The sequence below is a fragment of the Odontesthes bonariensis genome, chromosome 17 (assembly GCF_027942865.1).
Source record: "Odontesthes bonariensis isolate fOdoBon6 chromosome 17, fOdoBon6.hap1, whole genome shotgun sequence".
NCBI lineage: Eukaryota > Metazoa > Chordata > Actinopteri > Atheriniformes > Atherinopsidae > Odontesthes > Odontesthes bonariensis.
The window spans coordinates 24,778,491-24,902,566 of record NC_134522.1 but is presented as its reverse complement, the minus strand read 5'-3'; the positions used below and the strand labels follow the sequence as shown (position 1 = coordinate 24,902,566).

Below are 124,076 nucleotides of genomic sequence, written 5' to 3'. Positions count from 1 at the left end.
TACTATTAAACTATACATAGGACACAGTTAACACAAGAATAGATATTATAGGTATCATAAAAGTAGAAAATTGCACCAGCTGAGTTAGATTCCATAAGATTATATGGTTGTGCATGCATTGAATGTAAGCAGCAAGCTTAATATCCCCCTGTGTGTCCTATCCTGTAGCAGATTTGCAAGACATTATGCTCGTTATACTTTCTGCAAAAGCCCTAAACACACTCACCCAGGTGCTTTTGATCAGCCGATAGTTGCCATCACTTTAGATACCTAAAAGCCTTTTGATGGGGTTTAATGGAGTTTTCTCTTTGCCGCCTAATTGCATTTTGGGTTTGGGCCACATTTATCCTCATGGGTTTAGATGTTAGAGCTGCACATATAACTAATGGGGTTATGTCACCCTTTTCAGGCCTGCCAAGAGCAATCCATCGAGGCTTTTTCTCCGAGTAATTTGTTCATTGTTTTTCAAGAAACCCTGGCTATCAGTATTATGAGTAATGAGGACATCCAGGGAGTTGATCGTGGTCAGGAAGACACATTTATCCTTTTATCCAGGCAGTATTTCAGGAGTGGTGACGGATCTGCTGACGTTGTGGCTGCACATTTTAGGCACTATTTGGTCACATTCTAAACTCTCAGGCCCTATGATTTACCAGAATACGTCTGACACCGTGCCATCAGTTTGTGTCACGCCTATTCTATGTGTTGGGAAAATGGTTTTAATGAAACCCCTCGATGCATTCAGTTCATTTAGAGGGAAAACATTACTACCGTTAAAACAATAGTTCCCCCACAAATCAGTTTTATCGTAATCAGCGCTGCTAATCACGACACTGCACGCGCTCTCTTTACGGGGTTTGATGACAAGGTCAAACATTCTGCATGGGAGGGAAAAAAGCCAGGATTAAACTACGCAAACTGTGCGCTCCTAAGAAAAAAGAGGGAACTGCTTTTATCAGATCACAGATTGTATGCTTTACTATTTAAAATGACTGAATTGGGATTGTATTGAAAAAGGATTCAAATTGAAACTGCTTTTCAAAAACTAGGTAGAGTAGATCGACCGTGAGATTCTCAGTCCATAATCTGAAGAAAAAAATCCAATCAAATTCTTACTCACTTAAGGATGATATGCACCGAGCTATGTCAGTTGTCACCTTATCAACAATATGTTTCACCAAGGTGCAATCCTGCTCTTTCTACTGGAGACACATCTGTATATGGAAAGCAGTGGCATTAAAACAGCCCAATGCAGCAGGAAATAGGTATTGTGATAGTAGAGTTGTATCATAGGGAACAATCACATGACTTTACCACTTTCCTTTAGCAGCTCCGTCTGGTTAGGCCATTTTTTTGGTGTCTCTGTCCCGTGTCAACCCCCCCCCCCCAGCCGCTCGATTCAGATGGCCATCCTCCCTGAGTCTGGTTCTGCTGGAGGTCTCTTACCGTTGACAGGGACTTTTTCCTCCATGCTGTCGTCAGCCTCCCTGTCGGCGCTCAGTAAATTGGACCCAATCAAAGTGAAGATTCAATGAAATTTGTTGCTTTCATTAGCAAAGGCTACTTTTCATGAATTGATATGAATATGATTAGAAACTGTTGGACAGACTCGGATTAAATTGGACTGGATTTGATTAGAATTGGATCATAGTAGGAATTAATTGTTTTGGACTTGATCTGGAAATATTTTTTTTTGTAAATTCCATCCATATAAATAAAGTGAATTGAAATTAATTCAATTGAATACAGCATAATGAAGCTGAATTTAATTTAATTGAATTTAATATGAATTTAATATAGCATATTAGAATTGAATTGAATTATTGAAATGAACTGAAATGAATTAAATCGAATTGAATATTGCATAGTTGAAGTGAATTGAATTGAATCAAATTCAATTGAATATTCTGTAATTAAACTGAACTGAATTTAATTCAATGAATTGAATCGAACTGAATATTGCATAGTTGAACTGAACTTAATCAGTTCAGTTAATTGACTTTCATTGAATTGAATTTAACTGAGTTTATTTGAATTAAACTGAATGGAATTACATTTAATTGAATTGAATGCTGCATTATTGAACTGAACTTAATTGTCGCTGTTCATTACAGTTTTTCTCTATTGGTTTGGCTCATTTCTTGAAACAGAAATTACATTATCAAAATAACATGGACAAATCTCCAAACCACCTCGCAATTGTTCACAACAGAATGGCATTTCTCATTGCTTTCATCAAATTGCAATTGTCTTAATACATGTGTCAATTGTTTCAGTGCATCGACAAAAGATTAAGGACAAGTAGCCTACAGTTTGCACAGTTTGCCTACATTTAGCACATTTTCCAAATGAATAGATTTTGGTGATCTGAACTGATTAGTTGATTCTTGGTCTAATGGTTCTTCTACCAAAATATGTCAGCATGATTTCATTGTATAAGTCATCACATGCACAATAATCTGTTCAATTGTCAAAATGGGCCAAGAACATGATACCATCAATACCATATAGAATCTCATGTTATTCCCCTTTCCTTAATCCTATTGAGGAGCTTTTCTCTGCTTGGAGGTGGAGAGTGTATGAGCATCATGCTCAAGACCAAAGATCCCTGCTCCATGAAACGGACGCTGCATGTTTAGACATTACAGGAGATCAGTGTAGGGGATGGTTGCGGCATGCACGGCGTTTCTACCTGCGTTGCCTTGCAAGGAAAAATATACGTTGCGATGTTGATGAGAATCTATGGCCAAACAGACAGCAACATCTGGACGGAAGGTCATGAGGGAGGGGAGGGGGCGGGGGAGGGGGGGAGGGTGAGGGTGAGGGTGAGCGGGAGGGGGACGACAGCGACCATTAAAGTGTTGCTATAGTGTTTTCTGTAAGCTGCAGATTTATTTACAGTACTGTAGGCCACACAATTTTGTTTTTCGTTTGTGTTTATATTACAGTATATGTGTGCTATGTATATTTTTCTTTTTCTTCTACAATACTATACTGTATGGAAGTTACGTACTTCACAGTATTTGTGTGAATAAAAATGGTTGGTATGAGTGTATTGTGTGTGCTTTGAGGCTACTCTTACTGTGAAACTTTTTTCCTTCAGTTTTACAGTTTTTCTCGATTGCTTTGACACATTTTGCACATCATGGGTCAACTTTATCTAATGCTCACACCTTCTTTGCACAGCAAGAGTCCTCTCTGGTGAATCAGTTAACTATTTCTCATTGCTTTCACACAATTTTCTTTGACTTTTAATACACTTTTCAAAACAGTTAACACACTTCTCACAAAGAGACACGAAACATAACTGATTTACCATGGCAACACATTGCAGACACTTAGTAGCAGCCAATTGGAACTGCTCTCTCAATTCTAAAAATTATCAGCACCTGTGTGAACTCTCTTTGCAAAACAAAGCAAGTAGTTCTCAACCTATCAAAGAGGTCAATAGCTTGAAGTTGACACCAAGCATGGATCGAGGAGGACGTGGACGAGGACAAGGAAGAGGAAGAGGTCGTGGGAGAGCTAGACAGGCCCCTGCCAGGGGTGGATTCGCCATTCAAGACGTTTTTTCCCTCAATGTATTGCAATGGATGACATACTCTGTGACGTGGATGAGAACATGTGGCCTGATCGTCAGGCCCGTGTCGACAATGCGTAATTTTCCTGTATTTTTATTTTTTTCATATTTACAGGGTTTCATTTCATTGTGTTTCATTTACAGTACTTTCTTTTTTGAGAATTGACCTTTGTTGTACTGCATATTGAACCCTGTCATTTTGATTGCTTACAGTATGTGCATGTGACAAGTACTGCAATAAATATTTTTCTGTCAGAATCTTGTCAGAATCTTGCCATTTTGTACACAGTAGAACAAATGTAAATCAATGGTGTTGACAGGTACTTCAGCAATACAAAAACAGATCTACAATATTTTACTGTATACACATTTTCTGATTTTACTGTAAATACTCTGTGACAGTATATTTCTAAGTTATATAACTAAGTTAGAGTGCTCAATACAAAACCCAAATTGTAGTATGTTGTCAGTTGTAAAATAGTCAATACTATGAGGGTGTTGAACAAAAGTTGATATTGATAGCTGTAGTTTCAATTTTGTTATCCATTATTAAATAAATGAGAAAACATACATGTTCAATTGAGCACAAATTGTAGGTTTTGATGGAAAAGTTTGGTTTTGATGGATGTGTGACAAGTTTTGAGAAAGTGGTGTCATTCTGCAAACATCATAAAGTGTTTTGGTTATTTCAGCTTCTGTTAAGGGCTTTGTGTGAGCTGTTTTGAAAAAGTAAACTGTGAATGGAAAAATGGGCCAAAACGATCGGGAAAAACTGTGTACACTATTGTATTCTGTTAGGTAGTCCTATGCCATGGTGACAAAACATCTAAACATTTTGACTTGTAGTGCTCACACAATGCCAAAAGGACAATGCATTTTGGGGGCACTGACTATTTGAATGAGAAAGAAACTTCATTTTGACACATGGGTGAACTGTTTAGGGGGAGATATGAGCTTTTGCTGGTGAACCATGGTGTTTTGCTGAACCATTCAGTTTAGTTTTGCAAAAAGTACCTAAGAGTGTTGAAAACGTCCGGTCTGTTTCAAGAAATGAGCCTAGGCAACTGAGAAAGATCTTTGCAATTTGGGTGGCACTGACTCTTTACATGGGAAAGAAATCAGGTCTGAAGCATGGGTGAACAGTTTTGGGAGAGATATGAGCTTTTGCAGGTTAGCTATGGTGTTGAGCTGAACTATAAGAGTGTTATGCCAAATGATCTTAGAGTTTTGAGAATGTAATTTCTGTTTCAAGAAATGAGCCAAACCAATAGAGAAAAACTGTAAAAGTAACAATAGATAGATAGATAGATAGATAGATAGATAGATAGATAGATAGATAGATAGATAGATAGATAGATAGATAGATACTTTATTGATCCCGAAGGAAATTCAAGCATCCAGTAGCAAAACATAATAAAGCAATAAACATGTTTATACAATTATAAACAATTTAAAAACAATTTAAAATTTAAAAATATAAAGTGACCGTACAGATAGTAAGTAAATATAGAAGTGCCATCACTTAGAGCTGTTGTACAGCCTGATGGCCGGAGGGACAAAAGAGCAAACCACAGCGTAGAAGAAGAGGATGCTGGCCACCACAGACTGGAAGAACAGCTGCAGCAGTTTTTTGCAGGTGTTGAAGGAGCCCAGCCTTCTCAGGAAGTACAGACGGCAGAGTCTATCGTTGCTGTCCAGTCAATCAATAATGATTGATGAAGATTTCATCTAATGTTCCATACCTGGTAAACTGAAAAGAGGGATAGAAGACGAAGGGATTACCCCTTAGAATCTTCACTGAAACAAGATAAAGATTATGGCGTAGCTTCTATTTTCAAAATACTTTGTTTTGCACTTTTAGTTGGTGAGCCTTGTTTAAGAGTGAACATGTTCTTTCAGCTTGATTCTCTGGTTTCTACTCAGGTTGCATGTAGTACATCAAAGGCTATATACAGATAAAAATAACAAAGGTGCATTTTTTATGCCCCACCAGATGTGGGACTGATATGTTCATCAGCGATAGTCCCTCCAAATTAAGTTACTTTATTTGTGTAAATGAATTATTGAAGTGGAAACATCTTGAAGTGTTAACATCTTATTACTGCATCGTTGGGTTTTTTTCCTAGATAATTTGGAGACGATCATCTTCAGGGGCCCCAAAGACCCTGCTAAAGCTCTAATTGGGCACAGAAGTGAAAGCAGCTGTCTGTGTGTTACAGGGCCTTTGTTGCTCAAAATGACCACAAGGGGGCAGAATATACCAATAGATATAAGAGATGTGGAAGACTTATCAACGTTTTTTGACTGTGACCCTGATTTATCAGTGGATGGACCCTCATTTTTATTACAAAATCAATAACGAAGAAGACGGGTTTTAGATGATTAAGAAAATTGCCAAAAAGACAGAGATAATGTCAGTGTTTGGTAGCAAGCGAGAATAATTCACCACTGATGCATTGTGAAGATAAATACATTTAGATGACCATTATCAGCATAACAGGCTCGACAGCTTGTTGAAGCAAGCGTACGAGTGTGTGTGTGTATGCGTGTGTGCACTTCCTTGGTTTTGCAACCTTTGTGGCCACAAATATGCTACACTGCAGCTTTGTAGGCTTTAAAGCTATGCGAGGAATGCTGATAAACTTCTGGCCTTTTAAAGGGGCCAGTGTGTCATCGTCAGGGGTGGAGGGGTGGATGCAAACATGGTAGGAGCTGAAGATGGTGCATTTGAGAGGGAAGAGAGGGTTAAGCCAATGAAACAATTTAAGAATATGGGGGAGAAAAAATGCTTGGGGATACAACTGAATTACTAAACCAAATGAATACATGTTTGTGATTTTATTTCATTCTTTCATTTTATTTTTGCTGTTACTTGATTTAATAGACTCAATTTAAAAGAGGCCACAGCACAGAAAAAAGTGTAAGTGTCTGTGAGGCTCACACGAGCATTTTCTTCCTGAGCACTGCTGTGTTGTGAGTACAAGGGTTGCATCAGATTACTTTGAGACGTCGCAGGTTACTGAATACACACACATACGATTTACACTGCAAGTTTTGCACGAGATAATCCAGTCCAACAAGAAATGTGTTCCAAGTCTGGATAGTTTATTTCAAAATCCTGCGCTGAAAATATGGCAACGTGTCCTGAGGAGAAACGGACACAGCCACAGATTTCTTTGAGTTTTCTCAAAGTTAAGAGTGCACACAATGCATTTAGTAAATTCCGCGTTCACAGGGTTGACATCAATTTGCAGCACAGGCACAGACGTACCAGTGTGTGCTCCAGCAGATTGGATGCCCTTCCTTTTTTTGTAAGTTTGTAGTGTTGAAGACTGTTTCCTTTCAACAACACCAACAAAAAAAGGAACATTTTCATCCCCCTGAAGTCGGGTGTGTATCAGTGGAGGACAAGAGGCTGAGTGCAGGGAACTGGAGGGACTTTGTGGCACGGTGTGGAAAAAATCACCTCATTTTGAATGTAAAAAAGACAAAGGAGATGACTGTGGATTTTCGAAATTGGAACGGCTCTGGAGACCCTGGAGGTGAAAATAAGAATGTTGCAAAAGCTGCTAAACGTAATGGACAACACTGCTCAACCTCAACACAACAGTGTCTTCAGTCAGAGGCTTCTTCGTGTGCTCTGAGCTGATTCCTGCCCTACATAATAGTAATCATTTATCCATTCATTTAAAGGAAAGCAGATATTTATTCAGTACAACACAGTATACATTTAGAATTGATCAAATTTTCTTATGAAATGCACTGATCTTGTACTTTGAGGAATGAAAAACAAGGTATTATCATTTCAGCATGTACACATTTAAGATTTGAAAGATGAAAGATGTGAAGACATGAAAGATGTGATCAAAATGTGTTCAAGTATTCACTGACAATGTAACCATGGCCTGTAATCTGATCACAATCCTTTGCCCATGATCGGGGTGATTTGGCACATTTTAAATTCATTTGTACATTACTGCAGCTGTATTTATTCTTTCACGAAGGATTAAGACGCGGATAATGAGCTATTGATTGTTGGTTTTGTAAAAATGTGGAAAACTGTCATGAAATCACATTTAAAGCCAAAAGACTAAAAAGAACAACCCACCCCTCAAATGTAGTTAAAAGGTTACAAGTGTCATTAGAAGGAGGCAAGGCAAGGCATCTTTATTTATACAGCGCATTTCATACCACAGGCAACTCAATGTGCTTTACATAAAGACAAGGCATTTAAAAGAACAGCATAAAGCAGCATAAAAACAAGCAATTTAAAGAAAAAAATAGAATAAAAAAATAAAACACAGTTAAAAGCAATCAAAGAAGAGGGGAAAAAGAAAAATATAAACTCAACCACAAGCACACCGAAAGAGAAATGTTTGAAGGCACTCCAATAAAGCACAATGATCTCAAATGTGTGCTTGTGAACAGCAGTTCTAGAAAATGTAGCGAGTTCCATTCCACCTCTAAATGTGATCCAGGTTTGCACTATCAACTATCGATCACCTCCGAGCTGCACTCGGCGGCCAATGAGGTCGCGCGGAGGCGGTCCGTTGCTAAGGTGGAGGTTTGGTTGAGTCTCCGAGTAGCAGCCATTCAGCGGCGGTGGCTGAAGCGATTGGACTGCGAGGATCTCTCCGACGCTTTTTTGTGGAATTTGAATTATTTGGCACAGCACGTCTCGTGATTCACAGGTGACGTCTTTAACGGGGCATCTTCTGGGTCGCGGAGGTGACCACAGGTAAGTTGAGTAGCGCGCCGTGTCTTATTTTGACCAGCATGCCCGGTAAACCTGGTTAGCATACCGAGCTAAGCGGCACTAGCTTGTGTTTTTCCGAATGCGGCACACGCAGCTATGTTAGCCTCCAGTTGCATGGCATTTAGCTCGCTTGCTAACCCGACTGACTGACAGAGGGAGTAAATGTATGCTGCGAGACTGTCTGCCGCCCCTCACGTCTGTTGGAAAAGGTCTGCGTCTGCCTAACAGAAGGAGCTACGAGGTGATTTTAGCTAGTTAAAGCCGCCGTCAGTTAAGTCGCAGATGATTCTCAAGTTACCTGGATAACTTTAAGAGGTGGACGTTACTCAGCAAAATAATGAGCTCAACTCAGAGTATAATTAGTAGCTCTGTAAGGAAATAAACGGTCACGACATGTTTCTTCACACTGTCACACGGTTTGCTTGTGTAATACCATCGTTACAAATGCTGGGTGCCAGTGGTGGGACCGTGTCTATTAGCAGCGAAGTTTAGTGACATGGCAAGTTTTCGGAAAAAGGTGTCACAACCTAGCGCCTTTAGATCGAAACGCATGACTAAAACTGGAGCTGCCCAAACACCCAGTCATCAGACAGTTTTGGTCTCCCTTTGGATGAGCTGTGACTCATAACGGCATGAATTTCTGTCAGTGTCAGAATGCCCCCTTAAACCTTGTAATGATGTAACAATATCTGCCCGAGACCTCTCGGCTTGTGCGGTGGTTTAGGCTGAAGAGCGTGATATTTCCATTCTGGTCTGCCATCCCTGATCAGATAAACATCAGTGGTCAGATTACCTTCTACAGGCAGTCTTTATAAAGATAGCCGCATGATTGATAGTGTGATGGAGCACACCCATATGGCTTAAGCATCCTGGCTGTTGGATGGTGAGCCTGTTGGGATTCTCTCAGCCACAGCTGTTCTGGAGATCTGATGGGACTGATGTTTGGGACACAAACACACAAAGAGGAGTTCTCCGTTTTGGCCTTTGAAATATTGCTGCATGCCACCTTTTTGCTCCTAACAGCGAGGGGATGAAGATGTATCTGCTGACAGCGTTGCTGAGTATTTGTGGTCATGGTTAGAGATTTTCAGCGCCTGACGCCGATTATTTACAGAGCGTGGAGGCAGGCGACTGACATGCATAATGCCAACATCGGTTGGTCTCACAATTAATTGAGCAAAATGGAATTGAGTCGCTGTGCTTGTCTGCTTTAATTCAGCAGTAACAGGAGAGGATGCGCAAAGTTTCTGAACATAAATAAGCATTTCAACCACACTGTTATGCTTGTTTGCTGTTTTCAGTAAAACAGAAATTCCAGCAGGAGAACCACACTAACCAGGCTTCAGATTTCATATTTGTGCTCACGGGCCCAGTGAAATTATCAGCTATTGGTTATCTGAAAATGGCATTTAATCTGATTCATAAATCAATCTGTCACTAGTGATGGTACGGGTGCTTTCGAGCAATTCTGAATATGTGTACGTGCGGGAATTTGACGTCGCACTTTTGCAGATGGAGATAATCTGTTCTTTTCCCAGCATTTTTAAAGTAACTCAAGGCTTAGCTCATCTCAAAGAAGGAGGGGGGGCCAGTTTGGCTGTCTGCCACCGAACCCACTGTGCAAGTATGTCAGCTGTTGGAGGGAGAGGAGGAGGAGAAAGCAGGAGCAAGTGTTTGGCCGCCGCTTTGTGATTCACTCTGTGGGAGAAACCGGCATTGCTCCGAGCGTTTCCCTCTGTTCTACAAGGAGAGGCCCTTTCTTGGCAGCGAGCTGTGCGTGTGAATACGTAACGGTGATGCAACGAAAGCCAGATAAACTTGCTGATGACGATGCAGTCAGAGGGCTTCACTTTTGTCCCCTGATACCTGGGAGATAGTCAAGAGTCTTGTCGCTTGCGGTGAAATCTGAGGAGGTGTCGGCTCGACTTTCAGTCCAGTCTTAACTAAATTAGTACGAGACTGGTCAAGACGCCTCTTTGTTTCTTGGGTGATGCTATCTTTCAGATGCCTGAATATCTGTTTCCCCTCAGAATTAAAGTGATAGTCCGGAGTAGATTCAACCTGGGGTCATTTGAACTGTGATATCCAGCCAAGTAGCCCACCCGAAGTTTTTTCGATCTTGGCTGAACATCAGCTGAGTTACTGAGTTATCCCGAATAGCTTCGTAAAAGGGTTAATGGAACCTGGTCCGTATCTCCAAAATTACCACACTAAAATCACATGCCATGACACCAAACTTCTACAGTAGTACAAATATGGTCTGTACTCACCAAACGATGTATTTGGAAGTTTGTACATAGTCCAGGAGTTTATTATTATCAACACAAGCCTGATAGCTTCTCTGCTGCTAAAGCTGCGTCGACGTCACTTCCTTGATCTGGGAGCTTCAAAGTAAGATGAGGGTTGATCTACTACTGTAGACAACAAAGTATATGCTATATTCTACATGATTTTTTTTATGAATTTTTATGTTGTAGAGTTGTGAATTTATTTTATCAATGGAGAAATTGAGCAGCCTTGCTTTGTTGTCTACAGTAGTAGATCAACCCTCATCTTACTTTGAAGCTCCCAGCTCCCAGAAGTGACGTCGACGCAGCTTTAGCAGCAGAGAAGCTATTAGGCTTGTGTTGATAATAATAAACTCCTGGACTATTTTCAAACTTCCAAATACATCGTTTTGTGAGTACAGACCATATTTGTACTACAGTAGAAGTTTGGTGTCATGGCATGTGATTTTAGTGTGGTAATTTTGGAGATACGGACCAGGATCCATTAACCCTTGTACGAAGCTATTCGGGATAACTCAGCTGATGTTCAGCCAATATCGAAAAAACTTCGGGTGGGCTACTTGGCTGGATATCACGGTTCAAATGACCCCAGGTTGAATCTACTCCGGACTATCACTTTAATTCTGAGGGGAAGCAGATATTCAGGCATCTGAAAGATAGCACTTTAAGATGTAGAAGGTATTTTTCTGCAGAAGTAACAATACATCCTCTGTGACTCAGTGGGGAAAAAGTGCACCAAAGTAAACTATTCTGCTATCATTGAGGACAAAACATGACCTATAAAAACGGTTGGTACCCAAAAAATATTCCAATGGCCCCCTCAAAGGTCCATGTGGCATTTGATAGCCTTGCATCATTACACAGAGGGCACGCTGTCTGCACATGTTACATCTACAAGCAGCTCCACATTTTTGGCTGATTGGGAGTAGATCCAGCGGAGACACTCTGAGAGGATTCAACCAGAGGGTAGCTTTTAGAGCCAGGATCTCAAATGTGCAGCTGACCCCATTTCGACACAAGTGGCCTAAAATAGGTTGTATGGCACAGCAGAGTTGATTTGAATTTGGTAAGCTGTCGCTTAGGAAAGTTGTTGGTCGTGAGTTCTGTTTCTCAAAGTAACCGCCAACGGATCCGGATGAACGGAAAAACGAATCGAACGAGCAACTTTTGATTATGCTCACAAGCTTGTGCCTGTTTTCACGTTTAGAAAACAGGACAAGGTTATTCCTCTGCCAGGGCAGTTTGTCTGTCTGTGTGGAAGGTCACACACACACACACACACACACACACACACACACACACACACACAAAACAAACCATATTTAAGGTTCACAGAGAGGCAGAGCACAGGAGAATGGAACAGCTCTTCTACATTTTAGTAAAACTGGATTACTTTCTTTAAAGCCGGGCGTAGCTTTGGCAAGGTGATGCTCTCAGAATGCTTCTCAGCTTTTCTTGCTCAATCTGTTGCCGCTCTTAAACGCTGGCGTCTGCAGTGTCGTCAGCACTGCAATCATTTCAACATTATTGTAATCAACCGTTGCGGTTACAAACTTTGAGAAATGCTTTTGTGCATGTGGTCAGTGTTTGTGTGGCATCATTTGCCAGGATCTATGCAACTCTGTTAGTGTGATGTTTTTGCTCTCCTCTTAAATGACTCGCAGGTCGACTTAAACACTCTTTGCCGTTATCTTGCACAATCACACAGTGATTGTTCTCATTTCTCCAGCGACTGAATCATATTAACTGGACTTATGACAGTTTCTCTTTGAGTTTAAAGAAACAATATTTCCACCTGCTGTTTTTTTTTTGTTTTGTTTTACTACTTTGAATGCAATTCCTTTTGGGACAACATCTTTAGCTTTTAATTGGGTCCAAGGGGCATTTATCTCCTCCTCTTGCCCTGGCTGTTTCAACTGTGGATTAGAGCTGGGAGGATTTGAGGGGGAGGCTGGCGTCACTGTATGCAAGGAGTTGCCTTTCAGGTTTGTGCCTGGATATGGTATGGGGCTCAGGGACTCCCATTGTCTCCTCGGGCCCCTATACAGAGTGATACCTGAGCCTGTCGGGCTGGAACAGCTCATGCTTTATTCAGCCCTCTGATCTCTACTTTAATTATGAGTGACCCAGGATGGAGTGACCGGTGGTGTATCTCACAGGGTGGGAACTTTGTACCAGTTCCCAGTTCTTGTCAGAGCACTCCACGTCTCAGTCTTTCTGTCGAGGTGTTAGTCATGTCTTATAAAAACATCTACAACAAAACAATAAGAATATCCAAAAATCCAGACTGTGGAGCAGCCTCCCGTTGTCTGTCAGGTCCTCTCAGTCTTTAGGCCAGTTCAAGTCCAGACTGAAAACATATCTCTTTTCCCTGGCCTTCCACTAGCTGAAATGGAGTTTACCTTGGCTTGCTACTTTTATTGTTACTGTTATTGTTATTTTATTGCTAATTTTATCTCAAATGTAATTTTTATCCGTGACAAAGTTATTCTTATTGCTATTTTATTGATGACTCTCTTAATATGTGATGCAGTTGCTATTGTGAAGCACTTTGGTCAGCTGAGGTTGTTTTAATGTGCTATATAAATACATTTTGAATTGAATTGAAAAAAGAGGCGACATTTAAGATGGAATCAAGGGTTTTACGGGTCTCTATTTCTCAGTGATTGTATTGTATTTCCATCCGCTGGCAGCGCTTTCAGCTTTGGATGAAAGCAGCTTGGCATGCGAACAGGAAGTTTTGCTAACTTTTGGATATAAGTTGTCAGCTTCTCTTGAGAATCATGCTCATTGCTTATTTGAACATTAATTGCCCAAAGATGCACATTTGTAGCTGGCTTTTTAGTATTACTTAACACCTTGACTGACACGTTATCAGGTTCATGTGTTCATCCCTTGTGGTTTGTGTAATAGCTACTTGCCTTGAAACTAAGTGGCATTTGTTTGTAAGTCTGTTTGTGTCAACCAAATCCCCGTCCACAGCATGATCAGTGATGAAACTCCCTCACGCATTATGCCGGTCGTCAGGCTGCCAACAGATCGGGTTCTTTGGGATCACGTGGGTTTTCCACGCCCCTCCCTCTGTTGTCACCCAGGACACGTATCAGTGTTGCTGTGGCAGCAAACCACTGTGGTTGCTGGATGATGTAGCCGTAAAAGCATGCAAAAAGCATGGCTCAGCATGTCAGAAAGACACAAAAAAAAGTTTTGGGAAAGATTTTGGTTCACAGACAATGTTAGGCTTGGTAATATGGCCAAAAAAAGTCATCCCTTGTTATACTCTGAGAGAATGGAGATGTACAGTAGATATTTAGATAGTTTCTATTAGCTTAGATATTTACCATTTCTGTATTTAGGAGTGGGTTAAAAAAAATTCTTGATTTTTAACAATCATTTTTGGTGAAAACCTCTTTCACAGCTAAGCCAAAGTTGGACTGAAGCGGTATTGAATCGAATAGGAAATCGAATTGATTCGCCACCTTGCAACTGAATTGAATCGATTTGGGAAACCAGTTGCGATGCCCAGCCTTACTGAGTACTGACTGAGCACTATGTATTTGCAATGATCTACTTTCCACCAGTTTTAGCATTTCCCATCCGTCTGCTTCTCTACTATCACTGCTCTTGAAATGTATTTAAATGAATATCTATGCTAACGTTTCCTAAATTCTTATTGTTTTGTCATCCTAACAACATTTGTTTGTAACATAATTCTGATCTCAATCTTCTTGTCTAGTTGATGACATTAGGAAATTACCTCATACGTGTTCTCTGAAGGCATGGCTTGTGTTTCTTCATTTAAACATCTGTTGTAACTCGTCTAAATATGGTATCAAATGAAGCTTTGGTGTCAGCACACGTGGTTTGAATTAGTTTTAAAGTGGGACTGCACGAGACTTTAGACCTTGCTGCTGCAACAACAGTCTTCATTGACTTGTGGTTTTCTGGGAAGCTCTTTCTGGCCCATATGGGTCTGTTTACAGGCATTGCTTGTTGCGTAACTGCAGTGAGCTTGATCCATATTTCTTTGGCTGCTGTATGTCTGTTAGATAACTGGATTATGAGTGGGCAAAAGATTCAGCGATGGGGCGCTTAAGTTTGACGGTTTACATCGAGGCATTTTCTCATTGCAGCACAGTAAGCGGTCTTGTTGCGGCGGTCAAACTGTTCCTGGTTACAGCATTGTTGACAGTGGAGGGAGGACCCACACAGCAGCCAACACCGAAGCTCTGCCTAATCGATGATGAACGTTCCCCCCGGCCCAAAAAAATAATCAATTATTAATGAGCTGAATATCACGTTCTCCCTGAGCTACAGAGGTTTTTTTGTTTGTTTAAGAATTACTGTTGCCTCTTTGCATTTGAGAGAATGAGTGAGAAAAATGTTACCAACCGTTAGAAATGCCAGTTTGATTTACTTTGTTTCAGTCCACATTCCTCACAGATGGGGCAGGTCGGCCTTTTTCTTTTCCTGAATCGGAGCGGCTTATTGGTTATCAGGACGTAGGCCAGTGGGGGCCGTGTTTGCTTTGTGTTGCATCGTGGTAGATCCTTGAGCACTGCAGCGTTTTGTTTGCAACAGACTTCCAGGGACAGGTGTCTGAGCAGCATGTGTATGCGCATTTGTTGTGTCATCGTGGAGACGGGGAAAGTATGAGTGCGAAAGATCCCAGACATGTATTCTCACAGGTTCACACACTCCGCACCATTGCACCATTCCTCCACCAGCAAGCGGCCTGCGGAGAGGGACGTCTGGCTTGTGTGAGTGCCACAGTGCTGAGTCGACAGGAGGGGAACAAAGGCTTCGCTGTGCTGCTTGTCTGTTTGGCCGCCTTCACACAGCATTTCAGCGAGGGCCACCGTCAGCTTTTGGCTCTGGGAGCCTTGTTGACCGGGCCTTTGCCTGCTGGCCACTGACCCGTTGTGCCCACAGTGCCTGCAGCTTGTCAGGCCTGTGAGGATTGCTGATTATCCCACAGTAATTGGTCCCCGGGCTCTGGCTTGATCAAAGGTGCCCAGCTGATTGTGGAGCCCTGGTAATTTTCCATTCTCTGATGCTCTGCTGTCCTTGCCTGTTCATCTGTCTTCATCTGGTTGCTCATGCCCTGTCTTTGGACATGGGAGGACAGGCTTGGCGGCTGTTGGCTTAATTATGTCTGGTTTTCTCAGAAGAAGTGACAGGGCTGCGCTGCGCTTTCCCTTTGATACAAGATAAATTGAGTTTATGAGGGTTGAGATTTGGGTTCAGCTTAAAATTTCTTGAGCTCAAGTTAAGTGGAAGTTGTGAAGCCACATTATTTCCAAGCCGTCATGTGACTTGGCCAAAGCTTCTCTCGGCGACACCTGCACCTCAGTCATGCGCTGTTTTAAATTCCTCAGAACTCTACACTCTCTGCTTTTACTGATTAGGTTGGTGTCTGCTTCAGGGTGCGATACACCTCGTTTCATGATACTTTCAACTCTCACACTAACCGGCCAAACTTTCCAGAGCTGTCCAAATGGTTTGGTAGGTGAGTGGACATGGAAGTAATTTCTGATATTCATATAAAGGCCTTCTACTGTGAAGTATTTTCAATGGAGTTGTCCCACACTTTTGGGGGGGGGGGGGGGGGGGGCTAGACGGCTGAATCATTGCTGGCACTGAAATAAAATGGAACCACAGAATAAACTGCTTTCCGTGCGGAGACGGTAATCATTGGTAACATAATCATTAGATCCTATGAAGTTGGTGTCTTTGAGTGAACCTTGTCACAATGTGATCTCATTCTTTCTGACAGTCCTGGAGTTCAAAGTCCATCCTCACATGCACCTGGTTGTAAATTCTCTTACCCTGTTCTTTGATGTAATTTAACTCCACAGATAAGACAGTCCCAGTCAGTCAGTGAGACCACAGCGCTAAGAAGCACAATACAGTCTAAAATACACATTGACAAGTCGTAGGTTTAAAGTAGAGCCACTGAGTGTTCATTTCCAAAAGTGTAACTGTGCCACACCCCTGTCTGCGCTGCGCCATAATTCTGCAGGGTAAACAGCCTTGCAATTTGGCTTAATCTGTTGCATAATTTGGAATTCAGCGTTCACCCGTGTCTTGACAAATAGCCCAAGCAGGACAGAGAGAGCAGAGCTCACGTACGTGGAAAGAATTCCTGAAATTAGTGTGCAGCTCAACAGCTGCACTGAATACAACAGCTGAATTTGCATTCAAGCACACCAGATCTGTTTAGTCGGCTTCCTGACTTCAATACAGCCCGCCTGTCAACGTGTGGACTCCTCCTACTGTTTGATTCCGACCCCCCCCCCCCCCCCCCCTCTCTCTCCATATATAGAGGTAGTTTTTCAAGTCATGGAAATATATTTTTCCTCTTACTTTGTCACAGTTCAGCTTGTTCTAAGCTTCATTCGTCCAATCTGAGAAGCTGGCGAGTAAACAAGAAAAAGATTTGTGCGTGTGTGTCTAGGTTAAGTAAGCTTGTGTATCTGTGTGTCAGCCCAGGCCGACGGGCAGAGGAGCGACTGCATGTCTGTTCGCTCAGCAGGAAGTTCCTGTTCTACTCCATCCTCTCATCACTCATGCTGTTGGACAAATACTGCCACTGACTCACAGACGTGCACACAGACGTGCACACAGACGTGCACACAGACACACAGACGGCAAGTGCCACTGAGCGATGGCACTGTGTTGTCATTTACTGATATCTTTGACAAAAAGCTGGATTATCGATAACATGCTCCCTGTGTCTGTGTGTGTGTGTGTGTTCCTGTGTGTGTAATCATTTGGGCATTCCTTAAGTCATACATGTACGCCTGTGCTTATCTGATGCAGCGCACTGTGTCGTAGCACGTGTGAAAGTCAGAAGCTTGCAGTTCTGAAGGCCCCGGAAGGATCCCCCCCCCGCAGTCATCTCTAGATGATGACTGGGAGCAGTGAAGAGTGACAGGCCTTCATCCCTCTGTGAGCATATCGTGCACGCACTTTGTGACACCATTCCTCTCCGTGAGGCTGTCATCGCCTCTTCTACGCTATGACTGCCAGCTCAAATTATTTTTCTGGACACAGATTGCTGATTGAATGCCAGTTATGTTTGTTAATAATGATCATTAAAGAAGGAAAATCTTTTGGCCTTCGTTCTGTTTGCTCATTTGCAGATTGGACAGTAATGGCATCCCCGGCAGTCGCCTGGACAGCAGTTGAAAGCCTTTTTTAAACCGATTTTTGAAACGACGCCGGCAGACCTATTTGACTCGTCTATTTAAATCATCCCCAATGCTGCTAATTTCCTCCGAGCGCATTAATTGCTTCTGATCACCGAATTATTTCTCGTTCTTTGTAGTTTTTCTTTGATGCCTAAATTAACTCGTCTGATACCACAGCAGGAACCTGGTTTAATCAATAAGTGTTGATATTCACAGAGCATCTGCTTGCAGCTGTCAGGCCAGTTATTTGACTGCCAGTCAGTGCGCCATTATCAGGGCTTCTTATAAGAGGTCATTTGGTAGCTGCAGGGCAGACATATTCTCTGGGTCACCTTAAGTAAAGGCAGAGCGATAAGAGGGAGGGGGGGGACTGCTACTATAAGCACCTTTTTAAAGGAGAAGTGTATGTAAATGCATCCAGCAATATATTAATACTTATTTTTAGTTCAGTTTATTTTGCGAAACACTTGTCCTTTAGAATAAAAATAGAATAGAAAAATACTTTATTCATCCCCCAATGGGGGAAATTCAAGTAGCTCAAAAAATGATTAATATTTACAATGATTGTATATAACAACAACAACAATAATAATAATAATAATAATAATAATAATACAAATGCTAATAAAAATACTACTACTAACTAATAATAATAATAAATGACTAAATAAATAATAATAAAAAAAAATCAATCAATCAATTTGATAAGAACTCAACAGTCACTGTTAAAAAGTGAGTAATATCACAAAAGGTTTCATTCAGCACTGCTCATGATTTATTTGAGGATTGCTCATCGTAGGTTGTTGGGCTGTTTTGGCATCGACAGGAAAGTTCCCTACTTTTGACCTTGCTTTCCTATCTGCCTCACATCAGGCTGATTGGTAAACAAGTGATGTTTCCATTGTGTTATATGATGCCAGACTCACGGGACTCGGTTCAATGGTCGAAGTATGGTAAAAAAAATCTTGTATTGTGTGCGCCCCCGTCACAGATGTGCCGTGTCGTTTGAACACACTATGACCTAAAAAGTCCTGAACACAAGAGCAACCCGTTGTGTGTTGTGACTCATACACCAACCTACCACTAAAACATCTTTTTGCCCTAACTTGGATTTTGTGCTGGTCTCGTTAAGCTGCATCAGTATGCCGGCCTTTCTTGCTCCATTTCTCTCATTCCCATGGCATGTCAGACTTAAAGGCTTGTTTGAACACACCAAAGACGTGCTGTGTAATGAGTCTGATCATTCATGTTTTCTCCTCTGTAAGTTGTAACGTTGCGCACTACATTGCACTGTTTCTTAACATTTTCAGGTTATGATATATTTGTGCTGTATTTAGTTTATTTGGTTAATTGTTGCTTACGTATCCACAGCGCAGGCACAGACTTCATGTACATGAAGGCCTACCTATTTAGCAACAGTTGTTTTCACCAATGTCTGCTGCCTGTAGATGAGAAGAGATGGGATCCAACAAAGTATTTGAAAACTAAAGTGCAGCATGTTAGACCCACTCAGAATGACAGGAGGCCAATATCTCCACTCCTGCACTGGACTCAAAAATGACCCAATCTGGGGTGGTCCGTGGCATAGTGGGTACAGCAGGCGTCCCATGTACAAGAGGCTATGGTCCTCGCTGCAGCTGACCCCGGTTCGAGTCCCGCATTGAACGGCCTTTTGCTGCATGTCATTCCCCCTCTCTCTGCCCCCTGCTTCCTGTCTCTAAAAAAAAACTGTTCTATCCATTAAAGGCATAAAAGCCAAAAAAAAAAAAAAAAAAGACCCAAACTGAGATTGGTTCTTTAATCTGATTTTCAAATATATCCTGCCAAGAAACGCTAACCTTGAAAAACACTGAGCGAACCGACTGTAAGTGCCTAAGATGAGGCAGCAGTTCAGTTGGGCTCAGATTGGACCGGTCGTATTTCACCTCATCTCGCTTCCCTTGCACCTCATCGTCTGATCCGCTGCGCAGTCGAGCTACAACTCGATGCGCACTGCAGTAAGCAGCGGCGCTCACTTGGTCGCTGTGTCACGTGTGCCAGGCTCAAGCAGTCTACAGTGCCAGAGAATGAAAAGTGTGCTGCTTGTATAAGAGACCAGCACGTAACTGAACCTGCTTGCTCTGAATGCTCAGGCCGAACCCATGCCTTTCAGTTCATTTCATCTAAACCCGGCTCTATCATTTCTAAGAATATTTTCTGGAATCAGAGCCAACATTAAGCTGGTATTACTGGCTGATAAGTCTGTAAAGTGTGAACAGTAAGTAGTGCAGGTCTTTTTTATTGTCTCTGTCTGCATGCCAGCTGGCTCCCACTGGGACAGTCACCCCCCATTTACCTTGACAGAAACACGCTCTGTGTTTTGTTGGTACTCATCGTGACGCAGGTCAAGCAACCCTGCCTCGCAAAACAGTTGATTCAGTTTGTGGTTAAATCAGCAGCGTGGCTTAACAGCAACAGAAGTCCAGCCCAATGTTTTTGTGGTGTGTTGAAAGTAAACGTTGACACACGTGACTTTAACCAAAGCTCTGGGATTGTCTCCCACCTTCTTACTCATCCATATAGACCCTCTGAGCTAATCTTGCACCAAGTTTCCTGGTGCAGAAGTGCTTTGTGTTTCAGTATTCAGTCACATTCAGGGATAAAACCTGCAATCTTTGATCAGCGTTCTTTTTCTGAGTCTCTCTAAATGTGCTAATGCTCACATTTTCGTTGTCAGCCAACCAAAGGCAGGATTAATAGATCACCTATTAACAGAACTTTACTGAGGCCAGGTGAATATGTAACATTGGCAGTGTTTCCTCAGGCCAGTGCTTTGTGCAGAGAGAATACCCAGTGTGTGCAGTTTGGCCTGATTTCTCTACCTTGCTGAAACTCCTCTAATGGCAGTTTATTACCCTGAAGAACACCGAAGCTTGATAATGGAGCTTCTTTGGCTTCGGGCCCTCGAGAAGCTGCGGTCATCTGTCTACCTTGTGAGTTCGTGTGAGAGTGTGCTTTTCTGAGCTTTGTAGTCCTGCTGTGGCAGTGTGTACGTGTAATGCCAGAGACGTCAAGAGGGAAACGTAAACACGGTGTCCATAAGAAGTGTCCCAAAAGATTTCACTTATTAAACTGGAGGACAGTGTGAGGAGGTCACGCTTCTGTCCAACAGTCCAACGCCGATGTCTTCCTCACAAAAAGGAACGGTGGGCACTCTTGTCGGAGGAAGAAACCCATGGCTGTCGTAGGTCAACCAGTGTACGCACAAGCAGCCACTTTGTTAGCTTTTGTACAAAATTACTGCCTCTTTATAAAGATATCTTCCCACGGCTGTCACATGAGTGAGTACTTATTGTATTCTCAGCAGCAGCTTGCCATAAAAAGAGACCAGGATTGATGGAGCTCAGCTCTTAAACCAGTACATCAAACCCCTCCTGGCAGGCCAGGGCTTTCAATCGGCAGCCTCCCTGCACAGCATAGCAACAAGGTTTTTTCAATGCTAATTGAAACCTCACTCTATTTGGCAAACGGTCTCCTCCAGCAAGATTTGCTGAATAAACAATCGCAAAATGCAGCTTTAGGGCAATAAACAAGGAATAAAAATCTGTAAGATGACCCGTCCATGGCATGTGTTGTCCCTGTGGTGGAGATGGGGCAACAGATTCAGTATGTGAATCATCACTGGGGCACGGTGATGGTGATTTGCCACTCCCCAGCGCGAGGGTACTGCCCTGGATGTTTAAATGTGGCCTCAGCAGCTGCCCACAGTGATGTGTTGAACTTGGGCTGGTCGTTCAACTTTGTGTTGGTCTGGACTCCAGTAATACCATGCCTGACCGCTCCCACGCACACGCACACGCACACACGCACGCACACACACACACACACACACACACACACACACACACACACACACAGACACGATATCAACTGTGCAGCGTTCTGGGCCACATTTTTTTCCTCTGTCTCCACTCTAATCCCAGTCAGTCGTGTGTACTCAGGAAGCGGGGGTCATAGTGTCTTGCGAGGGTCAGGGAACAGATTGACTCTGAAATGATTCAGGGGCAGACAGGGATCCCCCTGAGCAGTGCAAACAGGAGCCAGCACTCCTATTCCCACCATTTCCTTCCTTTTGTGGCGTTCCACCCACTTCTGTCGTGTCCCGACCGTTCGCTCCATCTGAGATGTGGTTGAGTCTGCATTTTTGCGTCTATCCAAGTAGATATTTCAGAGAATTCAACATATTTTCCACCGCACACGTTCACCTCGCTCTCACAGTAGTGGTGTTTGCTGTGTTTGGTTTGTGAAGAGAATCGGTTGATCCGCAGGCCTTTCCTTTGGACTCCCATCTTTCGTCAGGTTGGATCCGTTGGATCTCTTTTTTCAGACATATTCTGTTCCAGACTGTGTGATTCAGACACTGATGGTGTAGCGTGTGCAGATCATGAAAGCATGGAGAAGTCAGAGCAGCTGGTGATAAGTTGCACTTGTTTACTGACCGTCTCTTTAGACCAGCTATTACATGCAGTTTTATTATTGAGCTTTTCTGTACTTTTCTGCTTATTTTTTTTAGATGGAGGCTTAAGTAACTGGGTATAATGATGGCAGTTGCTATCCCAAATTTGCTGATTTGTAGCATTCAGGTGTGTGTTACCACAATGCCAAGGAGGAAAGACATCAGTCGTGACTTTAGAGACGCAGCCGTAGCTGCCCCATCAATCTGGGAAGGGTTATAAGGCCATTTCCAAACCATTTTGAGCCCATCATTCCACAGAGAGAAAGATTATTTAGAAGTGGAAAACATTCAAAACAGTGGACGTCCCAGCGAGGTCTTCTAGTGCTCGGGATAGATTCCAAACAATAGCTACTAGCTCAGACTCTACAGGCCTCATTTAGCATGTTAAACGTTAAAGCTCTTGACAGCACAGTTAGAAAAAGGGATCATTCAAGACCGCTAATTTATTTGCAAACAAACTACCCAAATCATCAAATTCTGTGTAAGATTATTTGTGTTATTTTTCATAATAAAGCTGTATAATCATGTCCTGGACCGTCAGACCAGATGTGGCTCTCTCGGGCAAGGAAAATGTATCTCTAACTTTGGTTGTTCCAGCATTAGGATTCTTTTCTAACCTCAGAGCTTCAGATACACAGTTTAGTAGAGGGAAAAATAAATAAAAAACATTATCTGCAGTGATATCGATTATTTTTCATGGACAACATGCCATTCCTGCATGTGACGCTGAATAGACTCTATTTAGGTCAAACTTTCCCTGAGTAATGCTGTAATTAATTCTGTGTGGTTGCATGTGACCCAGAATATCACTTTGAGGGGTTAACATTAATCAGCGGAGTAGCTGGGTGCCCATTGCATGCTGTTTCTGTTGTACTTCAACCTTCAATGTCAATATTGGGCTGTAGTTGGAATCATTTGCAGCCCAGAGCAATTACGCTGCATGTCTGCTATGGTTTATTGAATCTAGCTGTGTTTATAGTTATGTAAATATTAAGAGCTGAGCCGACTTCACACAAACAGAACCACACATCACCCCGACCTTCTTCGTCTTTCCTTGATCTCGGCCTCACGGTTTCGTCCTGGACGCTTGGATTCTCTGGGCTTTACCCCTTTGTGTGTCACGCTCAGTGGCTTTTCACTTTTATCCAGAATTTTCTTTTTTGTTCATGCCAAGCCACAAACGGGGACCAGAAAACTGGATTATCACGGCGCCGGCATTTTTTGAATTCTCTCTTCCCGTGGCCGTTTGGGAGCAGAACAGAGGCTCTATCACCTCCAGCTGACCAGCTCCCTGATAGCAAGGCTCTGCAGATATGCCTCCATGGCAGGATTTGCATGACAAATCGCCGGACTTATTGATAGAGGATATCCTATCTCTTTATTGCTCTCGAGACTATAAACACACAGAACATGGAATTCCTTGAGCAGAGCGGTATGAAATGGCATAAAGAGTATCAGCTGGCACAGAGGTGGGGCAAGTCATGAAAGGAGACAGAGGGGCCTTTTTGTCTTGAACCGCCCATTTTCTCTCTCTCTCTCTCTCTCTCTCTCTCTCTCTCTCTCTCTCTCTCTCTTTCTTTCTTTCTCGGTCTCACGCTCACTCCCTCTTCTAGCCTCTCCCTCAATCTTGTCTTTGAAACCCAACTGCTGTACTCATCCCTAGGATCCTTCTGCAAGGATTAATCAGTCTTCCATTCCTGGAGAGATTATTCAAATACTGTTACATCTACAGCTGCAACCCCCCCCCCCCCTCCAGGACAGCAGCACAGCACCGACTGAGGGAGGGATCTTGCTCGTCGTCTGTTTTCTTTTACGCTTTGAGTTTTGTTTTATCCGTTTGTCTTCTCATTTTGTTTTTAAAGTATGTCTGTGATTTTCCAGCAACCACGCTTTTGCACTTGAGAGCCCTGAGTGGGCTGCCCACTTTTTGCCATGTACTCTTGTTTCTGTCTATATGAACACTGAGCGAATGTAAATGGTTCTTGTGTAATTGTCCTCATAAGTGCTGGTACGAGAGGAGCCAGAGATCCTCACGGCACCGGAATACTGGAGCTATGACAGCTCCAGCAGGGTTCAGATCCTGCACTACACCAAAGCTTTTACCTCCCTGCACAACCTTTTTGTCTCAGCCCCCCACTCCGTGCCTCACTACACTTTTCCAAGCTCAAAAATGTGGCTTTTGATGTGCTTTATATCATCATGTTTCATTGCTGTCTAGAAGCAAAATCCACCTTTTAACGCTCGATGAATACATGCTCTTCCACAGCTCTTGCTGTTGGATTGAAAGTACCCCATTTTTGGTGCAGCTGATGTGAAACTTACTCGCAGATATGGTTGGAATACAGAATGCAAACTTAGTTTTAAAAATTTTAATTTAGTTTTTACATTTTTGAGGCGCAAACAACAAAATAGTGTGTGTGAGATGGATGTCTCCATCCATGCACAGCACTGTAGTTAAAGGGGAACTGCGGTATTTTCAACATTAAGCCTCTTTTCTGAGTCTGCAATGTTTTAGAACCCCCCTCACCGCTTTTTTGATGTTTACTGCTGTCTCCGGTATTTGCCTAATTTTGATTCTTCTCAAACTGCTTCAGAATGGCAGATATGGATTACCAGTGCACACCAGTAACCACTCCGGTGAGTTGATTATTTTGAAAACGGACGTTTATGGTGCTTTTACGGACCTTTTTGGACATGCGCATGACTTGCCATTCTGAAGCAGGTTGAGAAGAATCAAAATTAGGCAAATACCGGAGACAGCAGTAAACATCAAAAAAGCGGCGAGGGGGGTTCTTAAACATTGCACACGACTCAGAAAAGAGGCTTAAAGTTGAAAATACCGCAGTTCCCCTTTAAGTAAGATTTGACTATTTTGGATAGAAAAGAATCTCAAATGAAATATTTTGCCAGTTAAAGCCTCATATACGTAAGCAGTGTTTCCCGCAGGAAATTGCTTAGTCAAGGTGGTGAGTCATCGGCCGGGGTGGGGGGTGTACTTGGAATGGGACGGGGGCTGTTAGAGCAATAACGAAGATGTTTAAGAGCTGTAACACTTTTTTATTTACATTAACTATTTACATTAACAACCAGTAGGTGTCGCAATTCAATGTTATCAATGCTGTCTTTTAATGTCTGAGCCTGGCAAAGCATTATTGCTTCGTTTTAAAAAAAAAAAAAAAAAAATTTTGTTTTTTGTTTTTTTTTTTGCGAACGTTGGCAAGGCGGCAGTGCGAGTTTGCTAAGGCGGCCGCCTTGACTATAATGCGCTGCGGGAAACACTGGTAAGTGTCTGGCCAGAGTAAAGTTCATCTGTAGACAGGGTATCAATTGTAAAAGACTGTTCAAATCTTTTTAACACATATATTGGATCAATTTAGTCGCAACCCTACTTCTTGATTATATTAGCATTAATCCCCTCAGGTTGGCAATGTTGTGTTCCAGCATGCAGAACTAATCACTATGCTGACTCCTGCATTCCTTCTGCTATCAGCATGCTAAATGTTCTGCTCTATGATCATCCCATGGACCAGTGTGCTGCTGATGAACAAGTTGTTGATGTTCTTGAGTATTCTATTTGTCGTTCATTTCTATAAAGATGGGTTAGACAGTAGAAACCAGCTGCTCTTCGGGATTAATAAAGCATCCGAGTCTGAATCTATCTCTTCTTTTGAGTTCATGAGGTTGCATTGATTTGGATTCTTTGTTGATGTAGTTGGAGACGACTTGTGAATACGTACCGTGGTGCTGAGGAAAATGATCCTGACTTCTACTTCCTCTATGAACAAATAGAAACCTGAGGGAGCTTTAGGTTCCATCTTGCCCTCTGGCTGAAGGCCGGTTAAGGAGCTAAACGTACCTCTTGTGACCTGCACTCGCTTACAGCCAGACGCTCACGCAGACTTACTTGGATTTCCTCATATGGGTTACTCATTGAGGTAACGTGCCCCCAGGCCAATAAAAACCAAGTTTTAACCCAGAAAAAAATGCATCTCACTTCCCGTTGGGACCTCACTGGTGTGTGCAGTCAGGTTAGCTCGCCCACTGGTTTGCTGGTTGTTGCTGCCACTACAGATCACCCGTGGCAAATGAAGTACAGTTCACATTAAATACTTATTTAATGTGAACATTCCATAAGAAAAAGCCATTGAAACAAACAAAAGTGGTCTTCTACTCAGGAGAAGCATACCGGTGTAGCAGATGTGTCCGTGGCCTGATTGGTCGGAGCTCTTTTGACAGCATTTGGAGGACCTGCTGAGTATAAGGCAGGGGGTCACCAAGTTATGGCCGACCGGTGTATGTAACTGTAAAGAACGTATAAATGGAAGTCTTCTCTGTCAAGGATCAGTGACTGAACGGTACAATGTTCCCCTCTGAGGGGCTGTTGAGTCAAAGTATTAAGTTGCATGAAACGGGAACACTCGAGTGAATTGCAAGTAATTTAATTGCAGTTAAGTGCCGTACTTAAATAAAGACGCTTACTTTCCACCGGTGAATTCCAATGATAATATACAGGATTGGCATCCTGCCCACTGTTGGTGTCGGCCTTTAGCCTGTATTGGCTTCTCTTCTGCTGTGTGTACTCTTTACTGTGTTCCAACAGCTGAATTATTGATAAAGCCCTTCTCAGGTATGTGTTCTCTGAAAAAACAACAAAGTCCTGCCTGATGTCAGACTTTTTCAGCCTCAGTCTGTTCACTGTCCTCGAGCCGACTTCCACGGGGAAAGGCCTTCATTTCTTTCCTGCTCAGCCCTGCTGTATATTTACTGAATGAGATAATGTGAGTAGACCAGTTTATTAGGTGGTCAGTTCTTGATCGTATCCAACTTCTACATCAATAGAATTGACGGTGTCCTTTGTATTAAAGTAAGGCCGAGGAGTTGAGGCAGATGATCCGTGTGGCTCACGCTCAAAATAGACAAAAACTGGTAACGGCTTTGTGAACACAGCATCGTGTACATGAGATGTGTTCATTGTACTTGTATGTTGCTCTTTGCCGCATGTTAGAAATCACTTGGCGAATGTGAATCCCTCCTTATATATTGTCAAGGCTCCTGATTTCCCAGTCCTGCAAGCAGTTCCACATGTTGTGCCCTCGTTTCCTAGCAGCCCGGGCCTGACCGAGCACCAGCGTTCACTACACATACACAAACACGCCAAGCGTATGCTTTCTTTCCCACGCACATGAAGAAACAGTCGATGTTTTCACTTAAATTCCCACTCTCTCCTTTTGTTGGCTGTCTTGGAGGCAGCAGTTTGCAGGAGGGAATGTGTGCGCGTGTGTGGGCTGTAAACTGGCAGCAAGTGTTAAGTGATTATAAAAGGTGACTTTAGTAAGGTGCTATGAGATCAGAGGAAAATGGCGGGATAAAAAACATACACCTTTTTTGTTCTTTCGTTCTTTTTGTTCCCTCTTTGCAAAATCCCTGCAGGCCCAAAAACTGCTTTAAATGAAAGTGGGGGAATCTGCACCCAGCATGGACTTATTACTGCCTTCTTAGGGGCCACAGTTCAGCCACAGATTTGCATTCATCTCTAGTTGTAACTTCTTACACGGATTAGGCGGATTAGACGATGAATTTTCCACTCCCGTATTTGTTTGCATTCAGAAGATTTCAACTTCTGAATGCAAGTAAACGTAAAATGGAAACAGTCAAAATGCCCCAAAATTCCACTGAGGTGGTTTCTGCCCGTTTGGAAGAAGATTTGATTGAAATGTTGTGACTTACCAGCTGGTTCTGGTCTGGTTGAGACGGCTGCTTTTTCTTCTGAATAAAACCAGTATCAGTGCCGCTCATACTGCAGGCTTGTTCCAACGCTGTGTAGCCTGGTTTATTCTCTTTAAACCAGGCTATGGAAACCTGGATTTCACTTTAAAAGCTCACCTAAGGTTTAATTCACTTGAGGGTGGGAATCAGATTGTTGGTTTTATTGCATCTAATTTATTGCATATTAGATGCGTTATTTACCTGAAAGGTGACATGCAAATTCAAAATGTCTGCCGTCTTTACCTGATGAACTGGAAATGCGCTGATAGTGGTTCCGAATGCTTTTAATGTGTGGCACTAAAGGCGCGGTGCAGACGGATTGGTTTTCGCCCCGCTACTCGTCTTCACTCGTCAGGCTGGAAGCATACAGCTGGCACCGCAGTGAGCCCAAACATGATATGACCTACATAAACAAGTTTGTTGGGAGAGAGCAGGAGTGAGAGATGAAGCAACATATTTTTTTCTTCCCCTCTTCGCTCGTCATTTTCTTTTGAAAGGCGCTCGTCTGCAGGCTACGTTGACTGCTTGCGTGTGCTCAGTCAGTGCAGACACACACACCAGACCTTAACCGGCAGAACTATTTGGTTCCTACAGCAGGTTCCCCCTCGGCTTCTCTGCGCCTGCTTTCCACTGTGATGGTCATATGTTCTGCTTGATTTACAGACTGCGTGTGTGAATCATTGGAGTGTCTGTTTTTCTGTGGGAAAGTGACAAATCCGTGATTTCCAGTTTAAAGGGCGGTTTATGGTCGGAAACCAGGTCGTCTGCGTGTGTGTCGCAGTTAACGCAGACATCCCCCCCCCCCCCCCCCCCCTTACACAGACACTCTGGTGCACCTCCCCAAAATTGTAACTCACCGCAGACAGTGCCGCAGATATCGTCGCAGGGAGGAGAGAAAGGAGGCCTCTGATTGGTCAACTCTACATCCGCTCTACACTATGCGTATTTCCGGTTTGCTAACCGGCTGACGCTAACCGTGACGATTCTTTCCCTCTCTGCCAGCTCCAGTAGTAGCAATATTTCTTCTATTTCTAGATCAATCAGCTGCATCTCAATCAAAGTGCGCATTCGTCCAGTCGCCATTGTTGTTGAATGACCTCCGTAACCGGAAAAGAAACACGCCACCCACCACACCCACAATCCTAGCTTGTTCGTGATTCTCCCTTTGCGTTGTGGCGTGGAATTAACATAGCGCAGACCGCACTTCAAAATTGGGCATAAATCAAAAATAACTGCGTCATGTCTGCGACAAGCTCACTGCGACACACTGCTGCGAGAGTATACACGGCCCTTAAATCTCTGCGAGAGAACTCTCACTAGAATCCAGCTGCCTTGTGTGGTAATTAAAGTTGTGCTCGGTTAATAAACTGTTGCTGGCTTGTAGAAAACGGCAAGTTAACTTTGTTCTATAGCTGCTTCATTTCAGGTTCATTTCAGTTGCTGAAAAAAAGGTTCTTGAGACATTTGAGGCTCAGTGGGCCACTCCAGGTCCTTCCCCACCCTTCCTCTATGACAGCAGGAAGTTTGATGTGTTTATGTGTGCTTTGGTGACCTGGTCAGGACTGAGAGCTTTATTGTTTGCTGCCTGCTGAGGTGAAGCCTGGCATGGACAGCTAAGAGCACCTCACCTCCAGCATGGCTTCTACTCCCAAGCCATTACCGCCTCACAGGACAGGTTTCATTATGCAAACAGACAGCTCAGGTCGTGTGTGTGTGTGTGTGTGTGTGTGTGTGTGTGTGTGTGTGTGTGTGTGTGTGTGTGTCTAAGTAGGGGCATATGTGTGTGATCGCTGCGAGCATGTGTGCGAGTGCATGTTGCAGGTTGTGTGTTTTTGTGTGTGTGCGGACAGTCAGAGCTCCTGGATTAAAGACCTTTAATCCCGACAGATCCTCATCAGCTTGAAAGTTGGTGGGTATAACATGTTAGTTAAGGAGTATGCTCTGCTCACGTGTTAAAAGGCAGAACTGCACGCTCGAATGACCTTTGGTTCCCAGTTAGGAGTTGCTCTGGGGGGATGTGAGTCAGGCTTTCGGTGATGGATGCACCTCTCAGTTCTCGTTTGGATCAGCAAGTTTTAATTGGGTCTCTCCTTTTTTTTGTGCATCTTAATCCCCTTAGTAAGCCAAAACGACACGCATGTACCAGTTAAAGCAGGACTGTTAGCCTAATTGATTACCCTGTTTTTAAAGAAAATAAATAAGGAATTGAAAAGCTAATTTTACTGTTTGAACCGGTTTTAAAGCTTAAAGACTAAACACCAAGAAAAGAATTATCAAGGAGAAATGAAATGTAGGTGTGATGGCCTCACCCATCAGTCATTGAAACGCTGTTCTCTCAGAGTAGGGCTTTAGATTTCAGAATGCAGTGACATCACCAAGAGGTAGAAAAGGCAAAAAATGCAAATGATCACACATTCGCACCATCTGACCCAACTCGACGACACCCATAGACGTTCCTTGGTGTAAGGAAACTTTCAGACAGTTCAAAGTGGAAGCAGGACGTGGGCGTTTGAACCATGTGAGGCGTTTCTGACACTGGTCTGTAAGCGTTTACATCCTCTCTTCCAAATGCATTTTAATGATGATAAAGATTGTTTTCAGTGTGAGTGTTTATCTGACTGCTTTGCATTTGTTGCCTTACTTGGAGGTATTTTTATCTATGGTGTTTAGTTTCTGAGCTCTGCCAATTCAGAGATTTGCATGGAAACCTGTTATATGTGTTCGACAGTAGTTCCATGGAACATGTTAAAAGGCAGAGAACTGAGTTTGACTTCATTGTGACTGTAAAACAGTTTGTTTTTAATGTTTTGTCAGTCCTCTGATCAGGATTTCTTTGGGCTGTAACACTGGAGTGATATGAATAGACCTATCAGACACATGTGCCTCAGACTGGCAGCGAGTTGGCAAACCTGCAGAATTTGGGCTGAAATGTGGCACTGCTGTAGACCTGGCAACCCAGCAGAGCCTGCTCTGCAGAGGTTCGAACAAAGAGAACCGAAGTTTAAGGAGTAATTACAATCAGCGGATTCTTTGTGAGAACACATTTATTTCTGGGATGTGACAAACTGAAAATGAAGACTTATTTCTGCTTTACTACGATTCTGGAAAGCTGAGGATTACGTTCAAACGTGAAAGAGGAAGCTCACATATGTTCAATCAGACCTGAGGGAATTGTTATGCTTTGCTTGCTTGTTTTATGTGACTAATGGTGTCTGTCATCCCTCACAGGGAGCTCAGCGATGAATAAGCTACGGCAGAGCTTCCGCCGGAAGAAAGACATATACGTGCCGGAGTCGAGTCGGCCACACCAGTGGCAGACGGACGAGGAGGCGGTCCGCACCGGCAAGTGCAGCTTTGCAGTCAAGGTGACTCTCCCTCATACACAAACCCAACTGCATGCGCAGCATTTCAAACGCTCCTTTCACAGCCACGCAGGCCGAGTGCCGCGTGGACCCTGCTGTGGCGCACGCATACCTCTGGGAAGCGTTTGCGTGGTGTCTCCCTCCGAGAACACCGCTGTGATTAATCACAAGCATTCAGAGTGTGAGCACAGCTTTTATCTAGGCCGCAGGACTGTCTGCTGCCGGCCTCCCAATGCTGCCGGGTGTGTGCGCAATTGATTTCTGGCCTAAAATAGCCAGGAAGATGAGAACAATTAGAAGGAATAATTCATCTGTGCTGGCAGCAGCAGGGAGACATGCAGGAACGTTCACCTTGTTTTGGCAACAGAACCTTCCACTTTTGCAAACAGAAGTGCGACGGTACGCTTCCTCTCAGCGTCTGAGTTCAAAGGCTCACCTCGTTCTGGAGAAGGGGGAACTGAAGAGTTGAATGCTGTGAAAGAGAACCTTTCCCTTGTGATAAATAACATCCAACACATCGCAGAAAGCTCACAGCTGACTTTACACTGTACAGCTGACGATGCCTTGGGGTCAAGCTTTCCTGTGTCATCGAAGCAAAAATGGGGATTGGAATGCTTGAAGTAAGAGAAGCGATGGGAAGGTGGTGAAAATGATGAGCCTCCCTGAGAGTTGTGCACAGACGGTGCATTTAGGTTGTCTCTGTCAGAGATTTGATGTGGGACACGTGTCTGTTGGGGGCTTTAAGCACAAGTGTGGTGGTTTTTGTACGGTTTTTAAAATCCCAAAGAATCTCGATCTCCTTTAAGCTTTCAAATGTCTCCACGGCCTCACCCACACAGCTTCCTCCCACACGTGCTGGCTGCAGAGCTGCATGGATTTCTTGGAAATGCGCTTTTCCTTCTTACTGTGTGTAGACGCAGATATTACCATTTCAATTTAGAACCGTGTCCAGCAGTTTTGAAGATGAACTGACACCTGATTTTTATTGATTTTTATTAAAGATGGAGTCGTGTAGGTGAGCCGACCCCTGGATCGGATATTAAAGTCAAATCAAGAGCCATTAAATGACTAGTTTTTACAAGTATCACTTTATTCCCTGGTCTTCTTTTTAAATGTATCTGTTGGAAGGTAGCTAAGGGTGAGATACACTCCCCTACTTCATTCAGTTTGTCTTCGTCTTCCTTGTTGATAAAGTTTAATCAGAGTTTCCAGAATTTTCTTTGTTAATAAACCGGCTGGAGTTGCAGTTGTGAAGTGAAATCATTCTTTCTTTCCTCCCAGTTCTTGTGCAGCCACACATGCTTTTACACAAGCACTTTTGCTCATTGCTGGCTTTTATTGTGACGGTGCAACCGACCATGCTACCCCTCCTCCTCCTCCCTCCTGCTCCCTGTCTCCCCCTCCAGGTGCCTCGGTGGAGACCGGTTGTGTGCAGGTTGGAACTGTTGGAGTGAAATCATCACTAACTTCTGCGTTAGAGTAGGAAATGCAGGGCTTTGGAGGAGGTGCATTTGAGAAGGCCGTTCCAAATAAGTGTTGGAGAAATTTGATGTACAGATTGGTTGTAATTGGGTTTTAATGTTGTAGGCTGGGGCTTCACTCGCTCTTTAATGGCATTTACAAGCATAGAAGAGGAGTTTTTGCCTCTGATTATTTTGGGGGATTTCATATTAAGCGGCTTTTGTGTTTATTTGCGTGTACTCGTGTTGGTGTGCTTCTCGTTTTCAAGCTAAAATTGCCTTAAAACAGACAGTTATTCATGATTTAAGGTTATTGTGAAAGGCATTAAAAACATGGCTTGCTTTTTAAATGGTAATGTCAGCCTTATGAGACAGCTGCTGGCTGCGGATGAAGATTCTGGGTTTGATGAAATTACGTTGCTGCGCTGGTTCCCAACAGAAATAGATTAAAGGGAAATGTATTTATACGTCCTTGGTATTATCTCTGTGCCTCATCTGCATGAAAATCAATGTGCCTGTTTATGTGGGAGCTTGTTTTGCTGCTGACATAAACAGCATATTCACACCATGGAAATCTCAGAATTATTTCACTTTTTCTTCTCTTTCTGATCAGGACACCCCTCCCCCTCCTCCGGGCTACATCCAGAGTGATAGCTGTGTGTCTTTGATCCTTCCATGTACCTTTGCTGCCTGTCCACTGTTTGAACTTTAGAGACTTCATGATCTGTGGACCGCGCTCGGCTTTTCTCGCTTCTGTTTTTGGTCCGACTGTTTAACTACGATGCTGGCTGCAGTTATGGATTTACCCTACAGGCACCAGGCGAATGTCAAGCTTTTCAAATCCTCTCTGAGGGGAGCAAATTTCATTAAAGGTTTAAAGGTGGGGTAGGGGTTCTTTTTCTGGAACATTTTTTTTACATATTGCTTGAAATACTCTTCACACCCCCATTGCAACCAATTAATTAAAAGTTTTGACACAAAAATGAAAAGTTTTAGTGGCCTCTAGAACATACAATCTAGGAAAAACAGTATCCAATCATTGTGAATGGACCGTTCACAATGATTGGATTCTGATGCCGTCTATCAAACTGCAATCTGCTCCTCCCTCCCCCTCCTTCCCCCTGTGTGCGTACCCTGCTCCGTGAACAAATTACGCGTCCAGAAGCTTGGCAGGAAGCTAAACTAGAGCCAGCTTGGCTAGCACCTAGCATTATTAAACGTATAGTTAGCATATACTAAATGCTAAATACGGCAACGATCGATGCTGTCAGAACAGCGCTCGTGCACCTTCGTGCTCGTGCGCGTTCATGTACTCTAGAGGCGTGGCTTCGGGGGGGAAAGTGAAGAAAAGGGTTGGGACTTTTGACCTGTGTATTTTCAAAATGCAGCTTCGCTGGACTCAAAATCCAGGATCTCCTACCCTACCTTTAAGTATTCCCCCCCTATATTTTCAGGCCAATTCTTTAGCTATCTGTTTTAAAAAATAAAAAGATAAACTTTTTACTTGTGCTTCTTAGAAATGAGCTTATCGTCAGTTACATAAAATGTTTAATTAGATTTCTCTAAATTTATATTTTTGTTATTATATTAGTGGTGCTTTCACCGACCCGGCTACCCACTGCCTCCTCGCATCAGTGTTGTCCTAAACATCCTACGTTGCCGTGCGTATCATCGTGCCAACATGCATGAGCGCGTACACGTGTGTATTCTTTAACTCTCGACAGTGTGACTCACAGCTGCTTCGTCACAGTCTTAAAATAGCAGGCCCTGAGGGTGGGTCGGGTGGGGGGGGTGACAGGCGTGGGTCAGTGACGACTGCTTTGTGTGTGCATCTGTAAGGAAAGGGTAAGGACTTCCTCTATGGTCCAGCACTCACAATGGCTTCTGAAGAGGTCAGGGTTGCGACTGGAGTGACTCTCCGGGGCGTGATGCTGCGTCGGTTCCAAGAGAACGCACGAGAGAAAGTTTCGACCTCCTGTTGCATAGTAAAGTACAACTTTTGGCCAAACGTTTGCACAGTCACCAAAAACATTTCGGTTTTCAGTGTTCTTTCCTTTAACGGCTTCACTTGCCTCGGTCTTAGCTGTCCCGGGATGAGCCACCCATATCTGGAGTTTGGTGCAAACCCTACGGAAAAAAATGCGCAACGCAGTTATCGGCTCTCAGGCCAAAAGGAGCACCAAAGAGCTGTTGGCACGAGGAAACGGCTTCTTCACGAATTCGTTGCCTTGCTGAATCACACACTTCCTTCTGCATCCACCCTCTTGCTCATGTGTTTTTATGGGAAAGGTCAGTCAGATTCTCCTTGAATAGAGTTGGGGATAAACGAGCGAGCAGTTGAACTTTGACTTACCTCAGAACAGTGGTTGAATTGGTGTTTGTTTTTGTTTTTTTTTCCTTTTTAAACCCTTGCCCTGTTGGAAGGTCGGTCCCAGTGTTACTGACTCTCTCTTTCTGTCTGTCTGCAGTACCTGGGGCATGTGGAGGTGGAGGAATCCAGAGGCATGCACATCTGTGAGGATGCAGTGAAGCGGCTGAAGACGGTAGGTTTGGCTTGAACCCCCCCTCGGTACACTCCAGGAGCGAGGGCGTTAAACAGCAGACGTCCCAGCTCCTCTCTGTCTGTGCTGTAGCTCATCATTTCCTCCGAAGTTTCCCCCTCTTGTTTCACCAACACCCTGCTGGATTTTTCTTCCATCCATTTCCAGGCATCTGCCGGCATCCTTGTTTTGTTTTTTTTCACAGTGTTCCATAACTGTTGATTCCTGCTTCTGTTTTTACTGTACTTAGAGGCTCGAGCGCGGCCGATTGTTTCGATTTGTCCGCGGCGGTCTCGTCTCCTCGCATCCCGTCGCAGCCGGAGTGCAGAGAGGTCGGCGCGTACTTCCTGCCGCTGTAGATTCCGCCGGAGTTACGCAGAAAGGAACGCATTCCAGTTTGGGGGAGCAGGAGGAGGGGAAGAGGGAAGCCGAGGAGCCATTCCTTCTGCGTGTTGTCAGTTGTTTGCCAAGGCCCCACCCAGGTCGTAAACTCCTGTGCGCAGAACAGGCCGATTGTCTGAAATCGGGGCCAGACCTGAGTCGGCAGGTCTGCTGCACGGGTCTGTCTTCTCCGTAGGATCGGAGTCTGTCCAGGAGGATTAGCTCTTCGTGGCGGTGTGTCAGAACAGAGCTGCCAACAAAGATAATGAGAATCGTGTTTGCCGTCAGGTTTCACTTTCAGTTGGAGATGAATCAGACTAATGGAACCCTCACACCCGCTGCTCTTGTTATCAGAACCTTAGTTTTTAATCTTGCTGTTGTGTGAAGAGGCTTTTAATCCTGTTGCATGTTCAACTCCATGAACCATCGAAGACTACTTGAGCTGTGAGAGCTATTTGTTAGGGAAATGATATTGAGGTGCTGTTTTAAACAAACAGTGAAAGACATTCATGCCATTGAAATCCAACACAGATAAGAGAACATGCATCACGCACACACAGTCTGGCTTTAATATGAAGGCGCCTCTCTTCAGCACTTATGCTGACAGCAGGACGAGAGGCAGAAACACACACTTCCACCTGCATTTTCATGCACTGCTCCCGTTTGCTCACTCACTTGTAGACACTTGCCACCAAGATACAGAAGAACTCTCCCGCAAATATGTTGCATGCAAAAATCCCTAGAGAGGAAGTGGTGCACTCCGCAGCACAGAGGTCAGGCGTGCTGCGTGGATGTACAGATACAAACCCAGTGGAAGCACCGAGCCTATGAGCTGTGACCCACACACGCCACTTTACTCCTCATCCTTGGTGACCCGTTTTACAGGAAGAGCCAGAAACGATCAGTGTTCAGAAACCCGAGTTTCACTTCAGTGAAAAGGAACATTTTCCCTCCTCTCCACCAGGTTTGTTCCCTTTTTGTGTGGCCTCTTTACACATTTTTGTCCTCTTGCCATAGGCTTTACAGTGAGATCACACTGGGAAAGACTGCATTTGGAAGCTTTGCGGACGTTTTGCAGCTACGTCTTTAAAGTTATAAAAAAAGAATCAAAATAGAAGAGTATTAAAATTCTTGGAATAACGCTGAGCACTGAAGCTCGGAGGCAGTTACAAATGAGTCACGGTGCACCGTGTCACTGTGAGTTTTATAGTTGGGTCATTCTCAGGCAATAACAGTTTTGAAACATTTATAGCCTGACGTGTTGCTATCTGTTGCTTTGTTTACACTGAGGCAGCTTAAGACGGGCTTTTAAGTGAAAGAAGGGGGTTACACCGAGGAGTTCTTACTGTTGTTGAGCTCTATGTAAACCGCTTTCGAGCAACGGTCCCCTGCTGCCGGTTATAATGGTCAAAGCAAAGGTAGACCAGGCCAGACCAGGGAAGCCCTTTAGATATACGGTTAGCAAGGCCAGAGATGGAGCCCAGTTCATAAGCCGACTGTTGCCTGGCAACAAATAACAGTCCCTACTAGTGAAGAACAGATTCTACACTTATAGGGACTCTGTGAGATGTTGGGATGTTGTCGTTACTTTAAAATCAACTGCCATGACAGCCTGGCAGCGTTGGCTCTAAAAGTCTGAGATCAGGCCAGAGAGGCGCAGGAACAGCTCCCCGATGAATGGGTCGGAGAAGGAAAGGTGTCGGCTTTAAATGGTCCTGTCGGTGCTCCAGCTGTCGGTGGACTTGTGAGACACAGTTCCAGCTCGGAGACGACTCCGCTGTGTTCCCAGCAGCCTTTGGGACGTAATGAGAGTTTTTCCACAGCTCTGCAACCCGTGACTCAGAGGGGAGGATGAAGGCGGGCGGAGGAGGAGGCTGCACTGCGGCACCATCAACCTCGGAGCTGCCCTTTTGTGTTGGCATTGTGACATCACTTCCTGTTGCCTGCTGGCAGGTGGCCCTGGGGTGGAGGAGTGCTCTGAGTTTTAGCAGTGGGAGTGTGGGAGTGTTTTTCTGTTGCTGTTACTCAGAAGCTCGTGGTGACCTGGGTGAGGCACTCAGCTCGGAGATGATGACGGGCTGAAAGAATTTTCTTTGTGTTTCTACATGAAAGTCAGCTGCTGCATGGCTGCTTCAGTGAGAGTGGACCAAAGCTGATGAAAGTGCACTGTCAGTGAAAACTTCCCGGATAGAGCCATCTCTGGAATAATTGTTGAATTGGAGAGGCAACAAAATGGAAACCTCAGCTCTGAGGGTGAAATCTGTTGTGCGGAACAAAGAACGCTCTCTCATGGTGAGGTTTCCTCCAGCTTGAGGGGAAGATGTTGTAAGGTGTGAGTCGTTGCACAAAGTAGGCCTGTGACATGAGTTGCTTACGATGCGCACGCAGTTGTTGTTGCATATCCTGCCGGTGGTTACAGATGTTTGGATAGCAGCATCACCAAAAGGCCCACAAGTGGGTTGTGGCACTAAAAGGTTTCGACTGTGAATGGAAACGCGTATCTGACTAAAAGAAGTAAAGCGTGTCCTACTTAACACTGAAGTTCAACTTGTTACGTACAAAATGAGTTCCTATTTTCTTCACTTTGATCCACCAACACTCGGCTATCCCCTCTAAAGAGAAAGCTTCTCCTCTCAGTCTTTGCATTGAAATACTTGTTTGTTGTATGAACTATTTGTCGGTGTTGTACTTTTTTGTCTTTTTAAGCAGGTTTTTATTGCAGAGAAATGCCATCAAACTCCACCCATCCATGCTGCTATTCTAGTTATTTCCCCCTAACCATAGCTGACTAACAGTGGTGTGCAGAGCTTTCTATCATCTGCATGTCTGTGGGGTTCCTATAAGCGCACACACACTAACAAGCGCTTAGCTCTGAAATGAATCTCCAGTGCTGGTTAACATGTTAAATCATGCATTAACACGGTGCTCGGAGTGCCGTCTCCACCTCGGCTGTGTAACAGGAGCAGAATGGCACTCCTTTTCACAGCTTATGGGAAGGAGAGGAACTCGCAGAGAGCTGGGGAAAGAAGGGGGGTGTTAACTTCTTCTTTTTTTTTTTTTTTTGTGCGGTTGCGGCAGCCTAAACTTGACCTCTGACTCTGGCTGACCAGTGAACAGTCACGGGCTTGACCCAGAGGTCAGCCTTCCATCTCTGGGAAGCCGTTTCTGTCTGCTGATCAGCCGTGGAAGAAATCAGAAAAAAAGAAAATTGAAATGGGATTTTGTTGGGAGATCTTTTCTGTTCAGGCTGCTTGGTGTGCTGTCTTAGCCCTGGGACGTTCTGGTCTTCTGTTGTTTCTGTTTATTTGAATCAAAGAAGAAGTACAGGTGTCACTTCCTGCTGTTGGGGGGGTGTGGGGGGGGGATCTGCTGGGTAAAGTGACATGTTTACTGGCTTCCTTTTTGGTAGTACTAACAGCGACCGACATCAACAAAGTGTCACCCATCACATCTGTCCTGAGATCATAGTCACTCACTCATAACCCAGTTTCACCTTCACCAAAAGCAAGCTTCAAATCGAACCCCATCCTGTGGGCTCCCGTCAATATTTAGACTTCCTAGGTAACATTTTCATGCCTTGTTCCTCCCCCCATCTCCTCCACCCCTCTTACCCACCCTCCCTTTTTACCACATCCACTTCCAGGACAGGAAATTCTTCAAAGGATTCTTTGCTAAAGTAAGTTGTTGCTTTGTGTGTCTGAGTGTTTCTCTTTCTTATTAGCATTATTGTTACTTTCCCTCTCTCACACTCCACTCTTTGATCACATCTGACGGCTGGAAGAGGCGCACACACACGCACACTCTCAGAGAGACGGGGGGGGGGGGGTTGTCTGGAGAAGGACAAACACAGTGATGCATGTGTGTGTGTGAGCAGGTGGGGTGGTTTTAGGCTGGGGTGGGGCACCTTTTTTTCTTTTTGTGTGTGTGCTTTATATTAACAGGCGTGCCTTTTCTCCCTTCAGCCCTTCTTCCATGAACCAAGAATGGAACAATGAGCAGTTTGTGTGAATGAACATTTCCTCTTTCTAACCATTGGGGTCATCACTGCTTACTGCATCAGGGCACCAGATCTCTCACCAACCTCGTCTCTTATCAAAATTTTGCTCCTGCTGTGTGACACGGCTCTTAGAAAACAACTCCTGTGTCCTTTCTCTTGTTTAACAGCTGCCTTTTTTTCCTTCTTCACAGGTGTGCTTTTTCTGTCTCTGTGTGTGTGTGTGTGTGTGTGTGTGTGTGTGTGTGTGAGAGAGAGAGTGTGTGTGTGTATGTGTGTGTGCGCGTTGAAAGAGTTTTTAAGATAAGGTGCCAAGGAATGGTACAAAGGGAAGCAGTGGTGTGGGTTGTGGAAAGGGCTTCCTTGTTAACTCATCGCTGTCTTGTCGTGTGTGTGTTTGCAGGCTGGGAAGAAGCCAGTGCGAGCGGTGTTGTGGGTGTCAGCAGATGGTCTCCGTGTTGTCGACGACAAAACAAAGGTAATCATCAGCCCCCTCGGTCCTCTGCCGCAAGCTAGGAAAACTTTGACAGCTGAAGGGAGTACACGTCCCCTTAGTAGAGTAAAAGGTGAAATGTTTGAAGTTCAAGTAGATAATGCTGATTGTTGAGCTGCTGGAGCTCAGGTCTGATGACCTCCTCTCATGTGGGTACACAGTGCACCTGCAGGAGAAGATACCATTAGGGGGAAACGGCATCACATGAAGCGGCCATGTTGACCTCTGTTGGAAATGTGTGGTACTGCATCTACTGATGCTACTGGTGATAGTTCTACTGATGCTGATTTTTCCTATTTCAAACTCCTGTTGACGGGGTGTGAGCATTTAATCCTTGTTGCTGTTTTTACACCAAACAGCGGCTACGACCGCGGAAACAAACAGATTCAATCATTTCCCACTGCCAGTGGTGGCGTGTTTAACTTCAGTGCTGCGACAGCTCCGTTGTACTTTGAACTGGTCCAGTCAGTCCTGCTGCATCCCAGTGGGACAAGCCTGTAAACTATGACAACACCATGGGATGGCGACCACAATTTGATAATCCCAGATGTGAGCGGGCTTTTTAATCATTGCAAAAAGGGCTTAAGTTTGATGAGAAACAATGACAGAAGAATGCAGAGCAGCCGCTTGTTGTCCAGTTTTCAGGCGTTTTTGTCCATGTGTGAATTGTGAAGAAGTCCCTCACCTCGTTTTGACACAACTGGAACTCCTTCGACTCTGAAGTCGTCAATGTGATAATAACGAGGAAAAATACTTTAATGCAGGACCTGATTCTGGACCAGACGATAGAGAAGGTGTCATTCTGCGCCCCCGACAGGAACTTTGAGAGGGCGTTCTCTTACATCTGCAGGGATGGCACCACACGGCGCTGGATCTGCCACTGTTTCATGGCCATTAAAGACTCAGTAAGAACTCACTTCATCACTGGAATATATTGTTAATAAATATATATGAATATATGTATAGTTGAAGTTACCTGTAAATGTGTCTTTTTCATCCAGGGAAACTATTGGCCAAGACCACAACATGTGTTTGTCTCATTTACATTCAGATTTGTCCTTTTCAGGGCGAGCGCCTCAGTCACGCGGTGGGCTGTGCTTTCGCTGCCTGTCTGGAGAGAAAACAGAAACGGGAGAAGGAGTGTGGGGTCACAGCGACCTTTGATGCTAACAGAACCACTTTCACTCGTGAGGGCTCCTTTCGTGTTACCACGGCAACAGAGGCGGCAGAGCGGGAGGAAGTAATGAGGCAACTACAGGACGCTAGAAAGGGTGCGTATCTGAAGTGTGAACGTTTGAACTGTTGGACCCCCCGCTTGGCTTTAAATCCACGGAGGGCTGTTGCTTCACTGTCGCTCTTCTCCAACGGCAGAGGCGGATGCGATGGTCGGCGTGAACTTGGCCAACAGCGTGACGAACTCCTCGGCGCACCAGGCGGGAGACTCCCCATCTCCCACGTCCTCCCCGCCACTCTCCGCGGCCACGCTGGGGCCCCAGGCGATCCCCCGCAGACACGCGCCCGCAGAGGCTCTCGCCCGGCAGGGCTCCTTCCGAGGCTTCCCGGTCCTCAGTCAGAAGACGTCTCCGTTCAAACGGCAGATGTCCCTGCGCATGAACGAGCTGCCCTCCACCATGCAGCGCAAATCTGACTTCCCCATGAAAAATACAGGTGATGCTCCCAGTTTAATGAAAACCCCTCAACCCGCCGAGTGCTAATGTGGCTAATGTCACTTCTGCAGCACATCGCACACAAGTGGGCTCCGTAACCATGAAGTAGACTTTAGATTGTGTTGAGGATGGATGGGATGGGTGTTTATATTGCCTTTAATGAGCTTTTTTTCCTTTTCAAATGTTCACTCCAAAGATAAAAACTTTTTCTGAAACAAAAGGAGGAGTTCTGAATGAATACATTTCATAAACCCACCGTTCTGTACCCTCTTCGTCTTTGATTTAACTGATGTACCTCCGCCTCTGGATTTTTTTCCCGTCCAGTCCCTGAGGTCGAAGGAGAAAGTGACAGCATCAGTTCGCTGTGCAGTAAGATCACCACAGCTTTCAGCGGACCCCCAGAGGACCCCTTCTCCTCGGCTCCAATGCCTAAACCGGCTTCATCTCCACAGTCTCCTGTAGCACCAGGTAAAACTCGACCTTCTGACGGCCTTTTTCGCTTTCAAAGGTTGCATTTCATTACTTCCCAGCACACTGAACTGGTTCCCAGTGCTGGCTGAAGACATGTTGCATTCAAGGGGTTTTTTATGCCCCAATTTACTGACGTCTTAATGAAAAGTATGTGACAAGCTTTGGTTAAAATCCCACAAACAAACCTTTTCCACTTCTTTTCACATTGAGCATGGTCTGACCCACTCACTCCACTCCTCTTTTTGCATGGTCTGCCTCTTTTAGTAGTTCTCGATAACCCTGGAATCACATCATGGATTCACATGCTAAAGAGCATGCGCGGTAAATTGTTGCGAGTTGTGTGCTGAGCTGGACCGAGTTCTTTAAAGGTGCAGGTTTACAAAGGAAGGTGCGTTCAGTGACAAATGGAAAAATTCAGACTGAAGAGAATAAAGAATTCCTCCTCAGTGTCAGAGTTCCCCTTTGGGATTTAAAAGAGCACTATTATGTAATGTGTCTGAAATCTCAGCTCTTTCTTAAGGTAAGTGGGTTCGATGGCTGCTAATCTATTTATTTATCAGTTTTTGTGTTGGCTCCAACTTTAGAGAAAGTACTGACACAAACAAATGAGGCAGATGACTCCAGAGACCAGGTTATAATTAACCTCTGGTCAACAAAACTGCCGACATCAGTGGGGAAATCAGGTGTTACTTAATAACAGCCTGATTATCTGTACTGGGTTTCTCTGGGCAGCAGTCTTCGTTGCGCAGAGCCTCCTGGCAGTTGGGGAATTTGGGAAGTTAATAGGCTTAGTGGCTGGTTTGTCTTTGTGTTGCATAACATTTCATTATGCAGCTGCAGAATGTGCCCACATCTGAGTTTATTACACTTATTTTATAGATGCGTTGAACCCTTTTAAGACAAATTAACTGCACGGCAACATTTTGCATGTCTAACTAAAGATCAGTTCACATCCTCGCCGTACTAGCTTCTGTCTCTTCTCTGCTGTAGTGAATGGTACCACGCCTGCCTTCTCTGTTGCTGCTGCTACTCCTAACCCCCCAGTCCTCCCCCCTGCTCTTCCTGCCCGAGACACTAACCCCTGGGCTAAGAATCCAGCGGGGGCCCCGGCCTCAGCTCAGCCAGGTAAGCAGCTCCTTGGAGAAACTGAAGTGTGAGCGTCACAGAAAGACCGCACTGTCACTTTGATGCACTCCAGAGATGAAATTCTGTCGTTTCCTTCCATCCTTACTACACCTGTCTAAAGTGTGAAACGGGTACTTCCAAACAAACGATGTGGTAGAAGTGTAACTGCGAGATAGTCATCTGTGTCCTTTCTTCCAACAGGAAGTGAGTGGCAGTCAGCTACACCAGTGATCGTAGTCCCCCCCACATCCTCTCCTGCCATGCCCTCTCACAGGCGCACGCCATCAGAAGCAGACCGGTGGTTAGAGGAAGTCTCCAAATCTGTCCGAGCCCCGCTGTCCAATCCAATCATTGCAGGAGGCACGCCTCCCTCCCAACCATTCGTCGCCCCTGTGGCAATGCCTGTGGCTCCTGTTCCCTCAGTTCCCCAGGTGGCCTTCATGCCTTCTCTGCCCCCTGCTGTGCCCCTGTTGCCCCCTCGTCAGTCGGCTTTCCACGCTCCAGCCCCGGTCTCCTACCCAGTGTCCAACGGGCTGCCGTTTCCTCAGCCGAACGTGCCCGTGTTTGGCATCACTCCTTCGCAGATGGTGGCTAACGTGTTTGGCACGGCCACACAGCCCCAGCCGTTCCCCGTCCCGGCTTCCGCGATACCCCAGTATGACTCTCAGGCCGTCGGTACCGTCAGCCCGTTCATCAAACCCCCGCAGTCCACCACGATGATCCCCGGCCCCCTCCGGCCCGCCAACGGCAGTGTTACCTTCAACGGGGCCGACAACTGGGCCGCCGCATCTCAAGTAGCTCCGTCCTCCCCGTCCACTCAGCCGGCGCCACAGCCACAGGAAGATGCTTTCGAGGCCCAGTGGGCAGCACTGGAGGGACGCTCACGCCAGCACACCACACCTTCCCCTACAAATCCCTTCTCCACCGAGCTGCAAAAGACCTTTGAGATCCAGCTCTGAAGACTGTAACGAGAAAGTACTGAGCAGCAAGGACTCGAATGAACAGCTGGGTGATTGGCAACAGAACCGCTGGGAGAACGCTCCTGCCTCCTTCTTTTGTTTTAATGGACAAACTCGGCAGGGGCGGAAAGAAGTGGGAGAGGGTGGAAACCAGCAGGTGAATCAGCAGGGAGCAGAGCTCTGCACAGCACTGAAAGAATAAAAAAAAATAGAAAAAGCTAAACAAAACAGGTCGCTGTTAACAAGGGCGGAGCTCCCCAGGCATCTCATTAGCATCGTCTGTATTGTTTTGTTTGTGCTTTGGAGTGTAAGGTTATCGTTACCCTGTGGAGAATCTGTGCCCAGCCCAGCCCACCCAGCCCAGCCCACCCAGCCCAGCCCCCTGCGCCCCCTTTTGGCAGAAGGACACCTCCATCGCCTGGCAGAGGAACCGCAGCACTGAGAGAACTCCGCTTCCCGATGAGAAGTTCTCATTTATAACCTCCCAATCATAAGACTAGAGTGAGACAATGCCAAAATCTTTATTTTTATGCATCAAGTATATTTTAAATAGCTTTGGAATCCAGCAGAAGAGTTGTAAGTAATCTTGCCAAAGGCACAGGCTAGCAACAATGAAACGAGTTTATGTTCCTGTACACAAGAAATGATCGTATATATTATACATAAATATAAATATATATATATATCTATAAAGAATCTATACTGTACACACGGCAGTGCTAATTTTTAATGTGATGTAAAGAGATTTTTGTGAAGGGACAGCTGCTTTACTTGTTCTTTTTTTTCTTCTCCATTTTTAAAGAGAAATGTCTTTATTTGCCGTCTGTCGCATCCTGTGATCGGATGTGAAGCATCTAACATTAAATGGATTGCAGCAACAATCAGCGTGGACCTAGCATCGGTGGCGGTGCCTAACGACCGCCTCTCTTACCTGTGCTTAGTTTTTTTTAGTAGTTTAGTACAAATCAGTACTTAACGTTTTACTTCTTACCTTGTTTTCTTTTTTGTGGTAACACTTTTTGTTTTTTCTTCGTTATTTAACACAGTAGGATGCAAAAGTCCTTTTTCACCGTCTTTTAGATTGTTGTTGTTTTTCTTTTTTCTGTTTTATATAGTAGTGGTTGATTTTCTTTTTTTTTTTTTTTTTTTTTTTTTTTTAAATGTTTTTGTTTTGCACAAGCACTACAGTAGATGATTTGATCTCACGGGTGATCTTGATCAGCATGAGCTCGTCGGTTGTGGCGCTGCGGCAGCAGAGCGGCCGGCGGGCTCACCTGGTGTGACCGCCGTCGGCCTGCTGTGGTTCTGACGGGGCTCCGGAAAAGAACGGGGAGACGAGACGCTTTCATCTCCCCGCTCTCTGATTTCTCTCTTGTCATGTTTTTATTTTATTTTTATTTTTAAATCAAACCTGTGAATACGATCTATTCTCGGATCTATTTTTCCATTTTGTAATTATTTCATTTCTTTATTCCAGCTCTTTGGAGAAACACTGAAGCTCAAAGATTGAATAAATTCATGGTGGTAGAGGAAAAAAAAAGAATTTGTTTGTGTTGTTGATTTAATTCATTCTGCTTTTCTCAGCTCTTTGTTTTGCGTGATGTTTGATTTCTGGACCATTTCCTGACAAAAGGACCTCAGGATATTGGGCTCATTAGATGTCGTTCAGAAACACACTGAATAAATAATAGAAATGATCTCAAGCTGTCAATATTCAAACCTTTCACCTGCATCAAAACCTTGCAGATGCATGAAGGATTTAAAACCAAAAAACCCAACAGGAGCACCTAATGTCTCATTTTAAAATCGTTGTTGGTTCATCCTGCCAGCAGGTGGCGCTGGCTGCAGAGCTGCTTTCCGCTGCGGCAGAGTCATTATAAATGCAGCCCGGAAGACATGTATCAGTGCAGAGAACAAGTGTACATGTGTGTGAAAGTGGCGTTTTGTTGGCTAGAAACGTGAAGGTAAGGTCGCGTCTGAGTCGGAACTCGCAGGTGTTTTGTTTGCAAACAGCAGCGTCAACGCAGAGTTGGCGAAAGAGGGCTGAATAAAGCGGCTAAGTGTTGGCTAGCACGGCTAATGTCGGCACAGCTGAAGGAGAAAATTCAGCAGGGATGCTGTGGAAAAAAAGAAACTAAAGACACATTTGGTAAATTTTTGCCTTTAAAATGAGTATGCGTTTAAAGTTAAAGCGTAGCTGTGGAGCTTCAACTTCGAAGAAGCCGACAGATTTCAGTAACGGCTCGACGCTAACTCCAGTGAAGGTTTGTTTGGGAAGTCGTCGACTCTCCAGTGAAACCAGTCTTCTGTTCGTCTTGTGCTTTGAGTCGTTGTCAGATGCTCACCGAGCCTCTGTCTTCGTTTAAACAGCAAGGTGTCCAACATTGTGCAAAAAAAAAAAAAAAACTCCAATCGATCCTCATTTATTTTCTTATTTTAGTTTTCGCTTTCCAGGTGCCAGTCTTTCTCATGATCTTTATTTATTTTCATTTATTAAAAAAAAAAAAAACACACACACACACACAAAAAAACCCGTGGGCTTGGGTCAGCTGTTATCCAAAGTTTTCTCTTTGGACACCGGCCGCGCTTTCGCTCATTCTCACTTCAGTGCTTGTAAAGTGTCGACATCCAGAGAAGGAATGTCTTTGGAATGTCCTTCAAGAAGCCTGGAGAGCTGTGCCCGAGGACTTCTTAAAGGAATGACCAGAAAGCTTGGCTAAGAGGGTTAATTCTATAAAGGTGCTGATGATGATTCCTATTAAAAGGGAGTCATTTCTGAGTATTAAAAGAGCCACTGCTGTGCTGCAGCAAGTTAAAATGTAAAAAAAAAAAAAAAAGGCTTCCTCTCCTTGTTTTCATTCGGATAAAGAGTGTTTCTTTTTTTTTTTTTTTTTTTTTTGGATCCAGAGATGTGCAGAGCCTGCCCAGGTCACAGAAACGGAGCCGGGTTTAAATGGGAGCTCACTGACTCAGGAAAAGTAAGATATCACAGATAAACCGTTTGCTGCCTTTAGTGTGTGCCTGCGATTCAACTCTCGTCTTGCCTTTTCTAGGTGTGAACTTCTCAGCCTGTTTAAAAAAAAAAAAAACAAAACGAAAAATCCCCAGAAGTCAACATGTCTCATCGAGGGCCTTTTACTGCTGTCATAACAACAGTGCTCGGGGCAACCTTAGGGGGGCTGCTCATATGGCGAGTGTATCGAACGAAAAGGAAGAAGCTGCCCTCCGTCCAGAAGGCGGCCGAGCCTGTGGAAGCTCCCTGTCCTGTGGAGAAGGAGTTCCCAGCTGTGGACTTTCAGTACATTCAGCCACCGCGTCCTGCAGAGAAGGAATTTAAGACGGTGGAGTGTCAGACGACAAAGGCGCCCCCCCCCGCGCAGGTGCCCTGGTCTGATCGGCTGCTGCAGGTGACGCCGGTGATGGTGAGCTCGGAGGAGGAGTGGCAGCAGCTGTGGCCTCAGGTGCAGAGGGAGCTGTCCGTCTTCCCCGTGCTCGGCCTCGACTGTGAATGGGTAAAGACCGAAGGCGTAAGGGATACTTTTTGCATGTTTGCACGTTAGAAAAAGGAAAAATCCACCCCAAATTGAACAGGTTTGGCTTTTTTTATTTTTATTTTTTTTTAAACCTTTAGAAATGCTGGCTTCATGGCACCAAAAAACAAAACAAAAAGGATTTTGATTGTTTTTAGCTCTGCAAAAATGCTAAATGGGTGGACTTTTCCTTTAAGCGTCCTCCTTTTGTTTCAGATGACTTCACCTTGTCCGACCCAGCTGCTGCTTGTTGTTGCAGGTGTCGGTGAAGGGCCGAGCTTGTGCGGTCTCCCTGCTGCAGATGGCCACGTACTCGGGTCTGTGTGTTCTGGTGCGGCTGCTGGCGTTTCGCAGCGGGCAGCAGCCGTTCCCGCTCAGCTTGATGGAAGTTCTGAGGCACCCGCACATTTTGAAAGTCGGTGTCGGCTGCTTTGAAGACGCGAAGCGTCTGGTGCGCGACTACGGCTTGTCCCTGACCTGTACGGTCGACCTGCGCTACCTTGCCTTAAGACAGAGGTTGGCTTTGGTTTTTGCACTTTTTGGGGCCGCACTTTTGGTAGCTGGTTTACACTGCAGGCTCATCCTTAGGTCTGTCCCACTTTTAGGCAAACTTCTGTGAATAATGGCCTCAGTCTGAAGTCCCTGGCTGCAGATCTGTTGAACATATCTCTGGATAAATCTTTGGAGTTGCGCTGCAGCGACTGGGAAGCAGATCAGTTAACACTGGAACAGGTGATTCATCATGTTTTCTTTAAGAGCCATTCAAAAGAAAACCTTTCGCTGTTGAAAGGTTTAGCATTGACGGTAAAATGGGAATAAAGTTTTTACTTTGGGGCGTCTCTAACTCTTTCCTCTGTGCTCCCTCCAGATGACCTACGCTGCCAGAGACGCTCAGGTCTCCATCGCGCTCTTCCTCCATCTCCTCAGCCCCCAGTCTGAAGCCGGTCCCGCCTTTTCCAGCGGGAGCTCCTTCTCTGAGCTGGCCTCCCGCTGCCAGGGCCTGGTGGACGTCCCTTTCAGGGGCAGAGGAGACGGGGGCGACAAGGCGAGCGAGGGAGAGAGGAGGCGGAGGACGCGGAAGCCGGCAGTTAACGAGAGCCCAGAGTCTGGAGATCAGCAAGTCCCAGACCCTCGGAGGAACAACAAGAGGAAGCCACTGGGTGTCGGTTATTCTGCCAGGTGTGCAGAGTCTGCGTGTTACTGAGGACAAAGAGGAGACAACAGCTAAAGATGTCAGGCTGATATTGTATATTTCTCTGCTGTGTCTCTCACAGGAAGTCTCCTCTCTATGATAACTGCTTCCTCCATGCACCCGATGGCCAGCCTCTGTGTACCTGTGACAAGAAAAAAGCCAAGTGGTACCTCGATAAAGGAATCGGAGGTAAAGTAGATCGCTTTCTTCTCTTTTGAGTATCTGTTAAGGATGCATAACTCACAAAATCCTCTGACCTGTACCAGACTCTCAAACTAGGTAATCGTTACCTGAGATGAACAACACGGGACTTCTTACAGCGTCGTTATTTATTTAACAAAACAAAGCCAAAGTGCTGAAGCAGTGTGTGGAAAACTAAGTCCACAGATTCAGTAGTCTGTACAACCATTGGCAGCAATGAGTTAAATGAATGTTCTTTATGATGTTACTGTGTTCACATTGTTGCTTTAGTTTATGAGGTTTATGAGCATTCATTCAGCGTTTCAGTCAGTTTGACTGGTTGGTTGCAGCGCTTTAGTCTGAAAGAGGAAAGTCATTCTGCCGTAGATGTGCTGGTGTGTTTGGGTTTCAGCCGAGCTGGAGCTGCCAGGCAGCCTTTAATCTGCCTGCAGGATGCTGGGCCGTACAGAGGAGCTCATGGTGCAAGCCCATCTCATGGTCCTTCTACCACCGTGCTGGTGTGAAGTGTTTTCACCAAATGTCTCCACTTTGGTCTCATCTGGAGTCAAGTCTTGTTTTTTTTTCTTGTTTTTTTTTCTTCTTGGATCTAATTTTGCTAACCAAAGCCGCGCTGCCATCTTCTTTTTAGAGAGAAGAAGCCTTTTCCTGGCAGCCCTTTCAAACAAGCCAGTCTTTTTCTAACGGACTGTCATGAACTCCAGCATGTAACATGAGGGAAATGTAGCTCTTGGGTTTTTTTTTCGTTTTTTTTTTTCTTTCCAGTCTGACTATGGGAGGGAACCTACTGGGATGTCCACTGCTGGGAAGACTGCTAACGGTCCTGAATGTTTCCCACTTCTCTCTGTGGAATAACAGGCACCAGATGGATGGAAATGCTCTGATGATACTTACCAGACTGATGGGCAGCAACTAGATTTAGATTTTAAAGTTGAGACTGTGTCATCTGTAGTCTGGTATACTTCTTTTTTTTGCTTTCCTTTTGTAGTACACAGTTAAGACATGAGCCATAAAGCCCGGCGTATATGTGTTTGTGTGCCAGTGCTTCAGAGTGAAGATCCTTTCATCGTGAGGCTGCTGTTTGAGCCGTCGGGGCGTCCCGACTCGCAGCAGGACTACTATCTGACCGCCAAGGAGAACCTGTGTGTGGTCTGTGGCAAAGCGGACTCCTACATCAGGTTTGACGGCTCTTACTGTCGTTGGTCCTTTATGGTTGAATCAGCAGCATGTGATGCCAACGCCACATAAAAAAGCTGTGCTGAGTCTTGTTGTCTTTTGAACTTTTCTGCCTCTCCCCGTTCCCACAGGAAAAACATCGTTCCACACGAGTACAGGCGACATTTTCCCACAGAGATGAAGGACCACAACTCCCACGACATCCTGCTGCTGTGCACCACCTGCCACGCCGCTTCCAACGTTCACGACAGCTTCCTGAAGCAGCAGCTCGCTGACGAGTTCGCCGCCCCTCAGGGCTGCGAGGAGGGAGTCCGCTTGCTGGAGGACTCGGACCGCCGGCGGGTGCGTTCGGCGGCGCGGGCTCTGCTCAGCGCCGGGGAGGGACTGCCGGAGCAGCGGCGAGAGGAACTGCAGGCGCTCATCAAGAACTTCCTGAGCATCAACGAGGAGCAGGAGCTGACGGAGGAGGTGCTGCAGCAGGCCGCCGGTCTGGAGACCAGGTCAGTTTCAGTTCTCTGCACTGCTCCAAGATGCAAACGCTCAGACTCGTCTGCATCCTTCAGTCTATTATCATTTAAATGAAACTTGAATACATTTTGGTTAATAGCTGAAATAAATGATACCAGTGTCCAAATAATGCATGACTAATGAGACCGTTTCTAAACCACCGCTAATTTATCCGTTTACGTTTCTGTGGTGGTTTTTGTCTGTAATAGCCAAAAGTGGATGATGATGATGATGATGATAGCAGTCCAGCTCGTTAATTGATTTTGTATGGTAAGCTCTCCTTTTCTCCTCTGTAGGATTTTAAACGAGACGTATGTGCCTCACGGTCTGAAGGTGGTGCGAGCCCACGCCGAGCAGGGCCTGCGGGGCCTGATGGACCTGGAGCGGTGCTGGAGGCAGCACTTCCTCACCACCATGCAGCCTCGCCACCTCCCTCCTCTCTGGTCCGTTGACCACAATCACAGCAAGTTTCTCCGCAAATACGGAGCGGACCTGCGCATCGATCTCAACTGACTGTGTCTGCAGGAAGGGGCGCACATGCAGCTGCACGCGATTGTTTTTCCATCCGCCAGCTGGACTCCAAACTTCACCGACACTTCAGGAATTATGCAACCAAAATGGCTTTTCTTTTCCCCTCCCCACTGGATGATAAATGCACTCATCCAGCGGACGGGACCGAAATGCTGCCGAGAAGACGACATTTCAGCCCAGTTCTGTGAGATGAACTCTGGGATCTCTTCACTGTGGAGGTGAAGTCCAGCACTGACTCTAAAATACAGCGCCGGCGGATGACGTGACGGCATATGGACACTTTATTTTAAATCATTAAAAAAGTATAGTTATTTATGAAGACAAGTTGAGATACTGAAAAAGTGATTATTTTTTTTTTTTAGAAAAATCTGCAGCCTGCTCTTGATTTCCTCCTCCCATTATAATAAATGAATAACGACCCCCCCCCCCACCCCCACCCCCCTGCAGGCTAGCAGCTCCTCACCTCCGTCAGTCTGATGATGGTCCGCTTTGCAGAGAGGGGGTTGTCTTTGATACAAGCTTAAATATGTTTGTGCTCTGAACTCTGACCCCCCCCCCACCCCCCCAAACCTCTCGATATCAAACTTAATTTTTGCCCTGTTATCTTTTTTTAAAGAAAAAGATTAGTTTGTTGTCAGTGCGTTTGGGCCTGAACGTGGTTTTTGTGTAATTTTCCGCACAAGCAGAGCAAAGTTGGCATCCTTTGGTCAATCATTTAAACCGGCGGCGTTTCTGCCGCCTCTCCTGATTGGGCGGGACCCCCCCATGGCCCGTGTTTTAATGTGCCTCTTAATCCCCACCCGACCGGAGAACAAGCAGCGCGCCGCTGACGTCGTTTCACTTTACAGCCGTTTCACCGTGACGTCGTTTCAACAGAATTCAAACAGCACAGCAAGGAAAAGATGCCAACTCTGATGCCATGAGACTCTTTAAAAACCCACCCCCCCCCTTTGCAAAGCGGAGTAATGTGATTAGAGGATTAGGAATTTATTTACAATATGAATCTTAATATGATGGAATTGGGCTGCTTTGAACTTTAGCATCAAAGCTGTTCTCCAAAAATTGTGAATAAAGCAAGAAATAAAAATGTTTGTATTAATCTCCGTGTGGCTTGTTTTTTTTGTTGGTGAACACACTTCTACATCCAGCCCCCCCCCCCTCAAAAGAAAAGTCACGAGCACAATCATTTTTTATTTTATTTCTTACAAAATCACAGTTTAATAAATAGTCTGTAAAAATGAGTACAAAAGTGTTTTTCTCAACTTTTCATATATGAATCACTCGTGACGGAGTCTTTAGTTGGACTTTCTTTTTTTTTTTTTTTTTTTTTTTTTTGTCAGGAATGACTTTTTTTTTTTTTTTTTTCTTTTACAATCTAGTTTTGCTGAATTAAGGCCTCTTGATTTTGGCATCAGAACAATCTGTCAGTCGAATGTTTTTGTATCTGAAGTTGAATTGGTGTAAGGTTATGAGCTCCCCTGGTTTCACAGTTCAGTCAGGAAAATAAAATACAACACATTTACAAAATAAATAAAAATGGCTCAACATGCTTAACTGCGCATATTTCTAATGGTCAGTGTTCGACACTGCAACAATAACAATGGCACATGAGGCTACTTCATTGGAGGGGATTCCATCAAAGTTGACTTTGATTTCTCAAGTTGAGAGCACGAGTCACAAATGAGAGAAAACTTTGGGAAAATTAAGAAAAGAAAATCCAAAGTACATTTTGTTGGAATTCCCCTTTTAGGAAGTTTAGCGGTGAGTGCAAGAGTGCAATGGTGTTCTGTGAGATGCTGACATCTTTACTGCATTACGCTGGAAACACACCCCAAGATCCAGTCAGTTTGTTTGGATGTTGTGTAAGATTTGATCAAGTTATTTTTTGACAGTTTTGTCAAAGTAATTAATTTTGGTGAATAAATCCTCAGCCCGCCGCCCGGTTTAACGTAGCTTTGTGTGGGAAATGCAAACGCAGAAGGGCACTTTGCAAGCTGTATCTTCACAGTTGGCATACACCTATGAGGTTCTCATCGAATTTCCCAAAAGGCTCCAAAATGTGCTCCTTTATAGATCTGTGTGTGTGTGTGTGTGTGTGTGTCCATCAGCGCTATACAGAGTTTCCACACTAAATTACTGCATATTAAGACTCCTTTTGTTCATTTTGACAAAAGACAACTTTTACATTTATATATATATATATATATATATATATATATATATATAAATATAAAAAAAAGAAGACAATGTAATTCAAAAAATGAATTTAGCCCCAAATCTCTGGATGTCTATTCTTCTTTTTCAAAACACCAGATGTTACAGTCATTAAAAGAAACACTTTATAATTAGTAATTCCTTAAAAAAGATACATTGTATTGACAATAAGGCATTTACTACACCTTTTCCAGTTTACTAGTCAAGCCCCCCCCCCCCCCCCCTCTTCTGGTAAAGTTGTGAGTTTGTGTCTGAGCTCCAGCAGATATCAGTCAGAGGGCTCTCAGTCTGCAGGAAAGGCTAAGCTAACAGCTACTCCAAGCGGTACCAAAGGTTTTCTCCATTTTCTCCACACTGAAAACGCTTCATAACAGTTTGGGAATTTCTAATGAAAATTTCTTTCTTTTCCACAATGCCACTTTTGTATCAGATAGCCATTTACTGTCACCGCTTCCTCAACTGAAGAGCGCGCGCCTCGCTCCACATCATTAGAGCTCAACGCGGTCCAGCAGGAGGGAAGTTAGACTTACTTGTGAGTATTACTTTTGCAAAGATTTCAGATTTTGTCTCTTGATTTTATCAGTATTTTTTTTTTTTAAACAAATTTATAGCTGTCTGAATTCCTTCCTGATTCTCCAAACTGAGAGCACTTTCCATCCATCCACTGCAGGAAAGGCAATGACTGCTTAGAAGTACTTCCACAACCTCCACTTAAAGAAAACTCCTACTATCATGGAGTTAGTTTTGTGCCTTAATATTGCTGTCAGACAAGTTTGCAACGACTAATTAGATTTGAGAGACACTTCGATCAAATGTTTAATTGGATTTAAATGTCATTTAGATGGAAATCCGCATGTTCGGCTGAATCTTAAAGGAAGGATGCAAACACATCACTGTGGAAATGACAGAAAATCAACGTGCAGGTATGCCTAAATGCTTAGAAATGGCAACAGTGTTATATTTCAGAGGTTGTGCTCAGGTCTGACTGACAAGCAGAGCTTTCGAATTCCACAAATCAAACTTTTGGATTTTAACCCCAGATTTCACTTAGCAACTCTTTTCTCTATCTAAACTTTAAAATTGCACAATAAAGGCACAAAAGCGACTCCATATCGCCAATCCTCCAAAAGCTGAATTTCGAAGCACATTTTCAATCCATATTACGAACATTAAAGATATTTTGTGGCTTTTACAATCCCACCTCCAAAGGTAAAAACTCATCAACGAAGGAACATTTTGCGCTCGTTTCACAAGGAGTCGAAGAACTGATGCAACTCTCTGATATTTTCACAAGGACGGAATTCACACATTATCAGAAAGACCGATAAGATTGTCACGTGAACGTAAAATGCTGCAAAAAATAAATAAATAAAAAAGAATATGCTGCCCCACAACACAAAGACATGTTTCGCACAGCAAGCTACAAACCGGTGGCTCAACGGATAAAAACCGGATGATTCCTCGAGTTTTTGGTCAAAGGCTGTTTGACGATGCAGAGGCTCACGCTCTTTTTGGCGTTTTTCTTTCTAAAACTGGACATTTTTCATGCTCATCGACGTCAATAAGTCACCCTCAAGCCCTTGAAGCATGTTAGTGAAAAAAAAAAAAAAAATTCTAAACGACACAGGCTCTGATGACAAATGAAACATCTATCATTCCTGAAAAACCTTCTTTGTGTTCATCCAGTGACAGTGAGAAGCAAAAAAAAAAAGCCCCCTCCACCCCTCCTCAGCACCACCCCTGCTCCAACAACCCCAACTTATTATTGCTTAATGCATGTTAATACACACAGTATGGGAACTATTTGTTCTGTCTCTGGACACCAAACAGAAAACTATTTCACAGTTTGACTCCAGCACGGGTCCAAACCTTTAAACTAAGCGCGTGTCTGTCTTTTCTTTTGACTCCGGCTTGTGGGAGGAGACGCAACGTGGACGTTTGCTGGTGTATTCAGGATGGAGCGAGTCACAAATTCTTTGGAGTTTCATTCATTAAGCGGAGAGATGACGGAGCGCGCGGGATTTTTTTCCGTGTACCGTCCCGTCGCAGGATCCAGTGTTTCCACACACACGCTCTCCAGGATCGCACAAAAACACACACGCACGAGGGCGCGCGCGCCTCGAACATTCGCTGCCTTTCTTAAATGCAAAACACAATTGGCACGGATTATCAAAATAAATACCCTGGAAGCTTGGCACTATGCAAAAACGGAAAAAAGAAAAGAAAAAAATCACAATCTTCAAAGAAATCTTATAAAAAACTATTGAATAATCTCAGTCTACTCCACGTTTTCATAAGCCTCACTATTACTTATATACTATATGCTGATGAAGGTTACACCAGTGTCGTAAACCTCTGAATGACTTCACTACCACTGAAACAATATAGCTCCTATTCAAATAGATTTTTTTTCCACAAACATACATCAAAAATGAAGTATCTAACATCTATCGGACTATAGATAGTGCTGTTGTCTGCTATGCATCTCTTTATAGTGCCTCTTCATTTTTTTTCCTCCTCCTTTTGCTTTCAAACAATCAGTTCAAGAAAAATCCGAAACCCCTTTGGGAACAGATTAGAAGACTAGTTCCCTTGATCCCACCGCACACAGATGCCTACTGGGGCAGATTACCTCACAGGTGTCCCTCCAGGATGCTGGTGACAGCCTGGTCCAGCGAAGGGCCCGAGGCGACCCTGGTGGGAGCCGCAGAGGGGCCCTGCAGGCGCTGGAGCTCCAGTATGCTGTCGATGGCACTCTGTAAATGTTCGCTGAGCATGTTGTCTTCTTGGAGCGGCGGAGGCGGCGGGTTGGGCCGCTGCTCTGGCCGAGGCGACGCGTCCAACCTGTAACATTTCAGTTTGGGAGCGCTGACGTCTCGGGGAGGCAACTCTGCGGAAACATTCTGCGGCTCTGGCATAGAAGGAGGGTTTGGGGCTTTGGAACTGGGTGGAGGTGGAAGCTGCTCAGCAGTGTCACCGGACAGAGCTCCATTGGACATCTCCTCATCTGTGGGACACTGGGGGGCTCCGTTGGATGCCTGAGGGGGGCGTTCGTGCACGGCTTCGCTGCCATTGGTCAGCTGCCCTGTGTGGTCCCTCTTGACTCCTGAGTCGCAGGCTGAGTTGTGGATCACCTTTCGTGAGCCGGACTCCTGCTTGATGGTGAGTCTGAGAGCCCCCCGTGAGCTGGAGCGGTACGTCTTGAGTCCGGGGGGCCGCTCAGACAGGCGGGTCCAAGCTGGTGGAGAAGACGGGCTGCCGGAGGAGCACGGGTGGGAGGGGCCAGAGGAGTGGGAACCTTGTGGGGAAGACGCTGATGTAGCCAAGGCTGCCATAAAGGTTTCTGGGAAATGTAAACACAGTAAAAGTGAGAGCTAACATGGCTTGTAAAACACTTAATATGTGAAATTCTCATTAACAAACTAATTATCAATGAATGAAAAAAGCTCATTTTAACACATTACAGTTTATCCAAATGTAGACGGCGACGCCACTGTGAGTTAATTAATGAATATAAAATGAACTGGAGAGTCAGTTTTTGTCAGCAGCAGGTGCAGCAGCAGGTGCAGCAGGTGCAGCAGCAGGTGCAGCAGCAGGTGTAGCAGCAGGTGCAGCAGCAGCAGCAGCAGCAGCAGCAGCAGGTGCAGGTGCAGCAGCACCAGGTGCACCAGCACCAGGTGCAGCAGCAGGTGCAGCAGCACCAGGTGCAGCAGCAGCAGCAGCAGCAGGTGCAGCAGGTGCAGCAGGTGCAGCAGCACCAGGTGCAGCAGCAGCAGCAGCACCAGCACCAGCACCAGGTGTAGCAGCAGCAGGTGCAGCAGCAGCAGGTGCAGCAGCAGCAGGTGGTGCAGCAGCAGCAGGTGCAGCAGCAGGTGTAGCAGCAGGTGTAGCAGCAGGTGTAGCAGCAGGTGCAGCAGCAGGTGTAGCAGCAGGTGCAGCAGCAGCAGGTGCAGCAGCAGCAGGTGCAGCAGCAGGTGTAGCAGCAGGTGCAGCAGGTGCAGCAGCAGCAGGTGCAGCAGCAGCAGCAGGTGCAGCAGCAGCAGGTTTAGCTTATAGATTTCTGCACAGTTCTACGAAACGGCATTCCGCTGCGAGCGTGCGCACAGAGCCTCTGTGGGATGACAGTAACAAGCACTCCAGAAAGAACAGTTACCTGGGTCTCTGCGAGCTCGCCGTCTGTCTTCCGCCAAAGCGTAGCGCTCAGCCTGGAGGAAGAGCCGCTCCAGCATCACCATTTCTGCTGACGGACTCTCCTGCTGTGGAAACATCCCATCAGACACACGGAATAGACCCGGGAAGGGTTTCAGTGAGTCTGAGCTCTTTCTCCTCACTTGAACTTACATTTATCTGATTTACTGCAGATATCCACTTAGGAAGCATACATTTTCAACCCACTCACAGCTTTAAGGATCCTTGTTGGCGATAACAGCGTTTGGAACTTTGCATGCATTCATTTGATTTGAGGGTGATACTGCTGGAGATGAAAGCTGAAGAGAACAGGTGGCGTGAAGGTGAGCAGTGTGCTGCATCTCACCTGGGTTTCTCTGACCAATAGCTGCCTGTATTTATTGACCATGTCCTTGGTGCGTTTCAGCAGGAAACCGGACACGGTGTCAAACTCCTGGTCCACTGTGGAAAAGGTCATCTCACATTCAGATTAACTACGAATGCAGCGCAGCGCGGAGGTGACAGAGTACATGCAGATACGGCTGCAGCTGTATCAGCGGACTTTTGGAACGGAGAATTATCTGACATTTATAAATCATCCAAACCTAAAGCGAAATCATCTTGAGTGGGCACTTGACCGGCACTCGTGTGGTACGGCAGCAGGCGTCTGACTGCGTCCTTCAGCGTGGCGAACGCCGGGCCCGTGAACGGGCTCTGCACCGCTCTGTGGTCCAAACAAAGCTGCTCCTGGAATCTGAGGAACCCAGGGACACCTCTGTTAGCATCAACGGGTCAGTATGACAGCAGTCATCATGCTGGGGGTACCAGGTCGGACCTGTTTGGGGGCCCATTCAGCAGCTAGCCTCTGCATCTTTGTAACCTCCACTGACAGTTTTAGGCTGTACAATCCTCAGCTTACATAGTTTTTCTTTTGGTTGGAGAAGAATGAAAAAAGATAGGCAACCAAAGGCTTTACAAGCCAAGTTAGCACATTTTCTAATTGATTTGAAAATTAATTGATAACATGAATAAACAGGAAAAGAAAAGGAGGGAAAGGTGGACACATGCACATTTCTTGTTGTCATTGACATTCATCAGAAATCACACTCAGATGTGAGCGGTTTGCATCCTTCCAGCACCACAGAGCAGGGTGTTAGTCTCACCTGTGCCTGCGCATTGCTGGTGTGAGCCTCTCCTCTCTCTGCAGCTCCACAGGACCTGCCAGCTGGCCGACACACAGCATTTTGTATGAGTTCAAAGGACGGAGGCAGGGGTGCATTTTAATTATGAGTTTGCTGCATTTCTCAGTTAATCACCTCAGTGCCTCCTAAAGACTGAAGCTTGTGATAAACTAAAATGTTATAACATAAGTTGAGCTAATTACGCTCATTGACATTGTATTTTTTCTGAATAAACTACTATCTCACCTTGATGTCGGCCTGCTGGCTTGTCTGGATGGAGATACGCTCCGCAGGGGCTGGGGGCCCGTGAACGTGGGCCTCCTGGGCTGAAGGAGAGGGTAGATGGACATCGAGAGTAGGTTCTTTACTCTCCATGGCCGAGGCAGCTGTGGGCTCTGATGTAGGTGATGAAATAACAGACGTGGTGGCAGTAACAATGAGGACGATTGATTTGGAAACGAAAGACAAATGATAACAATGAGGAAGGAAAGCGGGATAACAGTTAGAACCATGAAACAATGATTTTTTGTTTTAATCAGCCAGTGGTTGGAACTCACTGTTGTGTGTGTGCTGTTGGACAGCAGTGTGGTCTCCTCCTTTGGAGAGGATAACAGATGCAGCTGTGGGAGCAGGCTGCTGCTGAGGCACCGGGACGCTGACACGCAGAGGGGACGGGCAGCTGTGGACGGAGCTGTGGCTGGAGGACTGAGGCTGGGAAACACACAGCTGGGCCCGGACCTGGGTCTGAGAAACTGAGGTCTGGGCCTGGGATGGAGGTTGGGAAACAAAAGACTGAATCTGCACCTGGTTCTGGGGAAATAAAGCCTGGGAGGCCTGGAGCTGAGGGACTTGGTAATTGACTTGGGGCTCGATGTGGGACGGGGCAGCTGAGGACTGTGGGCCTGAACTCTCAGGTCCGAGCAGAGAAATCTGAGGCCCGGCTGGAGGGGAGAAAGCTGCTGAAGCTGGTCTCTCAGTGTCCTGAATGTGAGTCGGGGGGCAGAGCAGGGACGTGTCCTCGGGGTCCGAGTGAAGCGGGGAAACTTCACCACACTGCTCTGACATCATGCGAGTGTCCTGACCGCAGACCACCCGGGTCCCTCTGTCACTGGACGCTGGCGAGGGGAGCGGCTCCATCGGCACCACCGGCAGCGCTCCAACCAATAATTCAGATGGGACGGGAGAACTAAGTGCTTGCTGTGGGCGAAGAAAAATGAAACAGTTGCAGTTACGTAGATCTGACAGGTTGAATGGTGGAACTCATTTCTGACTAAAAACTCTTCTTTCCTGACTTTTATTTACTGATTTCAGGGGAGTGCAGTAACAGTAAAGTATTACTGTTACTGCACTGCTGTATTTCATCTTCTCTGTACTTTACAACAGTTTTTCTATAAATCCTTCTGCAAACACCTCTCTCTCTCAAAGGGCCAAAACTCTGCAGAGTATCGCTGAAGTTCTGACCTGTTGCAGATGCTGCATAAAGGCCTGGTCCTGATTCATCGTTTGCGTCACCTCTTCCACCACTTGGCTGAGGTCTGCCGGGGGCATCAAAAGTTTGGGCATCTCTGCCGCCGGGTCGGGGACGAGAGGTGGCTCGGGAGAAGGCTGCAGTACCGTAACCGCAGGAGGAGGTGGGGACTGCAGCCCCGCAGAGGTGGGCTGCACAGAGACATGCTGGACGACGCGTCCAAAGGACTGCGGGGGGACACATCGCAGTCAGATAAAACCGCCTTAAAAAAGGACAATCTTGAAACTTGCTTGTGTTGTCCATCACAGTGAATATCAATACATATACTATACAAACTGAATACTGACACAAGCAGCACCATTTCGAAGTCCAAAACAATGGTGAATTACACCAGCCAAACCAGGTGTAAACAACATGCAGTCATGTGAAAAGGAAAGTTTCCCCTTTTTCAATCATAAGGTATGCATCCAGGCATAAATGAGAGACTATCCGGTCCTTAGCAGGTCTGAAAATCACATCAATACAGCCTCATATGAGCAGCATTACACAACGTATCACATCCTCATTATTTACTGAACAAAAAACTCTGATTAAAATGCTGAAAAAGTGCGTTTCAAAACCAAGGCCACCCTTACTGCTTCCATAGCTGTGACAGTAAGTAACTGCCAAGGGCTCCTAATAAAATGCACTCGATAAACTGATCATCAGCAGGTGTGAGCGCCTCTATAAAGCAGAGGTTCTGGCAGCTTGATGGTCTGGAGCATTCAGATGTGTGTTAACACAATGCCAAGGAGAAGCAGCTGTTGCTGCCCATCAATCTGGGAAGGTCTATCAGGCCATTTCCAAACCATTTGGAGTCCATCATTCTACAGAGAGAAAGACTATTTACAAGTAGAAAACATTCATGTCAATCTTCTCAGGAGTGGACGTCACAGCAAGTTCATCCAGAAGTCAGACTGTGCAACGCTCAGGGAAACTTAAAGAAAAAAACAAGAAAAATGAGCGGGAGCTCAGACTTTGCAGTCATTGAGTCCACCATCAACTCCTCTGGATACCAAAGTCAAAGAGTCAAATATGACATCATCTTCTCTGACAGCGACGGCTGCAGGACAACAATCGCAAACAGAATGGCCAAAACTAAAAAAAAGGAATCAAGTGTTGCAGTGGTCCAGTTAGAGTTCAGACCTCAGCCTGACTGAGATGCTGTGGTGGGACCTTCAGAGAGCTGTGCAGAAACCAATGCTGCAAACCTCAATGGGCTGAGCCAAAATATTTCCATCAGTTCAAACTCTTTATCGAATTACATTGCTGTTACATAAAATGAAAAAGGATTCACTTTCTTTTCACATAACTGTACATTTACAGGCGTAAAACTTTATCACATATGTAAATAAGACAAAGTCACATGATGACTTACCATCTGACTAAAACTCCAGGTGTAAAGTGTGTTTTAAATCAGAAAACAGCATTCTACCCTCCAGTTGTGAATATAATGATATGACTGCAAAAAAAGTTCAATTAAAATGAAAGACAAAAAAATGAATGCAGATAAGTTATCTATAAAGAAATAGTACTGAAACCCATCTGACCTGTTGCAGCTGCTGGAAGGTGTCCTCGGAGCTGCCCCTCTCTTCTGGAACAGCCCTCTCAGGCAGCAGCACCACAGACGCCTGCGGGAGGCTCAGCTGTCCTTCGCTCACTGTCTGAGGAGCCGGGGCCTGGGCAGCAAACGGCAGCCCCTGAACAACCGAGGGGCCGTTAACGATAGAGATGGAAGTGAGATCTGGAGGCAGCACCCCTGAACTGTTGATCAACGTTATGTGGTTTCCGAGGGCAGGACTGTGGACAAGGGTAGCTCGCTGCCCCTGCCCCCCTGGAGTATAAGCTCCAGCCAGTTGTGCTGGCATCTGGAAGACGGTAGCAGGGGCTGACTGTAGCTGCAAAGGTCCTGAAAGCACAGTGGCCTGGCGGAGAGCTAGCTGCCCTGTAGGGGTGAAGACTGGGCTGAAATTCAGCTGTCTTTGGGGAACAGTTAAGATCTGCGAGCCGTCTACAAGCTGCCCAGCGGAGGGAGTCACACTGTGAACGGATGGGCCCTGGTGGCTGGGGGTCAGCAGAGGTTGAGCTGCTCTGGCAGGCTGGGAGATTGTAACAGGACACTGGCCCGGAAGAAGGAACTGGTTTTGGCCTTGGAAGAGTCCCTGAGGCTGGAGCACAAAGGAGCCGCCCTGGTTGACCAGCTGCAGGCTGACGGGTTTGGGGAGCTGCTGTGTTGGCTGCGGCTGTGGAGCTACAGTCTTTTGGCCTGGAGCTTGGGACAGCAGAATATTTGGCGAGGCAGCCCCAGGGACAAATGTAAGACCAGGAGTGGGTTTCTGCCCTGAAGGCTTGGGGCTAATTTGAACCAGTCTCGGCTGGATGCTGATGGGAAGCTTGGGTTGGATCGGGAGGGGGCCACGCTGCAGCATGATGCCCGGTGCTGGTGCTGCTGCAGCTCTCAGCGTTGGGGTGATAAGGGGCCGACTGGTGACACTGGGCACAGCCTTGTGGATGATCATACTGGAGCCCTGTGCAGGACTCAAGGAGAAGGAATTGTCTGGAGACGGAGCAGGAAACACATTTCCAGGCAGTAGGCCCATCAGCTGAGGGGGGGCAGTAGGCTTTAGAGAAGGGCAACCTGGTCCTACAGCCATTAGGGAGGGCTGGGGAGGCTCCACCGCTGCTTGGGTGTCTCTGGGCAGAGCCGAGGTGATGGGCAAAGTCACAGACTTAGGTATGAACGGCACAGTGGGTGGAGAGAGGAGATGGACGGGTGAGTACAGGGACAGACTGTCCCCCGGTTGCACGAGACCAGCTTCCAGAGCCATAGTCTGCTCAGTGATTTCAGCCTCCTGCAGGCTCTGCTGAAGGATATCACACGCCACCTCCGCCTCCTCCGCCTCCTCCACGTCTCCCTTCTTCGCCTCACATCCAGCCTCCACAGGTGGCCCCACCTGCACAGCTGGTGGGTCCTCTCCAGCCTCTGGAGATGACAGGAGGGCCTCCTCAAGGAAGGACAGATCCACACAGCCTGGTGGAGGCGTGTTCGGGGAATCCCCGCCGTCTCCCAGCAGAGAGACGGGACTCTGGAGGAGGAAACAGCGGGAGAGAAAAATAGAGTTACAGACAACAGAGAGAGGAGGCCGGAGGGAAAAATAATAGGGGAGAATTGTGTGATTAGTGAGAGTTAACAGGAAGCCGTTTCAGGCACAGAAGGAGAGAAAAACATGGTTCTCTTGAGGGTAAAGGCTGGCTGTTGTGACGCTGCTGGCAGTGGATCCAGACACTCACCGGGGCATCTGTGAAGAGGGAGGGCTCCCCAGAGGAGGAGTTAATGAGCAGGTCTTCAGTCTGCAGCTGGTGGGATAAAAATCAGTTGATTTTTGCTTCGGCTTTGATTGTGGTGAAAAATGCACACAGTATTACATTACGGGCTCTCTTTCACACTGTCAGCCGTCCTCAACGCATTTCTCAAGACTGCGTGCCAAGAAATCTTTCCATCTCAAAGTCATCATTCGCACTAAGTGCTTCTCTCTGTAGGACTCTTGTTACCTCATTGGTCCCGTGAAGGAAGTCATTCAGGGCTTGGGGATCACTGGGAAGAAGAATAAGCAAAAATCTGGTAAATCCTCGTGAGGATCTGGTGCAACAACATTTCAGGTGCCAATGCGGACCCCAGCTGTACGCCCCTAAGAATCCCAGACTCACCACAAAACATCAAGTAGACAAGTCCCATCTTCATCCTCCATGTCAGCTGAGAGGAAGAGGACAAATCTGTGGTCAGTTTGGATAGGAGGATAAAAGATGTTTGACCAAAAGTAAAGCTGCACTTGGTCTTTACAACTGTCAGGCTGCTCCCTGCCACCTACCAGTCTACAGCTGTCAGGCTGCTCCCTGCCACCTACCAGTCTACAGCTGTCAGGCTGCTCCCTGCCACCTACCAGTCTACAGCTGTCAGGCTGCTCCCTGCCACCTACCGGTCTACAACTGTCAGGCTGCTCCCTGCCACCTACCAGTCTACAGCTGTCAGGCTGCTCCCTGCCACCTACCGGTCTACAACTGTCAGGATGCTCCCTGCCACCTACCAGTCTACAGCTGTCAGGCTGCTCCCTGCCACCTACCAGTCTACAGCTGTCAGGCTGCTCCCTGCCACCTACCGGTCTGTCAGGCTGCTCCCTGCCACCTACCGGTCTACAACTGTCAGGCTGCTCCCTGCCACCTACCGGTCTACAGCTGTCAGGCTGCTCCCTGCCACCTACCAGTCTACAGCTGTCAGGCTGCTCCCTGCCACCTACCGGTCTACAGCTGTCAGGCTGCTCCCTGCCACCTACCGGTCTACAGCTGTCAGGCTGCTCCCTGCCACCTACCGGTCTACAGCTGTCAGGCTGCTCCCTGCCACCTACCGGTCTACAGCTTTCAGGCTGCTCCCTGCCACCTACCGGTCTACAACTGTCAGGCTGCTCCCTGCCACCTATCGGTCTACAACTGTCAGGCTGCTCCCTGCCACCTACCGGTCTACAGCTTTCAGGCTGCTCCCTGCCACCTACTGGTCTACAGCTGTCAGGCTGCTCCCTGCCACCTACTGGTCTACAGCTGTCAGGCTGCTCCCTGCCACCTACCAGTCTACAACTGTCAGGCTGCTCCCTGCCACATAGTGCTCTACAGCTGTCAGGCGGCTCCCTGCCACCTACCAGTCTACAGCTGTCAGGCTGCTCCCTGCTCCCTGCCACCTACCAGTATACAACTGTCATAAATCCGTTTCTCGCAGACACATAACCTGGATTTCAGGTGCTGCTTATGACCGGCACCACACCAGGCCAAGCAGCTAAATCTGCTGCTAAATAAAAGAAACTGACTGACTACTTTGAAACTAAACAGTGAATTTGTCAGATTACTCATTTTGAATATTATCATTTTATTTGATCAAATGGGTCAAATATTTAGTCACCGTTTGCAGGTTTCACTTTGTTTCAGCTTGTTTTCCTTGTGAGAAATACGTTTCTGTAGGAAATCAAACACCAGCATTCGCGTGGCTGGGATTTCATGAGTTGGTAGTTTGTGGTTTCTCCCGGCTGTTTGGGATGAGTAAAACCACCAAGCACAACACCTGAGCATTGTCTTTAAAGAGGAAGCTGCTCTTGAGAAAAAGCACGCACTCATATGGTGACCTGCGCTGGAAATCTAACAGTTATCTCCCAAATCTTTCTTTCCCAGTCTGTTACAAGCAGGTCAGACTTTTACGAATCCCCACTTTGATTTCTTGCGGCTTAAACCAAACACAGATCTTACTTTAAAAGCTGAAAGTTTTTCATCACCTTCCTTACTGACTGACCATTTTCTTTTTGAGTCTAAGATTCAGTTCTTGTTATGCAAACCCTATTTCCTGGAATGTTGGGAAGTTTTCTACGATGTAACCAAAACTTAAATCTGTTATTTGTTCATCTGTTTGAACCTTTATCGAACAGAGGTGGGAACTTCTTTGGATGAAGAAAATGGAAACAAATTTAGAATTTTATGCCTGCTACGAACTCCAAAAATGTTGGTAAAGAGGTAAATAAAGACAGAAACGTTTATACAAGTGACGGTGTTCTGGAAAATTCTACAATCGGCTGATCAATTGGTGACTTGTGAGGGTGTCAGGATTGGGTATAAAAGGGGCATTCGCCCCAAAGGCCCCTTTTTCAAGAAAGGATGGGTCATTGCAATCATTCACTGATCAGTTGAAATAAATAAATAAATGAATGACCAATGCAAAATTGCAAAGAACTTTGGTCTATCGGCCTCTACAGCACATCGTTTTGTGAAAAGATTCAGGGAGACTGGGGGAAGTCTCTGTGTGTCGAGGCCAGAAACCACCTTTGACCCCGGAGGGGGGCACTGTAAGAGAAAGCGTCACGCCACCATGATGAATATAGCCACACGGTCTCAGGAGTGCCTTGGCAAACCACTGCATCCAGGAATGCAACCTGAAACTGTATTGCACACGGAGGAAGCCAGATATCAACTGTACTGAATAAATGCTGCTGAGTTCAATGAACAGAAAGAGAGTGGACCCGTGTTCTGCTGGCAGAAGAGCCTGCCATTCAGAAAACCAGACGAAAACATTGATGCAGAGTCGTATATTTTGGAATTTCCTGGGAGGTAACTGATTCATTCGGAAGCACAGCGTCAGACTTCATCCTGCATGTGGCTTCATAGACACCCCAGTGTGTCTGACTGGCCTATTAGAACCCATGGCTGTGTAGCAGCTGAAATCTCAATTTCCTTTGTGCTCGTGTCTGTCAAATAATGGTACGAGTAACAAATCGAGTAACAGATTTAGGTTCTGGACGCATTTTAGAAAAAAAAACTTTTCTGGAAACGGTTCTTGTTCAAAGCTTGTAAAGGCCTCTCCACGGTGCATCTTCTTCATATCACCTGAGCATTCTCAGACTAAGATTTATACTGACGGCTGATTTACAACACCTTTAACATTTATTATCTGCATTTACTATATCCTCGAGCAATTGACTTGTCCTTTTATTGCACTACTTATCAACCAGCCGATTGGACTTGCTTGAATTCCTTGAAAAACGCTTCACCTCTCACCTCTCTCAAACACCTCCTCAGTTCTGATTAGTGGGGCCCTTGAGGAGTTTACAGCCTACTCTTCGTTAGGCTTCCAGGCTGCAGATGTATTGAGACCTCTTAAAAAGACTCAAGAAAAGTCGTCCGCCCTCATTTAGCAGCCAGATAAACTGCGGCCCGGATGTGTCACAGATTGCAAGCTGTGTCATGTTTTATTACCCTGTGAGGCGCCTTTAACGGAGTGTGCAGGACAGAATGCAATAAAATTCAAATTCAAATATGAGAAATGTTAAAAAATGAAAGAATCAGTTAAGAAAAAACATACCCACCAAAAAGGTTTTTAAAAAAGGGGGGGTTTGTTTGTTCCTGATTGAATAAAATACTCAAATATTCTGGGAAAACAAATGTCGGGTGATTACTAGAATATTTCTACATTCCAGGATGACAATCATTGGACCATTTCACAGTGAAAATGATGAAACAACTGTCCATCATCCCCTGAATAACAACAAAAAACATGTGCACTTTAAGTGTCCAGATGTGCAAAGACTGTAACGTTGAACGTACTTCATATATGAGAGGCCCCATACAGAGCGGTCGAGTTGAGTTCTGGTGGTGGCCTCATGGGAAGTCGTAGCCGGGCTTCAGCGTCTGGAGGCGGGTGGATGCCAGGCCGTGGCGGCGGGACGGAGACGAGACCCTCCTCTGCTGGGGCATATCTGCGCCTCGCGCTGTGTGTGAAGCCGACAGAGAGGCTGCATGGATGCCAAGGGGGCACAAACACACGAGCACATGCCGTCAGGTCACTTCAGGTTACCACCAGCCAAAACACATTCTCATCTGAGGGCTGAATCATAAGATCAATATATGATTCATCAGCCTCTTCTCAGCTGTGGGCAGCGCTGGGGAGACGCTGTTCCACACAGCTGTGGAACACTGGAACCAATCTATACCAACAATAGCGTCATATTTTTATTGTTATTATTCTTTCTTTTTTTTCTTTTACCATCGATTATGCCCGAGGCTGCTGAGGAAAATGGAAGCTATTGTTATGGCTCTGCACAGACAGATCAGAACGCCTCAGCTGTAAATAGACGGCTCCCCCCGCGCCTCGGATGTGACTTGTCCTCTCCTCATGGCTGCAAAAAAAAAAAAAAAAAAAAAAACATGCAAAAGCTCAGCACGGCCAGTTCTAACATATCTCAATTTCCCGGGGAGGACTTTCAGGGGAGAAAAACCCAAAGACAAACCTCCCTCTCCGACTCCGCTGACATTTTTTTGTTTACAACGAGACAACCGCATTAACACCCCTCAAGGTACCGCATCGCCCAATGAAATCCAGGCAGCCGACCCTCATCAACACCCTACAAGCGGCAAGTGCGCGCTATTCTCTGGCGATCGCGGCTCCAGGATGCTGTGATGCATTTTACAGGTTACGTAAGGTGAATGTGTGCTCATGTTAAATTGATCTACCGAGCGATGCAGGATGCCGAGCCGCTGGGTGCTCCTTCTGCTATTTCTGTCCCTGACTTCTTTATTGAAATATTTCTTCCCCCCCCCCCCCTCAGTGGGACCACGGCAGCTGACGCCTGCTGGATGTCATATCGTGGTAACAAAAGATGCCCCGTGTTAAATATCATTTCCACGCAGCCAGCCCACAGCGGTTCCCCGCGTGTCGTTGTGCCATTGAGAGTAATTCCGCAATTTTGGGTGAAAAAAAACCCCCAAAAAACCCAACAACAACCAAGTGATGGGGGAAAAAAACTCACCCCTTCTTTGTGGTTTATTGTCCTGTCAAGCGGGCCTCTGCGCCATCGATTCTCACTCAGTGGTCTTTTCAGATGCTAAAAGGAGTAGAGGGGGTGGTGGTGGTGGGGGTGGATGGGGTAGGGTAGGGTGGGATGGATGTGGGGAGGGAGGGAGTGAGGGGGCGGGGGGCAGCGGAGTGGGTGTGAGAAACAGGCTGCGATCACAACACAAAGGTAGAAAAGAAAAATACTCCGGAGCAGACGACGACCCAGCGTCAACAGCGCGACTGCGGGAGGAGCGAGGCCGCCTCCCGCGCTCCATCAGGCGGCGGCAGACGCTTCCAACGTCCCCGCGATCCGGCGCGGAACTCCTTCATCCCCCTTACAGATGTTTGGGTTTTTTCCTCTTCTCGTGTTTCATTGATTTCCTATTTGCATTCACGTAGTTTGTGCAATTGTAAATGCATTCAGGCAGTAAAATAAATAAATAAATGAAAGAAACAAACAAACAAAACAAAAAATCAATATTTCGACAGGTGCTTCGGCCGTTTGTTACTGTGCCAAAAAGGGGAGTAAGAAAATCAGTCATTCGCTAGACCAAGAGAAACGATGATGGGTAATAGGTAGAAAGGGAGGGAAAAGTACATGAAAATGTACACACTTTTGCACATCTGAACATAACAGTGGGAGAGGGGAATTGTAGAAAATCATCACCAAACTGGCAGAGCACGAGAAAAAGGCAAGTAAAAGAACAGGAATATACTGTACATCTGTTTAATGAAAACACAAAAGACATCAATAGAACTTTCATATTTTAGAATATTATTGATCTTTTAGTTCCAGTCCAACAAGATGTAAACATGATCCCACAAGAGGAGAAGAGACACACTCCTAGTCCGCAATAGTATTTTTGACCAAATAATGGTTAAACTACCCTGTTGAAGGCAAATTATTGTCAAAAGAAGCCCCTCCCCACAGGCAGCAGCGGGGTAAAGACGAGTAGAACAGACAAATACAAAAGAAAGAAAAAAGGAGCAGGAAAAAATGTAGCCTTGTATAAAAAGAGCGAGGAAAACTAAACACCAGCAAATCTAAGAAGAGCCCCAAACTACGAGGAAGGACCGTAGAAAAGACAATGAAGGTGAAAGATGTTGGTTAAAAAGACAAAATAATGGGAGGATGGAACAGAAAACAGGTGACGAAAAAAAGAGAAAAACAGTGAACCAATTCAAAAAACTGTATTCAATGAGAATCTTTATTAATACATCAAACATTAAAATACAAAATCCAACTCCCCAGGTGAAAAGAACAACATCAAAAACTTCTTGAACTAGTTGCACACGACTGGAAGCCCTCCGCCTCCTCAGGAGCGTCACTTGGCCGCCTGCTGGGCCTGGCGGCGGAGCAGCACGTAGATCTTCTCTTTGATCCAGTCCTTGTTGTACGGCTGGTATGTCTGTGTGTCGGCGCGATACCTGAGCCAGCACGAAAAACGCTGTTAATCCCTTTTCAGTTTGACCTCGCTCGTTGTTCAAGAAGATGCTACTCTTTCTTGAAAAAACATTCAAATCAAACTCTTTTTTTTCTTCTTCTTCTTGAGGTAAGAAGTTAGTTACAGAGAGAGGAAGAAGCACTGCGGCCGCCACTTAAACAGAGCGGTTGCTTGTATACACAATAGCATGAACTTCTCATTTGAAACCAGGTAAACCCTCTTTCCGGTAAACTGCCCGGGCTTCAGGCACCTTGGATTGCTGGATAGTTCTACATCTCTGCAGAGCTAGAGCTCGTCTGCACTCACTGGACTATAAAACTGGTTCCGCCTTTTATTTGAACGGCGTGATGAAATAGTAAAAACAAAGGTGTAAATATGGCGGTTTATATTCGTCCGTTTCTGCCATGCAAGAGAAAAGCTGCAAGCAAACAATCTTCACCGTGGCACATCTGTGCCAACAAGCCAAACTGGTCAGAGTCCAGAATAATAAGAAGCTTTTAAACTTTCAGCAATTTCCTCTCTGAGCTAGTCTTTAAAGAAAAGGGTGACAAATGCAAAAGAATATGCTCACAATAATCAACTTTATTGCCTGGAACAGATCCCCCCCCCCCCCCCCCCCCCCCCCCCCCCACACCCCCCCTTTGCTTACACACTCCTTAGGAACTCTGCTACGTACTATTGAAACCACTTTTTTGAGAAGCAGTTATGTGCGCTTTGACACTAAATGTTAGTGGAGGGGCCAGAGAAAAGGCGACCCCCAGGACTAAAAGAGACAGGTCAGCTCAAAATGTTAAAACAGTCACACACAATTTACATTTTATGTTCGTATTGCTGAACACGAGAATACACCGTCACCGCTTTTCATGAGAGAGTCCCAAAAATGACTCATTTAAAGGGAAAAGTTCCCATCTGGACATCAGAGGGGTTGCAGGATGGAGCCACACACAGAAACATAGCATTGGTCCAAAGGAAACTGTCATTTTAGGACTCTGTCCAGGAAGGAATGCTGCATCCTCCAATCTAGATGCTGCTTCTTTTTTTTTTTTCATGAAACCAGAAGAAAAGCGAGTATGGATATATGGATTCATCTTCTTTTTTTAAAATCTGCTGAGCGGAGTTGTGCTCTGTTGCTCTCAGTCCTTATGATCGATCCCAGTCGATCATTAGACTGGTTCTGGTTCTAAGAGCCCGTAGCAAATGTTCTCACTGCATAAAATCTCTGTGCACGCTGAATAAAAGCCTCTGCTAAATCCATTCAATGTAACGGACACACATAGTGAAGGTATGCGTCTGTGTCGCCTCAGAACTGTTCCGTGTTATGTAATGAAAAAAGCCCACGTTTGCATTCACACCGTTATAAGAAAGCAACAAGAACCTGGATCTGAACGGGTCCTCTGTGTGTTCACACCTGTGTTCAGCTCTGTCCACTTATGATCACATCACCAAGATGCATGTTGGCAGAAGGTCTGAACTGGGCCTAAAACTAGATCTTCTTGTTGTGTTTTATGGATTCTCTGCCTTAGAACAGCCATAGAAGTGCACACTCAATTGGATTTTTCCAAAAGGTGGACACGGGCACCCTGATACGGCCCAGATGTCTAATTGCTTCTGAATGTATAAGTTAATGAAGCTCAGACTGGCCAGGTCCTTCAGTGCATGCTCCATAGTTCCCGTCCGGTCTTTTTACTGAGAGGTAACAGAAGGCGCCGGTACACAGAAGAAGAAGAAGAAGAAGGAGCTCTTAACCACAGCTAAAACCACAAGAGACGGGTTGAATCTCGTAGTATGGATGTAAATCCGCCCAATTCACCGCTCGACGTGTCACCAAACTGCTGTAAGACTCATTTTTTTGGTCGTTTTGGTAATCGGTCGACTCTCGTGCTTGTACGTTGGGACGAGGACAGCGGTCTGATTAAATGGAGCAGCACTGCAGCTCTTTTTAACCGTGTGTGGAAACACAACGACAGGGACAGGATTTCATGCACCTGAGCAGGAAGTATTTATTTTCCAGTACATCCGACTGCAATAAGTTTCCAAGACGTGTGCGAGCTTGTACAACCTATAACCAGCAGTGTGAGATTTTTCTTGCTTTTTGGGTCAAACTTACACCAAACAGCTGAGGTCAGCCAGGTCGTCGATGAAGTCAAATAGCTGGCTGATGTCGTACGTTATCGATGGGCTGTTGGGGTTCATTCTCTTTAAATGCTCCTCGTACATCTTACACACACCTGTGCGGGGGATAGAAATACAGCTCATTAGATTCCTTGCTGTTAAACGACACATCCAGCAGCAAGATGCAGTGCAAGTTATTGTTGAAACACCTTTCGTTACCGACTAAGGAATTTGTGGGCGCATGAACCAACTGGGCATTATTCTGATTAAAAAAAAAAATCATTGTCAACACATTCATTCACGAAAAAGCTAACGGTCCCCATTAATATTCACTGACACATGGAGGCGACAGCCACTCTGGGTTCCATTAGAAGTGTTTCAGACGCTCTGACATTAACCTGTTGGCTGTGGTCTATGTCCATGCGGTCATTTTGTACAGCACGAGCACACATACTTTGACAAAAACATTTTGCCACGCGTTTTCTGCCGGGTATCCACATGCAAAGAGAGTTCTTAGCTCCTGAAAACTCAGGTCTCTGTGAAGATATTGAAAAACTCTGGTAATAGTGTTGTAGCGTACAGGGTTCAGCTCGCCACATCAAACTGTGTTCCACCGATCTCCCCTTTGTTGACTTGGCAACAGGGGATATCTTGTCCACAGGACTTTTGCACAAAAATGCAGGGCCACTCTCTTTAACGAGATACAAAGTAATGGAGGCATCAGAGGGTGCTGTGAAGTTAACTACTACACGATACGACACAGAACCAGCCGCCAACACGGCCAGTTTTGGATGGCACCCAATGGGAATAACTCCATTTGTCAAAATACCCCCCCCCCCCCCCCCCCCGTCCTGAAAGTCACAGGCAATCACATCCGACTTCATCCACCTTGAGGCTGACCACTAACCCCTGTGAGATTCTACAAACCTTTTAAAGTAAAGTCGAACTGTTAAAAAAAAACTATTTACCCTCGGGCATTAATAAAGTAATAATAAACACATCAATGGAAAAATCAGTCACAGCCAAAGCCACGTTTCCAAGCTGTAAGGAAAACTATTAACTGCTGAGGTCTCATTCGGGGACATTTCGTAATATCTTAATAGTCCCAGATGGGACTGCACAGTCTTTTATTCAAGCGCCTGAAAAACGTATTTGAAATGCATTGATACCTAGTACATTTTTTTTTTTAAATGCTCATTCATGTCACCCCAGACTTCTTCAAAGGGTCCAATGCAGAAAACCACCTTAGGCTTACCCTCCATACACTCGTTGACCGATTCATAATCAGCATACGTCCGTCCCTCTGGCCTCTTTGTGGGCTGCACAAGCAGGATGGTGTGAGACTGAAAAAGCAGATGCATATTGTTACAGCCTGAATCAACCAGTCATTTTAATGCCTTGCTCACATTAACCTGGTTCAGACGAATTAATCTATTACAACTGTGTGAAATCACGAGTCAGAAATGGTATTTTTTTTTCAAATTCCATCAGTGGGACGTATAACTTATTTTATTTTATAGTAGGAAATAAAACCCTGTCTAGTCCAGGAAACAGTTTTCTTTTATGATATAAAAAAAGGACTTTTGGGAGTAAAAAATCTACCGTCGATTAGTTAACTAACAATGCCCCACATTCGTGTGAACTATCGCTAGCAAAGTGCTACCATCGTTACCAAAGGCGATTAAAAAAAAAGAATAACACTACAAAACAGAAGTATGCAAATGCCTGTTCTATAAGCCTCGTATTAAAACATACAAACCATGTTCTCAGAGTTTTATCAGGTAGCTTTCGGTCGAATTTCTGGGATCCTTGCTATCTCTGAGCGAGTTGACCATTGACACCGGAAGAACAACTTAGACGACAAAGAAAAAAAGAACCAAGAGGTATTGAAAGCTTATATTGAATTCATTCTATTTTTTATGCTTTTGCGGCTAACTATGGCTAAAAAATAATAGTGATATCATTATGCACATTTATAAACCGATATTGAACCCTTCTTTTTTGTGAAACATTTACAAATAATTAAATAGAAAGCACTCCAAACAAATCCGATACAGCGATTGCGAACCTGAACGCCCCATGACTCCGCGTGAGCAGGAAGTAATTTACATCAACGACCGGAAGTTCTGTGAGAAGACAGGAACAACAAAGAAGTGGAGCGAGCACCCGGGTTTAAAAGCTTCCTTGCGAACACAATATTAAGGAAAATATCGACTTTGCGTTGTAGGTAAGCGTGGTTCTTTTAGGACCGCTCCTAAAGAACCATATTTAATTTTCGCTATGACCCAGACTACCCGGCAGCGTTAGCCGCCCATCGCGGCCGCTACTTGTTGTGCCGTAACAACATTATTGGCTAACGTGGAAAAGCCATTGTAGCCATTCTCTGATGATAACATATCCATGGGAGTTTTGTATACAGTTAAATCATCAGCGGTATCGCTCGTGTATTTTTGTCTAATCACCATGTAACGCTTGAAATGCTAACCTGTAGCAGCTGATCAAATATTAAATAATTATGTTTTCTGGGCGTGTAATCAGTTCCCTGAACGCTGCATCCATGCGGTTTAAAAAAAAAAAATTTGGACCAGTGATAATCATAATATGTAGAGAGTTATTTATAAGTAGCAATGTTATGTGACAAGATTGATAAGTGCATTCAAACTTATAAGAAAATACCACTCAGGGTGTTGAATCCTAATTCCTAATAAATGCTATTGCACAGGGAAGTTACAGCCAGGAATAAATCTTTGTAACTAGTCTATTTAATAGGAAATCTAACAATCTACATAATACGAGACATCCTTTCTCTTCACACCCTCAATTGGATTAATTGATGTTGATGTGACGCCATTACTACATTCATTTCTGGCGCCACATGCATAACTCTGTCTTCTGTTCTCTTTCATCAGGCTAAAAGAGTTTGGTTTGCATGTGAGGACAAGTCAACCGAGCCAACCATGGCGAACAATGCAGAGGATATGGAAAGCAATATGGTCAGTGAACTGCTCTAAAGCTGTGTCTGTTTGTCCGTTCACTGTATTGGGTAATGATTACCCAACAATCTTGGCTCTGTGCAAGCCAAAGTTTCCGTGTTTGGGCACTGACGAAAGCCAGAACTGTTCCTCAGGCAGTTTGTGATGTCACAAATCAGCTGGGGCTCTCAATCTCCTGAGTTTGGCCTTATTTGGCCTTTGCGACAATAAATTACTTTGACATGATAGTTCGTTTTGATAAGGAATGGTGTAGGTCTACAGTACCCAGGCAAATTAATTAGACTGTTGCAAAGTCATTAAACTTTGAACCACTAAGGTTCAAAGAAGAACATTAAGAAGATAAAGACAAGACAAGGCAAGGCAAGGCAAGGCAAGTTTATTTGTACAGCGCAATTCAACAACAAGGCGATTCAAAGTGCTTTACAGATACATTAAAACAGTAGAAATAAAAAGCATGAAAAGCTTTTTTAAACAAAAAAGAAAGAAATAAGAACAATGGATAGAATCAGATAAAATCAGGAGTTAAAATATGATTAAGTTTTGAAACTCAAGCTTCAGATTTGGAGCTCTATTCAAATTTAGCTGAAAATAGGTGTGTCTTCAACCTGGACTTAAACACACTGAGTGTTTCAGCCGATCTGAGGCTTTCTGGGAGTTTGTTCCAGATATGTGGAGCATAGAAGCTGAATGCAGCTTCTCCATGTCTGGTTCTGACTCTGGGAACTGATAAAAGACCGGATCCAGATGACCTGAGGGCTCTGGAAGGTTCATACTGGGTCAGGAGGTCACTGATATATTCTGGTCCTGGACCATTCAGAGCTTTATAGAGCAGCATCAGAACTTTAAAGTCTATCCTATGATGGACAGGCAGCCAGTGTAAAGACCTCAGAGCTGGACTGATCTGCTCCACTTTTCTTAGTGAGGACTCGAGCAGCAGAGTTCTGAATAAGCTGCAGTTGTCTAACTGACTTTTTAGGTAGACCTGTAAAGATGCTGTTACAGTAGTCAAGCCTACTGAAGATGAATGCATGGACTAGTTTTTAAATGCTATGTTTATGCCCTCCAGGTTGCTGTTACAGTAAATAAGGTGCTACCTTTACAACTGATTGAAAAAGTCAAAGTCCCCATTTACTGCCAGACTCATATCAACAACCCCTAACCTTGTTAAAAGCTTTGTTTACCCCATAAGAGTTGTATCTGTGAAACGATGCTTCACGGTGTTGAGGATCCACAAAACATTTCATTTCTGTCTTGAATGGAATATCACAGGTCAGGCTAGAAATGAGCGGTAAAACACGCTGCTGCTGCAGTGTTATTAAAGTGCTGGTTAATGCAACAGTAAATCAGTAAAGTGGTCTGTATCTCATGTGCACTCAGGACCAACGCTGGCTTCATTCCCAGCTGAGACACAATGCAGTGAATCACACAGTTAGCTCATTTTTCATGGCAGCCTGTTGAAGAGCCAAGAGGGATTTCACTGATCAGATTTATTCTCTGAGGATGCCACCATCATTTCTCTGGAACTGGTTAGATTGCTCCGCATCCTCGCTACCTCAGGTCCTTACTTGTCTTGTCGTCTGAAAGTTTCAGTTCACACAGTCTCCTTGATTTGCAACGTTATTTTGCCCTCACGGGACAGATCGGCAGGGTAAATAAAAGTGAGGAAAGTGGTATTATCTTTACGTAACTGCGCCAGTGAGCCAGTTCCCAGACATCTTGATCGTGGTAAACAGTTAAAACCGGCAGCTGGACTTCTTATTGGTTAAATGGTTAAACATTGAAAGCCTGGAACTCCCTCGCAGTCACATAGAAAGCAGGAGGCCTCTCTGTGATGAGGTGAAAGGTCTTAAAAACCAACCCATTAAGACCTATTCTAGGATTTTAATGGCCAGTTTGGGACTGTTTTAGAATGCTTCTTCGACAAAACCTTAGGCTGTAATAGATTTAGCAGCCAGGTTTTCATTTGCTAACATGTCGGCCTTCTTCACATTTGTATTAATCTAGTATCTTTGCAGGCAGAGAAGATAATTACTCGATGGATTTGAGCCAATTGTATGTGGCCGATCAGAACTTTCCAAATATCTGGGCACTCCTGAAACATAAAACTCGTCCCCAGGGTTATTACTGTAGTAAGGGGTCTGGCCAAAGGGATGTTTGTTCAGAGCTTGGACCGACAGAAGGTAACGGAGGAGAGAAAGGCGTGACAAAGACCTAGCAAACAAGCTGCTTTGTTTACCCGTCCACATGCTTCTACAGGTTTTCCCTCCTGTGGAGCTGTTCTTGTTCAGCTCACTTTGCTCATCGCTTGTTTCACAGTTGTGTTCGTAAACGTCTCTCGACACTCAGTCTATTTTGCTCTAAAACCCACAGACACTTGCTTTTTGATCGTGTTGTTGCACATTTTTAGATGCTAAGCTTGCACAGAAAAAGAGGTGCTTTGTTTTTTATCCGAACGACAGGACCAACAGCAGGACGGTGCGGTCTCAGAGCCCCCCCAGCAACAACAGGAGGCAGCAGGGGCCAGAGTGCGGTCCAGAGGAGGCTCAGGGGCTGGAGGAGGTGATGGTGGCGGCGGCGGCGGCAATCGTAGCAGCCCAGAGCAGAACGGACAGCCTCCTGCCGCTCGTCCTCCCCTTGTGGTGGATGCCGAAGACGATGAGGATGAGGAGCTGACCTTGAAATATGGGGCCAAACACGTCATCATGCTCTTTGTTCCCGTGACGCTCTGCATGGTGGTTGTTGTGGCAACCATAAAGTCTGTCGGCTTCTACACCCAGAATGACGGCCAGAGATTGTGAGTGCTATGACCCATATTCAGCTGATGGTGAGAGAAAGGGAACTAGTGTGGGACTTTGGCCAGTTTCAGCTCTGCTCAGACCTTCGTATACAGGCCAAATATATCTTTTATTCACTTCTGAAGGTTCCTAACTGTGGGGACTGATCCGAAAGAATCTGAGTAGCCTCTGGGATGAGAGCGGGTCGGATGCTGTAAATGCAATTCCATTCAGTTTCTTTATATAGCCCCAAATTACAACAAATGTCATCTCAAGGCACAAAATAATATAATATAGTAATAAATAATATAGTCCAATTCAAGCCGATTGGAGTTCAATTAATTGTAATCATAATTAATTTCAAAATAATCCGATTTATTCTCTAACTGAATGAGATCCCAAAAGAAGCACTGCACCTCTTAAATGAAAACAATGGATGGATGGATTTTCCCCCAACTATTTGACCACCGGTGATTGAATTACATGTAATGGAGCAGCTCTGCCACTAGGTGGAGTCGATGTAATGTTCTGTACATCACGTCTGCTTAGTTTGAGTACGGACACTGGATTGTAATTCCATTCTGGCCGAGCCTGAATCTGGCTCGGAGTACATAAACATAGCAGTTTATATTTCTTGTTGTTTAAACACTCTGGAAATAGCAGAAGTAATGTGTGCTTGTGATATCACCCCCAGGATCTACACTCCATTCCCCGAAGACACAGACACAGTTGGACAGAGAGCTGTCAACTCCATCCTGAACGCCACCATCATGATCACCGTGATCATCGTCATGACCTTGGTGCTGGTGCTGTTATACAAGTATCGCTGCTACAAGGTACAGACTGAAGCTGGATTTATGCGCCGAATACACTGCATGTTGTTGAAGCAGAAGGCATCTGCGTCTGTTGAAGCAACTGATGCTATACATAGATCGGCCGAGCCATGAAAACGCGATAATTTCACACGATGATGCAACTGCAGCACATCAAATATAAGTTTGGATTCAGGGAGGCACAGCATACCCAACAGTCCAACCCCAATTGCTGCAGTCTGCATTGAAGTTGCTTTTGTTAGATTTTTAAGAGGAGTTCCAAACAACCGTAATGACTTCACATTTCAATAAAGGCTCCGTAAATCCAAAAAAAGAGAAAAAAACAGCTCACGGGCTATTGTTCTCCTGCTCTGTAAATTAGTCAGAAACGATAGTCTGGAGCAAATGGGAAGCTCTTCTCTGTTACTGCATAACATTGGTCACATGAAAAACCAGGAAAGATGCTGCACATGAGTCGTGTTCCAAGTCATTCCCGCTGGGACTAAAGCTGGATTTCTAGTTTCTGGCCTGGTGCGCGCCATGAAAAGGCGGCGCAGCGCGTTGGCGTGCACCAGTCGAAATTTGGCACGCGCTGAGAACGTCAAACCGGATGGAACAACTGGAAACCAGGCTCACGGCTGACGGTTGTCTCATGTAAAATACTTTGTGCAATTATTTGTAAATAAATGATGTCGTTAGGAATTTGCTGTTGTTTCATTCACTGGAAGCGGCGTTGAGTATTAGCGCTTTATAAAACCGATCTATTATTATTATTATTGTTGCATCCTGAAAGGTAAGGATAACTCCCAAGTGTGTCCATTGAAGCACACTAACAAACAAACAAAGAAAAGGTAACACAATACACTTAAAAGTCCTATAACAATATTCTATCATTGACGGGGGCATTGTTTTCTTCTCCACTTTCGTGGTTGTAGAGTAGTTAGCGGTAACCTTCTCGTAGCAGCGACACCTCTGTGACGGAGAAACTCGCACCACTATAAATGGCCGGCACGAAACCGTGACGTCATCAACACCGCTCGCGCGAGCAACCATGCCAGAAGCTTTAGAGTGATGGAGTCTAAGATCATCACTGTTGGGAATGACACGCCTTTACGTATGTGAAGCTTAGGGAACAGCACCACAGGCCAAAAACTTTTTGGTTTACATGTCAATCTGTGCAACGCAGTTTTTATGGTATAGATCGACATGTCAGGAAGGAGATGGATAGAAGATGAAATGCATATATGCATGCTTCCCCTTCTACTGGGCTGTGCAGATAACAAGAAATTAAATGACAATAATAACAGGCCTTCCATGTTTGTACACACATCTGCTGGGTGAAATAACTCGCTGAGATCACAGATTCACTGGGAGTCAATAAAATTCCAAATGTGACATCGTCTGTTCCAGATTTAAATTTTTCTTTCTTTTCTTACAAAACGCTTATCTGGGACCGGGTCACAGAGATCCCCCCCGACCTCCCTCTCCTCAGCCACCTCCTCCAGCTGGTGGAGGGGCTACAGAGACATTCCCAGTCAAGAAATCTAATCTGTCCAATGAGTTCCGGGTCTCTCCTGAGGCCCTCTCCCAGCGGGTCATGTCTGAAACACCTCTCATGGGGCCTCAGTCTGGAGCCTCAGTCTGGAGCCTCAGCCTGGAGCCTCAGTCTGGAGCCTCAGCCTGGAGCCTCAGCCTGGAGCCTCAGTTTGGAGCCTCAGCCTGGAGCCTCAGTTTGGAGCCTCAGCCTGGAGCCTCAGCCTGGAGCCTCAGCCTGGAGCCTCAGTCTGGAGCCTCAGTCTGGAGCCTCAGCCTGGAGCCTCAGTCTGGAGCCTCAGTCTGGAGCCTCAGCCTGGAGCCTCAGTCTGGAGCCTCAGCCTGGAGCCTCAGCCTGGAGCCTCAGCCTGGAGCCTCAGCCTGGAGCCTCAGTCTGGAGCCTCAGTCTGGAGCCTCAGTTTGGAGCCTCAGCCTGGAGCCTCAGCCTGGAGCCTCAGCCTGGAGCCTCAGTCTGGAGCCTCAGCCTGGAGCCTCTCCCCCCAGGTTTGGAGCCAGGCCTGGTGGGAGAGGCTCTTCATCAAGCGTCTGACAGTCAGGCCTTTGCTCGTGGGGCCCGGTAGCTGCAGCCTAAACGAGCCACATAGGACCACCTGTAGGAAGTGCTGTATGATCCCGTGAATGGTGGTCCAGGCGACTTCTGAAACTGCCTTTGGGACTGCTCTCAGGACAGATACAGGGGCTGTTCTTGCAACCCTCATCAGCAGAATGTTGCCACGGTTTGTCCAACATGTTGCTTTTCTGGGAAAAACCACCCGTGACTAAAGGCACTAAGTTGGCAGTGTAGAGCAGATGTAATCGGGTTTGTAGCTCAGCTTATTGCTGACAAACATCGAATCAATCACTTGCCCTCCTAAATGAAATCCCAGGCTCCTTCTTTATTCAGACCGCTACAGTTTAAACTTGGTCAGAAGTCTCTGTTGTTCTGTGTTTTGGCCTCTGAGGTAAAGCCCCCCCCCCCATATGGTTGTATTTACAGTTTAAACACTGGAATGGAGAATTTGATGTAGCAGCACTGTACACCAACCACTGTCTCTTTTTTTTTTTTTTTAATTCTCAGGTGATCCAAGGCTGGCTCTTCCTCTCCTCCCTCCTCTTGCTCTTCTTCTTTTCCTACATCTACCTCAAGTAAGCCGCACACCCCAACATTTCAACATCACACGAGCGATTGATTTTGAGCCATTTGCACCTCTCCCCCTGCTCTCCCCGACAGAGAGGTTTTCAAGACCTACAACGTGGCCATGGACTACTTCACCTTGGCCATAATCGTTTGGAATTTTGGCGTGGTGGGCATGATGTGTATTCACTGGAAAGGACCGCTGCGGCTCCAGCAGGCCTACCTCATCATGATCAGCGCCCTGATGGCCCTGGTTTTCATCAAGTACCTGCCAGAGTGGACCGCCTGGCTCATCTTAGCCGTCATATCTGTTTACGGTAAAAAGCACTCGTCTACTTTTTGACCTCCTGTGTGTTGTTTCCAGATGAAAGCTCAAGTGTTTCCCCAACCTTTGAAGATGCCTTCGTGCCCCTCCCACGTCAGTCTGGTTTCCTTTAGCACTTGATCTAAGGACAGCAACACACAAAGTTTAGATAGCGCGTGCACCATTTTTCTTTTGGCGCAAAACAATGTGAGAAAAATCCTTTTTAAAGCTGTTTTTGATTTTTAAAAGATTGAATAAATTGGAAACAGAGGCAGATGACCTCATGACATGGTGTTCACTCTTATGGGCCCTTCTCTCTCCGCTGGTTTGTTAAGGAATATAAAGAGGAAAGAAACATCACTGGCTTACTAAAAAAATGTGTCTTAAGACCTGAAATACTTCCACAAGTTGTTTAAAGAGCGGGCTGAAAAGTTTGAGGGACAGAAATGTGAAGCTTTATCATTGATTTAAAGTTTGAATCGATATTCAGCTGACCGCATGGTGTGTTCAGAGCTTTTGAGTAACTGGATTTTGGTAAAAATCCATCAAATTAGGTTTCCGAGTTAGCGTGTCAGTTTCCTTCTTCTTTTCTAGGAAAGAATGTAACTGGTGACTGAACTTGAGAGAGCCTGCTTGTTTATACCAGTGTCCCGTCTCCAAGCATTTGTTTGCTGTTGGACGTCACTTATCTGACTCCTGTCTTCTCTCTTCTTTCTTCTCTCGGCTCACAGATCTGCTGGCGGTGCTCTGTCCCAAAGGGCCTCTGAGGATCCTTGTTGAGACGGCCCAGGAGAGAAATGAACCCATCTTTCCAGCTCTTATCTACTCCTGTAAGATGCACACCGACTCCAGACTAGAAACATTATGTGAACATTTAGTTTGACTGGTTAAAAAAAACAAAAGTACGATTTTAAAACTAGCTTTAAGGAAGAATTTTAAAGCTGCTTACATACGTCAGATTCTGCTTCTCCGTGCTTCCACTTTAAAGATCGCTTTCCCTGAAGTGGTGACATCCCTTTCTTTCATCTGACAGTGTTTTGTACTTTGACATCGACTCACACTTCCAAACTGTTCAGGCTCTTCAACGACTTTTGATGCTTTCACTTGACTTCATCCCTTTTTTTTTTTTTAATTTAGCTCTTTTTCCTTCAGTCTGGTGGGATATTTTAACTGTAATACGAACCAAACCTTTACTATTTACAGACATTTGAAAATCCTTTTACCTGGATGGGTTAAACGCGGACCATAAATTTCATGTGTATGCATGTATATATGACCAATAAATCTGATCTTAATGATCTTTTAGTCGAGCTTTCTTCTGTTACATTCAACACAGCCGTTTGACTTCCGAACACACACACTAAAGTACAGTTATATATTAAAAGCTGAAAAGAAGCAAGTGAAATATTTCAGTGAGAACAGTTGACCCTTTATCATTCATTATTCTTTTGGAAAAATGTCAATCTTTCCTGGTATCTTTACTGACTGGCTTCTTCTCCAGCTACGATGGTGTGGCTCGTCAACATGGCAGACACCGACAGGCCAAAGAGGAACTCCACAGAAGCGGGTTTGCCTCAACAGGAGACTCCAGAAGGTGAGGGTTAACTGATCAGAGTTCAATCCAGCTGCTGGGGGATTGTTCCTAAATGTGTCCGGCGTCTTTCATCAGCGGCGGTGGCGTCTCCAGCCCCCTCGGGTCTGTCACACGACGACGGAGGCTTCACTCCCTCCTGGGTCACTAACCAGCAGCACCAGCTGGGGCCCCTCCAGACCACAGAGGAGACCAGACGGGAGATCCAGCAGATGCCCTCCGACCGTCCCCCCATGGAAGACGACGATGAGGAGAGTGAGTGCTGAAAGCAGATCATTAAACATTTTGAGTTTAGCTGACATTTGTACCAAGACGAAGCAGGTCAGGTTTTACACCCATCCTGGCACAACAGGACCGTAAGTTAACATTCTGGGCAGTTTGAGTCATATTCTTCAAATGTATTGTCAGTCTATCATCCATTTTCTGCCTGTGCAGAAGCCTCTCTGTCTGAGAACTGAGTTTACTTTGAGAAAAAAGTTGGTTCCCCTTTAAATGTAAGAGAAAACAGAATGTCATGACTTATCGCAGGAACCAAAACTTTGTTCTCAGTAGAAATGGAGAACATGTCAGATGACAACGTGCATTAACCATATCAGCTTTTTTAGTTGTATTTGTTTAATGTAACTCTACAATAATGAAGAGCTTCTAAAAGAAGCCAAAAACGCAGCTCTGATGGCTCCACATGCAGGAGATGCAGAGCGTCTGTGCTGAATGCTCAGTTTAAAGCCGGCATTCTACCTCTTTGGCTCTGGTTTTACCCTGGAACCGTTTCCCATTGAATCATTGCTCAACCGTGTAGTTCACGTGAAGGCATTCTGCAGTGGATTTTCTTTTCTTTCTTCTCTTTTTCCAAAATAAGCTGCCTGCTGATGAGCACGGTGATTCAGTAGTTGATAAAATCTTCTGTAGAGCACAGCAAGCTGGAGAATCAGGGGATCAGCCGTGCCATTTAAAGCAGCTTTGACCAGAAAAGCTTTTTATGTTGGAGCTCCTGTGTTTCTTTCCTCTTTATAGTCTTTAAATCTTGTATTGAAACACACAGGATGTGTCGTGGGGCGAATCTTTCTATATGTAGCTTTAGAAGTGGGGTTTATCCCCCTATGCTGATATGAAGCTGAGCTCTGTAATTCAAAATGTTTCGACTCTCTGCCTCCGCCCAGTGTGTAATCATCATCTTTCACTCCTTTGCTGTGTGTGTGTGTTACCGTTTTTAGTCTATGCAGATTAGGAAGCAATTATTCAAAGCAAATGGCAGGTTTGGTGTCCGCACCACTTGGGGCCGCCTCTTTCTGTAAATATGGGGTCGGAGATCCTGTTTTCGGAGTAATTACAGCTGACAAAAGGAGGGTGTGGGGCAGAAGTGGAAGTCTATTTGAATTGACTCCAGCCTGAATGCGATGACCTCCTGTGTTCTCAGGGGGCGTAAAGCTGGGGCTGGGAGACTTCATCTTCTACAGCATGCTGGTGGGAAAGGCCTCGGCCGCAGCCAGCGGGGACTGGAACACCACACTCGCCTGCTTCGTGGCCATCCTCATCGTGAGTGACCAGCTGCTTATTTTCACGTCAAGCCCAAGTCACCGCAGCCTCATTTCTGTCTCTGGGCACAACATCTAACCTCTCTTTATGTGCGCCACTTGACTGTTGAACAATCCGTTCTGTTCTGTTTCCCCCCACAGATGAGTTTGTTTGGAACAGAACCACTCACTGTGCTCTGTCCCCTGTGTTTTTGTCTGGTTTGTCTCTTCCCCCGCAGGGCTTGTGTCTGACCCTGCTCCTCCTCGCCATCTTCAAGAAAGCGCTGCCCGCCCTGCCCATCTCCATTTTTTTCGGCCTGGTCTTCTACTTCGCCACGGACAACTTGGTACGGCCCTTCATGGAGAAGCTGGCGCTGCACCAGTTCTACATTTAGCAGGACGCTGCCCTGATAACCCTCACCCACATTGCTCTCGAGGCCAACTACACGAGAGCGCTGGATCCACAGCCGGGGGAACAAAGGACCATGCAGCGGCCCCTCTTAAGAACTCATGATGCCGGGATACAAGTTGTTTTTGCTCTGCCTTTCTTTCTGGAGCCAAAAGATATGCGCCCCCCCCCCACTAAAGCTGTTCTTAAATATTTTATTTCACTTTTAAACCAAGAAGTGACATGTCTCTCATTCCAAGTGGAACTTCATCTTCAATTTGTCACCCAGTGGTCTCAGGCACAATCCAGACTTAAGTGGGAATGTTTTATCTTTATTTATGCAGGGGAGCTTTGCCTGCTCTTTGTTTCAGCAGAGCCCCGCGTCATATCCACACGTTCCGCAGTCTTCTCCAGCTGGGGCTTTACAGCAGGTGCCTTCCTCAGGGACACCTAGGTGGGAGCCGTTGAGAGAAGGGAGACTGTTTTCTGAGCTCTCCCGTCAAAGACTTTATTCAGACATCTTTCCTGTATCGAGTCCATTCTCACGCCACTCCCAAACTAAACCTGAGATTACGAAGCCTTCATCAAAGGAATGGACGGTCAGCGGCGACACGGCTTATAGATAGAAATGTGTAGTTTGATGTATGAGACGTCAGTCCACCAGTGTGCTTTCCTCACTGCTGTTAAAAGTTTTTTCTTTTCTTTTAAACACTTTAGATACACAATTCAAAGAGCTGAAACTGGACTGACACAAAAATGTACGCTGCTTGAACGAGTGGCCCCCTTCCGATGTGAAATGATTTCCTCAGTAGAGTAGAATCCCCACTTTTCCTGCCCTCCAGTGTCACATTTGAATTCCCACGTCGAAGGGGGAGGAAGGGACACACAGCGACACGCTCGCGCCCGAGAATCCACAGCCAAGTCGGCAGGTTCAGTGCCTTGTTCAAGGTCATTTCAATAGTTGTTGTTGTTCCTGTGTGACCGAAGCTGGTTGGTCGGTGGAACCTGTCCCAGCTGTGCAGGTGTGTGACAGAAATGTGCTTTCGTTCTCCTCCCTGACTGAATTTGTATTTTCATTTTTTCTCAACTTGTCCGAGGATTGTAACCTGTGATCATCTGGTCACAAACTCCGAACCTTTAGGCTCCAGCTGCCCTCATGATGCCCGCCTGGTGCTGTTTGGAACTATGCTACATTAAATACTGAAATTATTTCAGCTTTTTTTTTTTTCCTTCTTTTTCCAAATGCGCAAAGAGAAAGTTTGTGAACGCAGTTGGAAACGGTTTGCAGGCATTGAGCCTTCAGTACGGCTTAATGAGGCAGTAGATGCAGTTTAATTGGATGCCTGGATTTGTCAACATTTTCGGAAGACCTAATCTCAAACTCATCAAGCATTAGTAGCTTAACTTGACTTGTTTTGTCAGATTAAAAGGAACCAAAAAGCTTGTTTGGATTAAAAAGAGAACCACAAACTGAGGATGAAATGAATAAGTTGATGTAAAGGAGAACCAGCTGCACTGGCTGCTCTTACGTTGTTGCACTTGAGTTTCATGCTTGCAGAGAAGAAGAACTCCAGAGGGAACCTGATAGTGAAACCTGCTCTGAGACGGCTGTGCTCCCTTTTTGTTTTTAGGGAAGGTGTTGGGTGATTTTCTTTTTTTGTTGTTGTTGGTTTTTTTTCTGTCCTTCACTTGCATATGTGTGTTATGCAAACTTATTCTGACTCAGATCATGTTCTTTTTTTTTTTTTTTTAAATAAAAGATGAAACTGACTCACAGTATCTTTAAGGTTCTGTCATGATGTGGGGCTGAATCGCTGCCTGTGCTGTGGTTACGCTGAATGGGTTTCATTCCGGGAGGATTACGGACTCCTTTCAGGGTGAAACGTGTTACGCGGAGACACTGGGTAAAAGCCTTGCTGCTCTCAGCTGGACAACAACACTAAGCACACAAGCAGCGGCACCACAGGATGTTTGAAAGGCTAAAGATCGATTACCGGCAACGAGCAGTTAATCTAAGTCCCACCTACTTCTGCAGCCTTAAACAGATGGGTGCAAGAATCTTCGAGATGGCTACTGGAATTTGGCTGTCATTGTTAGACGGATAATAGACCTTTTTTAAGAGAAAAGGTGAAAACGATCAGATATTCTGTCGCAGAAACATCAGGACATACATGTCAGGATGTGCAGTAGAATTTCAAATAAATATTGCTCAGTTTGATTCACTCAATCCAGCACTGCATACTTTATAAACCTCACCTCCACGTAAAGGTCAAAGGTCTACATGTGACATATATCAACACCCCAGTGGCTGCTTTAATACAGTACTTCACACAGTTGCCAAATGCCGTTGTCCTGCTCCATCTGCACTGATTACGAGTGCACCAACCCTCCGGAGAACCGACACAAAGCGGATGATGGGAACATTGTGGAAATTCCTTGGCCTGCCGGTACACTGGCATCCCGCGCTCGCCGTCCCACGATGCCAACTGGCTGTCGGGCGCTGTTGGCCCGCCGCCTGGAGCGCTGGTCGCATTAGCTGTCACCATGGGGACTGTTTGGCCTCGTTGGCCGGGACAGCGGCACAGTATGGCGGTGTACCCAGAATGTTTAGCCTCATGCTGGGACTTACCTAACATGCCTCCAGCGAGGCCTCATTCTGGCCTGTGAGTCCCGCTGCTCGGCTATTGAACAGCTTCAGAGTTAATTCCATAACACTTACATTGATTCCAGACACCTGTTCTGTTGGGATTAAGTTACACCAAGCACTTGAACCTGTTTGGGCTTCCTTCCCAGATGAGATTTACCGTTTTTTTTTTTCTCCCCCTCCCCCTGTGGTGATAAATGCCGAATCTTTTTCATTTTGTTTCCCTTCTCAAAGATTTTAATGGTGTGTTAGATCCTAATAGATCCACATCACTGCAGTGCTAACTGGCAACAGGACAAGGACCGGCTTCCGGGTTAGGTGTCATATCAAAACTTGTGACGTTTTCAACTCAGATTCCCGGTGAGCTCCATTTCCAATTTTTCGGCAGATGACTTTGAGAACCGTGTAAAACTCTGAGCTCTGACCGTGCTGTGAATGCCAAACATGTGAAGAAACACTTTTAAAAGCAGGGAACAGAGGGGGAAAGAGGCAGACGTCACATTTCTTTGTAGGCCTTTAAGCTCGTTTGCTGACATCAGAGTGAACTGAGGTCATCTGCCAATCACATTCAGAGAGGCTGTAGCTTCCTGTAACACCTAAGTACGTTAGAGATTTCCATGGATAACTCTACTAAGGGGATTAATGCGCAGGGAGGGACGTCCGCTCCATGTGAGATGTGCAAGAAAGTGAGGATTAGACTTCCCTGATCACTCCAGACGGGCATCGAGCACAGACAATCACCAACACGAGCACAGACAACCAACAAAAACAATTTTCTTTTAAAAGCCCCCTACGTTGATTAAACCTTTGAATAAGATGTCTAAGGAGAAGCTGGAGAGCCTGGTGAAGCGCATGGAGGAGACCCTCTCAGAGATGGAGCAGCTGAAGGTGCACTGCGGGAAGCAGAGCGAGGAGCTGAGCCAGCTGGTGGTGGAGCTCCGGCGAGAGAACCAGGAGCTGGTGGAGAAGTACAACCAGCTCACTGTGGAGATGAAGGAGGCCAAGGAGGTTATAGAGCAGCTACAGGACACAAAGTACGCCTTCAATGCAAAGGAGCGGCAGGCGCAGAAGCTCAGCCGGCAGCTCTGAGGGCCCACACACACAAGGAAAACATGACTGTCTGTGGAAAAGAGCTGGGCGTGCCGAGAGCAGAATCCCAGGAGGAAAACAAGACTGGACAAGGTGGAAGGAACAACTCCGATTTTTTTAAGGACTGGGTGGGCACCGGGGCTAAACTGGGCCCAGCTGTTTACCCTAACATATAGAAATCTTTCTTCTGACTGAGAGGAAGGATGGATGTAAAGCTCAGTAATTTAAATGTAACTTAAATCCTGTGGCTTAGAGCTCCTTTTAAAGCCACGGCTAGACTTAATAACTAGGAATCATAACTAAAGGTCTCTGTGAACTGTGCATGTGGAAAATGTGGAATCTGCTTGAAAAGTTGCCGGAGACAATTATGGATAAGGTATTGTGCTCATTAGGCTCCTGTAATTAGGATGCAGATCCCTGTAAAAGATTTCCACTGAATAACAGTCTGGATTTAAATTTTTAAGTGGGAGGTCTATTTTCGGTCTTCGCAAAGCCAAGTGCTAAAAATACCTGATTGTCCCTTTCTACCCTCAGCTTTGCAAGATTAGATTTTTTTAAAGGGTGCCTCAGCAAAAGGAAGACCACAGCATGGAAGGCCGAGCAAATATCGTTTAATGTCAGTTGTTCATTTACAATGATAAAAATAATGCTTCAGTTCTGCACATGATCAGTGAAACTGATAATCACTCACGTGGAATGTTTTTTGCATCATGTCCAACTCTGTGGCGTTCACAAACCAGGTGAAAATCTATTAAAGACGTCACATATATTCTATTTGTTTGTTTTTCTTTCCTTTGCTGGTTATAGAAATAGAAAAGATAGAAAAAATACTTTATTCATCCCCCAATGGGGGAAATTCAAAGCTATATCGCTCTTTGTGCAGTTTTGTGGCATTTTACGCTGACAAGACAATTAGCCTTGTGCTAAGTGAGCTGATGGAGCAGAGACACAATCAAGTTTTATTCTACACTTGTCTCTTTTTTCGGTTACGTTCCATTCAGTTCTATTCATTTTAGTTGAACTTAAACTAAATGAAATAAAAAAAAGCCTCATAAACAGATGAGGAGTGTGGCCAGGTATGTATTCATCCTCTTATAATGTGGCCCCTCTGCTCAATTTGCAATCATTTGTCGTGTCGAGTTGCATTTTCCACCTAAAACTACATGAAACTACATGAATGTGCTCAAAACCAAAGCACCGACCTACAAGTGAGGAAATTCATCAGAAAATGTATCAGCACAGCTCATTTCAGGCCTCAATTCAACTTTTCCCAGACAGTGGAACTGAGTATCTATTAAATGTGGTGCTGCGTGTAAAGATGTTCAACCAGTGATCTGTTTTTACCTAGATTTTCGAGCAATTAACTGTTGAAGTCTGTTTAAACTGATTTGATCTATCATACCAGGGTTTCCCTCAATCTGGGTGGCTTAAACATGCAAAACGATCCCACGCTGTGAGCGGTCAAAAACAACCTCCTGGATCAAACATGACGTGGTAGCAAATCTGATGTGGAAAGTGTTTTTCTTGGATCCACTAACGTGTGAAGGAAGACCACAGCACCTCTCTCTGCCCTTTCATGCACCCTCCCTGAAGCAGTTCCAAGCACAAACAGTGATGTAAACTGTGGGAAGTTGACTCAAGACCAATAAATATAACACGATTTCTACGTTAACAAATAACAACACAATTTTAGATGATTGAGGCGTTTGTTTTCAGAGGTCAGTTTGGATGCTTTCAAAACCTCACCGCTGAAAGAGAGAAGAGGGATGACGAGGAAATTCTTTCAGAAACATGGTGGCAGATGTTTAAACATAGCACTGCTTGTGTGGTTTCCTTTTTAAAACCCCAAATGATCCCTTAGTTTTTTTTTACACGCAGTTTAGCTTGATATGGCGATTCAGTTGCTGAATTATTCCTTTGCGTAATTACTGAGAACACAAAATCCAAGATAACACCAGTCATACGAGGAAGTAATTAAGGTTGTTCATTTCTTTTTTTAAAGTTAGGGTAGGCTCCATGTAGGCTTGCTTTATCAGCTTGCTGCCGGTAAGTATAAGCTAAATATCTGAAACAACCATTAGCCTCTCAAATAGTTCCAGAGCTCTGTGAGGGTTATGGGGATTGAGGAGCTCCCCGAAGGACAACATACCTTTGCAAGCTTTTTTACTTTGGCTGCATTCCCACCACGGTGAGGAAAGTGACGTAACTAAGTAGTTTTGGTTTCTAACCCCAACCAAGTACTGTTACCGCCTTAACCACACCAGGTACGGACACATTTGTGTGACTTAAAGTGTTGAGCATTGAATAAAAGTCAAGGAGAAGTGAAAAAAAAACAATCTGAGTGTCAAACTTATGTCAAATAATTGATAATTTTCTGCCCTTGGACTTCCCCTTTTGTTGAGGCAAAACAGAAATGACCATCGCTGATAAATGACATAACAGGGATGAACACGCTGCTGTTGCAACGTCAATGACTAAAGTAAATGTCTGATGACCATGAACACGATGCAACGCAGTGCTGGCATAGAAATGTGTGCAAGGTTTGAGACAAAGGTTGTAGCCTTTCGTAGAGACGGACTCGTGTTCCTTCACAGGACTCAGGTTAGTATTCCCGGGCTCTGATGGGTGAGTGTCCACATGCGACAGGTCAAAGTCCAATTACCCAGGTAAGTATCTGTTCTTGGAATTTCAGATCACCTCTGGGATTCTCCTGGGATGGTGACTGGTTGCTAGATTCTGCAAGATCCTGAGTCAGACAGGCTGGCTTCAAGTCGTTCAGGTGAGTAAAACAGACTCCAGTGGTCCCAACCCTGTCTTCACTGAGCACAAAGCTAAAGATCAGACTAAAGCGTTTAGGCTGCAGAGAAGTCCTGAGCCACAGGTGAGTTAAATGAGCCCAACAGACCGCCACGTCTAGGAGAAAACAGTGACTGAAAGGTGAAGACGTGTGGGTGGGTAAGGTAAGGGATGCCTAACAGTAAGTGATGTCATGTATGAACAGTGACCTAGAGTTTTACTTTTACATTTCTTTCAGTGCTTCCATTATGGGAATCACCCACTTCTCCAGCCTTCTCTGATTTCCAGCCAAGGCAGAGGAGCGGCAGAAATGATTGTAATTGCTTCATGATTATACACTCTCATGTTGACAAGTTCAACTATAGATTCAAGCAAAGCAAATGGAAAAAAGCTTGGAGCTCCAGGTCAGTTTCAGCTCCAGGAATGTGCAGAATGAATGTTTGTGTGCCATCAACATGAGTCAGAAGCGCACAGTTTTAAGGTCCAGACACCTACGGGTCAATAAAAGCCAGATTTGAGTGTTGTTCCATTTCTCTGTGTTTTGTCTGATCACTTAAGGCTGATTCTTACTCGGCGCAACCTCGCTCTTACTAGCTGGTCGCAAATGGCGCAAACGGTCACGTGACCCAAAATTCGGCCACGCCCCCCGTCGCAAGCTAAAAAATCCTCGCGCGGCGCAAGGGCGCGCACACAACTTTTTTTCTGACTTCGCGCGCGCTCAACCGGAAACAGCTGACCAAGAAAAAGAAAAAATGAACACTGCAGAGACCGCGGTGACCGAGAGGATGCGCCTCTACAAACATCTGTACGACACGTCTATGAAGTTGCACTGGGACAACGTTTGACAAAGTTCGTCTTGTTGCAAAGGACGAACAATCCACCATCTCTTCTGTTTTTGCCGCAGCCGCTTAGCTCTGAGATACATATACAGTTCTACACCCAGAGTAAATTCATTCCGCATCAGATGTGCCAGCCTCTGCTGACGTGACACCACAGGTGGCATTGTGTATGCTTTCTTCGTATGCTTTTCAGCTTGTTTCCTCAACAGTGACGCCCGCTGGTCTGGAGAGAACTGCAAATGTGACGCATACTCGGCGCAAACTGCGCTTATGAGCTGAAGGAACTGTGAAGGGGCTGGCGCTTTCGATGACGTCATTAATGGTTCTCGAGCCAGAACAGTTGCGCGTTTGCGCCGAGTAAGAATCAGGCTTTACATAATACTGGCATGGGTACAGCGCTGTATTTAGACGTGTGTTTGATAAATCAACATATGATTATGTTTTTTGGAGCAGTTAATGTAAGGTTAAGACACATGGATTTTTTTTTTTTTTGTGCTTCCTAGACTGGAGCAGACTAATGTTAGATTATATGCAACATTTAGATACAGGCATATGCCAACTACGCAGTCGCTTAGGGCCCCCACGCCACCAGGGGGCCCCAGAGAGCACCGAGAAAAGTAAATATATACATGAAATTAAAATAACATTGAATAATTTAAACGAAATTGGGTTTTTTTGACAAAATACTAATACTAGGTTAATTTATGCCTCCTGTTGGCTGCTGCCACCGTTGGGCAAAATTATTTAAGTATTGTATTTATTATTTAAGTATTTAGTTTTGATTACAACTTTATTTTTCTGTAAGATAATGTGAATGTCATTTGATTCTATTTTGTATTTGTATTTTGAACATTTTGCACACCATTGCACATCTGAAAGAAATTAAACTATTTAACGTGTTTACTATAAATGCAGTCTCCAGCCTGTTGATGTTACTTTCAAATCGTTAAATTAATGAGCCATACTTATACATCACTCTTTATGTAGAAGTTAATTAAATCATACTTATGAGTTTGCTATCCCTTTAAGGTTAAAAACAAGAATGACACCTGTATAATGTAAGATGAGTACAAATAATGCTAATGATTGTGGGTCCGTTATACACATAACAGTGTAGCCTATGGAATAATGAGGCATTTGGAGCTGAGGTGATGGTAGGGGGGCCCCAAATGAAATTCTGCTTAAGGCCCCATAAAGGCTTGGGCCGGCCCTGTTTAGATATAATATTAGATTCAGCATTTAGATGTACGCTTTCAGTTTGAGTTGTTTGGTTGATTTTCATCTTAAATGTGAGGAAAACGCATAATATGCAAAATGTGCAAGCTATAACTTCTTAACTAAATCGGTACATTTGGCGCCCCATAGCCTACCCTTTCGCGAGATGCGTATGGGGAGCTTGAGAACACGCGGACACGCACAAGCTGTTATTTTTACAGCCTAAAATTACACGAAAGGGCGTGAAAGATCCCCCCATCTCTGTCAGGAGGGGCCGCTGGGTGAATGACGCCCCGCAGAGGGCTCGACCAACACGACTTTCCCCTCTCCTTGTCGGTTTCCTGTTGGGCGTGAGACAGACAAACAGAGAAACAGAGACAGAGGGACACAAAAGCTTTCCTCCTCATATACCCAGGACGCTGCGCCTCTCATCAGACGCATCAAGCCAAAGCTCCGTCCGGAGGAAAAGCAGCTGTCAGGAACTCTGAGTCGGTTTGGGACTCGAAGAAACCGCATTTGAAAGCCACAGAACGGGGTGAGTGCTTTTTCATCCACATTTGAATTTAGGATGAATTGACTGCTCAGTATCAACAGAAATTTAGGCTTAAAAGATGAGTTGTGGAAAAAGGGGAATCAAAGATTATTCTGAAGACTGACTGAAACATAGCCCTCGGGGGCTTTTTTATTTCTTACCTGCAATAACTCGCAAGGGATAAAGAAGTGAATATTTTCCCTCTATCACAACATTTGTGTGCTCACAGCTTTCAAAGGACAGGTCAGGAATGTCATAAATTTGACTCAAACAACTTTAAGGATGCTTTGAAATTCCCAGGCTGAGAAATGCTTTACACTTGGTACACAAGACACTGCTTGCCCTGCTGACTGACAAGCAAGGTAAATATGAATTTGGTTTGATTAAAGCATGTAATGCCCCGGGGGGCTTTACAGTGCGAGCTGCACGGTACAATGGTGATGCAAGAATCTCGCATGCTGGGACATTTTTCAGTCTCTTTTTGGAGTGGTGTTAACAAGATTCGCTCAGATAAGCAGGTAATGATTCAAGTTATTCTTTCCATTTGTGGGTTCCAAGTCTCTCCAACGTGAGCGCCTGTCTGTTCGTGCAACATTGTGTCACAGAAAAGGTTTATGTACCCTCCTGTTGGCATTTTCACTTTCTCAAACGTGAGAGTTCGCTGCTTTTTTAATATTTCTGGTTCGGATCACACAAAACAAGCCCTTTACAGACATCACCTGACTGACATCTGTCGACATCTGTCGACATGTCCATCTTTAAGATGTCTCGACAGCAGCCCATAATTGTGTGCGTCCATCTGCCATTTGAGGTTCATCAGAGAGAGCGAGAAGTCATTTCTGCGGGTCCAGACATAACAGTCTCAGTTTACCTCCACCCGGGCTGATTGCACCATTAAGTTGGCCCTTTGGCGTGTTTTGTATGTGAGACAGACGGGATGACTCCCTGTCCTCTTTTTGCCCCGAGCCAAACATCCCATTCCTTATTTACAGTGGCGTAACTTTCCTCGCAGCAGGGGCGTTTGGTGGTCACAGCTGACAGGTCAGAGGTGGATTGGCAGCTCCGCCGAGCCCCTTCTCTGTCTCCGAGGAGGCAGGAAACGCTCCATTTAGCCACAAATAAGCGACAAGCCTCTCCACACGCAACAAAGGAAAGCGTTTTGATGTTGGGGCTCCTGCAACAATTCTATCCCTTGAATCGGAAACAGTGAGAACATTTAAAATGTTTGTGTGACCACCAACCCAACACAAAGATTGGTTTTCTATCAAAGATAACTATAAGAAATTCTTGGAAGCAGGGTGCAGTCAACTCATTGGTTTCTCAGCTGTCTGTTTAACCTCCAAACTATTTGATGTGCTGGGGACTAGAGGAAAAAAATCTATAACGGGTACATAATTGTAATCATAGTGTCAAACTAACCAGATGCAAGGCACGAGCTGTTTGTCAGATACAGTAATTACTCACTGGCAGCTGCAAAACAAACCACAGAAGAAGCTGTTTATGGCTCAGTTTGACGATTAGTGCTTGAAGAATGACAGCTGCAAAAACAGATTTATGGACTTGGAAGGGTTTTAGGAAATGCTGCAGGGCAACAGAACCACTGTGTACAAAACTTTCAGCCACAACAGTTTTGCACACAGACCTCTTGCAGTCTCTCTTTGCCCTGTGTCGTCCTGAGACACGCATGTTGCATCAATTAGTCTGTCACCTTTGTGCCACTGTGTGCTTGATGCATAATGTTTTTCCTTTATTTTCCACAGGGACCAGTGAAGATGCTCCTGCCTCTGATAACTCTTCAGCTCCTTTTGGCTCCAGCATTCATGGTAAACTCACAGTGGATCCTGTGCACATTAATGCACACTAAGAGTTTAGTTTAGTAGAAATAACTTTACTGAAGTTCTTTAAACTTTAAGACATAGTGAATTGCTGTTTCATACATTCAGGTGCCCAGTGTGGATTACTGGGACTCATGGGGTCCTTATGGTGAATGCAGTCGCAGCTGTGGCAGCGGTGTGACCATGAGAACCAGACGCTGTAATACACACAGGTATGTCTTATGCTTCATTTTTTGTGTACCCTTTATAAACATAGGTTGGTGCTCGAGCCAATTCATAGCTGGTTCAACTTTAGAACTTTGTAAGAACTGTCACTGTCACACATTCTGTCGCTTTAAATGTTTCTGCCAGTATTCTTTGAGCCTTACAAACTATTGTTTGAATCTCGCTCATCGTTTGTGAACACTCTTTGGAGTGCTGGTTGGAATTTCTGCTTGAGACTGGTTCTCAAGTGGTACTTTTTCTCTGGCCCAAACAATAGTTGCTGCCACTGTAGCAACCGTTTTCTTCTCTCGGAGTAAATGCTTCGGCAGTCGAAACGGGAGGAACTGATTCTAAGTTGGGCGCTGACTCCGAAGCAGCACTTGAACCTCTTCGGTGGAAAAAAGGCAATCGGCAGTTCATTGTAAAGCCCTGAATAAACACACCCATGAGTGAATAAAGCTAATGGTGAGGTTCAGGTGAACAGTCTGCATCTTGATGGTAAAAGTATGCCTTGAAGTCACGAGGATGTGGGCTTGTCTCACATCCAGATCACTCTGCTGGGAGGGGCCCTTTGACATTAAAAAGATCTCTCTTAGTTGGGTGTTGGCTGCTGAGGAGGATCACATTGGCACTGGAACACTTTTGCCCTTCTTGACTGAAAAGACTTAAGTGTTTCAGAATGTTCCTCTGCTGCGTGAATGTTTTGCTTTTTTAAGGTGTCATTTTGTGAAATCGGTTCAGTTCACTGTTTGCTCGTAAAGCTGCGTCTCTCATGTCTGTCTACAACAAGACCGAGTAAAGAGTCTTAAGTCAAGCTGAGGGTTGTTGCCAGTTATCTTTGTAAATGTTGTGCTCATAGCTGTAATTGCTGGAATCCAGCTGGCATGTTGCCTCATGTAATGCATAAAGTGATCTGTGTTTATGATGGGGGAGGTGGTGGGTGTTTCATCTGCTCGGATCCTTTAGGCAAAAGCGCAGGGAATATACTCCACGAGGGTTAATATCTTCACTCAAATGTATTGAAGCAAAAGTATTAGTTCAGATAGGTAGAACAACTTTCCTCAGTTCCTTATCTTGAGCCTGTGGTTCCCTTTGTTGGTCAGCAGCTTCATTGGACTGTTACAGGTTGAGAAATCAAAAGAATCATGGGACAAAGATGTTGAAAGCACAAGGTTTTGAAACTCAAACAAGTGGAGTCTTTGTCTTAGGTTTCCAATATGTTGGATATCTCAATTCGTTAAGACTTAACTGACATTTAGGAGTCAACAATTTTGAAATAAGGTTAATAATATCAGTATCATTTACTCATTAGCGCCTTTCACATCACGTTTGCTTCAAATACATTTGTTTGATTTGAAGCCACAGCACCGTATCAGTGCGGACTTCCCAGAATCAGAGCAGTGACTGCAGATTCTGTCATGCTGGCTCCTCTGTACAGACTTGTCAAATTAGTTCTGTGACTTTAATCACTATCAACACAGAGGTGCAAAAACTTTAACTATCCATTCCGCCTCTCGTGCCTTAAAACAAAATGGCAGCATGCAGCAGTCGTCCAATATTTATAAAATGCGCTAATGTTGGATAATGGTGAAAGAGTTATATGCCAAAAATCTTCCAAGTTTATGTCATCCATAGTTTGCCAAGTTCAGCCTTACAATTGGGAAGTGTTGCTAATAGACTTTGACTCTTTCTAAAGAAATCGCCTCGGGCCTAGAGGGTTAAATAAAAAGCATCTTAGAAGTTGTAAAGGAAAAAGTTTACTCAGCTGAAAATTATAACGAGTTGCAGACATCTGACTCTGATGTTTTGTGAAGGGTCCTGAATAAAAAAGGTTGGATACAGCATGTTTAATCTTAAACAATGTGAGTTTCGCAGCCTTAGCTGAAACACAGAGAATGGAAGGATGGACTGATGGACGGTTGGTTTTCGAACCCTAATTTCCATTTCTAAGTTTGGAAATGCCTGACAGATGCTGGACACACAGAGTGGAGAGCAGTGGCTCTCTGAAATGAAGTGTAAAGAAGAATACAATGGACACACCTTAACCTTCCATCAAAGAAAACAGCAGCTCGGATTTCTCTTGATTCTCTGGTTCTTTTTACGAGTTACTGACAAAGGGTGACGTTGAAGTCTGTTGAAGTCATCTATCGGCCATCAGCTCAATCATTTAATTCCATTAATGGCCCATCAGAATGTTTTCCCCTCTCAGCAGCAGAGCCATAACTGTGGGGGAAATTGGCTGAAAAAGAGTTTGCAACATGTCTATGCAGTGTGTTAGTGAGTCAGAAAGTCTGATAAAGAGTTTCCCCGCTTTAGCTCAATGATGAGTAACATAAAGAAGTCCTGCCCACTGGTCCCCACTTGAATGAACTTTGTCATATCTTGCCTGCCAGGCTTGTCTGAATCACATATGAACACACCGTGATTTGACACGTTGAATCATTGTGTGCTTTACAGGAACTCCCATTATTTCACCACATTCTCATTTTAACAGGAAATTTTAGTTTCACTTAAATAACTGTTTTGCATAAATAACTGACTCTTTCCTGCAAATTTCTGTCACGCATGATTTTAAACTGAAGGTCCTGCTTGATCTGCAAATGTTTGATATTGCATTCTTAAGTGAATGGCGGTCTCGACGTGTTGTAGTTTCAGCTCTGGCGTGCTGACAGGAGCGTGTCTTGCCTGCAGGCTTAAGGGCAGGTACTTTTGGTGGTGACTTAATCATGAGGTATCAGCACGGCTGAAGTGGAGGGTGGCAAAGCAAACTGCTGTCTCAGAGTTTACCGACGCACGCTCGGATGTTTGCGCAAAGTTTGCCTTCAGTTTTGATGTGGAGACTTCTGCTGTGCTGAGATGTTTTTATAGCTACAGATTAAAGAGGAATGCAGCTTAATATCAGACCCCAAACTTGTTATTTCTGAACTCGCAGACAGTCTGAGCTTTATTTGCATACGTTCACCGCGCCTAGTCATTTAATGTTTGGTCCCACTGTAAGAAAGTAGAAAGTTAAACTGAAACTCATCCAGCAAAAAATGGAATTATAATGAGAATACAAGTTGTGTTTCTACACTTGCAGGTAAGTTGTTTAGCAGGCGGCTACTCAGCCTGTGAAAACTGTGTTGTCTTCTGTAGCTCTACAGGACGTCCTCAAAGTTTTAATAATTATATCTCATCTTGTCTCTCAGAGAGTTGTGAAACTTTTTAACCCTTCAAGCCCAAGGCTATATTTGAAACTATCACCTAAAAGCCAACGTTAGAGTAACGTGAGACCATAAAAGCTCCACATCTGGAAGCCTAAACTGAATAACCTCAGGCTCTGTGGATAAGAGACACAAAATTCTGGGGGTTTCATACAATAAGGTTTCCTTTTTTCTTTGGCAGAGAGAGATTTGAAAAACTCCAGAAATAAATTTGGGTGTAAATAAATAAATAAAACTGAATCAATGAGAATGCTATTGACTCAAACCTTTGCTGATCTACCGAAGTTGTGTCAACAGAAAACAAGCGAGACAAAAGCTACATCAAATTTAGTCATCGTTGTTACTATTGAGTGTGTACAGAAGGGCCTAAATGCAATCTCACAAGCAGTTGTTCCCATCAATGCTGATCAGAGCTGGAGCCAATAAAACTTGTGACTATTTCTGAGTCATCTGGAGGAGAACTGAATGCCAATGAGGCACTTTCCCCCTGCACAAGCCAAAAGTTAGCGAGTGTTTTCTTTGATAATATAAAATGGGCTTTAACTAAGTTGGGAAGCAAGCACAGCAAGCAAAAATAAACAGATGCATATGGAGGATGCTCAAAATAAAACTAAGTAAAGCTAAATAGTATAAGAGTATAACAATTAACCATAGACCATGTCAATGATAGCATCAGGATACCTTGTCAGGAAATATGTCGTGCTTGGGAACCTGTGAGGAGAGCGAGGCAGGGGCCTCCAGGGGGGAAAGGCTAACAGAAATGCAGGAGGTGTGGGTTTTAAAAGCAGCTGCATTTACAAAAGCAGAAAGGCATCCAGTAAAAGATGCTATACGATTGTGTTGTGTGAATCAAGTGGTTTTAGAGATGGATACAAATGAGAAGCAAGAATAGAACTCAGCCTAACAGCTGGGTCCTCTTATTCTCTGCTGCTGTGCTATGATTTTCATTTAGTTCCTTCTCTGAGCAAAGTCCTGAGAGACAAACTGTACATCTGTGCATTCATTCTGTGAGCAAAAGTCTATCAGATAGCTCAAACAAACTAATGAGAATGTGTATCCAGTGCACACATTGTAGTGGAATGTGAGTAGTATTTAATTGTCTGGTTGTAAGATATAATAATGTGGGGAATGTTTGAGTTGATTTATATTTACTTATCTGCACACAGGACCGATGGAGGAAACAACTGTGTGGGACCAGAGAAGTCTTACCGCTCCTGTAACATCCAGGTGAACAAACATGTCTGAAACAAGCACATACATTTTATTTTTCAACTCTTTCACTCTTAAACTAGTAATGATTTTTGCTTTTTTTTCAATCTTTGACCTCTCTGCTGCATGGTTCCCCTCAGGACTGTCCGGACGGATCCAGGGATTTCCGGGAAGAACAGTGTTCCCAGTTCGACGGCACTGACTTCCAGGGCAAACGCCACAAGTGGCTCCCGTATTATGGAGGTCAGACGTGAGCAGGAGTGGTTGGTCTGGGCTCACAGTTTGATATTTACTCACATGCCTAAAAAATGCTCAGTACGTGCTGTATAGATCCAGTGCCCATAGACCAGCTCCACTTACTGTAAATCATGGATAATAAAGTGAACTTTCGCTGGAATTTTTCCCAATGACGACAGCTGCTATTTTCAATCATTTCCAAGTATTTAAAGTTGTAAAGTAAAACTCATCTCTCTGACAGCCGAGAACCCCTGTGAGCTCAACTGCATGCCGAGAGGGGAAAACTTTTACTACCGGCACCGCAGCGCTGTGGTCGATGGTACGCCCTGTCACCCAGGACGGAGGGATATTTGTGTGGATGGAGTTTGCAAGGTAGTTTTATGAGGAAAGAAATACAGGAATACACACACAAGGGAAAAACTGAAGGGGGTTGCATTATGTGGAGATAAGGTTACATTGAGTTTTACAGCTCATTTTTTAGCCCTGTGATTAATGGTCCATGCCAGAGGGGCCATTTTAGCCTCTTACAGTAAGTGCTGAACGCTCCAAACATAGCTGTGCTGTGAGTTCAAATTTGTCATTTTAAAAAAGATTTACGCTTCTTTAGTTCCAACATGCACTGACTGTCAGATGAGTTTATGCTAACATAACTAAGGCTTATGTATGTAACTGCTGTTTATAACTAGAGCTTATCTATGGCTCAAATAGTTCTAATGATCAAACAAATTACCTGTTTGAACTGCTAATGAGGTGTAGTGACATCATTACAATACTGATTTCAATAAGTCACAGCAGGACAATCTGTCAGGTTCATATCAACCCTGAACTCCTGGCTCACAGTCAGGACACAGTCAGGGGAGTTCAGCAGCAGAATGAAAGATTAGCTCTTTTCTTATGTAATCATAGCTGCAGCGTCTCAAGCTTCTCCTTCTAAAACCCCGTACATGTTTGCCTCATCACCTCCGCTGATGGAGGCTGCTCTTCTCAGATCTTACAGCTTGGGGCCAATCAGCACCTCAGAGGCACCCATTGCATTTCTATGTTTTCTCACTTTTTTGTTATAGCCAATCAAAATCATGAGCAACATTTGCCAAACTGGAAGTGATATCATATCACAGAAAGTGTTTCCTGTATTGATACCAAGCTTGGTGCAATACAGGAAACACTTTACCTTACCTCTCTGCAGATCTGTAATCTCCCTGTAGCTTTTTATATTATATTATGTTATTTTATTTTTACTTATACACTGTTAAGTGCTGCACTTATCTGGCAGATTTTTTTCCTATCTGTGCTTAAGACCACTCTTTTTTTCACGAGCAGATCAGTTTTACATGACATTCGTGCCCTGTTGAACTGTTGGACGCCTCATTGCTTCCTTTATTTAGAAACTGACTTTCTTTTGGATGGGTTCCTTCACAGAAACAGCATAGTGATATTTATTCTCATCACATTTATTCCTTCATACCCTTTTGAAATCAGATCTTGTATCTGTTTGAACTGTGAACATGTTAATCTGTGAATGAAGGGTTCCTTTTTAGGGTTCATGGAATTGTGTTGACTTGCTGAACGTTTATGCTTAAGTGCAACTAGTGCAGGGTGTCTACTTCTTAGCTGTAAACAAAATTGTGTAATTAATCCACGCTACTAGAATGAATGTAGATCGTGCAGCAAAAGTATTTTTCATTTTTTCATTTTCAAAATGTAAAACCCACTTAACAACTTTTGGAACAATAATGAATACTGTGTGCTCTGAGAGGAATGATACGAGGTAAAAGGACTAGGTGAAATATGGTTGTCTTTTATGCTAACTAATCTTCCCCATTTTTCCCTCCGTCAGCGTCTGGGCTGTGACAACATGCTGGAGTCTCCTCAGCAGGAGGACCCCTGCCTGCAGTGCGGGGGGAACGGACAGTCCTGCTACCTCGTCAAGAACAGCTTCACTGTGCGCAACCTGCCAACCGGTATGAAGTTCATATTGCTTATGAACATCTCACTTTCCACAGGACCACATTTACCTGCCTGTACAAAGAGGCGGGAGATTTACCTGTCTTCGAACTAAGTGGGTAGTTCTTATTCAGCAGTAAAGGCTCTGGATTATTGGACTGAATGGTTAGCGAGGTCAAACCACAGTACTGAGAGTCTGATTCTGTCGGGCCCTTAATCCTATTGGCTCAGCTGCTCTATACTGTTGCTGTTGGTGAGCTCTGACCGAAGTTTCCTAACAAGCTGAGATCCTTTATTCTTTCATTTTTCTGGAGCGCCTTGTGCTGCTGAGGGTCGCGGGGTTCCTGAAGCCTATTGTTATTGAGTCTCTCTGCTTATTGTGTAAATAAAGACAGCCTCTTCTTCTGAATCCATGCCAGATTCTTTAGCCTCTGTCTCTTTTCCTTTTTCCTCCCAGGCTACAACCAGATGTTCATCATCCCTGTCGGAGCCACAACCATCAGCATCAGAGAGACAGTTCCCACACGCAACTATCTCGGTGAGTTTGTGTTTGACTCATTTAGACTCAGATTAGAAGGTAATCACAAATCGCAGTTTCCATTGGCAGTTGAACATAATTCTGTAGTGTAACAAAAGTTGAACTGCTATGCATCATCAGCTATCAAGAACCTGCGTGGAGAGTACTACCTGAATGGCCATTGGGTAATTGAGTTTTCCCGAGCGACACCCATCGGTGGCACCATGCTGTACTACCAGCGAGGTCCTGAGGGGGAAAACATCCCTGAAACCATCATTGGCCGCGGGCCCACCACCGAACCGCTTGTTGTTGAGGTAGGCTTACACTTATATGGAGGTATTTTGCATACAAATAGACGTGCAAAGCCTCGATGCACCATGAACATCTGCACCTTTCACAGAGATGTACTTTTTTAGTTTGGTGGATAGTGCTGTGACATTTCAACACTTATCTTTAGTGGATTTACTTATCCAAGTACCTTAAAAGGGAGCCTCCTGGTTCCATTGATGTTTGACATTGAGGAGATAGACAAATAGTTATCGAGTTCATACCATGGTTACCATGGTGTAAGCAAGACAAGATTAGCTGGAGCACTGATACCTGCTGGGGCCAGAAGGCAAGATGCAAAGCAGGCTTCAATCTTAGGGGAGTCTGAGGTCAGTCGGCCTGTCCGTCCCCTCTCCACATGTCCCCAAGCCTCATTTTCTCAGACATTCATATAATACCTTACAACACAATTTTAAACCTTTCATTTTCTGCTTTAGATGTATTAAAAACATCTTTCATCCTCTGGGGACCATTAATCTGAGTTCATGAACATGGCTGATTGGTTGGTTGTTTGATCATTAAAATTTATGTACTGCTCAATCCTCTTAGCTGATCAGCCAAGAGCCTAACCGGGGCGTGGAGTATGAATATTACCTTCCAAATGGACGCTCCAGAGAGGGCTACTACTGGAGCCACGGGTCGTGGTCTGCTTGCAGCAAAGAATGTGGATCAGGTCAGACTGCAAACCCATGTATATTATTTTTCAACATCCTTCTTTGGAAGGCAGGCGGTTCTGAAATGAGACAACTCAGCACTCCGTCTCTTCATCAGGCTACCAGTCTCGATTGGTCTTCTGCACCATTGATAACGAGGCCTATCCTGACTATCTCTGTGCCTCTCTGCAAAGACCACAGTCCAACCGCACATGCAACCCCCATCCATGCCCACAAATCCACAGGTAAACAGTGCTCAAGGTTTACAGTCAACATGTGACATTTGGCTGCATTTTGGCAGTATTATCAATAGTTAGAATCATCTAAGATGAATTGTTGTTCCATTTTGATTGACTGGATCTTAAAAAGATCATCTCCGGAGCGGCTTTTTGATTGTTGTTGGTGTGTTATGACTGTCTGAAAGGATGGCGTACCTGTATCCACCACAGTTGTGGAGATCCTCAAAGAGACCCAGAGTCTATGTGTTCAGGTAACCCAGGGTCTGTGGTCGTAGTGAACCTTTAGATGACTGCAAACACACTAACTCAAACCTAATATTTTTTGCAGAATTCCTGAGAACTCCCAACTGCATTAGCCATTGTCATACTTTGATATAGACATCTGGAAAACTCTATATTTGGCTCAAGAAACTGCTGAAACAGCCAAAAGCCGAATGAAATCCCAATTTCTGCCCCACCCATCAGATGTGTTTGCGTTTAGTGCAAAAGCCTGTTCCTCCATGTTGGATGAGAACAAAGGTGTGGGGCAACTGTCCAGCTCAGCGATCTCCTTTCAACCTTTTAATGATCCTCATGTAGTCTGGACATGCTTAGCATTTGTCTCCAGGAAAAACCTAATCTCTTCACTCTGTTACCTCACAGCCTGTAGACCCTGTACCTGATCCCTGAGCTGGGCTGCTGCCTGATGCCTTCAGCAAACTGTAAAAGTCCCTGTCCCCATCCGTTACTGCAGCAGTGTGCTGTGAGGTGTTTGTAGGTTAAAGGTTGTCGTGCTGGGAAGTGTCAGGAATTCTGTGCCTCTAAATTGCACACAACAGCAGCGGTGCTGTAGTAAATAGCTGCAGCTTCAGTTAGTGACTCCCTGGCATTTCCCGTCTTTTTTTCTTTGATCCTGCTGCTCTGCAGAAACCCGAGATGTTGATGAAATTTTAGCACAATATTTGAACATACACCCAGTCAAAGATTAGAATGAGATGCTGAACTTGGGGCAGAGAGTTGGTAGATCAAATCTGAACTGTAATGAAAGAAAGATTTCTGTAGCTATTTCTGTAGTTTGCAGCATAAGCTTTGCTAGTAAATAGTAATTTTGCAAACCTGCTAGAAAACGCTTGATTTTCTGCTGAAATCCACTGGTAAATACGAGTCTGAATGTAGTTAGAACGACTTTTTATTAGCATTTCTATATGTCTAGTAGTTTAGTCATTTCTTAGTTGCTGTGGATAAACTTTACAAAACAATATACCCTTTTTCCGTGTATATTCTAGTCTAAAGGGTTTCATTTCAAAACATCTGATGTGTCTAAAGTATACAATCTTATGAAAAAGATTTTTTTACGCATCAGGACATGATTACAAAAATGATCTTAAAATGATGTAAATACAACCTCAGATGAACAACAAAATATTATCAGTGTCACTATTTATTTAACAAAAACTAAGCCCACATGTAAAAGCACTGTGTGAAAAAACAAGTACAACCATTTGCAGCAACACCTTGAAATGACCATTTTCTGTATGACATTACCAGTCTCTCACATTCTTGGAGAGGAATTTTGTGAACATTCATTTGTGCACAGTTCTCTTAAGGTTCCATCCCAGCTTTTCAATCAGGTTGAGGTCTGGATTGGCCTGGTCTCAACATTTGTCTCTAGAATACAGAGGAGTTCAATTATGAGCAAACATCTACACTTTGGTCTGGTCTGTCCAAAGGACATTGTTCCAGAAGTCTGTTTAGTCTTTTTCTAATTGTACTCGCATGAACTTTAACATGTGGTTAGAGTCAGTCTTCCAATAACCGGAAGGTTGGCAGGTTCGATTCCCACTCTCACCACTCAAAAAAAAAAAAAAATTGGTGGAACTTACAGCTGGAGGGGTGTCAGTCCACCTCCTTGTCACGGTCGAGGTGCCCTTGAGCAAGGCACCGTACCCCCATGCTCCCTGGGCGCTGAATGGCTGCAGGTTGGCATCTGTCTCTGAGTGTGTGACCCTGTGCATGTGTGTGTCAACAGGTGCCAACCTGGATGGGTTAAAAGCAGAGGACAAGTTTCGTGTGTATGCATGACCAATAAATTTTATCTTAATCTTAATTTAACTTATTGATGCTTGTAGAGTCTGAGATGTTGCTCTTTCCCAGTGGTTTCCCTGAGCATTGCACAGTCGGACTTTTGGGTGAACTTGCTAGAACTCCTTTGAAGACTGGCAGCTGTCTTGAAGGCTTTCTCTCTGTAGAATGGTGGACTCAAAATGGTTTGGAAATGGCCTTATTACCCTTCCCAGATCTATGGGAAGCAACGATTGCCTCCTAATGATGTTTTCCCTCCTTGGCGTTGTGTTAACACACCTGAATGCTCTGGACCAGCAGTTTCAGATTTTAAACTTCTGTTGATATGGAGGTGCTCACATTTGCTGCTGATCAATTAATCAAGTGCATTTTATTAGCAGCAGCTACTAATTAAATATCACACGTGTTATTATTCATCTGAGGTTATATTTAACAGATTTAAACAGTAATGAAGTCCAAAGAAAGCTTTACACCAGTGTGTCAAACAGTTTACACACACTCCTGATATGTGAATTTTATTTTTCCTTCTTTTGTAATGAAACCCCTTCCATCAATAGTCTCTTTTCTAACATAGTTTATATGTAGCATTTCAGTAAATACCACTGATGTTGTAAAGAGACTGACTTCTCTTTCCTTTCGCTCCCCCCTTCTTGGTGGGTCTCTAAGCTGGAAAACTGGAGAGTGGAATACCTGCTCAGTTTCCTGTGGGGGAGGCTCTCAGGTGCGCAGCGTGCAGTGCGTCTCCCATGATGCTTCGGGCTCCCGTGTGGTGGAGGACGCCCTTTGTGCAACATATGCCCAGGCTCCTCCCACTTTGCAGACTTGCAACATGCACAAATGTGTTGAGTATCGTGTGACTGGCTGGAGCGCGGTGAGTAAACGATCAGAACACAGGTGACCGCAGAGCCGAGAGGCTGAGTGAAATGAAAATAATCAGACAATTTGGTCCCAAGTTTATTATGCATATCGAATCATGGCAGGAATTCACCATTATACTTCACTACCTTGTCCTGATCATTCAAATGTTATGGCAGTCTGTTTTATTGATTTTTAATCTGGGTGTTTGCAGTGCTCGGTAACCTGCGGTTCAGGTGAACAAACCAGAGAAGTGACCTGTGTGGGATCAGGTGGTATGATGCTGGAGGAATCATCCTGCAGCACTCTGCAACGTCCATCTGCCGTCCAGCCCTGTGAGATGCCCGCCTGCCAGAAACAGATCCGCTGGCACGTGGGAGAGTGGGGACTGGTGAGTGGGATGCACACTTGCAAGATATTCATTTCAGTTATGATGGCAATATGAGTGAATTTTCATGTTTTCACAGTATTTGTGAGCTGGCCTCTGTTAGATAAAAGATAGTGTCACCGGTGGATCTCTGTGTCTTTTTTCCCGTAGTGCTCCAAGAGCTGTGCCTCTGGCTCCCGAGAGCGCCAGGTGATCTGCTCAGACCAAGAGAGGAACCTGTACCCTGTGGATCAATGTAACAGCCACCGTAAACCACCCAGAGTGGAGCGCTGCAACACCCAGCCCTGCTACAGCCCACAGAGTGAGCAGACACTTATGCAAGGATCTGTCCAAAATGCACATTTCTGAGGGACTCAGTTTTGGCTATTTTTGTTTGTTTTTTGGGCCCCCTTTTTTCGCAATATTGTGCACTGCAATGTAAAACAATTTAAACACTTATAACCTAAACAGGTAACAAGGGCGACGCTATTGTTTCAAAAACATGGAGTCTGTGTTGTAGGAAAAATGCAACAGGGAGTGAAATCGCTGCAGCTGTCATACTGTCACAATAAAAGAGCAGTCAGGCTTACTGAACTCTGTCAATATCACATGTTTCTTATGACTAAGAAAAGGTTTGTGGATATCACTGTGGGCATACCAAAGTGCCAGCACAGAGGATGGAGAGTAGCTAAATGGTGAGGGGATAATAACATGTAGTATCGTGTGTGACGCTGTCATATTGTTCATTTAGCTCCGCTCCAGAATCAGTTTCCATCCAGATTCTTTCCTCCATCTCTTCATTTTGCACCGATGGACTGTTAAAGTTGTCACTACTGTCTATTTTCCGCTCCACCTTTTCTCTTTTTGGGACGTCTATCAATTTATATTCCAAACCTTTGTCTGTCATTTTTTTCCTGCCTATCTCCCACACAGACTTAAAAGGGTGGGGACTAATAGCCCCCCCCGCTGCAATTGGTTCAAATTTGACTTCCACCTCTCCAGTTAGCACTTGGCTCAACATTTTCATGGTACTAAATGTTTGTCACTTGCAGAGATAAATTTAGAAAATCATTGAATTGTTTCATTTTCTATGATTTAGATTAAAAAGAGCAGAAAAAACTGAATGATTCATTTAGAGCTCCATGTAACAAACACAGATGAAAGGTGTTGCATGTTGAAGCAAACAAAGACAAAAAAAAAGAGAAGGAATTAAAAATGTGGACTTCCGGTCCTGTAACTATCTGCCTTCACAAGCAAACACGTTCATTCTAAACATTCCTTGCATTGTTGATGGTTTGCAGTTGTGCCCAGCAGTCAGGACCCACGAGGGCATGACAACAGTCAGACCGGCTTCCTGCCCTATGCTCCGGATCGGGCAACAGGTGAGAGTCCATCTCTGCCACCTCTCCATGGCATCTCTTACTCATGGTTTCATTGAAACTAAGGATAATTTTACAGTATTCAGTTTTAGGTGATATGTAAATGCTTTTAGCTACTGTAGCTTGATCAGAAAGTTAAAAAAAATAATAAAAATTCAAATAAACTGTGAAAAGATTTTCAAACTGCAAGTGAAAAGTTTTAGTGCAAAGTAATCCCATTATGGTTTAGACAGATGAATTTCCCTCCGTTCCTCTCCTTTCTCCTGGTATAATTCCTGTCACTTTGTCCCCATCAGTCCCCCACCCCCCGCCCTCCCCATCCCAGCTCTAATTATCCAGGCCTGATTGACATGTTTTCATGGTTCAGTTGGCATTGTTGGCCTGATTAAAATATTTCTGAAGCACTGAACTGTGCTATTGGTGGCTGTGGTGTTCCTGGCATTTTCAGCACCATGTGCTGTCCCAGTGCTCAGGAATGTCAAGTTTGACATCTTTTGCGTGTTTATTTCCTGTGAGATCTCTGACTGATCTTTCCCTAGAAAAACATTTGAATATGTTTGAAAGTAATTGTGAGTGTCAGTTTAAAACACATTGGAGTTTTCTGTATGAATTCTCCCCCTGCTCGGTTTTGTCTCAGTTCGCAGGCCAGAAACAAGAGATTCCACTCAGACCAACACAGTCCACGACCCTCACAACTCCGTCCCAGCGCTCCACTGCAGCCAGTCTTATTATGGCTGCTGCCCAGATGGACGCACTTCAGCCCAGGGCCCCCAGGGTCTGGGCTGCCCACAGGCTCCAGCGCCCACTCCTGCCCAGCCATCCTGCATTCAGTCAAGGTACCCCTCTCCAGCCTGTCATTGCACTGTGGTTGAGCTTATAATACATGCATGCTTTAGAGTCCTGTGGGTGTCACTTCACTGGCTTTGTGACCACAGTAACCATACATTACACATGACCAGAAAAATTCCCGCTAATCATATTTAGGCTGCGGTTTTCTAAGAAATGTGGGTTTTGCACGTTTGTGTTATTTTTGTCCCTAACTGCTCGTATAGGCTTAAACTGTTTGTTCCAACTTCTCTTCTGTTCCATGCGTCAGTTTTGGCTGCTGCAATGATGGCGTAATGGCTGCTCAGGGTCTCAACAAAGAGGGCTGTGTGGAGTATGTGGCCTCTGCACCCACGGTAAGAAAATATACATGAAGTTCTTACAGTTTTGCCCCTGTTTGCGGGATAGAACACTGTTTATTGGTAGCCCAGAATACAACCTTTGTGTGGAGAGAAGCCAGGAATTATAACCTTTGATGCTTTTCGTATTATATGCCTTTTATCTTAATATTTCCACTGCAGCAGTTTTCATCTTCAAAACAAACAAACAAAAAAAGAAGAAATTTTCCTCCAGGTAGCATTTAGTGCATGAGGATCTATGCTGAGTCATGGGATTGGGACAAGGAGGGAGAGAAAAATAAACTTGCTTGTGAAATCTCCTGGATAAATGGTTTGAACAGCGTCAGGGTTTATGATTAGTTAAGTGGTAAAACAGTGCAGTTCTTTTGACACATATGCTCAGCTGATATCCGTCCCATAAATGAAGACTGCTGACTCATGTCCTCTCTGGTACATTAATGGGACACTGCATTGTCTCCATATAAGCTGAATCCACCTTTGTTGTTGTCTTTGTTTCAGGGTAAGACATGAAGGATTTAATTTAATTCTATCACAGGCATGTCTGGTCTGCCACCTTCACAACAAGAACAAAACAAAGTTAACTTCTCCTAGCTGAAGCTAACTATATCCGAACTTGCTTGCTTCTCATTTTTGAGGTTCCTTACAACACAGGCAAATTAGCCATACAGCCCTACCCGGCAAGTTGTCAGAATAAGTTCTGTGTATTTTCTACTCAGAACATAGGTGCAGTCTGAACTCGCCCTCCTGAGACTGAAGGCGGTTCTCTGCAGATTCAAAGCAGGCATCTTCAACCACATGGCTATTTTTCTCATGCTATGTCATTTAAAAACACCTTACGGACATGTAAACAAAGTTAGAAATCTTTTTTTACAATGACAAATGCACAAAAATGTCAAATACACAAAAAGAGAGCCATCCATCCATTTTCTATACCCGCTTAATCCGTCGGTCGTGTCGCGGGGGGGCTGGAGCCTATCCCAGTGGTCATCGAGCGAGAGGCGGGGTACAGCCTGGACAGGTCGCCAGTCCATCACAGGGCCACACAGAGACAAACGAGACACACAACCATGCACGCTCACACTCACTCACACACCAATTAACCTAACATGCATGTTTTTGGACAAAAAGAGAGCTACAACCTAAAATGTAAAGAGTAAATCAAATTTAAAAACCGAGAACACAATTCTTCTCTTAATGTCTTCCCTCCCCAGGTTGCTCCTCTTCCTGCTGAGAATGCTGTACAGTGCCGCAGAACCACATACGGTTGCTGCTACGACCGAACCACACCAGCAGGAGGACCCAACGGAGAGGGTTGCCCCAACCCACCCAACCACAGTAAGAGAATGAGAAGCTGAAAACACATTATCATACTTTAGTTACTGCTTTATGTATTCTTAAACATTGTCTTTCTGGACATGTTCCATCAATTCGTTTGCAAAGAGAATATTCTGCCATGGATCATTCACAAGTTCCCTCTTGCTCTTTTCCTCTGAGCACTGTTAATAATAATCATTCACTTTCCTGCCCAGATTTCTTCAGGTGATCTTGAGATTCTAACCCTCTATGACATTGACATCTTTTTAATTATCATTTTTTGGATCACTGTAGAAAATGTACAAGAAATAACACGGGAGAAGGAGGAGTATGGAACAACATTTCAGATGTGCCTCTGCTTGGATACAAACCGAGTTCTTTATTTACCCACAGGCCACCAGGGGTGTTGTAGTGCTAAGAGTAATGACAAAGTGCTGCTCTGCAGGGCTAACCCTTCAGATAAGAAAAGTGATGAAACAGTCTACCTGTGTGTTGGTTTAATGAACAAATTGGTTTCTTTGCTGCAGTTGAGCGGTCGATCTGCTCCCTGCCACGTGCTGCCGGCTCCTGCAGCGACTGGGTATCCCGCTACCATTTTGACATCATCACCTCCAAGTGTGCGAAGTTTTGGTATGGGGGTTGCCATGGCAACAGCAACATCTTTATGACCAAAGAAGAGTGCCAGAGGGCATGCCAGGTGCCAGCAACCACCCGGCAGCGCCCCCAGCCGGTTGCTCCAGCTGGAGACTCATCTACGAGAGAATCTGCCCCCGGGAGGACCACATCTGGAGGAGGTTCCAGAGCAGGAGAATCCACCGCTGGGGGGTCAACAAATGGGCAGTCACGCAACATGGGGAGGATTTTCACAGTACAGGGCGGCTCGCCCAGCGGCACCGGCAGACAGGCCACCAGCGCTGCCACTCATGCCCACAGAGGTAGAGTGTATCTGCGGGCACGCGAGCCTTCATCTGCTGCACAGCACACCGGGCCAGCTGCGAGGTAAGACCCCGAAGACACGAGGAGCAGCACAGTGAAAAGTCTCTCCTCCAACCACACCACCACCACTGGCTTCATAATGCTGTTTACGGCCTTCTTAACCCTGCTGAAGGAGCCCTTGTTCACTTGGTCCTGTAGAGCCTAACAGTGAACTAAAGGAGATTGAAACGCCATCCAAACCATATACAGCAACCTCTGGAAATACTGTGCAACATGTACAAATATTCCAAGTGCCACAAGTTTACATGAACCAGATGCAGAATAAAGCTAAAATATAACAAATACAATGTAAAGTTTAAGAGTAACTAATGAAGCATCTGTAAAGGTAAGATACAAGAGTAGGGATCAAAAATGCTTTGACACACATAGGCTCATTTAAAGAATGACTCAACACCTCAGGCGCAACAAAACACATTTCTCGCTACACCCAACCTCACCCTCAACTAAGTCTGGCTGTGGTTAGGTATTATATTTTCCTAAGTGCTTTGTTAGATGCAAGCTATTCTTTGTGCAGACTCTTTCACGTGACGCTAATGTAATCTAGCTGCTTTTAGCCCCACAGACTCTTGCTCTCTCCCCTGCTTTTGTAGCAACGCCTTGTTCCGTCTTGTAACTTTTAATGAATTACCAGGAGACAATGTCGCATCAAATTGAAATGGATGTTGCCACTTTTAAATGCTTTTTGGACTCTTCAATGTTTGTCCAGAGTTAATGTTGGTGCTTTTTCATGCCTGCTAACACACTTTGTCAGTCACCACCTTTGTGGCTCTGTGTTACCATCCAAGTGTCATTAAATCAAACTAATAAAGCTTCTGCTGTGATACTGTCATCACGTGTGTTTCATCACTTAACCCTTTTCACCTCACTTTTGTACAGCGTGTGTAATTTATATCTTATTCCTAGATATCTTTGGGGACGTTTGGGAGTGTTGGTGAAGGGTAGGGTCCTGTGTCGTCTTGTATCTCACCATCACCGTTGCTTTTAACATTTGTTGTTTTGTAATGTCTGAGTTTTTGTCCTTGTGGATGAAGGTCGGGTTGTTCGTTGTCTTTTTTTATGCTGTATCTGTCTTTTGTGTGTACTTTACCTCGGTCTTTCCTCTCTTAGCTTTTTCTGACAAACTCTCAAAGCCAGGTTGAGGGCACTCTTTATGCTTGCTTTGGTGACCAACAGTAGAGCATAAAGTGACTTTCTTTCTCCTCTTCTCTTCAAATCTTTCTCTTTCATCAACATTCTCCCCTATTCTTTATTTCTTTGCTTCCTCCTTTCCTTTCTGCCCTCTTTCCTTGTATCCCCTCATGTTTCCCTAGCCTGACCCTGGGAGGCGTAGCCATCGATAAGAGTGACCCAGACACAGTGGAGGCTTTGGTTGGCCAGACAGTTGTACTGCCCTGCAGAGTCAGCCCCCCACCTTCATCCACCATCATCGTGGAATGGAGAAGAGATGGTATAGCTCTGTCTCCTCACAGGTCAGCACAAACTCAAACCAGTGGACATGTGGTTTTGCTTACAATGACAGTGGTTGATTCATCTTTACCTTTTTATTCATACTCTCCTCAGGCATCACCAGCAGCCCAATGGTTCCCTGCTAGTTGGTCCCCTCATGAAGTCAGACTCCGGCTGGTTCTTGTGCGTGGCCACTCGAGAACGAGAGCGAGATCATCGCTACATTTACCTGTCTGTCACAGGTAATGCTGTGCACTCTGTAAAAAAAAAAAAAAAAAAAAGTAGAATTACTCTGCAAGCTTTCTTTAAGCAGTAACTGTTGCTTTAGTAAAGGTAGTTGAGAACTCTGAAACCATCCATGGAAATATGAGTAGTGCTGTCCTACTGCTGAATAATCTGACAGATCTCAGATCAGCTTCAAATATTTGCATTTATAGGTCAAACAAAGCTGATTCTATTTGAACTCAAACGTCTTAGATGTGAAATCACAGATGCACACTGCAGACACGACACCTTCCAGCTGTGAAAGTTTAAGGTTGGGAGCAAGGCCGTCACAATTTTCATTCTAAGATCGCTGAGGCCTGAAGCATTCACGATAACCATATTATCGTGATATCAACAGAAAACTTGGGAAATTATTTAGGGATGTAAGAATGTGCGTAAACAGTCCCATAACAACTGCCATACAAAACTGTTAAAATCGTGTAAATCTGATTCTCTGTTGGACATGGCCCTCCAGCATATGCTGTGCCACCTTTCAACTTTGCTCTTCACAAAATGGATCACATTTTTTTCTGTCTCATTATTCATCGCCGATTTCAGTTGGCTGACCAAGTCCTGCAAAGTTTGGCATCGCAGAAAGCTGCGTTTCCCTAGTAGTACAGTTAACTAGGTTGTTGTTGGATACAGAGCTTGACGGCCTGGTTGGCTAGTTTGTGGCTAATGGGCTATGATATTATGAGGTCAATGGAAAGGTGGGCTTTTGCTCGCCTTAAGCTTTCCTTTTCATCAGTCATATATTGACTAATTGGGCCCAAATCCAGTCAGAATCCTAATTTGACAGAATTTAGCCCCAATTAGTCCATTATACAATTTGAAAAATATGAGGTGATGCTCTGATGACCAACAGCCTGACCTTGAGAAGATACCCAGTGTTTAGGCATGACCTGCCCATGTGACATTATGTGAGCGCTCACTGACTGTGAAATGGTGTGTGTGTTTGCTATTTGTCTTTGTGTTTGGTATGTATTTACAGAGGGACCCTCTCACCCCGTTCCTACCACACTGCCCAAAGATGGCCCATTCCCAAGGTAACAATATGCACAAAATCAGTGTATTCAGACAGTATTTCTTATTTCTGTTGTGTTTAATGCATGAGGCTGTGAAAGTATAAGCAATCACATGCATTGGCTTTGGGGTTTTGTCCTTTCTCTCAGGTTTAGCATTGAGCGCTCAAGCTCATCTGGAATGGAAATGCGATCGGGACAAACTGCCAGAATGCCCTGCACCATCATCCCTCCCTCAGCTCTGCCGTCGCTCAGTATTCAGTGGACTAAAGATGGACAGATCCTCAGTGACTCGAGGTAATGATTATATTGTTCTTCAATGTAATCTAAAGTGTAACTTTAAGGTTGTTGCATTTTCCTCGGTGGTGTCCATCTTGGTTTTTGGGTATGTTTTATTTTTTATTGTGCTTATTTTTTTTAAAAACATGGATTATATAGTACATACTGTAAAAACTAAGGTACAGTACAAAGTAAAAACAATAGTACAAGTAAGAAACAGAAAGAAACAAAACTACACAAAGAAGAATAGTGAGCGCGGCAGGTTAAACACAAAAACAGTTGGAGAGTTAAAAGAGATGGGTCCTGAACTGTGATTGAAAAAATAATTGGCTGACCTGATTCTTGTGGGGGCGGGGGACTGCCCACTGCCATGGGACAGAAAACAGCCCTCAGAACTCTCCTGTTCAGTAAAGAGAGAGGTACAACCAGGGGCCCCACGCAGGATATAGGGCATTAAAAGCTCACTGATGTGTTCTGGAGGCATTATTGTTCGACACCTTATAGATGAAGAGGATTTTGTACCAAATACTTAATTTGATCTGAAGCCATTGTAGTGACATGAGAACGGGGGTGACCTTTGAGCAATATGGGGTCTTGGTGAGTAGCCTTGCGGTAGTTTAAGCAAGGTGACACAAAGGACGGATTACCATTAGTAACTAAATGTCATAGAGGGCACATTTTTACAGTATTTTTTAGGTGCAAAAGGCAACCACATTTTTAGACAAAGCTGTTCAGGACAAACACCAGAATTTCATTTTCACTGTGATTTCACTGAAGAAAATTTACAGACTTCCAATTGTTCATCCGGGCCGGACAGTTCTGAAGAAGAGTCACTTTTGAGAGGTGTCCAGACTCCATGGATTAATAAAGCTGTATGTCAACAGTGTAACGTGCTGTTAACAGAGCGTTTGTGAGGAAAATGAAACGGGTGCCAGGACTGACCCCTGAAGCACTCCACAGTTTAAAGGAGCAACGGGAAGTGCACAATCTGTGGATACAGTCAAATTTGTGTGGACTTCTATGTATATTTTAACAGTCTACATTGTTTAATTACTGTCATTAACACCATTAAGCCGAGGGCCAAAGTATCAAACATACTAAGAAAGAAATGAGGGCAAAGTGAGAACTAGTTATTCTGTGTGTGTATCAATATGTGTATAAACAAAATTGCTAAATCTCCCGCGCTCTCATATACCTGTTCTCATTATTCAATCTATTTTCTCGAGCATCTCACATCTCACCAATTCTGGGGGAAAAAAAAAAATGGGAGGGACAACTTGATTTTCATAATCTGCGAGGTTGCCCAAGATATGCCGTTGTTACCAGAAAACTCAGATTTATGCCCAATTACTAGGAATTCTCATTGTTGGACCACTCTAAAACCCCAAACTCTAAAATCAAAATGTCCCGAAACGATCACACAAACGGCAACATTTCAGTTGTAAAGAGAGCTCCTGGTGTGTTTCAGAGTTACGCACCAGTCAGATGGCACCCTGATCATCGGCCCTTTGAGGTCTGAAGACGCTGGTGTCTACACATGCACAGCTTCCAGCCAGCAACAGGTGGAACAGAGACAGCTGCAACTCAGAGTCCAAGGTGTTCACTTCTTTACCTTCCTTCTAAAGACCTCACATCCAGTCTTCAGTGTTCATCCTCTTGTATGTAATTATTAATCCACATATACACCAGCAGGGGGGAGTAATTGTTGTTGACTACCTGTTGGTGCTAATAGGTGGCAGAAGAAAAAAGCATTAATGGTATTACTGAATATATCTAAAGTGAAAAAGACAGTGTCACTCCCCTACACTGCATCTGTAAGAAATTAATATCTCTTAAAAAGTTCTATTAGCAGATCTGAAATGTAAATATTTTTCCTGATTTCATTGTCCAGCGGACCTGAAGATTACAACAGCTCCCAACAACATCCAGGTGTCTGTAGGCAGCACAGCCCTGCTTCCCTGTGTGGTGTCAGGAGACAATGTCAACATAGGCTGGTCCAGGTAAAAGTTAACATCTGGCTGTTGGAAAAAATATTTTATTATTATTACTCATGTTAACTGTTAGAATTCAAGATTAGCCAGAGTTTCAAAAAAAAAAACTACACTTTGAGATTCAAAGTAAGATAATGTGTCATCATCCTTTTGGTACTGCCACATAAGTTCATTTTAAGGGAGCAAAAGGTGAAAGATATATAGTGGTTCCAAAATATAGAATGTACAATCCCAACAAAAAGTTGGAGAGCTGTGTAAAATATAAACAAAAACAACGCAATTTGTTCTCATCTCATCAACCACTAATTAATTTACAACAGAACTTACAATATATCTGGTGTCGAAAGTGAGACATTTGATTATTTATGCAAAACATTAGCACATCTGGCCCGTAAAAACTGTTATGGGCCATGCTACCACTGTGTAGCAAAACTGTATTTTGCATTTTATGATACACCGAGAGTTTTCAGTCTGTGAAAGGCCTGGACTGCAGGCATGTCTTCTGCAATGAAGCCATGCTTTTGTAACAGATGCAATATGCAGTTACCATTGTCTTGCTGAAAAAAGCTAGGCTTTCCCTGAAGAAGCCATGTCTGGATGGGAGCAGGCACTGCTCTAAAACCCATATATGCCTTTCAGCATTGATTGTGTCATTGTATAAGGTGGCTGTTGTATGTTTCTTCATTTACAGATGCTGCAATATTATATTATATTTATATTAATCTTGTTAAGTAAGAAATTAGCAGCACCCCACAGTAGCTTTCTTTTACCCCCCAGAACAAGCAGTGATAAGAGAGGTTTCCTTTTCTCACACAACAAAATCTCAGCAATTAATTCGCTCAAAGGTGTTGGGCAGAGCAAACGTTTTTCTTGTGCTTTCCAACAATAGGAACGGTGTACCAGTGCGTCCAGACGGGCGTAACGTCGTCACGTCATCCGATGGCAGCCTGATCCTAAATAATGTGAAGCCCTCTGATGAGGGCACCTACACCTGTAACGCTTACACGGGCATCTATTCTGTGAGCGCCACAGCTGACGTGACTGTCATTAAAGACACGCAACCAGGTGAGCGCATCCACTCCACTCAGACGCCCAAGTTGCACTGGTTCTAGAAGGGTTCAAAGCAAGAAATCATGACTTTATTTAAGTTCACCTAAATAACATCATGTGATCAGAAGGATATTATTCAATCAAAGGCTGCTTTTAGCTTTTCTGTATCTGTGAGGCATAATCTTTTCAATGACTAATACAAAAGGACAAACTAGTTTCGGATGGTGCATCGCGTACTTCACGTAGAGATTTGTGCCATGCAGGTGAACAAAGGAGCACAAATAAATGCTGACTTGACTTGCTGTTCTAAAAAGAGAACCTCTCAACTCTTCTGTGCCAGGTGTTGATGTGCTGCCAGATTGTGTGGACCAGCCCGAGCTTGCAAACTGCAAGCTAATAGTTTACGCCCGACTTTGCTCCAACCAGTACTATTCGAGTTTCTGCTGCGCCAGCTGCGCCACTTATTCACAGAGGAGCGACAGGCTCAATTGGCTCGGCTGAAGCCGCAGAGGGTGTGACGGCTTTGGAGGACAGTGGGGAGGGTGTGTGAAACCTCGGAAGCTCTTTGAGAGGACTGCATTTCAAAACCCTCAACTTCAAACTCTTGATTTGCTGCGTTTGCCAAAAGTACTCAAAATACTGACCAGGTTGTACTGCAACACAATTCAGAAGTGGAATCTTTAAAAAGGGACTTACTTACCATAGATGTAGTTAAACCTGTGAGAGAGAAGTTGCTCTACAGTTAGCACTTTGTTCAGGGAGTGTGCTCCATTAAACACTGAGTATGGAAACATGGAAGTTGAAACACACCACTCAAACCTATGAGCTCTGATGAATGTGATGAGACGTTGGAAATAAGTTATTTACTCACTGGACCTACGTGTTCTCTGTTTTTTTGAGAATCAGGATGATTTACCCGCCCGGTCATTAAAATGATGTAACTCTGTTTTTTTTGCTGTTCTGTTGTGGTCACTTCTAATTTTTTTGTGTAACATGTATGCAATTTCACTCGTTGTTGGTACTGCGCCTTAAAAGAAGATTTCATATGGTTTATTTTTATGTAATTATTTGATAATAAAAGTAATATTTTGCTAAAACCTGTGTTGGCCTGAGTTGATGTTCCAGGTTGCACCACCGGGGGTCGCTCAGTGTAACTAATTAGATTTGACTCTGAAAATGAATGTGTGCAGCTGTTTTGTTCGTATAAAGATGCTGAGCTTTGTGTCTGCTGAAAACTAATTAGAGATAATTATAGATGACACAGCAGTTATACACTTATTGTAATTATGCTTTCTATTGCAGTGCCAGTCTGGTGCTGGTGCCCTGTTGTATTCTGGGGTTGTTACTTAAGATTTCTCAGTGGCGTCATTTTTTTTAAACAGAAATATGTGAGATGAACTGCATCAGTGCAGAGAGAGGATTCACAAAGAGAAAAAAAAACCTGGTCAGAGGTTTTCATCTAGATTTTAAAACTTTTTGTTTGCTAAACAGCTGTAAAAGCCATGAAAACATCAAGTGCAGATAGTTCAGTCCATGTTTCCTCAGAGATAAATAAGAGATAAATAAGACACGCCGATTCAGTCAACAACAATTTTCTCTGAATTTGTCTAAAATATTCTAAAAAAAACAAAAAACAAAGTTCACAAACAGATTCAGAGTGAAAAAGAAAAAAAAAGGTAAAACTGAGCCGTGATTAGTTGGACTTGACTCCCAAACTCTCATGTGAACTTTGTGAAGAAAAAACATTAGTTCTGACTTTTGCTGTGGAATGTGACATAAAAGAACTAAAAATGTGCAGACTAATCAGATAATATGATTACTAACTTATGTCTAACTCACTGATTTGTTCTAACTGTCTGAGCGGGTACAACTGATAAGTAACACAATGTTTTTGGTCTTTCAAAAAAGGCATCAATATTGCCCATCCTTATACATTGTTAGTCTTGTTAGTCTCTCTCTGTTGCAGCAACCAAGTCAGCTGGATTGTCTTCCCTCATTTGAGAGGGCCCACAAGTTCTCACTGGGATTCGGTTTAGGGGACCAAGGCCAGTGGAAGAACTGGATCCATGGAGTTGTGTCTTGTAGGAGGATTTTGGCCTCTTGCAGCTCTATGGTCAGTGGTCAGTTCCCATTGTCAATGTTGTTCCCTTATCAGTGTAAATGTAGTAATAATGTTATCCCGGGTGCTTTCTACAGCACTTGTGATGTCATCATTCTTCAACAGACATGATGTCGCAGCTGTCGATGTTTTGCTTTGTGTCACCTATCTTTAGAAAGCTTGAAAATAGATATTGCTGTTTTAAATGTTTTGTCTCCTTTTCTTTTGACACTTTAAAAAATCCCACCAAAACCCCAAAATGTATAAAGACTTTTTTTTAATTTTTTCCCCTGATAATCAATCATGGTATGTTTGTCATTATCGTTAAGTGTTTCATGATCATGAGATGAGATTGTTTTGTTTTTATCTTCAGTACTGGTATATGGTGTTGTTGTGTTCACACAGTGTGCTTTGTTGTTTTGAAAAATGGACCTATTCTCATGCAGACTAATTTGACTATAGATGCAAATGTTGGCCTTCACACAGGGAGTGTGAGCCGTTATCATCCAGGGACAATAAATCACACGCCTAATCATTTTCTTCATTTAATCCCCCCGGATGAAATGTATATCTGCACGATAGAATAGAATATAATCCAAACCATGATTATGGAAATTAAATCATATAAATATTATTACAGAATGCCCAAATCATTGTAGCTTGTATCGGTTGTTTCTGTTGAAGGAAAATATGAAGGTTCTCCCCCAACGAGGCACAATCTAAAGGCCAAATGCTTTTCATTCAAACAGTTTTAGCTGACAAGTCGAGATCCAGGAACATAATGGCAGATCCTCTCTGAGAACGTGACAGTGAAACACTAGTTTTTAGTAGCTCTGACAAAAAGCTTTCACGTAAACTAGAATGAAGATTCCAGATAAAGAATAGTTTAGAATAATCAATGCAGTTTAAGACAATGACATTCAGAAGCTATATACATTATTTACATGACATACTTCAGCTTATTATCGTTTGATAAGCGTCTGTCGATGTAATTGTAGTGATGAGGGGGCATTTTTACAAGAAAATGGAAGCTTTTGAGCATGAACTTGACATGTCATAGCACAAATGATAGAAATGATGAACAATGACTGAGTTTTTGTTTCGGGGTCATGTCGCGCAGGCTGGCTCATTGTCATGCTGTCGGAGCTCATTGGGACCCCTCGATTTAATGGGGCCAAGATTCATTTTGTTTGCAACATCTGTGCTTTCCTTACCATGGCAGGTCAGACCGTCTGTTGCCTGCCCAGTGGTTTGTTCTGACATTAAGGCACCTGTTGAAGTTCTTATTCATCCAAGGAAAACCCCTCCCTAAAGAAGGGGAATGTTCCAAAGTCCCCTTCTTTGTTTTGTTTTGGTGTTGTTTATCTTTTCAAAATAAAATGTGATCATGATGATGGCTTTTAAATGGGAACTGGTGCTTAAACACAGAAACATCTGTCCTTTCTGTAGCCTGATCTTTACTGAAGGTTTCAGCTCACTGCAGTTTAGTTGTTGCTTGCATGAAAGAAATCATTTTCATAACAAGAAATGCTTAAAGGAGCCGAAAAGAAGTTTGTGAGCTCCAGTTCGGGTGCTCCGGACTCATTTTGCAGTACACTGCCCTTTGTTATGTTATGCACATTCCCAGGTCTGAGATTGCCCTTGTACACCTGGGGGCGAAGGTACCGCAGTTTACGACTTTTGGTTTCCAGCTCCGCACCACACCGTTTTGCTTCACGGTCGTTTGACATTTCTGTGGGCTTTTAATGGCGTCTTTGTGGCCTCTTCAACTTGACAGCAAACTGTATGGCTGCATATACGCAGGGTTCACACAGAAATGTGTTTTTATGATAGTGGCGTTACATCCCACAGCTATAGGGGGAGCCAAAGAGCAAAAAAAAAAACACATTTCGTGTTACTATGTGTAATGGTCCAATACGAAGCTCCAACATGAAAATATTTTCTTTATAAGCAGCATTTGTACCTCAGGTTACAAATTGCTCACTGAGAGGAAGATTTTTTTTTATCCAGCCTGGTCTCAACATGCAACAAGGTACATTTTTGTTTAGGCGCTGTGATGAACCCTGTTGCCTGTGTATTTTTCTAGATTTGAGTCTATTCATGATCTCTGACCATAACCACATTTCTATTACAGTTTTTCTTGAATTCTATAGACTATAACTGGTCTTAAAAAAAAATCCATCAACCAAAAAACACACTCAAATTTCTCTAAACTATTAACATTCCCCTGTTTTGACAAACATGATAAAATAGTACACATTTATCCAGGTTTAAACAGTATTCGTCAAAATTGTTCACCGACCAATCAAAGCGCTTGTTCCCTTTAGAACATTGGATCCCTGAATATGCAAAAGAAGAGGAGGCCAAAGGGAAGGAGGACGAGCAGCTAAAGGTGAAAGGTGAAGGAGAAAAGACCCAGATGTTGTAGTAGAATGATCTGTGGTTCACTTTTTTATTTTATCTTTACTTCACAGTTAATTGGTGTTGAAGTAGTACTTAACAGTTGATTGTAATCAGTTATTGTGTCTATCATTGTGTTTATCCTGTTAACGGGTTCCTTTTTATGGGACAGACCTTATTCATTAAAAGGT

The 124,076-nt window shown here is 44.5% G+C and overlaps 6 protein-coding genes across 15 annotated transcripts; 4 read left to right on the top strand and 2 right to left on the bottom strand.

Annotated features, from left to right (window-relative positions):
• The first annotated feature begins 8,174 nt into the window (after nt 1-8,174).
• numb (NUMB endocytic adaptor protein) lies at nt 8,175-45,703 on the top strand. Of its 4 annotated transcripts, XM_075447611.1 has the most exons (11): nt 8,175-8,318; nt 31,307-31,443; nt 35,369-35,443; nt 39,465-39,497; nt 40,219-40,293; nt 41,073-41,213; nt 41,375-41,579; nt 41,680-41,976; nt 42,300-42,443; nt 43,437-43,571; nt 43,773-45,703. In XM_075447611.1, exons 2-11 carry the CDS (start codon nt 31,318-31,320, stop codon nt 44,528-44,530), a joined length of 1,989 nt encoding a protein of 662 aa, XP_075303726.1. In that variant the 5' UTR covers nt 8,175-8,318; nt 31,307-31,317; the 3' UTR covers nt 44,531-45,703. The 4 variants fall into 4 exon arrangements, with proteins under 4 accessions (XP_075303726.1, XP_075303727.1, XP_075303728.1 ...); XM_075447612.1 differs by lacking the exon at nt 39,465-39,497; XM_075447613.1 differs by lacking the exon at nt 43,437-43,571.
• Nucleotides 45,704-46,346: 643 nt separating this feature from the next.
• exd2 (exonuclease 3'-5' domain containing 2) lies at nt 46,347-52,763 on the top strand. Of its 3 annotated transcripts, none has more exons than XM_075448312.1 (10): nt 46,347-46,494; nt 47,438-47,508; nt 47,584-48,042; nt 48,320-48,576; nt 48,666-48,792; nt 48,929-49,239; nt 49,335-49,441; nt 50,493-50,628; nt 50,758-51,126; nt 51,430-52,763. In XM_075448312.1, the coding sequence occupies exons 3-10, from the start codon at nt 47,647-47,649 to the stop codon at nt 51,644-51,646; spliced, it is 1,920 nt and encodes a 639-aa protein (XP_075304427.1). In that variant the 5' UTR covers nt 46,347-46,494; nt 47,438-47,508; nt 47,584-47,646; the 3' UTR covers nt 51,647-52,763. The 3 variants fall into 3 exon arrangements, with proteins under 3 accessions (XP_075304427.1, XP_075304426.1, XP_075304428.1); XM_075448311.1 differs by having other exon boundaries at nt 46,348-46,494; nt 47,584-48,057; XM_075448313.1 differs by lacking the exons at nt 46,347-46,494; nt 47,438-47,508 and having other exon boundaries at nt 47,975-48,057; nt 48,301-48,576.
• A 2,859-nt stretch (nt 52,764-55,622) lies between these two features.
• LOC142366730 (BRD4-interacting chromatin-remodeling complex-associated protein) lies at nt 55,623-69,154 on the bottom strand. 2 transcript variants are annotated; one of them, XM_075448675.1, is made up of 14 exons: nt 69,070-69,154; nt 67,868-68,055; nt 64,442-64,487; nt 64,286-64,328; nt 64,025-64,090; nt 62,284-63,819; nt 60,688-60,921; nt 59,784-60,423; nt 59,473-59,621; nt 59,209-59,270; nt 58,651-58,799; nt 58,413-58,507; nt 58,032-58,134; nt 55,623-57,221 (listed from the first exon to the last, which is right to left on the bottom strand). In XM_075448675.1, the coding sequence occupies exons 3-14, from the start codon at nt 64,480-64,482 to the stop codon at nt 56,512-56,514; spliced, it is 3,828 nt and encodes a 1,275-aa protein (XP_075304790.1). In that variant the 5' UTR covers nt 64,483-64,487; nt 67,868-68,055; nt 69,070-69,154; the 3' UTR covers nt 55,623-56,511. The 2 variants fall into 2 exon arrangements, with proteins under 2 accessions (XP_075304790.1, XP_075304791.1); XM_075448676.1 differs by lacking the exon at nt 69,070-69,154 and adding an exon at nt 68,307-68,686.
• Nucleotides 69,155-70,289: 1,135 nt separating this feature from the next.
• On the bottom strand, nt 70,290-74,500 carry LOC142365953 (enhancer of rudimentary homolog). The gene is made up of 4 exons (XM_075447705.1): nt 74,412-74,500; nt 73,908-73,995; nt 72,648-72,768; nt 70,290-70,523 (listed from the first exon to the last, which is right to left on the bottom strand). The coding sequence occupies exons 1-4, from the start codon at nt 74,412-74,414 to the stop codon at nt 70,421-70,423; spliced, it is 315 nt and encodes a 104-aa protein (XP_075303820.1). The 5' UTR covers nt 74,415-74,500; the 3' UTR covers nt 70,290-70,420.
• A 267-nt stretch (nt 74,501-74,767) lies between these two features.
• On the top strand, nt 74,768-87,472 carry psen1 (presenilin 1). Of its 3 annotated transcripts, none has more exons than XM_075447897.1 (11): nt 74,768-74,875; nt 75,562-75,645; nt 78,105-78,439; nt 79,114-79,255; nt 81,843-81,910; nt 81,996-82,216; nt 82,935-83,033; nt 83,705-83,797; nt 83,873-84,049; nt 85,212-85,330; nt 85,548-87,472. In XM_075447897.1, exons 2-11 carry the CDS (start codon nt 75,610-75,612, stop codon nt 85,701-85,703), a joined length of 1,446 nt encoding a protein of 481 aa, XP_075304012.1. In that variant the 5' UTR covers nt 74,768-74,875; nt 75,562-75,609; the 3' UTR covers nt 85,704-87,472. The 3 variants fall into 3 exon arrangements, with proteins under 3 accessions (XP_075304012.1, XP_075304013.1, XP_075304011.1); XM_075447898.1 differs by having other exon boundaries at nt 74,768-74,879; nt 83,876-84,049; XM_075447896.1 differs by having other exon boundaries at nt 74,768-74,879.
• Nucleotides 87,473-94,544: 7,072 nt separating this feature from the next.
• On the top strand, nt 94,545-120,427 carry paplna (papilin a, proteoglycan-like sulfated glycoprotein). Of its 2 annotated transcripts, XM_075448080.1 has the most exons (28): nt 94,545-94,814; nt 96,572-96,634; nt 96,755-96,858; nt 101,220-101,280; nt 101,403-101,505; nt 101,741-101,871; nt 103,337-103,460; nt 103,901-103,981; nt 104,102-104,274; nt 104,837-104,960; nt 105,059-105,185; nt 105,365-105,430; nt 107,907-108,111; nt 108,310-108,486; nt 108,634-108,784; nt 109,764-109,844; nt 110,479-110,677; nt 110,938-111,022; nt 112,237-112,360; nt 112,867-113,338; nt 114,646-114,804; nt 114,896-115,023; nt 116,037-116,091; nt 116,218-116,364; nt 117,815-117,942; nt 118,238-118,346; nt 119,227-119,402; nt 119,728-120,427. In XM_075448080.1, exons 2-28 carry the CDS (start codon nt 96,584-96,586, stop codon nt 119,886-119,888), a joined length of 3,702 nt encoding a protein of 1,233 aa, XP_075304195.1. In that variant the 5' UTR covers nt 94,545-94,814; nt 96,572-96,583; the 3' UTR covers nt 119,889-120,427. The 2 variants fall into 2 exon arrangements, with proteins under 2 accessions (XP_075304195.1, XP_075304196.1); XM_075448081.1 differs by lacking the exon at nt 105,365-105,430.
• Nucleotides 120,428-124,076: the final 3,649 nt, after the last annotated feature.

Excerpts from the sequence above, each read along its gene's own strand:
- numb (XM_075447611.1), top strand. The coding sequence starts at position 31,318 with ATGAATAAGCTACGGCAGAGCTTCCGCCGGAAGAAAGACATATACGTG. Across the intron at positions 31,444-35,368 it reads AGTGCAGCTTTGCAGTCAAG|TACCTGGGGCATGTGGAGGT; the intron begins GTGACTCTCCCT and ends GTCTGTCTGCAG. Across the intron at positions 40,294-41,072 it reads TTGTCGACGACAAAACAAAG|GACCTGATTCTGGACCAGAC; the intron begins GTAATCATCAGC and ends ACTTTAATGCAG.
- exd2 (XM_075448311.1), top strand. The coding sequence starts at position 47,647 with ATGTCTCATCGAGGGCCTTTTACTGCTGTCATAACAACAGTGCTCGGG. Across the intron at positions 48,577-48,665 it reads TACCTTGCCTTAAGACAGAG|GCAAACTTCTGTGAATAATG; the intron begins GTTGGCTTTGGT and ends TCCCACTTTTAG. Across the intron at positions 48,793-48,928 it reads ATCAGTTAACACTGGAACAG|ATGACCTACGCTGCCAGAGA; the intron begins GTGATTCATCAT and ends TGCTCCCTCCAG.
- LOC142366730 (XM_075448675.1), bottom strand. The coding sequence starts at position 64,482 with ATGGAGGATGAAGATGGGACTTGTCTACTTGATGTTTTGTG. Across the intron at positions 60,424-60,687 it reads TTATGCAGCATCTGCAACAG|CAAGCACTTAGTTCTCCCGT; the intron begins GTCAGAACTTCA and ends CTTCGCCCACAG. Across the intron at positions 59,622-59,783 it reads CCAACAGCACACACACAACA|AGCCCACAGCTGCCTCGGCC; the intron begins GTGAGTTCCAAC and ends CACCTACATCAG.
- LOC142365953 (XM_075447705.1), bottom strand. Across the intron at positions 72,769-73,907 it reads GGTCAACGAGTGTATGGAGG|GTGTGTGTAAGATGTACGAG; the intron begins GTAAGCCTAAGG and ends TCCCCCGCACAG. Across the intron at positions 70,524-72,647 it reads GCTGACCTCAGCTGTTTGGT|GTATCGCGCCGACACACAGA; the intron begins GTAAGTTTGACC and ends GTGCTGGCTCAG.
- psen1 (XM_075447897.1), top strand. The coding sequence starts at position 75,610 with ATGGCGAACAATGCAGAGGATATGGAAAGCAATATG. Across the intron at positions 78,440-79,113 it reads CAGAATGACGGCCAGAGATT|GATCTACACTCCATTCCCCG; the intron begins GTGAGTGCTATG and ends TATCACCCCCAG. Across the intron at positions 83,034-83,704 it reads TCCAGCTCTTATCTACTCCT|CTACGATGGTGTGGCTCGTC; the intron begins GTAAGATGCACA and ends CTTCTTCTCCAG.
- paplna (XM_075448080.1), top strand. The coding sequence starts at position 96,584 with ATGCTCCTGCCTCTGATAACTCTTCAGCTCCTTTTGGCTCCAGCATTC. Across the intron at positions 114,805-114,895 it reads ATAGCTCTGTCTCCTCACAG|GCATCACCAGCAGCCCAATG; the intron begins GTCAGCACAAAC and ends TACTCTCCTCAG. Across the intron at positions 117,943-118,237 it reads GCTGCAACTCAGAGTCCAAG|CGGACCTGAAGATTACAACA; the intron begins GTGTTCACTTCT and ends TTCATTGTCCAG.